Source organism: Pipra filicauda, unplaced genomic scaffold (genome assembly GCF_003945595.2).
Source record: "Pipra filicauda isolate LSUMZ 115617 unplaced genomic scaffold, ASM394559v2 scaffold415_size613988_pilon, whole genome shotgun sequence".
NCBI classification, from domain to species: Eukaryota; Metazoa; Chordata; class Aves; order Passeriformes; family Pipridae; genus Pipra; species Pipra filicauda.
The window spans coordinates 185,000-326,893 of record NW_024104549.1 but is presented as its reverse complement, the minus strand read 5'-3'; the positions used below and the strand labels follow the sequence as shown (position 1 = coordinate 326,893).

Here is a 141,894-nt window from a genome sequence, read left to right as displayed (position 1 = left end):
AGACGCTGATCCCACATAGCTTTATTCACAAGAGGAGTCCCACTGGGGGCAAGGAAATTACTCCAGCGAGGAAAATTACCCTCGCTCGGGATGCACACACAGGGCACAGCGAAGGGGCTGGGGTGGTTTGTTTCTTGAACAGCATCGAAACCAAAATAAATCCACGGAGGGAACTCAAAGCCACGAGTAAGACCTGACCCTGGGTAAGAGCTAGACGAATTACAGCAATTAAAAAGAAGAAAGAGACATGTGGACTTTCATATCCACAAACCTCAGGACGCAGTGGGCGGGGGAGAACGTTTCCCAGTCACACACAGACACGCAGCAAAGCCAACGCACATCACAAAATACTCCGTGTCCTCAGCGGCACAGACTGTCCCTCCAGGCTGCAGTGCCACCAGCGTGAGCAGGAGGCTGGGACAGGCTGTCCCTGCACGGCCGGCCGCGATGGCAGCAGGACACAGGCTGTATTGTACCCTGAGCCGGAGACTGAATTGCAGGTTATCCCTCCCCCGCCGCGCACAAGCGCTGCCCTGATGGGAAATGAGAGTTCAGCCGAGATCTTCCGCCTTTCCCCTGCAGCTGCAATCGGACAGGCAGGAAAACCACAGAGCTCTGCTCAAACGCTCGCACCGACCAGCTTTCCAGGCGAGCAAACGGCCAGAAAAAAAACGTTGTTGCTTTACCACACGTTTAATATGCAGGTTGGGAGGCAGGAAATTGCCCGGTATTTTCACCCAAAACCCGTGTCAGATCCAGGAGGTGAAGCCCATCATGTCGACAGTGAGATGGCTGCAGCATCTCCGGGCTGTTTGTTCAATAGGAGCATTCTAAGTGGGAATAAGGCTGGGAGATAACTGGATTGCACTCAGCACCCCCAAAAATTGGAGGGGAGGAAGGGGTCAAACTAGCATGTACAACCCAGGACCCTCTTTCCAGACACACCCCTCCCTCCCCCCTTGCTGCTGTCTCTCCATTGCCCCTGGGACTGTCCCAGCCCACCCACGGGCATCCATTGCACCCCTGGAGTGCTGCAAGGATTGCCAGCTGCATGCAGAGGTGTGGGCTTGCTTGCCTCTGTGTGTCACACTCCAGGGACAGGGACATTTGGCAGCTGCCTGCAGGGAAGGTGTCTGGAGCACTGCTGGCTGTGGGAACATGAGTCAGAGCTCCCCAGTCTCCCTGACGTCTTCCTCCTGCTCATTTATTCAGCACATCAAATATTTGCCCTGTGCAGTTGCACCAGACACACGTTATTCAGGAGGGTTTTTTTCCCCATTATGCTGACAGTGACAGCTTCTAAAAAGCCACCACAGTGCCATCTTGGGAAACTTGACCTCCCAGCTGAGCATGTTCCAGCATCCTTTTCCTCACCTGCTCCAGGGTCTGACTCCTCTTCAAGCATCCATCCCCTCCACAGGGGCCAGGAGAGGCTGGATGCCAAAACCCACAGGCAAAAGCCACAGGGTTGCAATGAGGAAGGGTCATTTCAGACCCATTTCCAGTACTGCCTGAGTGACAGCAAAGCTGAGAGCCTGTGGAAAGCAAGCAGTGGCCCTGCCTGTCCCTCCTGCCCCCAAGCATCCTGCCTGGAAGCGGCACACACAGTGGCAGGAGAGGCCAGCCAAGGAAAACTGCTCAATTTTGCCTCCCTTCGGCAAAGAAGCAGCTTTGCTGGCTGCCAGCCCCACAGTAATCCCCTGGGGACCTCAATCTTCTTTTTTGTGCCACATCCCTGGATTTCTTATTTATAGGGCTGCTCACACCCTGAATGCCCAGTCTCCAGGGAGAAGGAAAGGTGTTTTTTCTCTGATTAATAGCTAAAGGCTGGAGAAGGTGACCTTGGGCAGAGGCTGCACAAGAGGCCCCGCATCCCACCTGGCCCCACAGGATTTCTCTCTCATGGTTGCAGCCAAAAATGTCCTGTTCTGTGGAGAAACTGCAGAAATGGCTCATAAAACACAAGCTTGGAGATGCAGCTGAGCACATTGACTGCCGGATACAGACAGTGTGCTGCAGGGAGAACACACCTGCCTCCATCCTAGTTGTAAAAGGAAAATCACCCTTCAGTCTCCACTTGCATTCCCAGCTAGGACACACACAAGGCTTTCACCTTGTGCAAAAGCTTCCTAGGATCAGGGCTGGGATTTTTGCTGATGGGAGCTCCAGAGCCTTCTCCCCGCTAAACCAGCCGGCTCAGCCAGGCTGTGCATTCATCCTCCTTGGGGCTTGTGGGAAGACACAACACATGGGAAAGCCCCAGGGCTGGAATAAACCTGCAAACAACTTCTGTAGCACTGTCAGAAACAGCACCAGGAGAGAAGGGAACTGCCTTGTAGGTTCAGCTCTGTCAGTCCTGCATCCTCACCACCAGGAGCTTCATACTCAGCCAGCTCCAGAGGGATCTGTTAGGAGAGAAAGCATGCTGATTTTCTGGAATTTTCCAGCTTATCCAGCTTTTACGGGGCTGCACATCCCACTTTGCTTGCAGACAGGCAAATTTGGCTGAGCCCATGGCAAGGCCTGCTCACAGCTGAGCTCAAAGTCCTTAGGGAAACCAGCAGGGAAAAAAACAACTCAGCCAAGACACCACCATGTGCCTCCCGGCTGGACAAGGAGCTGCAGTGACCTTGTCCAAACACGGCCTGGAGTTGGAAGTGCAGAGGGAGGGGATGTGACTCACATCTGGGATGTGGCCACAGAGGACAGATGTGTTTTATTACTGTCCAGGCCCTCTCTGCAGCTCTGTCTCAGTGACTCAGCCTTGCCTTCAGGCTCTTCCGAAAGGAGCCACGGCACATCTCTTCCCAGCAGTGTCTTTCTGCTGCCATAAAACACATTTGGGAAGTTCAGGCTCCTGCAAGGGGAAAAAAAATAAATTAAAACAAATCAAAGTTACATTTTTCCATGGGAATCTTCCAATTTCGATTTTAATTTATTCAGAGAAGGATAAAATCTAATGCTTCAGTGGTAGGGCCCATCTCTCTACATTTAGAGACTTAAAACCTAAACATCCCAACCCCGGTGGAAGGACAGTGATGAGTCCTCTGGGTTTTCTTGGACATTTACCACAGGGTAAGAAGAAACATCTCCTGGAGATGTTCCATGTCTGGAGGGGAGAATAAGGGTATTTCAACAGATTTCCTTCCCACAATTGGTGGGAAATTCAGCTTTTGGTGGAGAGAGCCCCAAAGCGCCAAGGCAAGGCTGAATCACCATATATTAGACATCTGAAAATCTAAAGAGGGGACTGAGCACAGTGCATAGGTTCTGGGGGTCTCCTGTGGAACCCAGACACAGCCCCCAGCTCCCCCACTTTGGGAAGGGGTTCTCTTCCCATATCACCCCCACCCAAACAGCCTTTTCCACACTCACCTTCACTGTTTATCCACTGCTGTCACACACTCTGTGTGCCACCAGGTACCCAGTGACACCACGGGGCGATGGCACTGCCCAGAACCCCCCCTTCCCACCTGTGGTTTTTCCAACGGGAGAGCAGATGGGGCCACATCTGCCGGGAGGTTTTTCCAGGCAGCAGGAGCCAAACATCCATGAGCGATCCTGGGCCGAGTGGTGCCGGACCCAAGAGCCAGCGGTGCAGTTCGCTTGGCAGACACTTGATGGGGCTACGAAACCAGATACCGGCACATCTGGAAAAACGGGGGGCAAAACAGCCTCTGCCAGATGTTTTGGGGTCCTGCTTTGTGGGTACCAGGCTGGCAGTGCGACAGCTGACAGCACCCACATGGGATGCTGGTCCCAGTACCATCCCAGTGCTTCACTTGCATCCTGAATACTGCAGCTGAACGAGGGTTGTCAGCAACTGGACTAAGCTGGAGGCTTCACCTCCAAAAGCTTTTCCGTGTTCTGAGCGTGGTGAGGGGAAGGGAGAGTGGGAGTTGCTGCTGGAATCCCCAGCTGCGCTGCCTTGCAAAATGCTGATTAAGTTTTATGCTGCAGTTGCAAGATGAGGTGACCTTCCTACCTCCCACCTGCCTAAAACCACAACTCTTTGAGGGACTTTGGACAACAGCCTGGAGTGACAGGACAAGAGGGAATGCCTTCACACTGACAAAGTGTAGGATTAGATTTGGATATTAGAGAGAAATTCTTCACTGTGAGGGTGCTGAGGCACTGGCCTCAGAGAAGTTGTAGCTGTCTCATCCCTGGAAGTGTTCAAGGCCAGGTTGGATGGGGCTTGGAGCAATCTGGTCTAGTGGAAGGTGTCCCTGCCCATGGCAGGGGGGTGTAACAAGAGGATCTTTAAGGTCCTTCCAACTCAAACCATTCTAGGATTCTTTGCCAGCTGCATTGGTGCGATTTTCCCATGTTTCACCCCAAAGCCAGGAGAGGATGAGGAGATCCAGCCCCAAAGCAGAGCTCGAGCACAGCAAGAGGCACAGCTCTACACTGCAGATCCCACTGCAGACAAGGGCCAGCCACAAATTCCCTGAACACTGCTGTCAAACCTTCCGGCACGGCCCTAAATCCGCCAGGACTTACCTGGCTCCAGCTGGCTGAGCAAGCTGGAGCAGAGAAAGTGAGTCAAAGCCTCTCTCCTACTTGGGGAAAAAAAAAAAAAAAAAAGAATAAGAGAAGTCTCCATAAATCTTGAGCTACTTTACTGATGGAGAGGACTCCCCTCCTCCTGCTCCACACACTGTGGCACAAATTATGGCCCAACTTCACTGTTGTTCAGTGATGAACATCTGAAAAGGCTGTGACAGATGAGAGAAGGGATGATTTAACAGCCATAAATCCAGCCAGCTTAGAGGTGTTTTTACAACCAAACCCATCTTGAATCCCCCTCTGTTATGAATACTTATCACTCCCAGACACTACTACAATGGAAAGATTTTTAACAGCTTTAATAGAGACGCAATAAAACCCCCAGAGCCCGGCAAGCAGATGGCCTTTGATCCCTCCCAAGGGAGGGAGAGGGGCTGAGAGCTGCTCACTGTGCTCAGGCTTGAAGGACCAGAGCTGGAGCAGCCACTGGGGCACTGCAGATCCTGGGTTTAATGGATGGGTGGCATCATCCCAGAGCTGGATCAGTTTTCCTAAAGCTGCTGCACGGTGTAGTTAATACCCCACAGGGAAGAATGGGGAGATGGGCTGTGGCTGTAATGCCCAGCACCTTCCTGTTCTTACCTTTCCCAGGGTCTCCTCCAGCAGTTCCCCACATCACATCTGGTCTAACCCACCCTCAGGGATTTTAGAATGAGGGTCATTTCAGCTCAACCAACGACCCTCCTGGGTGGGCTGACACCCCTCAGCTGCCTCTCACTGCTTTTAATGCAGCGCTTTTTAATTCATTAATGATTAAATGGGCTTAATGACCACCACACAACGAGCAAGACAGGGACACTGCTCCCAGGAGACCCCCCCACCTCCAGGTTAACTCACCATGGATCTCACTCCCTCACAGTTTGGGATTAAGTGGCCAGAGATCTCCTTCCCTCTTGCTGTGCCTGCTGCCCCTATAACCTCCCAACACCCTTCTGGAAGCACCCAGCCTGCAAAACCAGGAACAGAGAGGTGCTGGGGTGCAGCCACTGCAAAGGGCACCTGGCGCTGAGCAAATACCTCAGGAATAAGCCCCTCCTTTCTTATACACACAAACTTATCAGGCACAGCAAGGTGATAAGGAATTCAGCAGATGGAAGGAGCAAAAGTGATCCCAGGGCACGTGGATGGCTCCTGGTTTTCCATAGCTGGGCAGTCCACATCCAGGTAAAACACCAGGTAAAACCTCTGAGCATGAGCTTTGGGGATGGTGGTTTCTGTGGAGGGTAATTAAAATAAAAAGGAGTGGGGCAAGTTCCTTCCTAAGAGAAACTTGGCCACAAAACCCTCCCCTTGGGCTACCAAGAGAGAAACCAGCCCTGCAGGGCAAGGAACAGGCTCAGCTTGGCTATATGGAGACCCAAGGGGACGTGGACTCTGAAGCCTGGGTGGAGGATGACACTCCCAGCCTGTTAACCTAAGGGAACATCTTTTTTTAATAGGATAATAGTGAGTAATTGATTTTTAAATACACTGAAATCAAATGTCCCGAGGCCAGAGCAGGATCTCAGCTCTGTCATCAACTCAGTGGTGACTGGCAGAGATTGAGAGCACAGGGGAAAAGAAAATAAAAATTAAATCTCCTTCATGTGCCTCTCTGGCTCCGGGGCAAATGCTAAAGTCTCTGTAAAAGGTGCATCAATTTTTCTCTATTAAAAAATAGGTCAGCAAAAGACAGATGATGATGAGGGCAGAACTGGGAAGGCACCAGGGACATCGAGGCCAAGCAGGAAGCATGGAGAAGATCCATTGGTTAAAACACACGACAACAGTGGAGCAAAAAAATTTAATATTTAAGGTAATTTATTCCAATCTCTCTCTCTCTCTCTCTCACCCCATCCTTTACACAGTCCCGGCCGAGAAGGGTTTATGGATATTTTTTATTTGATTTTAATTATTTTTAATAGAAAAATACACATGCAAATAATATACACTTCAGCACTGAACTTCTTTTTTCATGTTGGGAAAAAAAAATAATAAAGAAATAAAGGAGGATTTGGGGAAGACCTGAGTGGAGACAGATACAGGGATGTCATGGGGATAGGATGCTCCAGGATGCTGAGCTGCCTGTGGTCCAGCACATCCTGCCCATCAGGAAGGTGTTCATGGAGCTGAGGGGCTGCTGGAGGGACCAATGTCTGCCCCTCACCCCGGCAAAAACCCTTCTCCAGTAACTCTCTCCAGGTTTGGGAATGGCCAAGGGAAAATTTGTGCTGGATCCATCCTTCCTACAAGACCCAACATGGAGCCAAGTCCCATCCCCGGCAGCAAGGGAAGCCCAGCTTAGCTAAAAGCATCACTTTGATGCTCAGAAATATACCAGAAACTAAGAGCTACATGGAAAAAATACCATTTTATGCTATTTATCCTACAGGATACAGCTGGCAGCATGGGGAAAAATGGACTGACGGTCTCTTGAAACCTAGACTTGTGTTTCAAGATGATGTTTTTGGGGTGAGACTGAGTGTTGGACCTTTGGCTGAGCAGGGCTGGGGGTTTCTGACCCTATGGGATGCTCCTTGCAGAGGGGAGCAGTGATGTCCCCGTGTCCCCAGCGATGTCCTCATGTCCCCAGCCTCTCTGCAACCACCATGCCAAGATCCATGGGGAAAAATCAGATATGCTGCACAGTGGGAGCTGCCGTCCCTTGAGCAGAACGGGAGATGTCCTTAAGACAGGGCTATTTCAGGTTTGATGGATGATCAGCTGGAGCAAAGGGGCTGGGGAAGGAGGGGACAGCGAGGAGCAGCCGGGGGAAGGAGAGCGATTAATCTGCTACCACGGTCGCTGTGGGAAACCAGGAGGCTTTGGGAAATGTCACAATCCAGCGACATCCCAACACTGACAGGGCAGCAGGGAGTAGGATGATGTGCTTTGCTGCCTCCTCCCAAGCCACGAGGTTCTCCTCTGCCTCCTCTTCCCACAATCCTGCCCAAGGCCATGGCTTTTTTCCTACTGATCCAGGCTAATGATATGAAGCAAACTGTGTTTCCTCTTTGCCCAGAGGTACAAAACCACACAGGCAGTGCAGAGAAGGTTTCCCAAGGGAAGGATTTCCTTCCAGCTCCCAAGGAGCTGTATCCTGAGCACAGTAGCAGCACTTTGCCAGCCCCATCTCTGCTCCCACCAACCCCTCGCACTGCCCGTGTCCCCAGCCAGTGGTGACATCCCTGGATACACAACACAACCCGAGTGACCCAGAGCCTCCCGTTGGCTGCTGCATCCCATCATCCTCCTCAGCAGCCGGGACAAACCCACGTGTTCCCAGCACCCGGTGCCTCACTACGGACATACGGAGATGGATCAAACTGGGGGCAGAGCCGGCTGCTCCCCCTGGCACTGGCTTCCTCGGTGGCTGGATGCAGCCCCAGCGCCTGGATGTGATCCCTGCCCTCTCCTCCTGCATCCCTAGTATAGTTCCAGCATCTGCTGTGCTCATCAAGGGGATGGCGGCAGGGAAAAGCAGCCTTGGATACCTCTGGATTTACCACCATCCACGGCAGCCTTGGAAAAGCAACAAGCTGCAAACACTGGAGACCACAGCAGCCTTTCATGGGGGGCTGAAGACTGAGCACCTGGGGGGCTGCACAGTCACTCTCTTTCTGCTTTTGCCTTGTGATTTGTTTTGCTTTTTAACTGACAAAGTTCACTTTTGGGACTGTCTACTCTGAAAATAGAGGCAGGAGGGTCTGGCGAGGGCAGGGGGCTCTTCAGCTCCTACGTCTACAGGCTGCCCTGGTGCAGCTCTAAAGTTTGGTGGATGATCATGCAGGTTTTATTGCAGCTTGTGTGTGTGATTTTTGTTGTAAGTATCCCAGCTTCAGCCTCAGGTAGCCCCGGAGGTGGGTTTCTCTCCCCTCCCCACCTGTCCGGCTGCCGTCTCTCCATCACCACGTGCGAGCCAGGAGGCTACTCGGTGGCCATCTGCTCGATGTGGTCACTGAGCAGCTTGTATTGCTCTGCAGAGGAGAAAGAAAAGAGCTCTGGGAGGGTGCTGAACCACCCCACCTATGCTTCATCCCTCCAGGACCCCATGATGGGGGTGCACATCCCTTGGGATCTCCCCTACCTTCATCCAAATTGCCGATTGTCGCCTGCTTCTTCAGGAAGTCGCTGCAGAGCTTCTTGTTGAGGCCGAACGCCAGCATGTTGTGAATGAAGGTGCTGAGGGAGAACAGAGATGCTCTTGGTGAGGGAAGGGCCAAGTTGGTCTTTCTTCCCCCCACATTCCTCTCCCTCTCCACAGCCCCTGTGGGGGATGCACCACTGGGATGGTGCTCAGCTGTTGTAGAGCTCTTCCACGCCCTTTGGCACCTGGATATTCAATATACGGGGCAGGAGCAGCTCCCAGGGGGAAGCTTCAAGCACCCTCCACACCATAAGGGATGTCCCCAGTGGGGGAACATCTGTCAGGTGTCCCCCCTCCACAGCTGGTCCCCAGGAGGGCCAGTCCCCATGCCCTGCTCACCCCAGCTGCCCAAAGGTGATGTTCTCGTTGAAGCGCAGGCTGTCGTCACGCTCCTCCTGTGTCATGTGGCACCATTTCTCTCTGAAAGGCACAAGTCCATCTGGCACCACCATCACCCCAGGACCCCCTGCCTGCCTTCTCCCACCCTGGGCCATGTTGCTGGAGGACAGGAGGGCATCCAGGGTTTCTCTTGTGCTGGATGAGCTCGCAGGCTGCATCCATGCACAGATCTCCTGCCCTGAGGCAAAGCAAGAGATGCCCCAGGAAAAGGTCTTATTCAGCCTTGGCTTTGCTCTGAAAAGCCTTGATTAAGAGCTAAAACTAGCACTGACTGCTCCAGCACAGAGCTCACCTTCGGTGCCATTGCTTCAGCGAGGGGGATGAGGAGGAAGCAGGGGGATGGCCATCCCAGTAGGGCTCTGCTGAAGCCCCCCAAACTGGAAGGGGTGCCAGAGGGGGTACCAGGCACCTCTTCCCCCATCTGCAGCAGGGCTCCAACTCCCTGAACCCCAAGCAAGCTGCTCCCCAAACATACCTCCCCCTCCGACAGCGCAGGGGGTTCCCATACCCCTCCCCACGGCCCCTCTCCAGGGCTGATGTGCCAAAATCCCAGTGGTGCCCTGAGGATGGCCCGGCTCCACTCCAGCTCCCTGCAACTGCAGCATTGCCTTAAAGGATGGAGGGTTTTAAGCTCTAGATGTTTGCAACCAGCTCTAGGCAGTGGCAGGAGTCCCCATCCCAGGAATAAAGCCTGTGCCTCAGGGATGTCCCTGGGGTGGTGGCAGGGGGCTCAGTGCATGCATGCCGGGGAAACTACAGCCCCACAGTGAAGCCAGGCCCTTCCCAAGAAGTCAGGTGAGGTTACAGCCAAGGATGAGACAAGGAAAAGCAAGGAAAAACAGGGATAGGAAGAAGAAAAATAGCTCTATGGAGGAGAAGGAAGAGGAGAACACCAGGAGCAGAACACACATTTGCAGCTTGCGGGAATGCCAAGCAGGAGGGGGGGTCTGTGTTGGGTGGAAAGTACTGCTGGGACAAGGGGGTCTCACCCTAAATTCAGTGAGGTTGGCTCAGCCCAGTGCACATTTGGCTGAAACTGGAAGAGGATGAGTGTTCAGCCAGGCTGACCTCATGAAGGGAGCCCATCCTTGTTAACCCAGCCCAGCCTGGGTGTGCGAAGCTTTTAAGCTGAGCCTTCATTTACCAGCTCATATTTATAGGGCTCTGGAAACACACACAATATGTTTAAAAGGATTAAAAAAAAAAAAGGTGTAATTTCTCCCAGATAAAGCTTACGATAACAAATAAAACCCACAGCCAAATGTGGAGGCTGAAAAGAGAGAAGAAAAATTAAGGGGCTTTGAAATCTGGAAGCAAAACTTCACAGAACCCACTGGCTCGCTTACAGAAGAAGCATGTTTGTAACATTTTTTTTCCTGCCTTTTTATGTTTTTGAGGGAGGAAGGAGGGAGAAAAAACATTATCAAAGTGGCCCCCTCAAAAATCTGGCTGTGTTTCTGGCTTATTACTCGGGGAGTAACATGCCTGGGAAGGGGGAAAACCCACATGTGGCTCCACTCAAAGCCTTTGATCTTCATACTGGCCCAGCAGGGCAGGCTCAGGGGTGAGCAACCCCGTGGGCTGTGGAGTTGTATTTTGGGGTATCCAGGAAAGCTTTGCAGTGACTGGAACTGGTGAGAACTGTTCATCAACTGCTCAGCACCACCCCTCTTCCAGCAGCAGCATTCCCCCCTCGCAGCAAACCTGAGCAGTGCTCGCTCCAAGCAATATTTAGGTTATCCATTTGCCAATACATTCCTCAGCCACATGGAAGATTTACTGCCAAACTTCAAAAAACCCTCATCCTCTTGCTAATGCCACCACTTGGAGTGATTTGCTCCAAGATCCCATGCTCCAGCAAGGAGCAATGACTGTCCTCTGCCCTGATGCCAGTTCGAGGCACGGATGGATGTGGCTCCAAGGACATGCTCCCAATTGTGACATGCAGCCCCCATTTGCATTTTTAATTTTACAAAGGGATGGCAGCAAAAGAGCACATTTAAAAAAAAACAAAAAGGACCAGCTTTTCCAGCTGGCAAAGGATCCTCAGCACCTCTATGTGGCAGCAGAAGCCAGGAGCAAGTGGGAAGGACAGGAGAGGGGGATGCTTTCTCCACAAAGAGACTCAGTTCATGTCCAAAACCTGCCCAGAGGGATGTTCCCAGCAAAATCTCACAGCTTAAAACTATTCATGTTCCTTTTCAAAAACCACATTAAAGAGGAACCATTTTAAACCTCTCTGGCCCTTCGGTGAGGGTGATGCTCATGGTCAAACCTTTGGCAGCCATTCCTCCCCAGTGGAGAAAGGACCTTCCAGAGTGCCCCAAAACACTTTACTCCCCTCCCCAGGGTAGGATTTGGACCTGAAGTGAGCATCAACCTCTGGACACTAATGAAGTACAGGGACAGACACACCTCTTCTCCTCTTCCTCCCCAGTGTTCCCTCTGGAGCGGCAGCAGAAACGGGGCCGACAAAAGTGGTGCGTGAAAAGATCATGCAAGACAGAGGGATGGAGGGGAACGGAGAGAAGAAGAGATGGAAGAAGGTTGTTAGAAGGCAGAGAGAAAGGAAAGAGAGAGAAAAAGAGGAGTTTAGTTCTGATTCCTTTCCCCCCTCCCCGCCCTCCCCATACAGAGGAGAAAAATCCTCCCCAGGTCTCGCTGCAGCCCCAGGAGGACATGACCCAGCCACCCCAGAGATGCCCTGGGCACCCCACAGAGATGGGGTACCCCATCCCCAGGGACCCTCTGGACACCTGCCATGGCCAAGCATCAACCTGGAATTTCAAACCCAGCCCTCACCAACCACCTTCTCCTGCCAGGGATTTCAATCCTCAGTCCATCAAGCAGCACCCCGGTTCACCCAGTGGCTCCTGTTATCCTCTGCAGAGGACTACGGGGGGGGTCACCACCTTCCAACCCCCTCTGAGATACTCAGGGTACTCCAGGCTGCAGCTCCCAAAGCTCATTTGTTAGTCAGGCTTGTTTCTGCAGCAGAGGCAGACTCAGCCATCAGATTAATTGGGAAAGGCACCCGGAGCAGAGAGCAGCTGCCGGTGGCGTATGTCCTTGTGAGACATTTGCTGCTGCTAATTTGGGGCTTAATCAAAGCAAATGCAGTTATGGTTCCATTACTGTTCAATAGCCTCTTTCAGTGCTTGCTAGGGAAAAAAAGGAAGAGCATTAAAGAGGAAAAAAGGGATTGATCGGTGTGCTGAGCCTGGCAGAGCATCCCAGGGTGAGAGCCAGAGCTGCTATGGCTTAGCTCAGGATTTGGGGAGGACACAGGCAGACTGGCTGCTTCAAGAGGTGCTGTCAGTGCTCAGAAAAGGGGCCGCTCGAATGCTCTGAGCTCGAGGACTCTCACCCCGAGAGCTCAAAGCCTCAGGGCACTCACAGACAGCGGGAGGGTCTGGCTTCGGAGCAGGGAGACTGCAGTCGAGAGGACGGAATTGTTTGAGCCCCCACAGCAGCCCCGTGGGGGAGCAAGAGATGGGCATGAGCCTGGAGAGTGTCTCACCCACCCCTGCACCCCGAGGGGTCCCCATGCCCAGGCACAGCCACCCTGTGACAAGAGCAGCCCCTTCCCCTTGCAGGGTTTGTCCCAGTCCTCCCAGCTCTCAGGGCTGGCCCTGCTGCCATCCCCAGCTCTCGTTCTGGTGGGTTACCCAGGGTTGGTCACCACAGCCCTCCTGGGGACAGCAGGGACATCCCCTCCCATCCACTGCACCTCCCTGAGGGCTGCACCAAGCATCTCCCAGATCTGCTGGCAAACAGCACCAACAGCCCGAATCCTGGCTGGGATTTCTGGGCACACCTCTAGGGCTGTGTTCTTCCAAAACCAATGCAAAACAAGCAAGAAAACCTTCAAATCCCTACGAGGATGTGGATCTCACTGCCCACCCCACCACCCAGTGGTCCCAGCAGCTTTGCAATCAGAGGTGGAAAGCAGAGCGTTTTCCCATGGTTGTTCATGCTTAGGCCTTAGACCCTGAGGGGCCTGGAGGGGACACAGAGTCTCCTTTTCCCACCAGGAATGTCCTACCTGGTGGTGGGGGATCGCTTCCTGCGCTCGCAGTGCACGGCATCAAAGAAGGCGGCGTTCCAAAACCGCAGGTTGTGCCTGCAGGAGGGAGGGAGATGTTGGGGAAGGTCCCTGATATCTGATTTAGATTAGATAAAAGGAAGGGTTTTTTACAGTTAGGGTGGTGAGGCCCTGGCACAGGTTGCCCAGAGAAGCTGTGGCTGCCCCATCCCTGGAAGTGCCCAAAGCCAGGTTGGATGGGGCTTGGAGCAAACTGGTCTAGTGGAAGGCATCCCTGTCCATGGCAGGGAGGTGGAATGAGATAAGCTTTGAGGTTCCTTCCAAGCCAAACCAGTCTATGATTCTATAATCTCCCCAAGCCTGTCCCCAAATCCTCTCAGAGCCAAGCTCACCCACTACCCAGGGGTCAGGAGGTGACTCGAGGATGGCCCAAACAAGTCTGGCAGATTTGATCCATTTTTGGACCAGCTCTTTTGTGGCTGCAAACATGCTCTCATTAGCACAAGGGATGTGCCAAAGCCCAAGGTCACCTCTGTTAGAGGCAGCAGCTTAAAGGCACTCATGAACATCTGGAGAACATGTGGGACAAGAGGACAAACCCCCTCCCCATGGAGGCCAATGCCAGGCAGGAACCAGCTCGCCCTGGGGGCTTTACCAGATTGGCTGCTGCTTGAGGTGCATGTACAGGTAGATCTTCTCTCCTTTCTTCTCCTCCTCCTCTGGGCTCTGCACAGAAACTGGGGGGGGGACACAGTCACATGCCAAGGTCTGGACGACTCCCAGCTTCCCATCCAAGCAAAGATTTTATGCCTCCCCTCCCAGCTTGGCATCCGAGAAGCGGTGATGGTTTGAAAACCAAACACTCATCTTCAATACATCCAGAGCAACATGAAGAGGAGCTTTGGCTGCTTTTTGTGGGCAGCTATTAGCCCACTAATACTCAAGGGACTGGACCACTGGTTTGGCAGCACACACAGTGACTGGGGGAGACTGATGCACCACAAAAGTGCAGGGCAGTGGATGCCCAAACCTCTGCAGCCTGTGACACTGAGGACAAGCTCCTTGAAGGACAAGAGTTGTGATTGTTCTAAAACAAGGAACTCCAGCATTTCCAGCCCTCTCTCCTTCCCCCATGATGCCTTGACCATGCCCACTGCAGCAATCCTGGCTCCACTCACCCGTCTTCTTCAGCTTCTCCTTCGGTTTGTCCTCACCTTCGCTGTGGCACAGAAAACAGTGTCAGCTCCCAAAAATCCTGTCCCCCCTGACAGCCCATGATGCCCCTGGTGAAGGAAGCACCCTCATTTGAAAGACTCCCTACTCCTGTGCCATTTTCCCTGGGGTCAGAAAGGTGACTAGGAGATGGTGGTGTCCATCCCAGTCAGACCCAGCACAGAGATGACACAGAAGACCACGATCCTGGAAACACATAACTCCACACCCAAGGGACACAGGACTCCCAGACCATGAGGTGACAATGACTAGTGCACAAAGCATGGGACCAGGCTAGAGACCACCTTCCCATGGCCATGGTAACCCAGGAGGTTTCTGTCTCGGTCACAGCCCCAGCCCACCCTGCCCACCCAATGGAGTGGTACCCACTCGCTCTTTTTGGTGGCAGGACCCTTCAGTTTGGTCTCCAGGCCCCCAAAGAAGCCCTTGACATTCTCTGTCTTGGCTGATGTGTTTTTCAGCAGCCGCTCTGCGATGTCCTTCTTCTCTGCCAGCCACGTGTTCGCCGACTTCAGGTACGAGTCGATGCTGCCCGTGGGCTTCTCCTTGGCCTCCAAGGGCAGAGCATGGGGCTTGCCTGGGGGAAACACATCAGGAGCTCAGTGAATTTCATGGTCCTGAGTGCTGACAGCTCCTGGGGGACTTGCTCCATCTACAAAATGCACCACGAAGACCAGGAGCCAGATGGAAACACCTAAGATCCTATCCCACCCCAATTCCTGTAGGTCTTTATCTTCATCCACATTTTGGGTAGAAAATCCAGCCCCCCTGTGGAGGAGCGACCACCACACACCACGTAACAAGCCAAGGTGCTTCTGGGCTGGGGTGTTCACATCCTACACCCAGGGTCGGGGAACATCTGGGGGTTGTCACATGCGAACATCCCCGGCTAGAATGCCAATGCCAATGCCAAACCAGCATCCCCATGAGCTACCACCCCAGCAAGGGGCTCTGCCAGGTATCCATAGATTCTCAGACATGGAGGCTCTTTTCCACTCGGTATCAGTGTCACCCAGAACAAGGCGAGCTGGGGTGCCCCTCCACCACGCTTCCCATGCACAGGGTTCACATCACACAGGTCCCCAGCACCAGCAAAGCCTGCACAAGGGTGCAGATGCCTCTTACCTATGTAGTAGTAGGTGAAACACATGGTCATGAGGTTCTTGGCGGGGCTGAAATCATCCATCTGGTGACACCTGACATGGAGGGAGGATTCAGTGAAGACACCCAGTAATGGAAACTCAAACAGCCTCATGGCTCTGATCTCAGGGGCTTCTGGTGGTTGCAACAAAGCCTCAGACTCCCCCCAGGACTTACTCAAACAGCACGAGGGCGAATGACTGCATCAGGCGGTAGAAGGTCTGCTCTGAGACACATTTGGAGTTGCAGCGCTGCAGAGACAGAGCCCAGGGTTCAGCACAGCAGCAAGAACAGCCTCAGCCCACCCTGGGACCTCCACTATGGGACATGGGCAAAGAGTACACACAGCTTGGCTCCCCCTCAGAAACAGCGGTTTGCCTCTCTGGATGGTTCTTTTAGGGAATAGGTCATTTCCAGGTGCTGGTGAGATTTAATTTTAAATAAAACAAATGAGTGCTTTCCCACATTGCATTAAGTATGTATTCAACTGCCTTGAGATGCATTTATTCACCTCTGTACTCCCTGTACTGAGGTTCCTCCCTTTCCTCAAGTTTCTGCCCTCCAAAAATACTGCTTTGGGGCACAGTTAAATTCCCCTGGCCTGGTTTGATCCCTGTATGGGCCATTCACTTAAGAGTTGGACTCGATGATCCTTGTGGGTCCCTTCCAACTCAGAATATTCTGTGATTCTGTGTGTGATTCTGTGACTCTGACCCTCCTGCCCAGGCTGTTCAAAAGTCTAGTGAAGGATCTCTGCTCCCTCCCCATCACTCCCCTTACCTGGGCGCTCACATATCTCGCGAACCACTCCCTGCCCTTCCCATTCTCGCTGCTGCAGAGCTCACCAAACCTGGCCTTCTCCTCTTGGTCCAAATCCTCTCTGAAATGAGGAAAAATTTAAAAAACACCCATTAAAGCTGAGGATGTGACCGGGGTCCCCCATGCAGCCAGCACAGCTGCGCTCCCCCACATGATCCCTCAGCAGCAACATCCCGGTGCTGCAATGCCGGGAGGAAGGCAGAGGAAGAAGGGAATGGAAGCATCCATTTTGTCATCCCTCAGCTTACGCTGCTCTTTTATTCCTTCCTGGCAGGGGGGAAACCAAAGGCAGAGGGAGAAGGGAAGAGCCAAGGACGGCGCGAGCAGAAACTGAGCTCCAGAGACAGGCGCGGTGCCCCAGAGCGAAAACAAGCCCTGTTGCTGCTCATCACGCTCCGTCTGCTCGATCCTGCTTGACGCGCTGAGACACCGCGATACAGAGACCACAGGGATGGGGACAGAGCCCAGGGCTGCCTGGGGGTCCCGGGGCACGTGTGAGCCACCGGCATTTGCACGGGCATCAGCAGAGATGCACAGTGGGAGAGGAGATGGAGACCCCCGGCACGGTGAGCCCCCTGGCACAGCGAGCCCCTGGCAGGGGAAAGGGGACAAAGAAGAGGGGAGGGAAGATGGGGGTGGAAGATGAGCTGGGATGTGCTCAGGAGAGGAGTGCAAGCCAAAGCCTGCATGCCCTCTTAGCTCTGACGCTGTGGAGCAACAAGCTGCATCAGCCAAGCCCAGGAAAGGACACAAACCAATGCTCTCGGAGTGGGAAAGCAGCCAGATCTCATCCCATGGGATGTTCCCTGGCAGCAGGCTCAGCAGCACTCGCTGGCCCTGCTTGCTTACCCCCCGGTGAAGATCTTCTCCACGTAGTGCCTCATGAACTCCCGGCGCTCGGCCATCACCTCGTCTCGCGCCGACTCCGTGCTCTGGCTGGAGGAGAAGGACTCGTTGGAGGAGGAGCGGTGGTAGCCACTCCAGTGCCGGGGAGAGTCACCCATGTCATTCTCGCTGTCCGCCGACTCGGTGGCATCGCTCTCCTCCCTGGCCACGTCCCCTGTGTCCCCCAGGTGCCCGTCCCCTGCATCCCCCAGGTGCCCGTTGTCACTGGGGGCAGTGGGAGGAGCGGGCTCTGAGGGGTCGCAGGTGGGTGTTTCGGCATCAAAGTCAATGAGGTTCCCCACGGGCACATCCACAGGGGCCTCCATGGCTCTCCTGGGGGATGTGGTGGTGTTGGAGGGACTTGCTACTTGTCCTTCTGCCCCTCACTGAGGTGTGGAGGCCATCGCAGGCAGGATGCTGGCTAAGGCAGGCAGGACCTTCTGAGAGGGGACAGGTTAGCACAGGACATCTGAAAGACAGAGGGAGGATGAGAGTGAGGACAGGTCCCCAGAGAACCACCACCATGGACCTTGGGCAAGGCCACCACCTACGATGTCCCCAGGATGCCCATCAGCAGCGGAGGGACAGGACAGGGACACACCAGGCAGACAGGGCTGGCTGCTCTCCGTCAGCCACGTGAATCAGCAAACCCATGCAGTGCTCATGTGCTTTCAGCACAGTTCAAGAGGGTTTTCTATCCTTTAGCCCAGAAAAGAGACAGTTTGAGTCCGAGCTCCATATGTCATATTTGGGATGTGACATGTCGTGGCCTGACGGGCAAAACTGGGCTGGCGTGAGCCAGCAGCTGGCAACACACTGGGGATTCTCCAGGGCAGCCCTGGAGAAACACCCTCCTCTCTCCTGCCCTCCTCTCTGCTCATGGGTCTGTCTGACCCATTTGGAAAGGGGATCATCTCTGAGGTGGAGCGTCCCAGCGCTAAACACACATTGACTTAAATGGGGAATGGAAAGGGGATGCTGGACACAACAGAAACTGTAATGGGATGAGGACAAGGGTTCTGAACTGCAAATAATTACTTTTGGCATCCAACCCAGATTGCAAAGGTCCTACAGAGGAGGTACAGAGGCCACAGGCAGCTCTGCTCCAGGAGCACCTGCTGGCAATGGACCACGATGCTCCAGCACATGCCCATCCCAGACAGCACCTCAGCAGCTGCTGTGCAGCAAAAAGGGCAAAGAAAGGGCTGCCCTGAAATTGCTTCTTCATCACAGAGTCACTCGTGTCCTCTGTGAGAACGTTTCTGCCCCAGGAGGTGGCAAATGAAGACGTCTGAGAGGGGACCCTGGTACAAGCAGCCCCACTGCAGCACCCGGGCACGGGGCCAGCACAAGGTGGCACAGGAGCAGAGACAGCAGCACAGGTGACAGGTAACAGTGACAAACCTAGCACAACAGCAACATTGACACAGCCCCACTGCCTTCCAGGGAACTGAACCCAGGACACAGGCAACCAGCCCCAGAGCAAAAGTACCCAGATTTATTAGCATACCCCAAAGGACAAATGTCCAGTTCATCAGACAAAAAAAGAGTTCAAAATAAGACCAAATCTGACGTGTTTCACTGAGCAGAGCACAGTGTCTCTGGGAAAATAACCCCTGGAGTGCAGGAGGAGCACCTTCCTCCTCCTCCTTCCCATCCCCAGGGACCCTTTGGGGCAGTGGAGTGCTGAGACCCACAGGATAGCAGGGGAATAAAACACTGCAGCCTCCCTGAGCATCAGATAGCTGGGAAAATCCCTTGTCCCACAGTCCCCAGGGCTGAGAAACGGCAGGGGCAGAAAGACAAGTCATCCCAGGTGGCAGAAATCTGGACACCAGCACGCACCCACCACAAGCGATCACCTCCCCCTCCACTGGCACCCTGTTGTCCCCCCTTCCCTCACACCGAAGACACTCTGTCCTCACACACACCTGAACCTGCGTCCCGGGAGAGCCACATGGACACTGCTGCACTCAGGAGCTGCCGAGGCCTCTCTCTCTGTCGGGAGAGGAGCAGCCCAGAGGCTGCGGCACAGCAGGGACTGGCAGGGTGCCCGTAGGGAGCCAGCCAGCTGCAGCCCAGCTCGGCATTCCCGGCAACCTGACACCTCCAACCACCCCGCAAGCTGCAGGGACCTCGCTGTGATCCATCCATCCATGTACCCACCCATCCATGCATCCATCCATGCATCCATCCCTCTGCCCCCTGCCCTTCCCACTCCCAAGGCAGCTGCAAAGTCCCTTTTGGCACCGATGGAGAGAAGGCTCCGGGGAGACCTGAGAGCCCCTTCCAGCGCCTAAAGGGGCTCCAGAAAAAAAAGAGACGGACTTAGGACAACAGCCTGGAGTGACAGGACAAGGGAGAATGGCTTCCCACTGACAGGGCAGGGTTAGATGGGATATTGGGAAGAAATTCTTCCCTGTGAGGGTGGTGAGTCCCTGGCACAGGTTTCCCAGAGAAGCTGTGGCTGCCCCATCCCTGCAAGTGTCCAAGACCAGGTTGGATGGGGCTTGGAGCAACCTTGTCTAGTGGAAGGTGTCCCTGCCCATGGCAGAGGGCTGGAATGAGATGAGCTTTAAGGATCTCCCAGCACCCCTAAATCCTGCATGGTTTCCCCCTGGGGCTTTTTCCAGGTGTGCTGGATGCTGAGGTCAGGTTTGATGAGGGACCTCAGCAATTCACACCTGAGAAGTGGGGTCCAATCCCAGTTTGCTGCGATGGAAATCCCAGAGGGGAGCAGAATTTGGCTAGTCTGAGGCCCAGCTCTCCTTACTTCCCAGCCACAAGGCTTGGATCCCCATGAGCTCCTTCCCACCCTGTCCCCAGAGCTGGATGACAGACTCAGATAATCCCTGTTATCAGCTCAGGCTGTGGGTGACATCCCACATAATGACAATGCTCGAACCCTCACTCGCATCTGCATCCTACATGGAGACAGTGCTCCAGCCTGGAGCTGTCAGGATGATTAAAAACCGTAATTAAAGTGAAGAAACCTCTGGCTGTCTTCTTGTAGCTGCAGGAGTCCATCTCTCCTGTCTCTCCGCTCCCTGGGTGCTGGATGGCACCTGCACACGTAGCTCAAGGGCTCTGAGAGCCCCTGGGGACATTCAGCTCCAGGAAAGGGGGAAAGACACAATTAATATTCTTGCAGGACTTAGCTTGGCAGTCCAGAGGGGATGGCTCTGCTCCCTAGGACATTGTGCATGGACACAGCCATGAGCTCCGCAGAGATCTCCGGCAGTGCATCCATGCCCTGCCAAGGGATGTGGATGCCAAGGGCTGTGTTCATCCCGCTGCTGTGCGGGGGCGAGAGATGCTCCTGCAGCATGTGGGCAGCATCTTGCCCTGACCAGGGCAGGGCTCAGGCTGCTCTGCAGCAGAGGTTGTTTAAACACATCCCATGTTTCTGTTTCTCAGCTGTGTCATGGGACAAGTCCTTCCTGACCTGCAGGAAGGGGGTCAGAGCATTGCTGCCTCCTCCCATCCCACATCCTGCTGCCCTGGAGAGGATGCAGCCCTGATGCAGAGGAACACACAGGGAGTCACCACTGCTGGAGGGACAGGGAAAAGTGCCATTTCCCAGTGCTGGCACTTTTCCACACTGCAGCCCACCGTGGAGATCCACACTTGTCCCATCACCCTGTGCACAGCACACCCAGGTCCCGGGGGCTTGTGTTGCCCACTCGAGCTGGTATGTGGAGTCTGACACGGGAATGCCACTTGCTCCCGCTGGGGACACCACACAACCATCCCCCTCACTGCACCCACGGGTCTGTCCCAGCCAAGCACGTGCCACAGCGGGCACTGAGCCAGCCTGTCAGGGCTCTGCAAAGGCACCGTGGGCAAAGCTGTGTGCCTGCCAAGGAAAACTCCCTGTGCCGTAAGGGAACGGCCTGTTTCCTCCCAGGGAACTGGTCAGTCTTGTTCCCCTGTGTCTCTCCCACAGGGAGAACAGCCTGGCAGCAGGGTCATGGCTGAGGGACACAGACCCGTTGAGTGCCAGACCCATCAAACCACCCTAAATCCAGAGGTACCGCAGCTACCCCATCCCAAAGCACCCCACAGACGTTCAAACACACAAACCTCCTTGCTCAAACACCGGGACTTTGGAAAGCTGGAACTCCCCCACGCTGGATCTGCCTGTCCCCGCTGTGGATCCGCTCTGCTCCCGGCACTGGCAGCAGGGACACGCTCCCTGTTTGTCAGGGCTCGAGCTGTGCCCTCGCTGAGGCGCAGCCATGCTGCAGCACTGCACAGGAATTACTGCTCTGTAACTTCGTAAAAATAATTCCCCGAATGCCAGGGGGTCTCTGAGCTGTGACCGGCACTCAGCTGCACTGGCACAGGTGGAGCAGAGACCACACACACTCGGTGCATGTCAGGGTCAGCACCCAGCTCTGCCCTGAGCCTGCACTGGGGTCCCTGTCCCTGATGCAGGAGGATTTTTGGCACGTGATGTGTGTTGGCCGACTGGGTCTTTTCCCCAACGGCATCTCCTCTCCTGACCCCAGTGTCAGGGCACTGCTGCCGGGTGGGCAGCACAGGCAGGATCTTTCCCCTTCCCCAAACCAACTTAAACCCACACGGGGCACTGTATTGAACCATCTCGCTCGGCCCTAATAACGGAGCCATTTCCAGGGAATCTGAAGCCCAGCAGTTCCCAGCTTGCTCCGCTTCCCAGAGAGCCCTTTCCCCCCGCTGCCATCAGACACCAGATGGCAGCTCCCCATTCGCCTGGACTTCAGAGGGGAATTAAATGTCTCTTGAATAGACCTGTGCTACGTAAGCCGGGCTTTTGTGCGGAGCAGCGGCTTCTCCTTTCACACTTGCAGCAGCACAGCCCTTACACCCCCCACGACACACACGCACATCCCCAGGAGCCCCAAAACGCAGCTGCTTATTGCACAATTCCCATTTTCACCAGCAAAATTCCATCCCGGGGGGGCCAGGCTGTATTTTGGAAATGAGCTCCCCAAAAGGCACGGGTGGTTTTCCCTGCCCTGAACACACTCGGTCCCCCACTCCCACGGGAGAAGCTGCCTCCAGCCCCTGCGGATGGGTTAAGGATGCAGCCGCCACGGCAGCACAGCTGAAGCCTTTTGCTGGTGGAGCCTGGGGACCCTCGGAGCACATGGAGACCCTCCATCCTTCCCAGGCAGGACGGATGGATGCATCCAACCGATGTGCTGAGTTTAAAGGGAGGTGGGTGCTGACGGAAAAGCAGGTTACCACCACCCGGCGGGAGATGGGGAAAGAGGACGGATTAAACCCCAGCCGTGCCGAGGCCTGTCCTCGCGCGGGGTCACAGCGGAGCTGGTGTCCCCTGTCCCCGTCCTCCCTCCCTCCTTCCCTTCGCTTTTACCTGCACCCAGGAGCCTCGGAGCACCCCGGCTCGCCGGTGGGTCAGCAGCATCCGGCAGGGCTGTGTCCGGCGTGGGCGCCGGCGGTGGATGCGGGGCAGGGACGATGCGATCCCTCCCTCCGGAGCCCCGGCGCATCGCGGGTGCCCACGCAGCACGCACGGCTGCGCGCACAGCCCGGCTGGCGGCTCCCGGGAAAGGCAAGGGAAAACCTCATTGTGTAATTTGGCCACGGCTTTCACGGCCGGCCGAGCGCCGATGTCTCTCCCGAGAGCCGCGCCGGCCCCTTTTCCTGCGGCAGCGGGCCAGCGCAGCCCCCGAGAGAGCAGGGCCCCCCGGGAGGATCCCCGCACCGAGACCGTCACCCCCCAAAAACAGCCTGTGCAACGCCCTGTGCGCTCAGACATCCGAAATGTTAACCAAAATCAGGTGGTATCCCCCTCATAGAGGAATTCCCCAGTCCAAAACAGCCTGTGCACTCACATATCCGACATAGTAACCAGAATTAGGTGGGGTCCCCCTCAAAGAGTTCTCCAGACCAAAACATCCTGTGCAAGCCCCTGCACATGCAGATATCCAAAATATTAACCAAAATGAGGTGGGTCCCCATCAAAAGGGAATTCTACCACTCAAAGCAGCCTGTGCAAGCCCCTGTGCATAATGACACCTGAAATATTAACCAAAATTAGGTGGAATCCCCATCAAAGGGGGGTTCTCCAGCCCTTTCCATCACCTTTAGATGGTTTTTAAGCCTCCCCATCACTCAGACCCCTGAGGGTTGTGAGTTACCTGCTCTGCTCCTCCCAGGTGAGACACTATGGGGAAAAAAATGCCAAATGAGATCAGAGACGGGAAAGTTGCAGTGGGGAGGAGGAACTGGATGGTGCAGCAACGGGACAAGGGCAATGCTCAGGGGAACTGCTGCCTGATCGGAGGCAGCACCACTGAGGTCCAGCTTCTTTCCTGGCCCCCCCAGAGAAAAAGCTCCAAGGTTTTTGTGGCAAAAGATGGAGAAAGGGTGAGAACCCTGGGAGGGCTGTCCCAGGGAGGGTGTTACAAGCCTGAGTGGCAATTCTGGGGTGCTCTCAATGACAAGGAGTCTCTAATACAAAGAGAATTAAATGACCGTGTAGAGGAGGCCACCAACCCCTCCACTTCTACCCTTGCCAGTATCTGTGCCAGGGCATCTCAGCCCTCCCAAAAGGACCCAGGCAATGCCTGCATTAGCCCAGTAGGTCTCTCTGAGGGTTGGGGGAGCAGCAGCCCCCCTCAGGCAGTGGAAGGCACTCCCTGACAGCGAGGGGAGGCTGGAACACCCCCCCTTTGTGTCAGCCCAGTATCCTTAGTCCTGCTTTTCCTCCCTGCTCCAGCATCACCCCAACTCTGAGCAGAGTGCTTTTCCATGCATCAGAGCATCCCCCATGTACAGGGAAACATTGACTGCTGACTCAGCACACCCTGAAAGACTGGCAGCAGTAGCCAGTCCTGTTCTGATCCCCTTGGGGAGCAAAAACCAGGCTTGACTGTAAGAACAGCATCCTCCCCCTCTGGAGATGCCATGGAGGGATGGCCCATGGGCAGCAAACTGTATGAACCCAGGGAAATATTGCTGGGATGAGGATTGCAGCATCCCTGGCAAAGCCTGGCCAAACCCAGGTGCTGCCACATAAGGGCACCCTTGGAAGAGAGTCAAAGTCCTCCGTGGGCTTTTCAGTCCTCTGGAGCCAGGCAGGAGTGAGGGAGACGAGTGAGTCATTCCTGCCATGGATCATCCTCGTCAGGAGATCTCAGATGGTGCCAATTAGTGTGAAACTGCTCATTGCCCTCTTCAACCCCACACGGAGGGGATGCTGCCAACCCCCCCTTCATCATCACATCAGCCCACGGAGGAAACAAGGCGCTTGTGACACAACGTTTTAGCTCAGCAGAAATCCGAGAGCATCACTAATCGACTGTCTGCCAGGGGTGATTATTATAATTAAACCAGACTTCAGAAATTGCAAGTGACGTGTAAAAACACCTCCCAGATCCCCAATTTTTATATAACACAATGGGGAGGGTTTTAGTGCCTCCCCCTTGCCAGCTCTTGCTGGTTGGATTTTCACGTGGATGGCTGATCTTTATTTAGTTATTTTTATGTGTTGATTCTGCTGTTGACCCAGGATTTGAAGCACAGGAGATGGAAACCCCAGCAGTGCACCAGCACACATCCTCCTGGCACCTGGAAGCATTCAAGGCCAGGTTGGACAGGGCTTGGAGCAGCGTGGTCTAGTGGGTGTCCCTGCCTGTGGCAGGGGATTGGAATGGGGTGATCTTCAAGATCCCTTTCAACTCAAACCATTCTATGGTTCTAGTAAGTTTTGTGCCTCTTCTCCCTGTTTCACCTCCACCTCCTCCACCTCAGCTCACAGCCCTCCCCAGGAATTATTCCCCTTAACAAGGTGCTGGGAGATCATCTACCCCGTTACTCTGCCACGGCTGGAAGCAGCCAAGGACCAGGACAGCCCATTTCCACCAAGGGTCATGTTGGGTTATCAACCCTCCTGCACCCATATGAGATGTCCACGATTTTTCGAGCAGCTTGTGGAAACCTCTCCATGGTGGTTCCCCTAAAAACACTCTCGCTCCTGGGAGGGCGACCCCTCTCCAAGCTCTATCCTCAGCCTGAAATTATCCCCCACAGCCTCCCTGTTTGGCAGCCACATCTCTCCTCTCCTCCAGCACCCTCCTCCCTCCTCAGTGCACTCGGAGCCCATGGGCACCCACAGCCCCACCAGCGCCAGGGTTGCAGCTGCAGCGTTGGCACAGGGAGAGCTGCCTCTGACGTGGGTGTTCATCACTCCCTTCCCTTTCTGCAGACAAAGGCTCTGGGGGTGGCTGTGTCTGTCACACACGATAAGTGCCCTATTTTCCCTTCCCCATCACAACACGGCAAGACTCCAGCAGCAGCAGTGACACAGCCGAGCTCACATCTGCCAGGGATGGATCTCCAGCACCAGGAGGGAGGCAGAGAGGAGGGTGGGTGCTGAGCAGAGGGTGACACCCCCACCTACTCGGCAGCTACAACAGGAAGCAGCTCTTTTGTGGAAGTTACTAAGGTATTGGGCAATTTTTTGCTTCACTCCCTTGCGCAGCGGGGTCAGGCACAAGGGCCAAGGGAAGAGCAGCAGCTCCGGGAAGGAGCCAGGGTTTGGACAGCAGAGGGACCACAGAATAATAGAGTATCCTGAGTTGGAAGGGACCCACAAGGACCATCCAGTCCAAATCCTGGCCCTGCACAGGCTCAACAATCCCACCCTGTCCCTCATAGCGTTGTCCAAATACTTCTTGAGCTCTGTCAGTCTTGTGGCTGTGACCACTGCCCTGGGGATCCCGGTCAGTGCCCAACCACCCTCTGGATGAGGAACCTTCTCCTAATATCCAACCTAAACCTCCCCTAACACAGCTTCATGTCATTCTCTCAGGTCCTGTCACAGAGAAGAGGTTTGTGCTGCCCCTCCACTGCCCCTCATGATGCAAAATCCCACTGTAAGGAATGGGGGCAGAGCAAGAGCAGGGAGAAACAAAATGAAAGCTCTGATAAAAGCCCCAAAGCCAAGGTCTTGTAACACCAGTGGCCAGGCTGGCCCCACGGTGGGGGCTGAGTCCCCCAAAAGAGGGGCAACTGCTCTGGGTAGAGCTGTGCCACCAGCACAGCAGAGCCAAAGCACACAGAGAGGGACAGGGGCAAAAAGATACTTCAACATCACCAAGTCTCTTGCACAAGGATAAATCAATTTGCATTAAAAAGACTCACAACAGGAAACCACCCAAGCCCCAAGGGATACTCACCCTCCTTGACCTCATGGGCTAAAAGATTTGGTTCAGACTCCCAAGAGAAGGAAGATGTCAGGTTCCTGGTGCTGATCTGGACTCCAGAGCCCTCTCCCAGCCCAGACTCCCCAGCCCAAGAGCTCCAGGCCACTCCCTGAGCCCTCAAACCCAACACCCCAACACCAGCACAATGCAACAGAGTGTTGCCACACCATGTATGGTTGTGACACGGCTGCTAAAAACCTAAATAAGCTGCTCTTCCAGACTGGCCCTCTGCAAATCCCTCCTAATCCAATCTGGTTTATGGCATTAAGTTGGACCCTCCCGTACTGAACGCCCCTGTTTGCACAGCAGTTGGGAAAATCCTTCTGTTTCCTTATTCCTGGTTGACTCGCCAGTGCAGAAGTCACCAGAGCTTCCTTCTCTCATGTATGGAAGTGGCTAAGGACAGGGATACACCTGCACTCCCAGCTTCACATCCTGCTGGCACATCACCTGCGTGTCACACCACTGGTCTGGGCATGGAAAACCTCCCTCTGTCCTGGTGTAAAGAGCCAGACACAGCCAGGAGTTCTCCTTTGCTGAGATTTATGTGTTTTTAAAGAGTTTTCTCCACCTTATTCAGACACAGGGGAAGACCTGGAGGAGACAAGCCCCGTGCTGACCTCTAGCTTCTCTCTAAATCTCAGCTGGGATCCAGGTTACAAACCAAGCCCCAGACCATGGCAATTTGGCGTGTTGTTCACACAGAAGATGCCAGAGCACATGGATAGGTGTTGGGGATGCTCTGCCCTCCCTGAGGCCATCCCACAGCTGGATCCCGTGTCAGGGGGACACAGCTTACCCCTCTGCCGAGCAAAGCAGAGCTTGGCACAGGCTGTCAAAGCCACACACCTCCATGATGCTAATTCCTTCAGGGAGGAAAAACCCTTCCTGTGTCTCCCCGGGGTCCTCTCAGTGAGCAAACATCTGTCACAGCACGTGTGCTAGAGGAGCTCAGCAAGGCAGGCGAGTGAGGATGAAAGTGTTATAATTACCCTCAGCCTCCCTGGAATCTGCAGAGCACCAAAAAGTTATGCCACAGAAAAGGAAACCTATTTTTATTTTCATAAAAGGAAAGCTGAGCCTGTTTATAATGGGAAACACAGATGGCTGAGCTCACACAGGCTTGAGCAGCAGGACTGGGGGGCTCCTCTCCCTCTGCTTCCCCTCCAGACACACCCGGATCATGTTTGGCTCCACCAAACTCTCAGAACAGGAATATCCCGGGCCTGCGCGGGCGTTCGTGACTACCTTCGCTTCCTGCAAGTCGACATGGCCCTGGGAAAGAGCTCCAGGGGAATTCATTTCCCGGTAAAACAGTCCTTGGGAGCACGGAAAACCACACGTGGTGCACCAGCAGTGGCAGAGCTGGGAGGAAGGAGGTTGGTTTTGATCCCTCCCACCCGTGCCAGGCAGTGGGATGGGTGAGGAGCAGGCATGGGGCTGCTGGGAGGGCAAAGGTTGCAGCTCAGTGTTCTGCTGTTCCAGTGTCACAGGGCTGGGGAACTCACCAGCATCATGTGGTGGCTCCCAGAGCATCGTGAAAGGAGCCTTGGCATGGCAGGGTATCCCTTGGTTTGTGCAAACCAATGGGATTCATGGGGAAAGGCAGCCTGGAACTGCAGCTCTGCACTGGGCAAAACCCCACTGTGCCTCCCCCAGCCTCCCCAAAACAAGCTGTTGGTGGCACCTGCAGTGCTTGTGACACTTCAGCGCTTGCCCAGCACAGCACTTGTGTCCCATGTCCCCTCTCCCTTTCCCAGCTCAGTTACCAGAAGCCATGGATAAGCATCACCTCCAACCGCACCGTGTTCCCCAGGCAGAGCGTGGTCCCTCACCACTGCCCCACGCACAGGAGAGGAGGTGGTAGGAGCCCCAGGATCCCCAGAGCATTTGGACATGAGCACAGGATGAGTGTAGGGGATGCTTAGGAGATAGAGAGGCCACAGCACCAAAGGGAATGTCACCAGCTCAAGGGGACAGATGACTCGAGCCCAGGAATGCAGGTGTTAAGGGCATGACATGCTGGCAAAGGACTGTTTGCTATTTTCCTGCTTTTATTTCCAAATTCTGGCAAAGACTAGGATTCCTGAGAAGGCCACCTTACCCATCCTCTACTGAGCATTCTGTTCAGGTGTGACCTCCCTGCAGACCTCCCTGCTCTCTGTGTTCTCCTTCCCAACATCACCAGCACCTCTGCAATCCCCACCTTGCAGCCTGGAGCATCGGCATTGCCATCAACTGCCCTGGTCAGCAGCAAGGGGCAGGAACACAGAGGACAAAAGAATCATTGCATTTCCAGAAAGGGAATCAGTCTACCCCCAGGGAACTCCATCCCTAATTGTTCTGCATTAAGAGCTTCCAAATTCATGAGCAACATAACCAAGAAAAGGATAAAAGCAACTAAATTAACTCCAGGAGCCATGAGAGGCAACTTCACCTCACAGTCCTGCAGCTCTCTGTGATGCAGCACGTTCCTCCCAATGGGATCAGATGGAATAGGTCAGGCTGAGATGGAATGGGATGAAATGCCAGCCAGCCAGTGCCAGTCACCCCTAAGTGATCGTTTCAAGTTGGGGTTGGAGCAAGTTAATCTTTAAGGTCCCTTCCAACCCAAACCATTCCATGATTCTATGATTTTACTTGCACCCTCCAAAGCTGCTTCCCCAGCACAACCCCCCACGCTCTCTGGAAGTGCCTTGTGCACTGTTATTTCCTTCCCAGCTCCAGCAGCCAGCAGTGACTCCCAGCTCTCTGTTTGTGTAAAGCTCCATCACATGCCGGATAACAGCCCAACAAGGAATTTATAAATATCGTCTTTGGAGGCAGTAATTGTCACTCCAGCCATCTGTTAAACTGGGACCAGGCAGCAGTGGAGGGACAAATCCAGGGAATGGATATGTCACAGCGATGCTGTGGATGAGCCTCTGAGGGGGAGCAAGGGAGATACCACAATGTGGGGTCTCGTGGGAGCTGCACTTTGATCACTGACCCCTGGGATCACCCTTCTCACCACCCGAAAAAATGCCCAATTTCCAAACTACACCAGATATGCCAACTGTTACCATTCCACACCTCCTCCTTGCCATGGGAGATGCAGGTCAGCACTCAGTATTTCCTCCCAGCAGACTCCACCAGCTTTGGCAGGTGGGATCAGCCATGACGCAGGGTGACACTCACCCTCCAGGCACCCCAAGGGGTCTCTCCAGCCCCAGCCCACTCCCCAGGTTGCCCCTCAGCCCCAAAATGCCCTTTACTTTCAGCCCCAGCCCACTCCCCAGGTTGCCCCCCAGCCCCAAAATGCCCTTTACCTTCAGCCCCTGGACGGTGCCTCCTGGAGCTGCTCCTTCCCAAAGTGTCTGGCGGAGGCGATGCCCTGCGTGCCCAGTCCCGGGCGGACACAGCCTGGCGTGACAGAGGCAGTTCCGCCACCATTTACCGGTGTCCAATGATTAATTAAAGCTACAGCTGACAAAGTAAAGGCCAAACAAGGTGAGGCCGTGATGCACCTGCTGCTTTTCCCTCTCCCCGGGTGCCGCCCCGACGTGCCGATGGGACCTCCCGGAGGGACCGTGTGCTAAAACACAGCCACAGGCAGGACTGGAAAGACCTGTTGGTGCTCCTGCTGCCAGAGCCACGAGGACACAGGGCTGGGACAGGAGGTGTGGCAGAGGCCAGCAAAGCTGGTGTCACCACCCCTTGTGCCGTCACAAACACCCTGTGCTTGGCAAAGGGTTGGAGACACTTTAGCAGCCGGCTGGATGCATCCCACATCCCAGAAAGTGAGTACAAACCTATTTAACCCCCTGTGAGGCTGTGCCCACTAAGGGAATACAACCATTTAATCTGTCTGGAGGCCCCTGGCCTGTGGCTGGAACCCCCAAATGCTTGAGGAGTAACCCCCCATCCCAAATCCAGAGTGGATGGGATGCCCTGAGGCAGCTGCTTCCAGTCCCCATCTCCCCTGCTCCGACTGCAGCATGAAGTGCCTGCAAACCAGAGCAGCCAGGAGGAAAAAACAGAAAAAAAAGGGGGGAAAAAAGGCAGCTTTATTTCTCCCTGACATTTAATAACCTTTATTGTCCTCTGAGCGGCAGTTTCCCATTCCAAGAGCCAGCAGCACGGCTGATCTTCCTCCAGGCTGGAAACTCTTTGGAGCCTGGCAGCTGCCCCATCTCCTCACCCTGCACCGACAGCCAGGAACCCCAAAGGGTTCAAAAGGCACAAACCAGAAGGAAACGCTGTGGGATGCTGGGATTGGGCTGTCTCTTCCGGAGCTCACTGTAAACCCTTCATCCCTGCTGCATCCCGCAGCTCTGGGATTCACCCCACAGCATTCCCAGGCTGCTGGGGGTATTTTTCAGCACTGAGGTTGTACAAAAGATTCCAGGGACACAGCAGAGCATCTGACACAACGAATGAGGTATTTACCAGGCGAAGGGGAGAGTCCCTGACAACTCACAGGAGGCAAAAGCAGGAATTAATGGTGCTGCAATTCCCACTGCCTCCGTCATTAGGGAAAGAAAATGCATTCGAGCAGCCTCACTCGAATGCACAAAGTAATTTGTTTTGAATTTAATGTCATCCCACTTCCCAGAGATGGGCTGAAGCTGGGAAAAGCCTCTGGTTGTATCAGCCATGCATCAGAGAAGATGGAAAGCAGAGGGGATTTGAGTTTTATAGAGGGGAAAACTCAGCTAAACCTGCACCGTGCTGGTGCTGCAAGAGGCTGTGGCCACTAAAGTGTTACAGGCATCATCACCCAGAGCTGCTGGCTAATAAAATTCCTAAAATGAGCTTAATATTGAATATAATTTTTTTATGAAGGGTATCAGGAAGGTTTTCTCCTGACCACCAAACTCTGCACCACTAAACCCAACGTTGCCATGTCCTGGACAAGACATCGGCGTTGCCTCACCTGAAAGCACAAGTTTTGGAGCAGGGCAAGAGAGGGAGGGGGGAAACCTCAGTTTTACCTGGGATTTAATCCTCTACTGGAGCCCTGAGCTTTGCACAAGGAAGTCAGGATTTTCCCCAGCATGACTTGCTGTGTTTCCTCCTCGGGGCCTCTTGTTTGCACAGGCGGCTGGAAATGTTTCCTCCTCCCGGCGCCACGAAAAGCTCCGGGGGGGAGCAGCCCGGATGGGCACCCACATCCCCGACTTCCCAAATCCCCAAAACACCACTAATTCAGGAATCAGATTGGCCCAGATCACCCCCCCCCAAAACCTGCAGAGCTCCCCTGCACCTCCTGCTTCTGGCTTTTAATCCAAGAGCACGGCAGGGCCATGTCAGGGTTGGTAATTCAAGTCAAATCTCCAGGTGCTGCTGGAATACAGAAATAATAAAATACAGACCTGGGGGTCCCACGGCAGCAAAATCGCTGGGTTTTTTCCTCCAGGGCTGGAACAAGGAAGAGATAAACCACGCTTGTTCCAGAGCACAGGCAAACAGCTGCTTATCACCAGGTTTGCAGCCTCAAGGCTATTGAACAGTGTCAGGAAAAGTATTATTCCTCCCCGCTCGCGGGAAAGTTTCTATTTTTGGCCCCTCCGTCACAGGGAGCTGCTGCCTGGACCCGCTCTGGGCTGGGAGAGCAGCCAGCCCTGCATCCCCCGGGATCCCTGCAGAGCCCCTTCCTCCCCCCTGCCAAACTCACCAGTAAACAGCTCAATTTTGGGTAAAATAAAACCAGTTTTGGTTAAAACTTCAGTTCACCTCGATTTGATTTTTTTTGTTTGTCTTTTGGCCCTTGAAATGGCATCTCTTCTGGGAGATCTCACTGGCATCCCGGGGGATGCTTGCCTGGCTCGGAGGTGTGATCCAGCTTGGAGAAGGCTCTGGGGAGACCTTAGAGCCCCTTCCAGTGCCTAAAGGGGTTCCAAGAAGGCTGTAGAGGGACTTTAGGCAAGGACCTGGAGGGACAGGACAAAGGGGAATGGCTTCACACTTTAGGGAAGGGTTAGATGGAATATTGGGAAGAAATTCTTCCCTGGGAGGGTGGGGAGGGGAGGCCCTGGCACAGGTTTCCCAGAGAAGCTGTGGCTGCCCCATCCCTGGAAGTGTCCAAGGCCAGGTTGGACGGGGCTTGGAGCAACTTGGTCTAGTGGAAGGTGTCCCTGCCCGTGGCAGGGGGTGGAACTGGATGGTTTTTAGGGTCCCTTCCAACCCAAACTGTTCTGGGATTGTATGATACCTGAAGGGCAGCTGCAAAAGGGCAGAGCCAGACTTTGTGCTGGACTTTCCAGTGACACTTCAGGGGGTTCAAGGTGGAAAATGGTGGATTCTGTGTCCTTGGGGGGAAGGAAAAAGACTCAGCTGATCAGAGCCAGTGCTGGTGACAGCCCTGCATGATGGGTAAGACATCGCCAAGTCCTTCTGCCAACACGTCTCTGACAGTCTCCTCCCTGCACAGTTCTCTTGGCCAGAGGGAAGAGATCCATCCAATTCATCTCTCCAATGGCTCTACTTCCCAGATCTCATCAGCTCACCTCAGCCACAGAGCTTCCACCAACCACTGCAGTGCCCAAATCCAAACCGTCAACACACTGAAAAAGCACAGTTTTGATGATTACGTTCTGTAGAACTGCGAGATCTCTAATTGAGGGTAAAATTCCATCCAGGGTGCATTTCAGCACTGAAAATAGCACAATAAATTAGCTCAGCTTTTTCCTGGTTGACTCAGCTAATCCTTCAGCCGCCGACAGACAGATTTGATTGTATCGTCTCTCCTTGGGCTCACTTAACGCCAAGGCCAAGTCGTGGCAGCTGCAGCAGATCTCTGCAGAGCTGCTGCCTGCAATATATAATCTGCCTTTATTTCTGGCTGCACCACGGCTCGGCAGCAGAGCTGAACAGAGGTCGCTCCCGCTCCTGGCTTGATTTATGAATATGGATTTTGGTGGTTAAGCCATTAGGAGCGGTGATGGAGCAATTCCGCCTACATCCTGTGTGCCTCATTTGGAGCCCGCTCCGCAGAACATTCCCCGTGTCTTCCCCCTGCAACACTGTTCATGCAGGGAAGATTATATTAAGGCTTTGTCTGTAATGCTGTAATTCCACCTTGCCTCCCTGAGCCCTCTCCAGTGGGAAACAACCCAGCCGCAGGCAAGGAAGTGGCTGGGAAAGGAGATTGCAGGGGACTCGTGCCCAGCAGGAGAAGCTGATATCCCGCCCTAGAGGCTTAAAGGAAAATGTTAAATCTGCTGAGACCCCAGCAGGGACTCTGCTCTGGCTATTTGTGGTGCTGCCCCAGCGCCTCCATCCATCCCAGGGGACCTGGGGATGCCCCAGCTGGGGTAGCCGGAGTGGGGGGATCCATCTGGCTCTGCTCCGTGGGCAGCTCCCCTGGGAGCAGCACTTAAATCCCCCAGGGAAAAGCACGGGAGAGGAGAGTTACCATCACGGCTCACTGAGCGGCTGAGCATCGCTCCCCGGGGAAGCCCAAACCGGTTAGATCCCTCTCCCAAGGTCGTATTCCCTGTTCCCGGGTCAGCACGTCCCAGCCCCAATCCACAGAGCTTTGTACCAGCACGGGGTAAGAAACAGGCTGTGCCCGGGAGGCCTCGCTGTGCAATTAGAGAAAACAAAGAGGGAGAGGGGAATTGTACGTCCAACCCGGCAGGGGCCGGGGTACAGCTCCTGCTTCCTGGCTCCAAGCCGTGTTTTTCCCCAGCGCTGCCGTATCCACTTGTTTTGGAGAGGAAAAGGCTCCCCCTGAGCTGCCCCCATGTCAGACACTGTGTGGTACAGGGCCAATTTGGCACCTTCTCCCTAACGAACGAGCACCGGCCAAGATGTGGTCATGGATGAAACAAGCACGTTATCCATGCGGGAGCCTTTGGGAAGGGTCCCAAGCAAGGGCAGGTTTCCCTTTTACAGCAGGCAAGATGCTTTGAAAGGTTCCCAAGGAATATCCAAGACCCCTCTTTTCCACAGCGGCAGAAAATTAAATTTCCGCATTATTTATCCAGGCAACTCACAGAACTCCTAAATGGAGCAGATCCGTCACAGCCACCCAGCTCATCACTCAGCAGCCATTCCCTCCTCGTTTGTTTTTAATTAGCAGCAACACGCAGGGGCTGAGCCAGGCAGGTAACGGAGCTCGGCTGCTCCAGCCGGGATCACGGAACGTCAGGCAGCTGGTTGCAAATCACCCCACTAATAGGCTGGGAGCAGGGATGGAATAAACACACTGGAGCTGGTAACAAGGTCACTGCCAAAAGGACACTTGCTCCGGGAGCTCAGGTGTTAAGGAAATGAGGATTGAGGGACACGGGGTCAAACGAGAGTGTGGGAAGAGCTGAGACTATGGGCGCGGGGTGGGTGGGGAGATGTGTCCCAGGTCGTGACTAATTTGCGTTCCTGCGGGTGAGGCAAGGTATGAGAAAGCCCCAGGGAGAAGCCAGCCACTGGGGAAAACGCTTCCAAGAGAGGTGAGGCACAAAGGCTGAAAGGGAGAGAGGGAGGGGAGGGAATTTTGCGTTGTGCCTCAGGTACCGGAGCGACAGACCGAGACAAGATGATGGGAACTGGTTTGCCTGGGACCGGGCGGGAAGGGGTGGGTGGTGTGACAGCCCAGGGGGTGAGCAGGAAAGATGCTCCAGCTCGTGCTTCTCCCAGCCTGACCCCGGAGCAGCCCACATTCCCCACTGGGAGCCCCATCGGGAATGATTTTGCCACCCCAGCTCCCTCCAGCACCCTGCCCACGCTGGGGGGACACTGGACACACCAACAGCCTGAACTGACAGACCAAGCGAGAGAGTGACCTGGGCTGACAGTGAGAGCCAGCACAGGGTGACAGGAGCAGGGAAACAGGGTCCCAAGTCCCATGAGTGCCCTCATATGTCCCATCCAGGGGATGCCTTAGGGATCTCAAGTCCTGTGGGTGCCCAATCCCAAGAACCTAAAGGTGCCAGGGCACAATGTCTCCGTGTGGATGAGTGTGGTCCCATGCATGTCTGTGTGGAACCCAATCCCATGTGGATCCTGGTCCCATGTCCATGTCTGTGTGGATCCCAGTCCCATGAGTGTCCATGTCCATGAGGATACTGGTCCCACGCGTGTCCCTGTCTGTGTCCATGTGGATCCTGGCCCCACTCATGTCCCTGTCCATGTCCATGTGGATCCCGATCCCACACGTGTCCCTGTCCGTGTCCATGTGGATTCTGATCCCACACGTGTCCCTGTCCGTGTCCATGTGGATCCCGATCCCACACGTGTCCCTGTCCGTGTCTATGTGGATCCCGATCCCACGAGTGTCCGTGTCCATGTCCATATGGATCCCGATCCCACACGTGTCCCTGTCCGTGTCCATGTGGATCCCGATCCCACACGTGTCCCTGTCCGTGTCTATGTGGATCCCGATCCCACGAGTGTCCGTGTCCATGTCCATATGGATCCCGATCCCACACGTGTCCCTGTCCGTGTCCATGTGGATCCCGCTCCCACGAGTGTCCGTGTCCGGTCTCCCGGCGCCCCCTGGCGGACACGCCGCGGCCCCGCAGCGCCCGCCGCGGCCCCGGGACCGTCGGTGTGACTCCAATGGGGGTGACACCCACGGGGGGCTCTGAAAGGACCATGTGACATTAAACCCCAGTCCCACGGGCAGAGCCACACGCGTGGGGAGCCAGGAGTGGAGCCTATCACCCACAGAGGTTAATGACGGCAGGAATGTGGCAGCGGGCAAAGCGAGGGGAGACGGCTCTAAGGAACCGCAGAAGGATCTCAGGAGTCTTTAATTAGCCGTTAATTAACCTTTTGCACTGTGAAGAGGAGGAAACAAAGCCCTGCTGGGAAGAACACGCACCAACTTGCTCATTCTCCTCCAGGCGATTCGCTGGGATGATGCAGAGAGGGGAGGGCAGAACCCAGTGTGAACAGACCAACATTCCCCCATTTAGGTGCCTTCCAAAGGCTTGGAAACTGGGAAATGCCAGCCCTCGGTTCACTGAGCAAGATGGGTAAGGTTCCTCCCTCTTCCCCTGGTCCCCAGATTCCACACAGGAACTTCCACGCTCTGTCCCACTCCAACCCCTCCTGCACTAGGAGGAAAGGCAGGTGATGCTCCCCTCCCAAGCAGGGAAGGAGCTCAGAGTAAAACACATGGCTGAGGAGCAGAGAACAGTGAAAAATTCCAACCCTCCCAAGCAGAAGTGCCCAGCATTGATCCCTCACACCTCCCAGCTCCTTTGGAAGGAGAGGGAAGGTTCCAAGCCAGCATTTGGGAGGTGCATGTGGTTGGTATTCAGCAATGCTGCCACTTGAGAAACTCCATTTGTGCTCCTCCAAGGCCAAACATATGGTAGGAGTTACTGCACACTTTGTGGATGTGTTTTACTCTTCCCTTGCTAAGGCTGGAATGATTGTGTGATCATACATATAACACAGCTTAAAGGAGTGGGGTCAGATGAGCCTGTAGCACAAGAAAATTAAGGCATGGGATTAGGGGAAGGCATTGGTGGTATAAAAATACATAAAAAAGGGGAAACGGAAGAGGCCAGACATTCACAGAGGCACTGGGGAGTTCTAACAGTGCACTCCAGCCTGGATTAACCACCAGCACTAAGGCAGAGCCATTTCCAGACTAGGAGTTCATGCCAAACTTGGGTAGTTTAGTCCTCCACAGCCAAGGTTTGCTCTCAGAAATAATCATCTGCCAAGTAACTTACCCGCAGAATGGGGCTGCAAAACTCAAAGCACAACATCCACTCCAGGAAAGGCAGGACACGGGGAACTGGGGGCTCCAACTCACGTCCTGGCACAGGAGCATGAACGGCTCCATGGTGGCAGCTGAGCTCATGCCACAAGTTCTCCCATTTCAACATAATCCCTCACTTGGAAAAGTAGTTCAGAGCTGAAGTGGGTGTGAATTTGAAGTGTAAGAAATACAGACGACTCTTAAGTCTGATGCCACGAAGAAGGGGGCTGACACCATCCCCCTCCTCATCCCTTGTGCTGGTTTTGTGCCAGCTGATCCCTTTCAGATCAAGTGGAAGGAAGAATGGAAAAAAGTAGTTCAGGATTACCTCATGCTGCCTTTCAGCAAGGGAAAACTGTGGCTGGGAGGGCAGTGAGGGTTCAGGTCGTTAGTTCTGCCACCCCAGTCTCTGCTGCAGGAGGGGGTCGGGCACCACAGGCACCCCAGGGAAGATGCAGGAGGAAAGAACGGGAAACAGGGACAAAGGAAGAAGCAGGATTTCTCAGCATGAGGTGTGTGTGGGACGTGCCTGACATTTTGAGAAAATCCTAACTGCTCCCTTCCCAAAAGGAGGGAAAATTAATTCCTATCACGCACTGGAAGACAGGCAGCTGCATGTCAGAAGGGTGGAACCCACCCAACACCTTCCTTTGGGACAAAACAAAACAAAAAAAAAAAGGAAGCAACCAGAAGTAAGTTCACAAAACATTGCTTTTTATTATTTGAAATTGGAAAAGGCTTCTCGGGTAACAATGATCAGGTGTAAAAGTAACACACACGTTTCGCTCAGTTTTCCAAAACCCAGGATGGAGTAGGCCAAGTGTTGGGTTTATACATCCCATTCCTCTCAAACCCACAAAGAAAAGGACAGGCAAAACCCCCTCCCTTGAACAGGGGAGCAGACTGGGCAGGTGAGGTGTTTAAACTACAAGTTACTATGTTCCACAAGGATATTTGTGGCATGAAACCAAGGTGCTGGATGTCAAATGGTATTTTGGAATGAAAATCTCACCTTTTTGCTCCCACTGCCCTCTGTACAAAGCAGGGATCTGGTGTTTCACCTTCATTTTTAATAAGTACCACGGGGTACTTTATAGAGACTTATTTACAGTCAAGGCCTACAGGAGATGCCCAGATTAATCCATCAGTGTCATGTTAAAGTGGTGAGTGCAAAATACACACAGAAACAGGGAAGGGGGAGTATCAATCAATGAAAAAAAAGTGCAGAATGCTTTAATTAAGCTAATAAACACAGTTGATCTGAGTGCTCTTTGCCTCAAAAATTAAAAAGACTGCAATCCAAACAAAAACCAGAATCATACATTTTAATTCAGCACACAAAAACCCCAAAGGTCAGTGGCACTCACAGTTTGGTACCTTATCCTCCACTTCACATCTCAAATATTTCACTGTCCCACTGGTAAGTGATGCTGTCTGAGGGCAGCACAATCCTTTGGCAGCTGAACAAACGGAGGGTTATTGGCCACGTGAGCAACCAGCTACAAGAGAGAGTTAATCCATTATCATTCCCTAAACTAGCAAACTGAGATTAGACAATCCATTTCCACACAACACTCAACACTCCCATTAAGTTCCACTAGTTTTAAATTAATAAAAAGCAATAAAAAGTCATTTGTTTAAAAGTAAACACTGAGCCAGCTGCAGTTTGGGTTTTTCCTGGTAGCTGACACCTCCAAGCACATTTGCACAGGAATTCCCTTTCTCCCCAGTACTTGTTTCCCAACAAACTGCCCTCTGACTACTGCTGTCCCATTCCAGACTCCTATGGCAGCATTGCTGTTCACTCCAGAATGAAGCTCACACCCAAACTTACAAGTAATTCCACCCTTTTTCCTCCTCCTCAGTAAAAACCAGCCTGACAAATCCCCATGCACTGCAGAGTCTCCTACAACCACAACGCCCGAGCACAGCACATTCACAGCTCTGAAATCAGGCCCAAGGCAAACAAACTGGCTGCATGAGGAGCTTTGATGCTCCTGCTTTCCAGCTGGCCAAATCCATGTGTTTTGACAACACAGAGAGCAGGACTGAGGAGCACAAAACAGTCTGAGCACATAAACCACTCACTTGTTCCTGAGCCAGAATTCAGCCCCAGGTCTTGCTGTGGCCATTGGGGCTCTGCAGCCTCATTGCAAATGCTTTTGTTTAATGCAAAAGGCTTCTGCCAAGAGTATTCCTACCCCTGACAAGTTGTTTTCCATCTTCGCCAGCACTTTCCACCCATCTGGGATCAAGAAATCAAGCCAATTGTCCCCAAGATTTTCCACAGAGCCAACAGGACGAGGAGACGTCAGCACCAGGAATTTATCGCCATCTGCAAGGCCCCACCACACATTATCCCTGTCAACAGCTCACAGAAAGATCCCAACAAGCTGGAAAACTAGGGTTTGGGAAAGAAGCAGGGTATGCAGTGAAGACATGCTGTGCAGGGGGTGGTACAGCCTGTACTGAAGATGAACCAGCACAGCAAAAGCCTGTCCTGTCAGCACTAGCTTCCCTGTAGGAAAGGCAGGATCAGGACACTGGTCACATCCCCCTCAGCCATGGGTGATCCTCAGATCCAAATTGCCTGCTCCTAAATCTGTCCCCGCTCCCCTTGCTCGTTGCCCTTTCCCAAAGATTTCAGAGTTGTGAGTTTTAACTCCCCACCATGTTATCCTGCTTTGCTCTGAAAGCACTGATGCAGCCATGCACAGAGGAACAGGCACAGGAGCACCCCCAGCACTTCTGCCAGTCTCCAAATTCACCATCTTCACAGCTTTACTCACCCCCAGCCAAATCAGGGGGAATTTTGTTCTGAAATGCCACAAAAAACTGGAAAACCTGCCAGGCTTGGAGCAGCAGAAGGTGAGAAAAGGTATCAGAGGAGGAATATTAATACCAAACTTGCTATTTCCTTTGCTCTAGACAGAACAAAGCCGGGGGTCCCGGCGGTTTTGCCTTTAATCAGGCACATCCTGACATTTTGAGGCCAACCAGGTGAGTTATAAATAAAAAGATGCCACTACAGGGGCAAAGCTGAGCTGTGAAAAATTCCCACAAGGCATCAAGACTCCACAAAGCCCTTCTCTCCAGCCAGCCAAACAGGTCTCGCCTTCAGGAGACCCTTGATACTGGCACTGGAAAGGTTCAGAAGCGACAAGCTACAACCTGTGCCAACAGCCAACCAACAAGTCCTTGCCCAGGTGACAAAGCAGACCCAGACTCAGCACGGAGCAAAACCCTCCTGACAACTGGTATCCATGGGTTTGCACTCCCCAGCAGCCCCCTGGGAAGCTGCAGGTAACAACTTTCATGACAGCGGTGGAACGCACTTTACACACTCAGCCAAGCCATCGTAACAGGCTGCAAGGAGGAGGGAAGATACAGAGTCAGGTCAGTACTCAGGAGAGTGATTCAGGCCCCAGGCAAGTGCTTGCAGGGCATTCAATGCAGTCTGGACTTTAAAATCTCAATTTATAAAATTTTAATCTCAATTTTAAAATTTTTAATCTTAATTTAAAAACCGAATGCAAAAACTATCAAGTCAGTTGTGTAAAACTCTATGATTTTTACTTTTTGTGGGGACACTGAAGTGGGGAGGAATCTGCAATCAGAGCTATGGATCCAGCTGAAGAAAAGCTGTTTTTTGGGACAAGCAAAGGAAACAACTTCCAAAGGGGACATCTCTCATCCCTTTAGGCTGTTAAAGAGAACACAAGGCAGCCAACACGCTGACTGCACCAGCCTAACAGCAAACTCCAAGATAAACTGGCCACCCAGTTACCAGAGTCCTAGTCATGGAATCACTCAGGTTGGAAAAGACCTCTGAGATCGTCAAGTCCAACCATTAACCCAGCACTGAACATCTTTAGGTGTCCCAGAAACCTGCATCAAACCTGGAAACCTCTGTCTGCAACATGAGGCACATGTTCTGCACAGAGCTCAGCAGCTACAGCAAAAGGCTGAGAAGCCTGATTTTAGCTCCAGGTCAGTTCTCTGCCCACTCACCAAGGCACAGGAACTGCCACCTCCCTCTCTCCCAGCCCTGTGTGATCTGAACTGACTCTTCCTTCTGCCGATGCCCACAGGAACACCTCTGACAGGCTGCTCACAACCAACCTCCTTTTCACAGCTTATTCACCAGGACAGTAACAACACTTCAGCTCCTCACCTCTAACACTGAGGCAGCTTTTCCACTCCTGACAAAGCTGTAGGAAACAAAGAAAAAAGTGCCCTAAATCACCTTCAAATTCCCAGACGTTTGTAAAACTCTATCCAAAGAGACAGGAATTAATCCTGTGAGTGACATGACCTGCTGCTCAACGTCTCTGCTGGAGCCTGGGTTCTCACACAGCTTGAGGGAACACACGACAGCCAGAAATGGCAAAAAGCCCTTGTGAGAGTGAGAATAAAAGCTGCTCACAGGCAGTGGAACCAGGCAGGGACTGAGCTCCCAGCACATGTACAGACACATTTACAAACCTAAACCTGCAGAAGATGTAAAGGCAGAGGTTTTTTTTTAGACACTGATCTGGGTAGAAGAGAAGGAACCTGGAGTTTGTCATCACAGCCAGAGGGAAACTGCAACAAAGGATCATGTTAATGCTGATGGTTTATAGCACAACTCAGTCTGTAGATGAGCACTGGCCAGGATTTCCTGTACAGAACAGTCTATAGGGAATCTACTTCCTTGCCTGCAGCCCACAATTCCCAGTGGAGCTCAGATCTGCCACAGAATGCAGGTATCATGGAAAGAAATCAAGCTCAAAAGCTTTCTGTGGAAGAAACAATCACCTGGGATGAGACAAGGACAACTAAAAGGGAACAGAAGGGTGCTGTGAGTGGAGCAGCAGCACCCACCTGTCAGCACCCACTGCAAAAGGCGCCAGAAGGAGCCACAGCAACACGAGGAGAATCCCTCGTCGCTCCTTTGGACTGCAAAGGGCAACCTGATACAGGAATGACACCCAGCTGGGGTCACACCAGTGACAGTGACACGTGGCACCTTCTGCTGCCCATCACAGATCAGAGCCAGCAGGCTCCAGCTGCCCTTATCTCACAGTTGGTTTTCTTTTTGCTCCTTCCTTTACATTTTCAGACCCACTTTTACAAGACCTGAGGTGAATCTTTCAGATACAAAGCAGTTGGAACACATCAGCTTTTGCAGTTTACACCCATTTCCAGTTCCACACCCAGCTCCTGTAAGAAAAAAGAACCATCTCCTCTATGCTCAGGGAGACACACAGACCTGGAGCCCCAGGGACAGCACATCCATCAAGCTCCAGAAGCCAGGATAATGCTACACACACTCATTTGCAGTGGGGATCTTCCCCTCGCTGCCAAGCTCAGGGTACTTCTCCAAAGGAAACCACACACTCCAATTCCTAAGCCAAGGATGAAGGTATCACACCACCCTCTCCTGGCAATGCTACACCCAGAGAAACGTTTCTCTGGAGAGGAGGACATGCTTTGTCACTGCCTGTCCCTCTCATCTGGCATTATTTTTGTCCCAATACATTCTTTTTTTTGCAGTAAGAAAGATCTTTTTCCTCCTCTGCAGGATCCCTTCAGCTCTACAAAGCTATGCCACAGACTGGGTAACAAGGACTGCTGGGAAGCAGCGTGGAGTGGCAGGGAGGAAAGAGCAGTCATGGATATTTTAACTGGGGTGTGTACATTTGGGGTAAAAAGGCTTTTTATTAAAAGTGCATGCTTTTATCCAGAGGTACCGAGAGCAAGGAATCCCCCCCCCAGCTCTGGCTGGGGGAGCGCAGCAGCCTTTGCAACCCCAAGCCCTGTCCGTCACAAACCACCCGTCAAGTCGCCAGGGACTGAATGTTCTTGAGCATTTCATCAAAGGCCTCACGGGAAGGCGCTTCTGCGTTCTGGAAGGAGACCTTGATCCTGCTGTAGAGGCTGAAGGATTTCAGCTCCAGCCAGATGAACCCAAAGCGGTCGTCGTCGAAGAGCACGAACACCCCCGGCGTCCGCTCGGGGCTGGTGAAGCCGTGGCCGGCGATGAGCCCCGTCCCGTAAAAACTGCCAGGAGAGGAGAGCAAAAGAGGGGTGAGAAACAGCCAGGATCACCCAGTGTTTAGTAAAAAAACGAACAACGTGGAACAACATCAGTGACAGATGAAGTCGCTGTCAAACACGCTGGTGGGCGCCACAGAACAGCGAGTTTTACACTCAGTTTTTCCTCACATAAAACGCTGCCCACACACAGAAACAACGGGGTTGGAAAAGACCTCTGAGATCACTGAGTCCAACCTATGACCTAATTAGACATGGCACTAAGTGCCACATCCAGTCTTTTCTTAAACACCTGTTGATGCCATTTTAAGACAAGAAACTCTCCACGGCTACTTGCAGGTTGCTGCTTTGGGTTATTCTAATTAGCACCTGCACATCCTAATTATTCTGTAGTTCAGCCCAGAAGCCCATCTGAGATTTACTTCTGCAACTCAAGGATCAACAGAGGCCCCAGACAATCCTCACAGGAAATGAAAGGCATGTTGAGAGGGTGACCTGAGAGACAAACCTTGTGCAAAACTGAAGGGAAGGGACAGAAAAATCTAAAAAGCAGAAAAATCTACCATGATCTGAGGAGGAATAAAGGTCAGTCCCACCTCCGAGCAAGCAGCAGGTGGAGCAGGGTTTTATCCAAGCACAACTCAGTTGTGACAGCAGGAGCCTTCTGGGATTAACCAGCTATTGGTAGGTTTTTCCATGAGCACAGATGTGTGGCTGAATGTCACCTGCCTAAGCCTCAGCTTTTGGGCTCTTTTTCCACACTTCATTTAGTGTGATGCTTCACTGATTCCAGCTCCCATTCAACAAGGCTCTCTGCATGCCTGGACCTACTGTTTGGAGTGTCCAACACCTTCCAGGTCTGGCCCCAAGGCACCAGAGGCCAGGGAAGGGTGGGAGAGAGCACTGTGTTCCCAGAGCCAAGGAACACAAATGACACACACAGGAACGGGAAGCAGCTTGAACAGAGTTCTAAATATATGAGCTGGGCAGCTCTGGGAAACAAAACACCAAAAAAACAAGGAGGTGTGTGGAACACAGGAGAGGTGCTGGCTTCAGAAGTAAGCAGGATAAGATCTAGCAAGGAAGTGGGATGGCAGATGGCAGTGTGGTGAAAGAGGGAGCAAACAAGAGTGTGGGAGATTGGGTGGCAGAGGCAGAACCCAGAGAGGTGGTGAACTCCCCATCCCTGGAAGTGTTCAAGGCCAGGCTGGACGGGGCTTGGAGCAACCTGGTCTAGTGGAAAATGTCTCTGCCCATGGCAGGGGGTAAAGCAAGATGCGCTTTGAGGTCCCTTCCCACCTAAACCATTCTGGGATTCTGTGAAATCTGATCCCAAGGGACTGGGAATCTGCAGGCAGGTAAATGGCACACAAATACAGGACACACCTCAAAGACTCCCCCTTCCCTTTCAAAAAGTGATTGGCACAACTGGCACCAGCAGTCCCCATTACCAAATTCGGCAGGTCCGGGGATAGTCCTCATTCCTCGAGATGACTCCCATGGGCAGCACGAAGGGCTGGGAAGCTGGTGCCTTGTCCGGGGTCATTCCCTCTGCGCCAGCTGCAGTCTCTTCCCCCTCGGCACCTTCTCCTCCCAGGGGACTGGCAGCAGGCTGGGAGGCAGCCTGCTGGGAACGCTCCTCTTCCTCCTGCCGCTGCTCCTGCTCCTGCTCCTCCCGCCGCACCTGCTCCTGCACCTCCAGGACGATGCGGGACAGCTCGCTGAAGTCACGCAGGTTCTCGATGTCGGGCAGCTGCAGAGGGTGTGCCAGGTCGATCTCCACAGTCTGCTGTCCAGCTGGGATGTTGGGATCTCCCTAGAGACAGGAAGCAACAGTGCAGCTGCAGAGGCAGGGAGCTACAGAGTTCAGAGCTGTGTCCTCCCCACGTCATCACCTGACTTCGACAGAGTTCACCCGATTCTACAGTCAACGAGTTGGCAACAAAAAAGGGCCACTTGGACCTTGTTGTTCCCTGAGCTGTCAATTGTCATCTCTGCTTCCCCCTCTCCCAGAAACAGTTTTAAATCAAAAGCTACAAGCCAGGTTGTACTTGCAAGGGTGAAAGAAAGTCAAAGCTGTGGCTGCATTTTGCCAGAATCCTCCTTGCAGAGAGGAAGGAGCTCACTTGCCTGACTTCAGTGGAGAGCTGCCAACATTTGGTACCTGCTCCTCAGACACACGCAAGGGATCTCCGGTGACCTGCTACCAGCTGCTCACAGAAAGCAGCTGGAAGGGAGAGGAAGGGAAGGGGAAGCCAGGTGGAATCAGAAGAAACCTTGCAGATCAGGTTCTAGTTACTCTGCATGCGCTGAGATTCACCCAATGCCACCAACCCCCCCAGGGAACAGGGTTTGGGGTGGCAACAACTGACTATCTCTGACACAGAGATCCCTCCTATTCATCCATGGCATTGAGAATACTTTAACAAGCACTTGAGAGAAAGGGAAATGCACTCACAGTGATTTTAGTCCCCTTGGCTTTCTTCCCATGAAAGCTCAGCATGACGATCTCCAGCCCGTGGCTCCCGTAGGTGCCTTTGAAGAGCCCTGGCCTGATGAGGTCGTCAGGGCTGCTGGGGGGGAGGTAGATGCGGCGGTAGGTCAAGCAGTTGCTGTGCAAAACAAAAACATTAGAGAGAGGTTAAGGGAGAATCCCTTACCATGAGGAATGTGTTGGCATTCTGCTCCTCCAGCAGCTTTAGGATGTCGCCAAGAGAGGTGGGATCTGTCTTTTCAGCAATACCAACAAGCTTAGTGGATTTTGCTTTACACCTCTGCAAGCACTTCCTCTCTCCCTCCCTTCACTTTTCTCCCAGTCCTACTTAGCACACCAGGAAATTCCTACAGCAAGGTCACAGTAAACTTCCTCACTCCCTGGAATTTCCAGAAAACCTAAGAGTGAAGCATATTTAAACATATGTTACAGTGAGGTGGCTGTACTCTGAACTATTCTGAGGTATTAGAAGCTTGGAGTGATGGTTAAAACCCCCCAATTTCTCAGGGACTGTATAATTTCTGCACTACAAAGGATATTGCTGACTAATATGGTAATAAGCAGACACTCCTTGGGACCACAGGCATTTGCCCTGTCTTCCAATTAAACACAGTTAAATGACTCAAAAGCACCTTACTGTGCATATTTGTTGTACAGAACTTGTTCTTACTGCTGTAATTACACCTCTGGAAAGCACTGTGTATCCCTGCATGGAGCCTGCAGAGAGAGAGCATTCCTTTGGCTGTGAGAGCCCAAGGAAAACCCTTATCTTCAGGACAAATGCTCCAATGTGCTTGTGAAATTGCAGCAGCCTCAATACCAAGAGCTGGAGCTCTTACTCATATTGGCTGGTGTAGATGAACTTCATCAAGATGAGCTCTTGCATGTGTTCATGGAAGATGTCTTCCAGAGTCCGACCCCACTCTTCCCTTAGCCACGTCCGGAATTCCTGCAGCACAAGGAGGAAAGGAGCAAGATAAGGACCTTTCAGTGATGTCCCCCAACATGACTTCACCCTGTCAGCATGTTTCACTGGCAGAGCCACAGACAGGGCATATGCTCTGCCAAAGACAGAGGATCAGGCTGGATTTGGGAACAAGCACGTGTTGCTACAGAGCCGGCCTGGAAATAGGCTTAACAAATAGTGATAATGGTAACTATCAGTCACCACACAACAAACATCCCCCCTTCAAATAAATCACAGGTAGAACCAATACACCTCCTCAGAATAAAACCACAAACATCACCTGTTACTGCAAAGTAGCTCATCTACTACTTCTTTACGTCCTGACGTATCTTGCACTAACTCATTTGTGTGCCCATCATCTGACTCCTGTGCCCTGTCCTGATGTGAAACATAAAACAGGAAGCTTTTGAAAGGCACTGAAGGTTTAGGAGGTTAAATCCTGCTGATTTAATACTGATGCATCTAAATCCAAAGGGTGCTTTGAAACCATCTCCTGAAGTACCTCGGCTCCAGCTCTGACAAGTTAATACCCCGCAATGAGTTGGTGTGATAACAGCTTACACTGAGATAGCAGCCTACCAAGTGATATTCCAAACCTTCCTGCTTTATCTCCCAAAGCCAGACCCTCCAATTACCATAATGCCACGCACGCTTAACGCAGCGCTTTGGAAGTATTAAAGCATTTCTCATCTGCTACAGCACCAGAAAACACTTCGCTAACCCTTTCACCCAGCTGTTTCCCATTAGCAGACAGGCATTTTACAGCATTCCTGAAGTATCAGATCTGTCACGTGCAGCCAGCTGGCAGCAAACACCAGTACCTGGAGCAGGTATTTATCCTGACATTGATACCTGCACCTTAACACAGGCACTTGAGTCAGGAATCTGCTTTGCTGGGTAGAGCTGACAGACACAGGATAAACAACCAAATGAAGCCTTTAATCCCTCGAGCAAGACAAGCAGTGGGAAGGTGCCTCTCTGACCAGCAGGTATTCAAATGCAGCTGGTATTCACTCCTAGGCCTTTGAAAGATCTTAATTACTCAGACAGCAACACCACAGAGATCAGTGCCTGGAGTGTTGTGTGATGTACAATATGTGCTGCTGTCTCTCTTTGGACAGGTCTGCTACCAAACAGGAATGGTGTCACAGCAGGGGAAGGAGGAGGGTGCTGGGGCTCAAAGAGTACCTTGGCACAGAGAACTGCCTGAAACTAATTCAGCCAAAAGCCCCCAGCCTGGGTTTTCATGTATGTCCAAACACACAGAAGTCAGAAGGCAGGAGACCACCTCCCACCCCAACATCAGCTAAGAGCTTATGTTGAGAAAGGGGACACACAAACAGCCTCAGTGCAGACTCCTGGCAGAGCACTCTTACCTCCTGCCTTCCCCCTGACATCCGATGGTGATCCGTCTGGTTGCATTTCGTGGAGAACTCGTCCTTCTTTACAATCTGTAGTTACCATGGAGGAGAATTTAACAGGTTACAGACCTGTCCAGAGATACCTCAGATGAGGTAACTAAGACTGTTTACAGTAAATGCTTTACACAACAAATGTTACTGAATCTGATACAACAAAGAAATCATTAAGTGGCACCGAGAGCAGGAGCTGCAGAATAGAGAAATTAAAAAGAAATAAACCCTCAAAGCATTCTAATAAAAGATAATAGTTTTAAGCTGCTTCTCTATTTCAACTTCCTTTTTTAAAATAAAACAAGCAACCTCTCAGGAAGCTCTTCAAAGCATCCCACATGCTGACTGGATGCTGCATCATCTTCTCAAGGTCTCACCTTGGAGCGAGCTGTAAAACAGGTCTGTGTGTCTGCCTGGACACATTCACCAGCTGCCCAAGGCCATTTTACATATCCCTTCCCCCAGCCTGTGCACATCCTGGTGTTCCCACAGTGTCCCAGCCCAAGAGAAGACAGTACAACAGCCTCACTGTACTACTGCCAGGGAACAAATTCAGAGCAGGGAACAGCCCACACAACTTGTCAGACACATAATGAGTGTAAAACTGGCATACACACACACAACAAGGTGGTAAAATCCACATCTCTGAAATCAAATTCTACCATTTTTTTGATGAATCCATATCCAGAGCCAAAGGACAGGTGATGCTGGCAGTGCCAGAGGAGCTCACCTGGATGTGGCCGTTATGAGGTCCCTTGTGACCATACATACACTCCACTGTTGCACATTTCCTCTCCATGAGGTGAATCCTGAAGAGAGGTTTGAATCTCATGGGATCATCAACATGAGGGTCATGAGGTGGCAAGTACATCCATCCAATAATGAACAAACCATCTACCTGTAGAGGTAAAGGACACAAAGCCCACGAGATCAGCCTTGCGCGGTTTCTCAGGAGTTTGCAGCAAACTCTGGAGGCTGTTCTGGCCCAGGTCAGGAGCTGCAAAACAGCTGCTGCATTTCCAAATGGCTTTCCAGCAATTAAACCAGACCATATGCACTCACAGCACACCCTGGGTGTGGGTTTCTTTACAAGGCTTCCTGCACCACTGGAAAATGATCAGGACTTTATTGCTGCAAACGACTTTGTGAGGGATGCCTGGAGCGCAGGATCCAGAGGGAGAGACCACACAGCAAGTCAAGCTCTAATTGGTTTGAGAGCTCATGCTGGCAGATATTCCAACAGATGAACTCTGCTTCCCATGATTATCCCTTCTGGACAAGGAATTATTTGGCCCTATTCCTCACAGGCAGCACAGGAAGCAACACTCTCCTCTGCTGAGAGGCACAAGTGCCAGCCCCTTTCCTGCACTAACAGAACCCTGCCCCTCAGGCCCTGCAATTCCAGAGGCAGGATATTTTCTAAACAGAGAAATCTGAGACCAGAGAAGCGCCACAGAGGCACTTGTCTTTATAAGGTCACAGTATCATGTAAGTATTGATGCACTTGGATGCACTTTTATACCAGTTCATGGAACAGAATCTTGCAAAACCCAAAGGCCTCGTGATTTGTTCCACTTCAACCTGGCAGTTATTGAACCCTGGTGCAAAGAACAAGGGCTTCAGGCAAACTCCTGGCTCAGCTCTCCCCAGTCAAATGTTGTTCATTAACTGCTCTCCCCAGCACCACCAGAGCTGCCAGACTCCACAGGTCTTGCACCAGTATCACTCTACATGTGATGCACAAGTCTTAGACATGGCTGGTGAAATGTGGGAACTGCAGGAAGGTGTAAGAACACAACTGCAAAACCCTTTGCAAAATGTTCAGCTGCAAGCAAAGATAATGCCCTAAGTGATGGGCCACTGCTAAAACCTCTGCTGAACCTGTGCCAGCCACTGGAATATCAGCATTAAACTCTAAAACAAGTCTTTCCTTTAAATATTGATCATGTTTTCTATGTGCTCCTGGGGCTGTTTGAGGTAGAGCTGAAAAATAAAAGGACTTTCTGGAGAAAGGTGGTGATGATGAAAAGAATCCCAGAATCATTTAGGTTGGAAAATACCTCAGAGATCATTGGGTTCTGTGACCAATCCCCACCTTGTCACCCAGCCCAGAGCACTGAGTGCCACGTCCAGCAATTCCTTGAACACCTGCAAGGATGGGGACTCCAGCACCTCCCTGGGCAGCCCCTTCCAATGTTTAACAACCCTTTCTGAGAAGAAATTCCTCCTGATGTCCAATGTAAAAGAAATCAAGAGTGAACCCAGAACCTCTGGGTCCCAATCACTTGCTTGAGGGCTGATTGTTCAGACTTTCAGTGGTATGAAAAGGGCCACCAGGCCTGGAAAGCATAAAAAAAGGCTCCTCAATCCTCAAAACCACAGCCCCTGGATAAGGTACTCACTCACCACCACGTTCAGCAGTCCCCCGTAGGGCCCAATGTCCGGCTGCCACAGTCCCAGGATGTGCCGGTACCGGTGCAGCACTAGGGAACAGGGAGACACCCAAGGGAGCACATCAAGCTAAGGAATTGGGATTTTGGGAATGAAAATCAGACTGCACATAGCACTGACCAATACCGCTCACAACTGCCTTTACTAAGGAAAACTGGTTGTGTCCAACCCCAGCCAGGCAGTTCTGGAACTGAGGCCTCCCACAAGCTCACACACATTTATGTTATTCTCTGCTCCTGGGCCTGTGGAGGGGCAGAACCACCTACCTCGCCAGGAATTCCCAGAAAACTTATGCAACATGGTCCCATTAATGCAAATCACACGATATACCCAGAGCTAAAACCAAATCAAAATATCTGCCGTCTCCAGTTACCAAAAATGCACTCGATGCTTCAGACTGCAAAGCAACAGAAAATAAGGAAAGGCAGAAAGGCAGGAAGGAACAGGGAAATTTGAATGTTTTGAAAGCATTTCCCTGCCTTGTGTAGACAAACTTGTCTCCAGAGTTTAAGCATCCTTAAAACAGCCACTGAGAGCACGGGCAAAGCGCAGGGATCACAGCAGCTCAGGAGATCCTGTGGTGTGACCAGGTCAGCCACGGCCTGAGATCCTGTGGTGTGACCAGGTCAGCCACGGCCTGAGAAATTCTACATAAGCAGCTACATCTCAGCAATGCCCAAAAGCTGCTTCCAACCCCCCTCAAAGCCTACAGCAGCAGGGGAGGCTCCTCTGTTTCTCATTCCAGAGCCAAGTGTCCCTTCAATCCCACCTAAATGAAGGACAAGTAGGAATGTTTTCAGCAAGCAGGAGAAAATGGCTGTTACAGAAGGATCTTAAACCTCCTCTCGTGAAGAAACCTTAACCTGCCTCCAGTCCTTACCCGGTCAGCCATTCCTTTTGCCCATATAATTCCCTGACATGACCAGTAACCTTCACGTGAAGACACCACACAGTCTGGCATTTTGGGCAGGAACAGCAGGATGCAGATTATTTCTCTAAAGACGGCAAGAAGATACTGCATTTGCCTTACAGTGATGTTCATGGCCAACTCAGAAGGCCACAATAACCCATTCTGGCCTCCAGGACTGCCTTGAAAAATGGTGTTTGCTTTGCATCCATTTAAAGGAAGAATTGTGTGTCAGTGCAGCTGTCCCACCAGCTTTGTTTCATTAACTAGTTCAGACAGCAAGAACTAAGGAGTATTTTTATTCCACCAAAGCAGAGAACTTCCACGGAAGTTTAGGACAGCAGGGAGTGATATCCAGAGATGCTGCCAACTGGCCTGGAGGAGCCTTTTTCCTGTGCAGTAAACAATTTCAGACTGATGGCCTGGTTTCACCCAGGGAACCAAGTGCAGCACAAACAGCACCAAGGCAAGCAGGCAAACCACATTCCCGGCTCAGGAATTACACATTAATAAATGGTTTGTGCATGAGCTGCTCCACCCACCACAGTCTGCCTTCTACCCTGTCTGGCACTGAGCTGATAAAAAACAGCTTTCTTAATTTATTCTTATTTTTAGGACAGAAAACTAAGCTGCCCAAGAGGGATGAGGATGTCCCTCCCACCTCAGCTCCTGTTGGAAGCAATTTCAGGAAACACGGCTGAGTCCCAGACACAGCCTCCTTCAGCATCCGCCCCGACCACCCTGAAACCTGGAGCTGCAAAGGAGGGAGGAGGCCAAAAAAACCCCATTCACTTTCAGAAGTTACGGAGGAAAATGCTGGTATTTGGCCAAGGGCCCAAACCAGTCTCAAAGCAAAAAGCATGGTCCCATTTTCAAGCCTGGGGTGTCTCCGGACCCCAATGAGCCAGCAGCTGTATCCTTTGCAGGGAAAAGCTGATGAATTCCAGCTCTGGCTCTTCCTAGCAGGAGACAGGATGGATTGACAGTTGTTTCCCTTCCTGCTCCTTGAAAGAAAATAGCACTTGGGTCTTTCTCCAAGGTTTTCCTCTGCTGTGCACGCTGCCTGTGCTAAATCCTGAAGAAGTTTCTTGCCTATCCAAATTTCTGAGTCCACATCCCGCCAAATTGAGCAAACCCACATCCACTGGATGTTTCAGTACAGCCTTCATCCAGCCTGGATATTATCCACGTTCTACAAGCAGCCCTGCATGCTCTTCAGACGGGAAAGTGGCTTGAATCCAGCTGGGAATGGGCCTGGAAAAGCAGGGAATGGGGAGGGTCCTGAACAGGAAAAACCTGATCTACTGCAACTCTCCCAGACTCCCAGGATGCAGCAAGGTATCTATAAGTAAAATGAGCTGGAACAATGTAAGCAGTTGCTGTGCCCAGGTTGGTGATAACTGACCTGCTCATGGAAAGAGCTCAGTGTCAGCCAGGTGGCTTTAAATCCCTGGGGAAAGCGATCTGAGCTCACCTGCTGGTACGAATAGGAATTAGGGAATGCTTCCATGGTAAATCCTGGCAGGAGGGGAAAAAGGGGGAAATGGGCAATCCCATCTTAAACCAGACGGACTCAGAACCAATAGAATCATTTACTTTGGAAAAGACCTCTATGATCAGCAAGTCCAACCATCCAAGCTTTCCCCAAGTAACACAAAACATCCCTAGAGAAAAGGGGCATGAGATATCAGAAGTTTGGGGTAGCTCAAGAATTTACAACTGAGGGAACAGCACTAAATGTCATTTGAGACATCATAAACAGCACATTTGGAGCAAATATCCAATCTCCAAAGGAATCCATCTTGCAGCTTGGACGTGTCTCTCCTTCCCATCGAGCTCTGGAACACAGCTGGTGTTGACAGGCAGGACTGCCAAACGTAAAACTCTGTACCAATTCCTGCTCTAGTGCTGCTGTTTGTCTGTCCTGACTCACATTAAAGTCTCCATTCCCCTGCACAGCCCATGCTCAGCTGCTTTCTTCAGCACAGGAAACTCTGCAGCATCCACTCCACACATTAATATGTGTGAAAACCTACATTCCAAGCACCACTGAATTAGTAACTGGAGTCTGCAAAACTCTGCAGACCCAAAGGAGCATCAGAGACAGCTCAACATCCCCTCCAAATAAATACCAAACAGTACTGGCTTCCTTAATTGATGTAAACTGATCAGTACTTCCCCCTCAATTCCAGCTGAACACTGAGCCTTAAACTCCAAGGGTTTAACTATTCTTCCCCCAGCACAATATTAGGAAGGAAAGAACAGTTAATCCAGAGCAGCTTCTTGACTTAGAAAGGCAAATCACGATCTCTGAAACAGCAGGAGGATGTTTCCTAGAGACAGAGATGGTGCTTAAAAGGATTCACTGTGCAGGGAGGGAATTACTATGGGAACGCTCAGCATTTTTCCCGAGGAAGGGCTGTGGATCTGTCTGCAGCTCACCTGGATCAAGACAAAGCTCTTTACCAGTTCAAAGCTTATTTAGAATTGCTTTTGGGAGGCCTCACCAGGGTATCTGAATAATTTCCTCTAAGAAAGGAGTAATTCACACACAGCAGAGTGAGTGCTCCTGTTCTGGGAACAGAGACCCTCCTTTTGGCACCTGGTCAGGGCAATATTCTAACTCAGGACAATATTCTAACCCAGGACCCAGCCAGGACAATATTTAACTGAAAGCACCTCAAAGGGAGACCAACACACCTCACTGCCTGCCCTGCTCCCAGTCACCCCAAAGGGTCAGAACGCTCTAATGCACAACAGACAGAAGTGACTGATGGGAGCTCCCTGCTGTCCCAAGGTCCATCCCAAAGCCACTTGCTCCAAGCCACGCCACACTCCATGCAGCATGTCGTGCGTGCTCAGTGCAGGAAGCATCAGGCAGCAGGGGGTACGTACGGCAGGTGTAAACATCTCTGTACTCCATGTGCTCGTAGTCGGGAAGGATTTTCATAAAACGCCCCGACTTCACCCGTGGGTTTATACCTGAACAGACAGAGCAGGGTGAGTGCCAGCAAACTCTGCTCCACTGGAACCAGCACCAACCATTTCATGGATCTGGACCAACCATGCAGGAAAGTCCAACTCGCTCTTCACTTCCAGCTGTTTCCATCAGCCCCAGTCTCAGGCACAGCCGGTAGCAGGATTTCTCACACACAACTTCCATGTTCCAGATTCCCACACATAATTTACAAATGGCATCTAGTGAATTCCAAGTGGAATCAAGGTCCTCAAAGTCTGCATTGCTGCCTCAAGAAAATCAAGTAACTCCATGGACAGTAGCCCACGCCTTGGATTAGTTCTGCTTTCTAGCACTTACACTCAGTTCCCTATTTCCCATTTACAGAAGCACAGTCAGTGGGTGCAAAAGTCAGTGAGTCCTGCCAGTAGTCCCAAATTACTTCCTCTGCAACTAAAAAGGTTTATGGGACAGAAGAGAAAATGGGGTGACACTACCAGGAAACTGTTCCACCGAGTGTCTGGGACAGGGCAAGCTGATGGATCTGAGCAGGAACGCCGAGATAGTGGCTGGCTATCTTTCCCGAAAGCCAGAAACAACTGCCAATCATTCCAACTTGGGAATAACCATCACTAGCTGGGATTGCTGGATGGATGTGGACATCGACCTTATACAGACCATCACAGAAGTGGTGCTCACACATCAAGTGTCACTCTGCTAACGGATTCCGAAACTACTTTGGTGCAAAGGGAGACTGAAAACATGTGTGAGACAGATCTGCTGAAGGTTATTAAATCAACAAACAGATTAGACTCTGGAAATCCCTCAATCTGTAAACAGTGAGAGCATTTAGGAAAGTGTTACATAGACTTTGCCCTCTTCTCATTCCCTAGGTGACTCTCACAGCTCAGCTTCTGCCTGCAAAGGGACAGGGAGGCAGCCTCTCCATGGATCCAGGCCTCCATCCAGTCCTTAGCCCACTCTGGTTTCCCTCATCCAGTGATGGCCCCATCCCTCCTTCCTGCAAGACAGAAGATGTGCATCTACCTCAAGAAGGCACAGTGGGGCTAAGGAGTTGGGGTCCCACTCCCACAGACATTTCCAAAACACAGTGACAGCTCCTGCCAGGCTCTTCTCCTTCAGGAGCAGCCCAGAGGAATGCTCATCCCTTTCCTTACAGCACTCTCCCACTCTCCTATAATTGTGTCCTTTTACTGAGATCAAGGCTTAGAAAAAATACCCATTAATTCCTTAGCAAGACCCAAAAATGGCAAAACAGGATGAAAAACCCTCAATACACTTTATTATAAAATCAAATTACATGCTCTTTTCCCACCAAAGGACTGGGAGGCACAGAAATCCCAGCTCTTGGCACCTGCTTACTATTAAATGAGCCTCCAAATATGTCAACTTCCCAGACGAAACCCCTGCCAGTAGCAAGTCTGGCAACTTAAGCCATCAAAGCTTAATAAATATTCAGCATTTATATGCTCTCAAAACTGGTACTAAGCAAGGACATGCAGATTTATATCAGCTCTATCACTTACGTTTGGCGTAAACATCTCGACAGGACACTCCTGTGATCTCCAATTTCCTCAAGTTTTCACAGACTCCATATTCTGCAACAACATAGATAAAAGTGTCAACTCCGGCACAAAGGGATTTGTACCCAGGGTCTTGATATCCACAGCTTGAGCATAACTGGGATCTGATTAGGTGCTTTCTTGAAGCTGCCAAAGTAGACCAAAATCTTATTTCTGCTTTAAAAACAGAAACTAAACGTAATTCCACTGTGGAATCCAACACATTTTACAAGCAATGCTTGCAACAAACACACCATAAGGCACAAACAAACACAGCAAAGTCACAGCTGCTTACACCTCAACCAGAAAGAGTGTGAAATGTGGGAGACGGCCTCATTCCAGCTGGGATTGAATGCCTGTTTAGATCAAATCACAACTGTGCGTAGTAATTATCTACTCCCACTGAGGTACCCAACAGGGAAAACTGCTTATTAGGATCCTAAAGAAAAGGTCACAGACTTGAAAAAGAATGAAATGGAGACATAAAACAGGCATCAGCATGTACAAATATGGTTACACTTGAAAGCAGATCAGATTGAGAAGGGGCTGTTGTACAGTGAAATGCCTTTGATTGTTACAGAACACCCCGAAAACAAAGCGAGTCGGAGACCTCAGAGCAGCTTTGAAGCAGAAAATGAGATTCTCTCCTTTCATTTTCAGGAAGTCAACGTCGAACTTCTAAGAAACTTCAAATAAAATAAAGGCAAGTACTAACATCTCGGTGCCAGAAATCCTCAGAAACCCAGAGGGAGGAGATGAGAGGAGGGAGATCCCAAAAAATCAGCAGCAACAAAAACTACCCTACTGCAGTGACCCTGATAGATCTCAGAATGGAAAACTGCCCTCATTGACATCAAAGACATCTATAGCACAGATCAAAAGCACCTTTCCTCAGCAGCACAAACATCTGCCAGATATTTGACATGTGTGTCTGTGGAGACCCTCATCAAACCATTAAATATGAAACTTATCCTGGGTCGAGCATCCTTGAATTAACAATCGACTGTGGCTGTCAAACACCACCTAATGCTGGAAACCTGCTGCAAGTGAGAATTCAGCTTCCAAATACAAGAAAAGCAGAAGTTTTCCTGAATTAATTCAACCTCCTCCTGCCTATAAATACACTTCCATGATGATAAAGCACGCACAAGGCTTCCTGCCAGCCTGCCTGTGGGGAATACACGTCCTGCACAACATCACTCTGGGTAAGCAGCAAGGTCAAGAAAGGTGAGAGTGGGCAGAAGGCACAGCAAACATGTTGCCCTTCATCAAAAGATGCAAAGGTCAGTGGCAGAATTCCTGCTGACTTCCATGGCCAAAGCCAGAGGAGCTCTAAGTGTTATCAGACACAAGGTGGGATGAGGAAGCACAGTTAGCCTGAGAGCCCAGAGAGCTCGAAGGAAAGAACAGCCCAGCACAAACAACAGTCAGTGCTGGGCCTCCGCCAGCTGAGTCAACAGAGACTCCTGGGAAACCAGAGCTCCAAGGCAGCCTGGGAATCCATACCCTCCCTGTGTGCCCATCCCTCCTGCCAGAGCTATCCAGGTTTTCCACAGCTGCTCTGCACGTGCACACACGTGGGTACAACATCCAAGGGACGGAGGGAACAGAACGTGTCCTCAGCTGATCGGAAAGTGAGAGCTGTTTGGAAGAGGATGGGAACACTGTGGTCAGAGCCTGGAAACAGGCAACTCTTTCCATGTAAACAAACACTGCCCTGGCCCCAGGACAGGTAAAATGTGCCCTTTTTGCACTGCAGGCAGATTGAAGTCAGTCACTGAAGGTGTTTGTACTGCACTGGAAAGGGAGGAGACACACGGAGCATCCTGCCCAAACTGCATCTCTAACAGCACCATGAGCACACTGATGTGCTCAGAATATTTTCCCCAGACCTATAAAGCACTCCAAGCACAGGCTCAGTGCAGTGCCATGGCAGATCCACTACCAGCAGGTATTTCCAAACAACAGGGTGGGGTGGGAAGTAATTTGTTATCAAAGCTCTATCCCAGTTACACCCAAGTGCCTCTGATAACCTGCAGCACAATTTTATGAAAGCCAAACCAGGATTAAAGTGGTTGTAATTCAAATCTTTCCTGGAAAGATTCAGATTTCTTTCAAGTAATACCAAACTCCTTTAAAAAAATAATACAAAAATTTAGGATTTCTATATCGCTACACACTACTTGACATTACATATCCAAGGCTTATAAGGAAGTATTATCCTGAAAAAAAACAATCTAATCTTAGTGTGCTTTAAGACTCATTTTATAACTAGTTCTTATCTTGTTTTGGTCAGCAAACAACTACAGAGAGTGAAAATGCCACAGTGATGGCTGAGCTCCATAAGTGCATCACTCCAGCTCTTCTGACCCAGGAGCTGTTCAGACCATTTGATGAGGAAAAATCAGTCTTTTGACTCACAGTGCCTAAAAAAACCCTCCAAATATCATAAGCAAGAAAGCTGGCTGTCTCTTTTTAACCCAGAAGAGGGACATAAATTAACAGTAAGGACAGCTTCCAAATAGCTACAGAAAAATAAAACTGGTGAGATTTTCTTTACAGAGAATAGAAATCCTTTTCCAAGAAAGCTCTGAAGGGCTCGAGCTTCCTGGAAAATTCCACTTCAGTACAATTAAATCTATTTTTAAGGAAATGTATCTCAGTGCAGCAGCTCACTGAGTAAAGTATTTTAAGGAGTTAACAGTCACCAAAACTCACACGTTAGAAAATGGCTACTTAATTCTGCTTCAAAAGCAAGGATGGAAATTGGTTTTCAAGTTCCCAGTTGACCAGCTGGAAAGCCTATTGGAGTGGGATTGTGAGGAGTGCTTGACTGATTTACCAAACATAGGGACACGGTGCTGTTTCCATGGTCACATGCACTGGAATTTAAAGGACTTGGAAAAGCAGCCTCCATTTATTATGATCTGCACTAATACTCTGGAAGTGTCACATACCCTGCCCTGCTCCAAACACTTCCAAGCCTCACATTCCCTCCTCCTCCATACGAGAAGCTGTGTTATGCTGAAGTTTAAAAAACAAACAGGGCTCTTCCATCCCAGGCTGGGAAGAACCCCTGTGCTAATATCAGAGACCAAATTCCTGCTTTTTTTCCCACCTTTCTCAGCATGGCAATGCCAGGGAGCAGCTGCCATCTGTGTGTGGACATCCGCAATTCAGAGGAAATTGGGATGTCTGGCAGAGCTTGACAGCCTTTACCACTGCTGAACTTCCACTGTGTCCTCTCTAATCAAGTCCTCCAGTTATTCCGAGATAAATGCATGTTCACAAGGCTGGACATGAAACAGAGAGCACAGAAACTCACTGGATTATTCCAGTGACCACTGAAATGGAAGGTTCTCAGGTTAGCACCTCTGAAATATCAGGTAGATGAGTTTGGAAATCACCTTCTTGTTTCCGAAGTTGAACCTTCAGATTAAGACAGACCAAGTCCCCTCCCAGACATTTCTCCCAGTGGAAGACTTGTATTTACCACTCCTGTGTGGATGCCTCGGAGTCTTGTGAGAGCTGAACTCCATCCAACAGTTCCCTCAGGGTGTAAAAATCACATACCATTCTTGTCCACAGGCACCTCTTTCCATACAACCTGAAGGTCAGAAACTCTAACCCCTTTGCTGACATTTTCCAGCAGGTCCAAAAGCCATTGGAAGTTGTTTTCACAAACAAAAGCCTTTTCATTCAGGCTCTAGAGCTGTTTGTTCTGCATTACTGGTCTGCTCCCAGATGTTCTGCTGCACTTGCCCTGTTTTGGTTTAAGATGAAGGCAGTTACCATGTAAAATGGACTATCAGGTGTTAACCAAGGTAGGTCAGGCCACCAGCCAGGGTGAAACGGGCTTTAATTCTGCTCCCGCTGCAGAGATCAGCAATTTCCTATTTATAGAAAACATGGAAGTGACTGCAACCCTCTTCTTGCCAAGGAAGCAATTCAGAGACATTGTTTACCCCAAACAGTTGCAATGATAAAAGGACAACGGCCCAAACAGCCGTGTCAGTGTTACACAACTCCTGGTTACTCCCAGTGCTCTCCCAGTTCACAACCAGCAGCAAAAGCCACTGTGTTTTCAGGCAGACACTTGGAATAATCACAACGTGTTTTCAACACTAATCTACAGCTGAGTTGGCCCACAGCAGGGCAAGAACAACACACCAACACTCCATGGATCGAGGGCCCTGTCCAACTTGGGACACAGCCAGGCTGTTCCTTACATCCAGCGCTGCTCCTGTCCAAGATGAAGGTAAAAAATGGCCAAACAAAGCACTGCAACAACCACGTTCTCTCAGAGAAGCTACTCTCTGTTCTCTTTAATTTTAGGATTGTCCTTCCTGCCTCTTCACTGTTGTGCATTTCTGAAAACACATGTAGTTTTGCACATACAATTGACACCAAGTTCCAGTTACTTCTGGAACATCACGGTGGACTTTGATGATCCTCGTGGATCCCTTCCAACTCAGGATATTCTAGGATTTCATGATCATCAGCAGAGTGAATAAGGCACCAATACAAGGGGTATTCTTGGAGGGGCACAAGTGCTCTCACCCTGTTTTCAGAACATGCAGCCTCCCAACAAGACTCAGGCAGATACAAACACACCCTTTAAGTACTGACCTCAGCCGGGAGGGGGCTTGTTTTTGAGAAAGATTACAAAAAGTGATTACATTTTATGTTTGACTATCACACAGCACCAGTGTATGGCTGCACAGGAACACAGCACAGGGTTTTCTAAATATTGTATGTGTATTTACATACTAACACTTGATATATACCTATAAAATAATGCCCACTTTGATACTCACGTACATCTACTCAACGTGACAGTCCTAACACAACAGTAATTACTTTCACTGCTGTGCAGAGCAATTCAAAGAACTACAAACAGCCTGAGAAGTCCAGATGAGGACCTGCTTGGAAAACCAGGACTGGTTGAAAGATTCCAGCATCAGTTTTCACGCGTGTAGGAAGTTTTCTGCCCAGGAACCTGCCCCTCATCTACTCAGCAGAGCTTGGGCACCTGTGGCATGTGATCTTCCTCAGTCCCACCAGCAGCCCCCCAGCGTGCTCCCTGACACTGCTTGGAAGGGGTACGTCGGGAAACACAAGAAATAGTGTGCAAAAAGAATCAAAAATCGGTTTATGCACCTCTCACCTGGTTGTTAGCTAAGGGCCTTCAGACAAAAGTGTAGTCTCAATACCTTCATTTCCTACCCAGTTTAGTTTTAGCCACACAAAGCCCACTACTTCCCTACATTTCAGCTGAGCTGTTGAACATTGCTTTACATGCTGGTAAGAAAATCCAAGGAGCAGACGTGATAAATAAATGCATTTCCCCATCAGGCCTAATTTAGTGGTTACTTTACAAGCCAACCTAGCTTATATTTAAAAGCTATATACATTTCTGTATGACCATTTTGCCAGGACCATAACCTATTAAAATAATTAATCAGTGAAGTTTTGCAAACCATTCACCAAATACACAAACATCCGTGAGGACTCTATGTCACTAGAGGAGTACAAGGAAAGAATTAACCCCATTTTATTAGCCTGTCTCCTAAAAACAATATTAATTTATGGGGCAATGCTGAACTAAGAAATAAAAATGCTTCAGTTTACATTTTCTAGGTACAGCCTTTGTATTGTCCAAAGGTTCTTGAATACTGCTGATAAGGCATGAATTCATTCCTGCAAGGCTTCATGGATTCCAAGGGATCCCACTGCAGGTAGCCACTGACATACCCAAATCCTGTATCTCGATGCCCTCACTGGTATTAAAAACAGAAAACAAACAACGAGAAAATATACATGACTTCATGTGCTGGCAGCAGAAGCACCTGGCAGGATCACAGTGTTTGGAGAGATGAGCACAGCAAGGCAGACCTTGGAGGGTGGGACAGGCACTGGATTAACAAACAGGGGACAGAGAGCCACGTGAGTGAGGATGAGGAGTAATGAGTGAGATCTGCAGCCTCACAGAGCAGGGCTGAGGAAAAACCACCCCCAAAGCCTTCACGTTACTGCAGCACAGCATCCTTGCACCAGGCGCTCCCCGGGAAACACACACGCTAACCTGGGATTCCTCCACAATTCCCAAATGGATACTCCCTCCCAGGCCTGCCCTCCTCCGTGCACCCACCGGCGTGCTCCCACGGCTCCAGTAATCCCAAGAGCCCCTTTTTTCCCTAGTGTAGGAACCGAGCATTCCCTGTTCTCGCTGCCTGCAACACCCCATCCTCAGGATTCATCCAAGGACACCCCATATGGAGGCATCATCTCCCAGGGCTGCTCCCTTCCCATTCCTGCCCTCCAGCTGCCCCCGGGGCACAACCCCAGACCGACGCCCTTCGCCACATGCCACCCTTTTGCAGTAAATGCCACCACCAAGGGGCAGTGCCCACAGGACCCGAGTTGTGCCCTCTTCTCCGCCCTCCACACATGGAGCCCTAAGTGCCCCTGTCACGGCCCCACAGCCCGCATCCCCGACCGTTCTGCATCCCTCAAGGACCCCACTCCACACTCTATCACCTTCTCGCACTCTCCCTCTCCTCCTGCATCCTCCAGGCCCCTGACCTCGCACTCCTGACCCCATTCCCTCTCTGCAGCCCGGGCCCGTCCATCCCCCCGGGGCGGGCGGTACCTTCGCGGCAGCGCCGCCGCCAGATCGTGTCGGTGCGGAGGATGCGGCGGAAGGTGGTGCAGACGCGGGCCAGGCTGGGCAGGTCGGTACCGGGCAGGGAGCCGAAGATCTGCACCAGGAGCTCCGGGGGCAGCTCCAGCAGGGACAGCGGGGCCCGCCCGGCAGGGCCGGCCTCGACGGGAGGCGGTGCGGGCCGCCCGCCCTCGATGCGCTCCGCCACCTCCTCGTCCTCCGTGACGCCGCCTCCGCCGCCCGCCTCCTCGGGGTCAGTGTCGGTGTCGGGCTCGCTGTCGGCGGCCCCGCGGCGTTGCTCCCTGGCCGCGCCGCGCCGGCGGCAGCCGCGGGCCGGCCCCACTCCGCACAGCCGTGCGCACACCGCCATGGCCGCAGCCGCTGTGACCGCTCCGCCGGGGCGCGCCGCCGCGTCCGCCGCCGGCCCCGCCCATCGCGCCGCTCCGCCAATCAGCACCGCCCCTCGCCGCCGCCGGGACCGCCCACCGGCGCGGCGCCACCAATCAGCGCCGCCTCACGCGGCCGCGCCACGCCCCCGCCGGCAGCGTACGGTGCGCGGCCGCGGTTCCCCGGTGCGACCCAACCAGCGCGGCCGCCCCCTGGCGCGCGGGAGGACTGAGCGCACGGCGGGGCCGGTGCCCGGTAACGGGGGTGCGCTGGGGCCCGTTCCGAGCCCGGGGGTGCATCCCCACCGCCCCGGTCCCGCCTCCTGCTGCAATTCCGTTACAAAAAAAAAAATACAAACACTTCCCTTCGCTTGGGAAAACCTTTCCGCCGGAGGGATAAGAAAAGGAGGAGACCACCTCTGCCCCGTGTGAGGATCGAACTCACGACCTTCAGATTATGAGACTGACGCGCTACCTACTGCGCTAACGAGGCTCCTCGATGAACACCCTCCCGCGCACCGCCCTTCTCCCTGCTCCGCCGGGTTCCTCCCTGTGTTCCTGTTGTCGTCCTCGGCATACTGCCTAAAAAACCTTTCCTTACAAAAGGTTCTTTCTCTGCAAGAGACACCTGTTTGGGTTGTTTTGTTACGTTTTCTTTTGCCTTTTTTTTTCTTTCCAAATGCCAGACCTCACATTTTGTGCAAACGCCTCCTCTTTCCCATGCTGTTCCACAAAAAAGGTCTTGGGTTTTGGTTTTGGGTGTTTGGTTGGGGCTTTTTTTTGGAAATGGCTCCTTTATTTCTATGTTGTTCTGCAAAACAGCTGCAAAGCATCCTTTGGGGTTCCTAAGCATCCTCATCCAGCTCCACTGGCCAGGAATAGACTGAGACGGCTGCGCTGACAACATGCTCGCAAGGAAATCGAGTTGCTTCCACATAATTAACAAAATTTAGAGTCAACCTCGTTTGCCTCCCTGCTGTGAAGAGTCACTGTTCGACTGGGATTTCTGTGGTGCAATGAGATCCCCGTGCTCAGGGAGTGCTCAGCAGAAGAGGGTCCTCAGCATTGCCGGCAGAAATGCTGCCCTGAATCCTAATGGAGAGGCCTCACCCCCAGTGAGGGTCCCACGGCAGCAGTCGCCATGACAATGGAGCCATGACAAATACCTAAATTGGCAGAAGACAGGAAAACAGACATTTAATTCATGCAGAAAGTCTGCGAACCTCACCCACGAGAATTGCTGCAGGGAGGGAGGCTGTTCATCTGCAGAGTGAGGAACTGACAGAGGATGAAGAAGGAACAGACCACTGGACATCGTAGAATCACAGAACTGTTTGGGTTGGAAGGGAGCTTAAAGCCCACCTCGTTCCACCCCCTGCCGTGGGCAGGGACACCTTCCACTAGACCAGTTGTTCTAACCTGGCCTTGAACACTTCCAGGGATCCAAGGGCAGCCACAGTTTCTCCGGGCAGCCTGTGCCAGGGCCTCACCACCCTCACAGGGAATGATTTCTTCCCGATATCCCATCTAACCCTGCCATCTGGGAAGCCATTCCCCCTTGTCCTGTCCCTCCAGGCCCTTGTCCAAAGTCCCTCTCCAGCTCTCTTGGAGCCCCTTTAGGCACTGGAAGGGGCTCTCAGATCTATTCTCCAGACTGAACACCCCCAGCTCTCCCAGCCTGGAAACAGAGCAGAGGGGCTCCAGCCCTCAAAGCATCTCCATGGTCTCCTCTGGATTTGTTCAAGCAGCTCCATGTTCTTCTTACTTTGGGGAGCCCCAGAGCTGGACACAGAGCTCCAGGTTAGATTTTATGAGCGCAGAGAAAAGGGGAGAATCCCCTCCCACTGTTCACACTGCTTTTGAGTCCCACCAGACAAGATGAGACGTTTGAGTTGCATTGGACAACCCAAGGATTTTGCCAAGGGTCTAGTGGGCAGCTCTGGCTGTCAGGGGGAGAATCCCCTGATTTCCAAGGATCTGGATAGCCGTGCATATGGGGCGATCACATGATGAGTCTGGGTTTCCTGGCTCGTGGTACAAACAAAATTGCTACAACCCCGGGATGAGTAAATGCTTCTTACAGCCCGAACCTCTGCATTCCTCGCTCCGACACTGCCCACGTGCAGAATGACGATGTCATTTTTAGTAGTGTGCTAATCCTTTGGGGCCTCAGCGATGGACAAATTTAGTGCCCACATTTCTGATTAAGTTACAAAAAGCTGTTCCAAGCATCTAAAACAAGGCACATGGACCATGAGTCACCTAAACCAAACATCAACTCTTTGGAAATACATCTGTAGCTGGTTTCCATCTATATGGAATCACGTGGCTTTCCCCCCATGTTACATTACACTCCGTTGGTACTCAAAGGTTCTGACACAGCTCGAGAAGGCTTTGTCATGTCTGTTTGTTTTTAAGATCTGATGGATTCATGGAGAGGACAGGGAAAAGTACTGATGGCAAGGATTTTAGTGTGAATGAAACAAAAGATGTCCTTGGTGACATTGCCCCGAGCAGAAACTCAGCAATGTAGAGCACACACAGGCTTTTCCCTCATCCTGGTTCTATTTTTATCTGAACCTTATTCTTTCTCCTTTTCTTCTGAATGCTCTTGCTGTGCCTAATCACCTTAAAGCCATCTCTCCTGTCCCTCACCCACCTGATCCCCATAACCTTATCCCACGGTCATGGCTCCGTAGGTGCTGAGCCACTGCCCCATCTCCCATCAGTCAGACTTTCCCTTGGCCCACTGACCCCCTTTCCAGTCCACTCCAGCAGAAGGCAGGACAATACACCACAAATCCATGCCAATTCCCACGGAGCTCCATCGTACCAGGTCTATTTCCTCCAGATAAAGAAGGGGAAAAGTCTGCCTGGCAGTGCCCATCTCTATCACACACTGATGTCACCCAGAGCCCAGCAAAGCCTGAGGCAATGTGACAAATCTCTGGGTGACCACATTTTCCCTTCCTATGGAGCAGAGTGAGGGGATCCCAGCCTTTCATCATATCAGAGAGGAGAAACAATCACTGTCTCGACTCCAGGTTTCATGTCCCAGACAGAAAAGCTTTCCAGTGCTGTTCTGGTGGAGCATCACACAATAATTTTGGAGGTTGGGCACAGCCAAGGTCCTCGGGGCCCAGAGGGCGAAGAGCTGGTGCACAACAGGGTGGTTATGACTGAATAGAACTTTCAACTTCAGTGTCTACCATGCTGTCATCAAACTATAAAATTGGTGCTTTCTCCTCTATGTTACCCAATCCATTATCTGAATCACCCAGCTTTGTTTGTGACAATAGAGAAAACAGGAAAAGTGCACTATCATCATCTCCCATCCTCTGTGGCACTGTCTGAGCACCTTCCTTTGAAAACACTCCCAGAGTAATAGCCCAGAGCTTTCCAGTGCTGCTGTCTCAGGCAGGCAGCTTGTGGCCATTACCACAGGGCTCTTGAAAAAGGATGTACCGAAAGGGGAAATGTTATTGTTTCATTTCCCTCCAGCAATTAAGGAGCTGATGCAGCTCTCGCTGTAGTCAATTAGTCCTCACGCTCACTAAAGGGCTTTGGATTGGTCCCAAAGTTAGTGTCCTCATTTTCTGTAATCCTGGAAGTGTTTACGCCTTCCCAGGCTCTGAGTGGGGATGAGCCAGCTGATGGCACATCCAGCCAATAATAACCTGAACAGTTAGGAGAGAATTATTTATTTTCCATTTGGCAAGAGGGACAGAAAAGCATGGCAAGGCCCGCCGAGACAGATGAACAAACCCTCTCTGCAAGCCCTGTTTGCCACACAGAGTATATTTGCAGCATGTTTTTTTGGCACAGGCCTGCACTGCAATTTCTGCTTCGTAATAAAAAACAAAAGGCTCCTCCTGCCTCCTAAAACACTGCCTTCATCCTTGGAGGCAGGACACTTTGAAGAGAGAATATTTCAATAGAGAGGCCGAAGAATTCTGCTTTGGTTTTTGAAATGTACATATTTTCATCTCAGATATTCTTTCTTTGCTATTTCAAGCTGGAAAACAGCTCTTCTTGTTCTGAGTCTATGATTTCCCACCTTCCTACTTTCTGTCTGGACATTGATTTCAGCAGATTTTGCAGGATAAACAACAGTGGACAGGCTGGGCTCTTCAGGGGAAATCCAGAGCACTGCAGAAACACTGCTGATGACTCAGGAAGTGGTTTACAGCCTCCTGCTTTAGAGCAGAACTTGGTGCCCTCTCTTTACTTGGCTACCCACTGCCAGAGGGCAGGGTTAGATGGGATATTGGGAGGAAATTCTTGGCTGAGAGGGTGGTGAGGCCCTGGCACAGGTTGCCCAGAGTAGGTGTGGCTGCCCCTGGATCCCTGGAAGTGTTCAAGGCCAGGTTGGACAGAGCTTGGAGCAACCTGGTCTAGTGGAAGGTGTCCCTGCCCATGGCAGGGGGTGGAATGAGATGAGCTTTAAGATCCCTTCCAACCCAAAACAATCCATGATTCCCTGATTTACGAAAGAGGGTATGATCCTTCTTCAACACACTGTCCTTGCAGCGAGGAATCAGTGGTTCTAATGGTCATGACTGCTTAGAGTCACCCACTTTTTCAGCACTTCTACCAGAAGCAGTTGTTGTCCTTCCAGCTTTGGCCACGGTCCAGCCTGAACAACTTAGCCCAACACCTTCAGCAGCTCCATTCACAAAAGCATTCCCCTGCTCTAAGGGGATCACAGGACAGGCAGTCAGGAGCTGGAGATGATATTACTGGGTCGGGTGCTGAGCAATGGTTGTGCAATCCCAGGCAGCCCACGGAACCTCTGCACGTGTCCTCCCACGTCAGTACGGAGGGTGTTTGCTGCAGCCACAGGCTACGCAGGACTCAGTTAATATTTGAACACGTGGGGAATTGCTTAAATCCTGGGAATATTAAAAACCAGTGGAAGACCTTGTTACATGCTGTGTTATTCCACAATTTCCCTGCTCTGCCTCCCCCGCTCATGCCGTCGTTGCTGCTGGCCAAGAGGTTAGAAGTACATAAACATGACTTATTGTTGCTTACACCAGCTGATTTACCGTGTTCCCTCGTGAAACCAACGTCTCCCTTTTAGAACTTGATCCTGAAGCCAAGAACCGTTTGCTGGAATAGCAGGAACAACAGGAGCTGATGTCAGAGTTATGGTACACGGCAATGCCTTGGGCAATACTTTGCGCAGGGGGAGTTCAATGAGTTTGTAGCCAAAAATTCTACGAAAATGATGTTTTTGTGATGACAGGGCACACATCCGTATGGTAGTTTGGATACATCACCTAAAAAAGTACATCTAATAATCTAAAACATGTTATATTCCAAAAGGCTTGGGAAATATGTGGTCAGATAGAGGAGAGAGACTTCACTTTTCTCAAATTACACTTTTCTTTCCCAAAGTAGAGAGATATTTTGTCATTCTCACCACTTCTTCCTCGAGTTCTCCTAACTCAGGAGGTGAAATTTGAAATTTGGGAATTTGTTCATAGGGTAGCCACCATCTTAAGGTAAATATAAGATGAAAATTTCTCAGAAGAGTTAAGGCAATGACAGTGAAAACAGTTCATGACAATTGGATTCTGCCTGCAAATCTCCAATAGCAGCTGGGTAATGGCTGCACACTGTTAAAAAAAACAAACTCATATTAACCTTTAGCTGAGCTGGATCGATAAGAACAATTTGTGAGAAAATAACTTGAGGGGAGGTATTTTGATTCAGGTTGAAATGCAAGTTACTGTCAGCTCAGTGTCCTTCCTTTTACTTTATGGGGGGTTTCTCTTCATGTTTCTGGTGCATTTAATACTGCTGACAGCTGCTGAGCTCACAGCCCCAGCCACTGAGTGCTGTCTTCCAGAAAGGTGCAGCACTGCAGAGGAACAGCTTCATCTGTTCACTGAAAAACCCTCTTCAGTCCTGTTGTACCAGAGAAATGAGGGGATGGTTTATAATTCTGAATGTGAAATACACTCACTTCATTGTGAGGCAGCTGATGTGGAGAAAAAATAGGAAAAGTGGGAGTTTTTCCCCAGGGAAATGCTGTGAATATCATCTAAGGTTTGCAGTCACTGTTCATACTGGCTTTTTAACAAAAAAACACCCCAACCTTGTGAAAGATAGAACAGTTGGGAAAACCTGGGGTTTTTTTACTTAACATTTAGTATAGCCTGGTATAGACAGGAGGATCTGAGCTGGAATCCAAACCCAGCCTGCTCTAACCTGCTTTGTAAGTTTGGGAAATCACATCTCCTTTGCTTCCTGAAAAACTAGGGCTGACAGGGATTGCAAGAGATTATTTATCCCATCCTTCTCCCTGAGATAAGAACGATTCTCCCTGAACTCTTCAGAACAGATGTTTTACTAATTTCTTGTTAAATAAAAATATCCAAAGGTGATTATTCCATTTTTTTTCCTAGGGAATTTGTTCTGGTGCTCAATTATTCTTACCCTTAACCCAATGCCTAATTTCTATCGCCATTTCCAAGATGTGTAAGCTCATTATTTCTCGTCCTAGTCCCACCACATGCAGAGAAGAGCTAATTCCCTCCTGTTCTGCAGCAACCTTTTGCATATTTGAAGACAATGCAATGTCCCCCTTCGGTTAAGTCTCCTCTTCTTCAGCCTAAATGCTTTGTAAATTGTTCTAAGGCCAGGATGAAAATGCTCTCTGGCTCAGTTTTTAAAGGGCTCTGTTCCAGCGTAGTCCCTGAGTCTGAAGCAAAAGCATTTTCCGAAGCAGCATTTTCTCACTAGGGATGGGGAACCGTGCTGATCCCAAAGGCTATGTCCATGCTGTCATTCCAACTGCTCCTAACACCTTCCTCAAATCCAGACTCACCAACTGTCTGTGCTGTCGACACGCAGACATGGGTGAAGGCTGAGATGAGGAGGGAAAGGTCAAGCGGGTCTCAGTGTGGATCTAAGTTTCCTTCTCACAGTCTCTGCGGATTATTTATGAGAGGAACATGTGATAGCCCAGCCTGTCAGCAGATACTCTGATTGTGGCTCTCCCCAAGCACCATATGGATGCTTTCAGCCGGAGCTGCAGCCCTGCTAACAGGCGATTTGTGGATGCAAACCACTCGAAACACAGAGCTCGGAATTGTCAGCCCTGGCACCAGGACTCACCTGTACACCCCAAAAAGAACACTACATGGTTTTTACCAGGGCTCATCCTCCTACCTTTAGCCCGTAGAGATGATTCTGAGAGCATGGCAGAATTTCCTCAGCCTGGAAAATGTTTTTTTTTTAAAAGGCAGATATTTAAATAAAGAAGAATCCTGTTAACACAGAAATTTGGGATTGCTAATTTAAGTTGCAGATGTATCAGCCTTCTGCTGATCATCCACATGTCTCACCTGTTATCCCTGGAGAGTGATGTGATGGACAGAGCATTCATACACCTTAGGGCTCTTTTTCCTTGTTAGTCACATCTTTAATGGCCTCATAATTATACACCACCGGAACTGTATGACCCTGAATCACAAAATTAGGTAATGAACATTCATTCCTGCGTGGAGCGCAGCTTCACTCCAACTTCAATGTTCATCATTCCACCCCAAAAATGCAAAAACACTGCTAATCTCCAAGATGGTTAGAAAACTGTCCTTCTCCCTGTACTCCTAAGGATACTGCCAGCTGCAGCTTCCTGTCCCTTGGATTGTACAGGAAGATCGTGCGGCCCTATTGCTGCAAAATCATCCTTAAATTTCAAAACACGGTGCCAGGAACGTATGTGAGAGAAAGAGAAAGAAAAAGAGATGCAGCTGAAAGGCTCTAGCCAACAGCTTGTGTCAGAAAGCTGCTAAGGAGGAAACAGTTGGGCAGTCTTAATCTCAATGCGGAATCTGCGACTGAAATTGTGATTTAATCAATTCCTCACAAACCGCACAAGACTGGGTGGTGGCTTCCAAGAGAACTGGAACACCTGCTCCTAAAATGTTGTTCCCCAAATGTGAACTTTACCATATACTCATGTCAGTGTGATGGCAAACTGATGGCAAATCATTAAGAGCACGTGTTGTTGAGGGGGGACATAGTGGGCCACTCCAAGGTGGTTGTGGCTGCGTGTTCATGGAATTGTGGAATAAAGGAATACCAGGCTGGAGCGGACCTCCAGGTCCAACCTTTCTTGGCAAAAGCACAAAATGACTGTGCTAGACAAGATGGCTGAATCTGAAAAGTGTCCAACATTGGAGAATCCACCACTTTCTTGGGGAGATTATTCCTTTTTGTCACTGAGTGGGGGCACTGTCAGGGCGTCCTGAGGCAGCCGTGGCAGTGTGTCACTGAAGGGGTGCACTGTCAGGGCACTGAGGCAGCCATGGCTGTCGGTTGCTGAGGGGGGACACTGTCAGGGCGCTCTGAGGTGCCCACGGCTGTTCATCACTGACGGGGTACCAGTGCCGGGACACTGTGAGGATGCCATGGCTGTGTGTTGCTGAGGAGGAACACGGCAGGGCACTGAGGTGGCCACGGCTGTGTGTCGCTGAGAAGGGACATGGCAATGTACTAAGGAGAGATACCATCAGGGCACTGACAGCCATGGCTGTGTGTCACTGAGAAGGGACACTGACAGGGCACTCTGAGGCAGCCACGGCTTGGTGTTGCCAAGGAGGCACACTGAGGTGGCCATGGCTGTGTGTCACTGAGCAGAGGGCATGCCAGAGGGTAGCCACGTTCCTGGTGCTCTGAGTGGCCATGGCTGTGTGTCGCCAAGGAGGAACATGGCCTGACAGTCCGGTGGCCATGGCTGCGTATGTTACTGAGGTGCGACGCTGCCAGGGCACTGTGAGGCAGCCATGGCTGTGTGTTGCTGTGGGGATACGCTGACAGAGCACTCTACGGTGGCCATGGCTGCGTGTCACTGAGAGGTGACATCGCAGGGCACTGGGGCGGCCATGGCTGTGTGTCACTGAGGGCGAACATCGCAGGGCACCGGGGCGGCCATGCCCACTCACTCCGCAGCCCTGGCGGCCGTGCCCGGCCCCGCCACGCTCAAGATGCCGGCGGCGCCGAGGCGGGGCCCGCGGTGACGCGCGGGTCAGCTGACGGCCGGGCGGCCGTGGCGGCGGCGGGGGGCGGGCGCCGGCACTCGGAGGTGTCGCTGCCGCCGCGCAGAGCCACCGCCGGGCCGCGCCGAGCCGAGCCGCCGCCGCCATGCCCTCGGAGAAGAGCTTCAAGCAGCGCCGCACCTTCGGTGAGCGCCCCGGGGGAGGGACGCGGCGGGGAGCGCGGGGGGAAAGGCCCGCTCCGGCCCGGCCGGGCTGCGGGGGCGGCGCTGGCTGCGGGGGGGGGGGAGCGGCGGGGGGGGGAGGGGGCTCGATGGCGGGGGGAGATCCCCGGGCAGCCCCTACTGACAGCGGGCCCGGTGCCGCCCCGGTGTCCCGGCCTACTCGGGGCTGAGACGGAATCAAACCCCGGCCCAGCCTCCGCGGCTTGTTTACCCCGCGGGCACCCCGGCAGTTGGGGCCGGGGGGGTTCGGGCTGTCGGGGGTTGAGCGGGGTGTGCGGTGGCAGCGGTGCCGTGCCGGGGTGAGCTCTGAGCTTGGCGTGGGGAGAGCTCTTCAGCACCTCATCCACTGTCGACTGCAAAACTCCCAGGAGCCTGGAAACATCCCTGGTGTGTGTGCCAGGAGCTGGGCCTGCCCTTCCCTCCGGTGTCTGCTCAGTGTCCGGCGGCCTCTGCGCCAGTGGCAGCGGAATTAAAGCTCCGCTCGCAGTCGGTGCTGGCGCGGGATGAGGAATTCTGTACCCGGGGAGCTGCGAGGGGACTGGGGCGTGGGGCTCCTGTCTCTGCGTGGTTACTGAAAACCAGCAAGGCATCGAAAAGAGCTGTGTAATGATGGCTGGGAAAATGAGATTAGTCCCTTTCGAGAAGGAACAGCCTTGATTAGAGCGGTGCCAAGGCTCGTGTGTGTGCTCGGGATGGGCCCAGAGCAGTCGGAGGGCTCGGTATTGCTCATGTGTGTCAGTAAGGTAGGCTGGAGCGCTCCGAGGGTAACGAGAACTGGCAGCGTAACCTATTTCTGCATCAACTACGAAATCCCGTACGTGAGATGGAATTGGTGGAAGTAATTGATCCAGATTTTCCTTTCTTTCTGCCTTTGGGTTAAAGTCAAGCTGCTTAAGAGAGCTTTGTGATGTGCCCACCCTTGCCTTTGCTGTGCTGTAAATGCTGCATTGAAGCGGGGAGAATTTTGATCTAACAAAGTCTGCGTTTATGCTGCCCCCTTTTTTGGAGCCTTCCAAAACTGTTGTTGACCCCATCGCCTGTCAGCAGCCTCTGTGGCAGGTATTAAGTTCAGCTAGGATGGCAGCCAAGCAGTTGCCACTGCAACTAATGTCGTCAGAGAACAGTGTTTATCTGTGGCTGACTGAGGCCTGATTTTGAACATGCCGCATACAATAATCTCCGTGATTTGTCCGGTTTATGTCCCTCCTCCTCCCAGGAGTTCTGCTAAATAACATTGCCAGGACCAAACCTGTTTCAGCTGAGAAGTTAGTCCGACCTCTCTGCGCTTGCCAGGTTGATGGTTGGTTTCACTCACTCCCCGTATCTCTTGTGTTTCTGGTTAATCTTAAAAAGTATTTTAATGAGGTAGAAATCTCTGCCCTTGAAATGTTCCTGCTGGGCTGTGGGAGCGTGGCTCTGAATGTGGGATGTGGGGCAGGGTGGCTTTCAGGTGAAGGCTTTGCATGCTCCTTGCCTTAGTTCTGCTTGATTCACCTCCACCTTCAAACCATGATTCACATGAGTTGCATTTCCTCGTGAGAAGGCACACGGATGTATTCCATGGACACAAACATGGACTAATGGAGACTGAGTGATGATGTTGCTGAGTGACGGGACGGGCAGTGTCCTGCCATTAGCATTCCAGCAGGGAGCTGGGCTAAGTGCTTCTCTGCCCTGAGTGGCACCTCTCCCTAGGCAGGTGTGTGTTAGAGCCGTGATGCAACAGTAAATCATCTCTCTGAGAGCTGTTTGTAACATGGAGATGGCCTGGAAAGCCCTGTCCCACTGAAAACAACCAAAGGGGTTAAAATTGAGTTCACTGAATCTGAAAGTAGGCAGGGGATATGCAGCAGCCTCTGAAAGCAGCTGGCCTGTTTACTCTGCCTCGTGTACTTTAGCCTGGTTCATGATATCTGTTCTATTAATATTTCTATCTGAGGAGAGGTGAACTTTATCCTGATAACTGGCACAGAGAGGGGCAAAATGTCCAGGTACCCCAGGACCTCCAGCAGCTCCTGCAACAATGGGTGTGGCACAGTCAAAATAAAACCTGGAATTCAGTAACACGAGAGTACACGGTGACAGCTGACCCAGCCAGGCTTCGGCCAGTCCTGGGACTCGGATAATTGTTGACCATTTCCTCTTCTGGGATCTCACAGAAATAGCACAGGGTATTTAGGCGTTAACTTGGGTGGTGTAACTTGAGGCCATAAATTTATGAGGTGAAATATCTGCCTCAGTGAGCAGAAAGTGAGGGGACTGGGGAGGAAACAACCTCTTTTAACACTTTCTAGGAGTGCCAGGCAGGTGCACACAAAGCTTGTCACTTTGGGTTAAAGAGTAGAGGATCAGCTGTCACAGGAGAGGTTGTATTCCTGACAGCACTGTCCCATTTGGAAACTGCTTTGCCTGAATTTCCTCTTCTGGGTTTTCCTGACATGCAGTCCCTCTCTTCAGTGCTGAGGAAATAGGGAATAACAGCATTAACTGAATGCTTAAACAGATTTTTTTTTTTTTAAATCTCTTGCAGAGCAAAGAGTGGAAGATGTACGACTGATTCGAGATCAGCATCCAACTAAAATACCAGTAAGTTCAGTTCTTTTCTATTTTTCACTTCAGTTTTCAGTCTCATGTTCTTTTTAGCAGTTGGAAAAGGCTGTCCTGAGGAGACCAAATGAAAATGTGGCTGTTCAGGGTGGTTAAGCCTGGGTTTCAGGGACGTTCTCAGAGGAGTAGACAGCAGCCAGTGTGGTGGAACAAGGTGCTCGCTGGGGAGGGGGGGAGGGGGTTTCCGGTGTGTTACAGTTTTGTGTTGTAGAAAACCACACCCCAGCTGAGCTCTGAAATCCTCCTGAGTGCTCAGCTCTTCTCTCTCAGTGGTTTTCTTCTCCAAAAGAAGAGTCTGCACAGATTCATCAAGAAGAATACACAGAAATATCAAGCCAGATATGGATTTGATCAGCAGTCTGTGTTGAGAAGGACAGAAATGCTTTTCTTCTGGGAAATGGGGCTGTGCTTGAGGTCTCCAGGAATGCTGCTGGGCTGTCAAACTCCTCCAGCTCTCCTCACATTGGACATCAGCTCTCACCTTGTCACTCTTTAGCTGGTCAGCTCCAAATGACTGAATTTGTGTTTTCTTTATGGCATCCTCAAAGTTAAAAATGCAAAGCATATCATGAAGCAGAAGGCATGGATTCTGTCACTGATGAGTTGTTCAGCAGAGAGAACTTAACTGGACCCTCAGCCTTTGGCTCTGTGGTGAGAGCTGGTGATCCCTGTGTGTGGAAAGTCTCCTGTGAACCAACTGCTGCAAACTGTCCACGGTCCCTGAGCAAGTTCACTGACAGGAGCCGTTGTGGAAACAGAAACCAAAAGGTTTCCAGCTTTCCTTTGGCTCCAAACTCCTTCACTTCGGAGCTGTCGCTGCTGCTTTGCTGTGCACTTGGGCAGGGGAACAAGTAGTACTTTATAGCAGAGATTTTCTGACTTTTTTGGAATGTTTTATTTTCCCAAAAGGCACTTTCCTAACAAATCTGTTTCCTGACCAAAATTGCTTTTTTACTCACCTTTCACAGCCCACTTGGCCAAAGTCCCCAACTCTGACCACAGATTGAAAGCTGTTGATTTATGGCAAGACTCTCATTTTAGCTCAGCCACGGAGTTAAAATTGCACAGATTACAAGTTGCACAGATTACAAGCAAAAATTCCAAGGTACCTGAGGAACTTGCTGGAGATGTGGTGATGCAAACTCCCAGCTATCCCAGGGGCCTGCTGGCATCCCTGGAGCCTTGCTGGGCCAGTCACTGCCTCGTTATTGTCATTAGCAGTTCTGGATGAGATAAGATGGCAATGTCACCCTAGATAGTAAATCCCTCCTGTGCTGTCAACATCCTTCATTCTGCTGTTGGAAATATCTATTGGTTATGGTCTAACTTCTTAAAAATAGTGTGGTTTTGTTTTCCAGAATGAGCCAGCATTTATTTAAACTGATGTAAGGATCTTTCTCTGATATAAGTAAATTGGCTCAGTGTCTCTTCACCTGTGCAACTTTTTAATATCAACACAGCCAGACCCCATGAGCATGGAAAGGGTCCAAATGACTGGTGTCACGTAGCTGCTGTTGATTTAAAACCAACAAACCCCACGTGGCTGTGGAAACAGGAGCACACGAATCCTGAGATCATTTCTCAAAAGCGGGAACTACATTCAGTTGCTGGGCAGGGTGTTCCTTAAATTGGGAAATCTGCAGTTTCTCTGAATTAAGTGGTTACTGCATAACAATCCTGACAGAATTACTGGTTCCTAAACATGCTCTCTTGAGGAAATTCTCTCCCTGATTTGGGGATTTGAGGGCTTATACCCTTCAAAAGTAGCTTTTTCTCATGCATTAGAGTAACCATGGAAGGTGAATGGAATAGCAGAGTCATCTGGAGGTGCAGTTCTTAGACATGGCCTGAAACTGGAGAAATCCTAGGGAAAACTGCTTCAGCTGGCAGACTTCCCCTGGTCAGCCACTGCATTGTGTTAGAGCGAAGTGGGCTTGATCTTTCCTTGGATTTCCTTGTTGCTGGGTAATTCAGTGCTGGATTAAATGATTCCAGGAAGGGAACTGTTCTAAAGCTGCACTGAAGCTGGGGAAGTGTGCTGTAAAATGCCTGTGTGCTACCTCTCCATGCAATGACTCTTGCAAACAGAACAGAGGAGCACATGAAGATAATTTAATTATCATAGGAACATAAATTGTTTACATTAGAAAAGACCTTTAAGATCATGGAGTCTAATTGTTAATTGTTCCTTTTCAGATTTGAGATGCCGCATTCACAAACGAAGGGAGACGGAGCTTGGAGGGGGGAGATGAGGGCACCAGACACTGTTCCTGCCTTTCACATCTGCTCCTTTCTTTCTGTGTTTCCTCTTAGGTGATCATTGAAAGGTACAAGGGAGAAAAGCAGCTTCCAGTTTTGGATAAGACCAAGTTCCTGGTGCCGGATCATGTCAACATGAGCGAGCTAATCAAAATTATCAGGTAGTATGCTCGGATTTCAGTGGGAACTGCACTGGGATGCTCTGTGAATTCCCCACCAGGTGTATGCATTTGGGAACTCTAAATGGAAAATCCATCTACTGAGCACTAGGACAAATCCAGGAGAAGGTGCTTTTCCTTTAGCTTTGCTGGAAAAAACCCACTCTGAAAAGAGCTGAGCTGTTAGTCTGCTTCCAAGAGAAATAACTGGTTCCCAGAGCTGTAGGAGGGAGTCTGGGGCTGTGAATCCCTCTCTAACATGGGTGCTTCTGGCCCAGGGCTCCAGCACTTCCTGCTTGGCTATTTTGGGATGCTTTCTCAGTGTTCTGCCATGGAGTCCCCCTCTGGAGTGCCTGCCTCTTCCCACCCACTGGGAAGGGGAGTTTGGGCTCGAAGCCAAAGCTGCTTAGGGATGCTGTTGGCATCCTTTGGGAAAGGAGGCTTCCCTCAGGGACAGCGCTGAGGCCTGGAAAACACCCACTGAGGCCAGTCTTTCTGCCCTGGCTGTTTGCACAGAGTGGCTTGAGTTCAGCTTACAGGAAAGGCAAAGGGAAACAGTCTCGATGTGGAAGTTGTGTGGTCAGAATTGTGGTCAGAAGTTCTGGTAAAGTGCATTTCTGCTGGCTCAGCAGGACTGTTGGATCAGGAGTTCTCCAGTGGTAACTGGGAAGTGAGCAGAAAATCAGGGGTTTTATGTTGGTCATGGTGTAGCAGGAGCTGGTTTGTGGAGGCCACAGGCTAGGAAAACTGGGAGTTGTCCAGGGTGTCCAAACACAAACTGTCACAACCAAATCCCAGCTCCTACATGAGTAAGAAAGGGAAATGGGGTTTTGGAGGCAGGAACCAGTTTGCTCGAGTCTTCTACAATTTCTCAGGAACATGAAAGGCCCTGGGCAAAGAGGTTAACTGCAAGCTGAAGGATTTTCCCACCTTTTTCCTTTGGCTTTACTGTTAATAGATAACTTGGTACCAGCTAGACTTGGGCCTCAGCCAGCTCCAGTGGTGCACAGCAAAGCCTGTCCTTCCCAGCCCTTGGAAAGCTGCTGCCTTTCCTCAGCCTGCTGTCTCTGGAGTGATTAGAGCCTGGTTTTGGAAGAGTCCCTGTCCAGGGCTGTGGCTGGAAGCTAAATAAATCCTTGTTTCCAGCTGCTGCTGCCTCTCAGCAGCGAGTGGAAGCAGCAGGAAGCTCTTTTGATTTGTTCTTTCCTCCTTTCTCTGGTTGCAGCTCCACATGCCCTATTTCCTCTTGCTCACTGGGTTAATCAAGTGGTAAGAGAGCCCCTCTCTGCAAACCTGCTCTCCAGGAGGCAGTTTAGCAGAAATACTCATTTCCCCCCAGCTGGAATGATCAATCCAAGGGAAACCCAAAAATGAGCTGCTCACTGTGCCAGGCAGTCTGTGCAGCCTGTTGCTCTCTGCCCTTCCCACGATGCTTCTCCTGGGAGGGAGGAGAAGAGGGAGCAAGATGCTCCAAGGTTAAACTCAGGCTGTTACAGAGCTGGTGGCAAAGTGAGTTAATTTAAAAGTTTCCCAGGGTTTTGCAAGGAAACTCTGCCCATCCTCCCTCCCCATCTTCCCACGCATCTCTGAGTTTCATCCCAGTGAGATGCTGTTGAGCTGCAAGCCAGAGGTCCTGCAGCATGTTTGCTGGTTGTACTGGGATCACCTGGGCCAGGAGTGCCTGTTCCTTGTCCCTCCAGTTCAATGCCCTTGTGGAACATCACTTTTCCCATGAGTAAGGGCTCTGTCAGTGGATATGCCTGACTGGATTTAGTGGATGAATTTAGTAGAGCTTTGGGGTGGGCAGCAAATTCCTCCTGCAGGGGCAGGGCTGGGTGGGAACATCTAGGGAAAGGCGTGGAAGGGTAGAACCGGATGAGCTTTAAGGTCGTTCCAACCCAAAGCATTCCCTGAATCTACAATTCCATGGGATGACCTTGCCGCTGTCAGTGTCAGAGGACTGTCCTTTGTTAAGGCGAGTGGAAATGCTCACTGTCCCACTCCTTCCCCCTCATCCCCCTTTCCCAGGCGACGCCTGCAGCTGAACTCCAACCAGGCCTTCTTCCTGCTGGTGAACGGACACAGCATGGTGAGCGTCTCCACGCCCATCTCCGAAGTGTACGAGAGCGAGAAGGACGAGGACGGGTTCCTGTACATGGTGTACGCCTCCCAGGAGACCTTTGGAGCGCGACCTTCCGCCTAGGACACACCTAGGAGTGGCTGCTAGCCTAGGATTTTGGTTGACCCTTGGCCATCACCCCCACTCTTCCCCACACACCCCCCAGGGAAAGAACCGGATGTCACCTACGCTCTCAGTCCTTTAGCATAGTCTTGCTTTAGCAGGTGTCTCATCTCACCTTGCCTTGTTTGTGACTATTAAACAGTACAGACGAGCACCTCCAGCTTTGAAACCTGCTGTTAATAATACTCCACACAGGCACATTTCCATTTCCGGACCTGCCGAAAGGAGCCCAATTGTGCATGTGACAATTGCAGAGAAAGGGACACTCGATTGACTTTTAACAAGCAAACAGGCACCAGGGAGGAGCTAAAGTGTTTCCTGGGAGTTTGCTGCAAAATCTCCCTATGATTCCTTAAATTTATTTTTTTTTTCAAATGGGAAGGTTTCTCATGAGAGCAAATGCATTTTAATGTTCCAAAGGGGAGCTTTGTCTTCTGCAGCTCCTTCAGACTCGTGCTGCAGGGAGTTGAGGCAAGTGCTTGGGGTGAGCTGGGGGAGGACAACTCTTTGTGTCTCCGGTTTTTGGGCACCGCACACTTGGGGCGGTGCCAGTTTCTGGAATACTCATACCAAACACCACAGCTTTATTGTAGTTTTAGGAAGTGTCTAATTGTAAAATACACAGCTGGACAGGTAACTTTGAAATAAACTCCAGTCTGTTACAAATTTCCAATCCCTGTGTGTTCAGTGAACCACCACTGTTCATCTGAGCTGGCTTCCAGTGATCCATATGATCATTCCCCCCCAGCCTGGAGGTTTGCCATTCCCTTGCCTGGGGGTCAGGGAGAAGCAGCTCAGGCCCGGGAGTCACTGTCGAGAGCTGAACAAATGAATTTGGGCATCACTGGAGCCTCCTGCCACTCGCACCGGGTTGGGAAGCTCTGGGTGTTCCTTGAGCAGGGAGCAGGCTGTGCAGAGGAGAGTTATCCCGTAGGACAAACCTGTGTTTTCCTCTAGTCGTTGTCAAGTGAAGCGTAGCGGGATGAGATTCCCGGTGTATCCGGTGTGTGTGCACTAACTCGTGTGTCACTGGGAGCTCACGTACTCTAACGGGGGAGAGAAGCAATACTACTGCGTCTGGCACTCACCAAGTGTACACGTTGTACCTACTACACGTTGTACCTACTCCACCTCTTTGCATGCATCTCCTTCCCAGGGCCTACTGCCCATTTTTTATTGTCCTTTGTGTTTTTACTCCGACGTAAACTTTTCGATGCAGCTTGTTCTCTGTTTAGTTCTGTTCGTGTAAGAACTTGTTTAACTCATAACTGACCGTACTTGTAATTACGACGTGATCGACTGATATTCCTGTACAAATGTTGCTTTTTTAAAATTAATACAGTGCTGATATGGATGGATTACATCCCAACTTAATTATGGCTTGCGTGGTTATTCCTAGAACTTTCTGAAAAGCAGGGACAGCAAAATAATAAAAGGAATGAAAAATAATTCCCTAATCGCCAAGCTGGAGAAGCCCCCACACAGCTGAATCCCCTCTAAATGAAAACCAATGCCAAGGGATTCTGTTTAACTCTTTATTTTCCATACATTAAATTTACTCAGATAAAAACATTCTAAAAATGTACAATTTAACTTTTAACAAAGTATAATAAAACATAAAAATCCCAATACCAGAATACTGGACATTTACAATTCAAAATCAAATTAGCTGAATATTAAATATTTACAAAACTATTTAAAATATTTATAAAGTTACATGCAGAATTTTGTAATACTAGAAGTGATCGAAGTAAAAGAAATGGCTCAAATGGAGCAGGAATTTCCTTCATTCCTAATGGAAAGTTATGTCCAAGAGAAGCTGTTAATCTGCACTTGAAAACACAAGGGATTTGCTTTCTGCTTCAGTACCAACACGGTTCTTGCATACAACAGGAAAATTTAAGGGAGCAAACGGGTAATTCCAAGAGTTTATTACAAGAGCTGTGGGGCCTCAACCAGCCAAAGTGATTTCTACTCTCACAAAAGTTCCGTTACGTGGATTTTTGTCCAGATTTGCCCACAGTCCTCCCATTTAACAGGTGTTCAGACTACCCTGGGCCCTCCAGCACACACAGCTCGCACAGCTGAGGGCAGTTGGATTTTGGGGAGGAGCGTTGCTCTGCCAGTACCACAGCCCAGTTCATCCCAGGGCAACTCCACACGGAACCGGCCAGCGAGGAATCGGAATTTGGGGGGACAGCCAAAGTCTGGTGCTGGACTGATATTTTCAGAAGTCTGGCGCTTCATTTGCCAAGATTTAATGACCGTGGTATGAAAAGGTTTCACAAAAAGCTGAGTGTGACAGAGCTGGTTTGAATAAAACCAGTTCTGATAAACACAGAAATTTCAGTAACAGTTTAAATGTAATTTTAAATAAAAGAAGGGTGGAACCCTCTGACCGATACCTTAGTTCCCTCCTTCCTCTCCCGCTGCTGGGGCAGAGCCTGGCATATTCATCAATGCTTCATTTGCAGGGTGGGGAGGAGTTTGCTGAAAATTCCATCCTATTTCGAGTCCTTCCATCAGCAAATGGAAAATGCAGCTGAAACTGCACTGCACGCCGCTCTCTCCCCTGGGAAAGGCTGCTCGCTGACTTCTCACCTCCCTGCAGGGAGATGACTGGGGATTCCTTTCCCTCTCACACTGAAAAATCATTCCTATTCCACAGTGAAATCCATTTGGAGAACTAATTCTTTTTATATATGTAGGACAAAGATAGGACTAAGTAACATTCCTTGAAATCACCATCTTTCAATGTACAAAAATAGGGTTTAAGAACTGGTTCCTTCAGGCAGGGCAGCTGGAACTACTATTCCAAACCAAACTGCCTTGCTTTTTAGGGTAAAAAAGACGGATTTGTGCCTTTTAAGAACAGTTTAAGGATTATTTTATGGAACTAAGGTGCTCTGTTCAGACTTACCAACTTTGGTTGTTCTGGGTACAAAGTGAAGGGTGTTCACTGGCAGGTCTGAAGCCACAACTCGCTGGGATTTAGGGAAGGCTCTGAGGTTGCTGCTGGCTCACCAGACTTCTCCCTCTGACACTCGTGTTGCCTCCAGGTACTTCTGGATTTGAACTTACTCTAAAACCAGACCCAACCGTTCCAAAGTGTAACCCAAACACACCCATGAGCCACTTGAAGAAACATCAGCCTTAACTTTACACAAAGGAAACAATCCCAAAGGAAGGAATGAAACAGTTTGCTGGAAACATCAGCCTTAACTCTACACAAAGGAAATGAACCTAAAAAAAGCTCTGGAGAAAGGAATGAAACAGTTTGCTGGACAGAAGTTCAGTTCTACAGTCCTTTTGATATGATTTCAACTCTGTGATGAATCTCAGACGCGACTGTGCCCGGCCTTGGGCAGTAAAACAAAACACAACCGGTACAGAAATGACCTTTTTTTTTTTTTTTTTGCTGTTGTTTTTTTGCTGTTTCAAGAGGGTTTTTAACACTCACATGTGTGTTGAAATACAGTTTCTTTAAATACAATTTCAAAATACTGTTTAAAAAAAGTGAAAAAAATAATAACAACGTTAAGTTTGGCTTTCAGCACATGTTCCAGGCCACTGGAGAGACCCTCAAAGCTGCACATCGTAAACATGGAACTGCACATTTCCTCAGGCGTGATGCAGTGGGACAGACTGTTCCTACCATTGTCTCGAGCTCATTAAGGCAAAGTAAATTGCATTGTCAGTTTTCATCCCTTTAGTGTTGTAGGTCTGAAGGTTGTTCAGGGGAACACAGGGAACGTCCTCGAATGCAGGCAGAGCCAACAGGGAGCGTGAGCTGGGCTGGGAATACATAAATCAGGGGGTTCTCATTGCATAGCAATAACAATTAACTTTTTTTTTTTTTGTTTAAACCAACTGTTCTGCAAATTTAGGTTTGGGGTTCCCCCAAGCTGTGAGCTGCAGGTCCCTCTCTGGGCCAAGTGTGGGTTCTGCCCACCCCACGTTCCCGTGCCTCTCCCGACGCTCATGATCCCACCTGCCTTCCCGGCGAGGCTGAGACCGCCCTCGGAGAGAGTGGGACACAAGGATGGCCCAGAACGTTCCTTTCCTATGACCATGGCCCAAGGAGGTCTGAACTCTCACCCCCCTCACACAGCCCCGTCTCTGCACCGCTCCAAACCCTCCTGCTCCGAGAAGACTTCCCGAGTGAGAGTCACTGCGCCACTACAAATCCTATGGATTCATCCTGCTGTGGTTTAGAAGAGTGTAAGGAATACCTCCAAGTGTAAACAAGGCTTCAGACTTTAAAGGTGTCTCCCAAATTACAGGATGCAAATATCTCTGTCAGGCATTTTTAAAGAGAAGGCCTCACCCATTTAATGCCATCAAATTCCCGGCGGGAGCCATGAGGATTAGGATCTTCTTTCAACCAGACAGGACCAAAGTGTTTCAAATTAGCAGTTCGAGATGGGTTTGGCTTCCTCTCGAGTCCTAATTTAGATTTGTCACCCACAAATGATGGACTAAGTAGTTTAACACCAAAGCTACTCATCTACAACCTACTGCAACGAAGGAGGCCGACAAGAAATCCTTCCAAGTCTTGATAATAATGAAGTTTTACTACCTTTTACATGTTTGACTCCCACCTCTTCTGAATCCTGGGGTAGGAGTCAAAGGGTATTTTTATATAAAGTAAAGCAAAAGCTTATAAACTCTGCTGCCAGAGTTCTTGGTTTGTTTTTTTTTAGGATGGTTTAAAATTCATTTACAAAAGCAGAATAATAAGGTTTCTGTGAAAGAGACCTATGTACAGTAACAGGACGTAAAGGTTTTGTGTATTACAGGAAAATATCCTTGAAGCCTTTATGACTCTGGAGTCTCTGGGACTTGGACCCTTGGAAACTAAGTTTATTCCAGTGCTGGGAACCCAGCACTAGATGGTAACAGGTGAGACAATGAAGCACAAGTTTGTTTCCAGAAGGAACCGAAACTGTCGTGTGTGTTCTTTTGGAAGGGAAAGGAGAGATTTTTTAGGATTTTTATTGTGGAATTAAGTCCCATAAGCCTGCTGGTGCCAATTTGTAAAGGTTGGAACTTCTTTGCCTCTTGCACTGGTCTCAGAGTGACACTGTCTGCTAAAAGTGCAGAAAGCTTGAAGAGTTTTACATTCTTCTGTAGTGCAATCCTTAAAAATCCCAGAGATTAGTGCCTGATCACTTTTGAAAAAAAGTAGACATTTTACCTAGCCCAGGGGTGCCAAAGTCCTTCTGGCCACTCCTACCTTCCTCCTCCAGCTTCCACCTCCAAACGGAGCTGCCCTGGAAAAGTTTCACCTCAGAAAGTCCACATATGGCAACATTCTCCAGCTAAAAAATGTACATTGGATGTTGTACTTGCAACAGAAATGCAGCTGGACAGCTCCGCCATCCATCCACCCGTCCATCTGTCCCTCTGTCCGGAACGCATCGGTCCGAGGACACGTAGTCAGGAGTTCCAACGAGATCCAAGCTCGAATTTGGCAATAAAAACTGGGTTGGATGCACCCCTAAGCTAGATTTTCTACCTAGTCTAATAAAGTAAAGCACCTTTGGATTAAAAAATACATTAATCTTAACAGCAACTGGACGTCTCAGTTTTGCAGTTCAATCTCCGTCGTTCTCCATGGCTTTTGGCATCTTTGTGCCAGGTGGGAAAACATCAGTCTGTGGAGTCCAGACTTTCGGAGGGAGGAGCATATTTCAGCCTGAACGTACCTGGGGAGAGGAACAGAGGAATTAAACATCAACCTTCCACATCTGTTACCTCTCAGAACTTCCCAAACCAACCTGCTGCTTATTAGACATGGAATGTGGTACTGGAGCAGAACACGGCTTGGATGGAGTTCTAGGGCTGGCAAAAATTTGTTTCATGGAAACACAGAATCACAGGATGGTTTGGGATGAAGGGACCTTAAAGATTACCCAGTTCCACCCCCTGCCATGGGCAGAGACACCTTCCACTATCCCAGGCTGCTCCAAGCCCCGTCCAACCTGGCCTTGGACACTTCCAGGGATGGGGCAGCCACAGCTTCTCTGCCCAACCTGTGCCAGGGCCTCACCACCCTCACAGGAAATGATTTCCTCCCAATATCCCATCTAACCCTGCCTTCTGGCCGTGGGAAGCCATTCTCCTTTGTCCTGTCCCTCCAGGCCCTTGTGAGAAGTTTGGGAAAGTTTAAATGGAAATTTAATTAATGAAACTAAATCCAGCTTAAAAAGACATCAGAGTCTGCTGCATTTCTGGAGTTGTCCCAGTCAGGACTGACAAGGCAGCAGCTCTGCTTCCCCTTGGCCACTATCAAAATATTCACCACAGGAATTCCACTCATTTACCTTTTAGTGCTGCTGTAAATTGCTGCCCCAACACCTGACACTTCAGATAATTTATAGTGTTTAAATGCATGAGACCATCTAGTGTTTAAATGCATGAGACCAGGCAAAGGCTACAGATAAGACATGATGTCACATGGAATCTAAGTGCTGTTCACTCCCCTCAAAGTTCCTATTTCATTTTTTAAGCCCACACCACTTGCAAATTATCTCAACATGGTATGACAATCAAAATCAAGAAGAAAAGCGGGACTAAAAAGCACTCTTGGCAAAGCAGCATTTCTGTTTCAGTTCTTTCCCACCCAGAATTAAGGATTCAGCTCTCTCCTGGGAAAGCCTGTGTGGTAACTGGGGAACCAACATGCACTATAAAATAATTATAGCAGCAAACAGGACCTTCAGGAGTATTTGAACAGTAATTGTTCAGACAAGTTATTATTTTGGGGAAGAAGGGAAAAGGAACAGAGGATTCAGTTTGTAAAATTCCAGGGAAACTTGCAATTATAACCAAAGCTGACCTGGATGACAGGAGCAACAATTCTGCTGCAACCTGTCCACAGCAGCTCCCTCCCTCCTCCTCCCTGGATGCTTCTCCCCTTCCCAAAAATGGGTGGAACCCCCACCACAGTACCCGGGGTTGTAACAAGGCCTGACGGGTCTGTCCAAAATTCAGTCGCAACTTTAGCAAGTACAGCTCAGATCATCATCAGCTTTCAATAACAAGATTTTTTACTCAAGTCGGAAATTTCGAGATGCCATCAGAACCCCTCGTGCCCCACTCCTATGGCCAAATCCCCCTCTCTGTGTGACCCACACCCTGCCTTCACCTTGTCTGTTGAAATCCATGGGCGGCTGTTTGCAGTCCTGAGCTCTGTGCCCGCTGGCCCCGCAGTTGTAACAGGAGAGGTTCCCGTTTTTTTTGTGGCTCGAACCATTGCCGTTGCCCATCATTCCCTGTGCCTGGTACACCCCGGCCGTCCCCGCCATAAAGTTCTGCATGGGGGGCATGGCGAAGGTGGACTGTCCGGCCATGACGGAGTCGGGGGCCAGGCCGCTGTTGTAGGCCGTGTGCACCACGGGGAACGTGGTGCTGCTGTTGTACTGCTGCGTGTTGATGTAGCCGTTGCTACACAGGGGGTTGAAGGGCAGGAAGGGGAAAGTAAACATGGAAGGTCCTGAAAAGGGGTGCTGGAAGTAGTTGGCGTAGCTGACGGTCATGCCGCTGGAGCCGCAGTTGCCGCTGCAGCCGCAGGAGCTGCACACCATGCACCCAGGCGGCTGTGGCGGCGGCTGCTGGTGGTGGTGGTGGTGGTGGTTCTGGTTGGGGACCGGGATGCTTCCCGTGGATCCGCTGCTGCTGCTGCTGCTGCTGCTACTGCTGCTGCTGCTGCTGTAGAAGTTGTTGTCGGCGACGGAGGAGAGCGTGGGGCTGGAGCTGGGTGCGGGGCAGCTGGGCAGGTTGGCCATGGTGGCGAAGGACGGGGACGGGTGGCTGCTGGAGGAGGCCGCGTTGCTGTTGGCGCAGAAGCTGCCCTGCATGGGCGCCACGGGCACACTGCTCATGGCAGAAAAGGCAACTTTGGTGTTGGCTGTGTACAGAGCAGTCCGGGGGTTGATTATTGCAGGGGACACCGTGATTTGCATATTACTGGAGCAGGAAGTTTGTCCGGCCATGGCAGAGTCGGTAGGAAGAGACGAAGACACCAGGAGTTTGATGGGTGGACGAGCCACATGGAAGACGGTGCTGGATGTTACCGTGGCAGCAGTGCTCGTTTCCACTATGAGTCCCGGCTGCTGAGCTGGTTTGATCACTCTGTCCAGACTGGAAGCATGGACGACTTTGGTTCGAGGCCCAAAGTTCATGGTGGAGGTGGGTGAGCTGCTCTCAGTGGCCCCCGACAGCACCTGCAGGGGCTGGTGGGGAGAAGACGCAGACATGACATCGACCACTGTATTCCCAAAGCTCTTTTCCATCTTTATGCTGCCCCTCGATCCAGAAGGAACTTTATTCCTTTCTTCCAAAGACAAAAGCGAGTGCACAGACGACGAGAGCAGCTTCATGTCTGCGCTGCCACGGTCGGATTTGTGCACGGAGCTGAGCATTCGGATGGGTGGGATGTGTGTGGGGGCCGCTGCCATCATCTGCATGGGCAGGGCGTGGTGGCTGGACGGGCTGGAGCCGGCGTCGTTCTGCACGGGCAGGACCTGGGCCGTGGGGCGGGCGGAGCTCGAGGGGAAATGGTTCAGCAGCATCACCGGCTTCTCCTTCTCAGAGCCGTCCAGGTGGATCTCCAGCCCTGGGGACACAAGAGCTGTGAGAGCAGCCCTGGGCAGGGCACGGGCACCGCGCTGGGGGGCTCTGCTTACGTCTCTCGTTCTCCTCGGCGCTGTCCGAGCTCTCCTCCCGCGTCTGGATCCCCATGGGGCTGGAGGAGGAGCTGGAGTACTCGGAGGAGCTGCCCTCCCGGGGCAGGGGGTGGGCTGGTTGGTCCACATCCACTCGCAGCTCTGCAGGGAAAGGGAGTGGGAACACGAGGGGTAACACCCACCGGAGAGGACCTCGTGACAGCTGTCCTGGGACACCAACACATAGGGATGCTCAGGATTTACGGGGACACACATGGAGGCAGAACAGTCTGACCAGAGCATTGGCCATTCCCACGGGAGCCATGAAGAGGGAACTACTTTTTATTGCCCTCCATATTCACAGAAACTGGACTTTTTGCTTGCTTCCTATTAAGTCAAAGGCATTTTGGAAGGTACAGCTTGGTGGAAAAGCAGCACAAGAAGGAGCTTGATCTTGAGCATGGACAGCTGAGCCCCGAGAGCACAGCAGTGTCCTCTACTCCTCTTACCTGCAGCATGGTTGCCTCGGATACTCTGGATAGGCCCCACGTGGGAAGTGGGGGGAACCCTTGCCACTCCACTGCTGGTCACTGACGAAGGTGTTGAGGGGTTTAGGCACCGTTTCTCAGATTTTTCTCTACAGGGAGATGGAGAAAAGTATGAAGAAACAGAAACTGGCTAAAGCACAACAATAAATAAATCCATTTCTGAATGAAAACGAAGCACACAGAGCCCATTAAACAATCCACTGAATGTTATGCTCATTTCAAATGGAAACATTTGGAAATCACATCAATCCTGACCATAACTGCCAGCAGTGTGGTTTGGACTATCTGCCATCTGATTACAACAATAATGCTCTTATTTGTACAGGGCAAAACATCACCAAAGGGTGACTAAATTCTAAAATTCCATCACATGTTACATCAGCACATCCCAAACCCAGCCGTGCACACCAAACCCAAAGAGAAGCCAAACACAGTCCCAAGTTTTCATTTTCCAAACACACTCTGGAAAAACTAAGACTGCTGAAAAATGCTGTCACAGAGCTTTGATAAACAGGCCTGGATTTGGATTTGTAATTGCTTTTTAAGAAGCTGTGGTAGCTTCAGAATAAACACCTCCCTCTAAGTGGAGTTGTAGAAGCCAGGACAAGTTGTTGTATCAGTTTCCCCAAAGGGCTGTGACAGCTGCCTGAGGTCACTGTGGGACACTGAGGCAGCTCCCAAAGTAGCTGTGCTCCATCCACATCAGTTCCTACGAGCAAAAAGTCCTGCTGGGCACCCTGATTTTGACTGTGCATCCCCTGGGATTGCAAATCCTACAGCTCCCATCAGCCTCAGGTGGATGGGAAGCCCAAAATCTACGTGGCCTTTACAATATCTATGATACAAGTTTACAAAAACCTAACCAACAACATGTATCTTTTGTAGATTATTTAAACAACTGGTTATCCTTAGCACAACCCTGAAGAGGCAGCAGTAAAACAAGAAGTACTAAATATTATCTGGTAAGTTCTCTTTTCAAGAGTTTTTCAAAGTAACTGCATAGGAAGGAAGATAAGAAGCATCATCAACATGTGGGGATCCTGGTGGTTTTGTGGTCTGTAAAACAGTAAAACTTGCATTCAATATTTTATGTCCTTAAAAAGAAGGTTCCCCTCGCCCTCACTTACTTCTCCAACTCCAGCTGGGTCTTGAGCTTCTTCTTTGCTCCCATGGTGAGGGACTCAAACTTATTCAGATCTTCCTCAGTAAGACTCAGAAACTTGGAAAGAAAAAATATGTGCTTAGTTTTACAGCCTGAAATATTCTTATTTTCAATGAGGAGTAATTCCAAAAGGCAACTTTAAAGCCATTTTTAAACATCGTTAATTCAAAGCAACCCTCTACTCCAGTTTTCAATTACAGAATCTGTGTAAAAAAGTGTGGGGGACTGGCATGAAAGAAAGAATATCTGTAGATTAAATGTAATTAGGTATGTGCTTCTATGAACCAGTCACAATAAAGATGAAGTAACTCATGTATGTATTAAAAGAGAATTAAATTAAAATAGACCTTTGTGCTATCTATTCATTTAAGCATCTGTTTCTCTTAGAGAATTACTCCAGTTTTCCTAGTCGTGTCACTTACCACAAAGTATAGTTGTCTCATCAGTCTAATTGGAAAATTTACTCCAAAAGATTTTATAATTTATAATACTCCAATAAATTTTATAATAACATATAGAGATAGAATATGAAAACAAAATATAGACATTTGTATTGTAATATAATTAAAACTAAAAGCTAGGAAAGTGTGGATAATAATAATAATAATTGTTTTTAAAAAACATACTAGAATATGTAGTTTTGCTACTTTATTAAAGAAAAACCCCCTATATATTCCCCTTCATATAATGAAGAAAATCAAATCAGAAGACTCTGGGAAAAGATTAGAATTAAATGCAGAAAATATCCTATAACCAGCACAAAGCCCTCCCAGGCTCAAGCCAAGTCCTCACTCCACTGGAGGGCGCTCGAGGCCAAAAAACAGAGGACAAGGAATTTCCCCGATGGAGCTGAGGAAATGCTGTAAAATATTCTGTTTAGATGAAACCCAGCACACACAGGTATTATTTGTGACTTCTACAATGCAAATACATAAGAGATGATTTTTCCACGAGAATTTCTGCAGCAAACAAAACCCACTCACACACACGTTCACGCCAGAAGTCTGTGTGAATCTATTTTTTTAGAATTAAGGATAATCAAATATTTTGGGAGAAAAGTCAATCAAGAAGCAGAAATAAAAAAAATCAACAAATTTAGCTGTCTCCTGCACATCTAAGGGATGACCAGGGAGCACCAGAACAGCTCCTAAGGCAGCATCCAAGCTGGATCTCCAAGCATTCAGTGTGGGATCCTGGAACAGGCGGCAGCTGTCGGACAACCCCAGCCCGGATACAACACAGTGAAAATAGAAAGAAGGTTTTCATCAATTGCTTTAAGGGAGTGAAAACCTTCCCAGCACGTGCCAAAAACTTGAGTGATTCTCAGTGCAGATGTTTCCAGCCTAGAGAACCTCAGGATAATTTAAAAGCTGGCTGCCTTTCCCTGATTTCCTGCCCTACCTTCTCCATGGTGAGCTGTTTGAAGACAGGATAATACTTGTGCAAGCGCAGTTTCCTGAGCCAGTCTAGGATCCCGTTTTGCTCCTGTGTCTGGGGGGTCTGTGGGCTGGAAGACATCAGCATGGATGAGGAGGAGGTGTCCATCTGGGAGCGATAGGCCAGCGAGGAGCCGGCGCCTCCGGAGTGGGAGCAGTGGGGCAGAGCAACAGGAGCAGAGGCCGAGTGCTGGACGTGGTTCTGCGAGGACTGAATTCCAGCTACTCCACAGATAGGTCTGAAAAACGGGAACAAGACTGGATTTAGCACTTTGGATAATCTGTGTCACCCAGAGTTCAGCTGCTGCAGCCAAAGGAATCGGGATTCTGGTAAAACTGCCCCTTTGGATCCAAGGTTTGCACCCACCCTGTTCCATGGCACACTAAAAACAGGGCAGTTCTGGCAGAGCAAAGCTGATCTTCAGCTTCAGCAGAGTTTTCCTTCAATAATCACAGATATTTTATATTCTTTTACCTCTCTGTGATTTAACAAATGTTTAGAGAGAATGGTGTGGTTCAGCTTCGCGTTATTAAAAAGAAGTAAAGGAGCCTAAATATAATCCTGTGGAAATTTTTAGTTTTTCCATGTGGAAGTGGCAAAAGAAGTCACATTATTGGTTCCTCATAGTGGTCTGGATTAAAATTTTTTGGGTGTCTTGGTTGCAGAAAATGAAAACTGCCTCTTGAGAGAATGAGTGTGGGAAACAAGATAAATACTTCACCTTCCAGATGTTCCCAGCGTAGTTCCCACTTTATACAGGGAGGGGTTGCCAGGATCTAGAAACAAGGACCAGAGTTACAAATGGCATCAGTTCATGAAAGGCACAGCAGTACAAAAAACTCATTTTGAAACTTTATTTAAACTCACTTGAGCTCTGGAGTTGCTGGGAGGGAGATGAAGTGCTGAAGAACTTCCTGACGTGGTCGTTTTTCACCACATGGGAAGGGAACGGTGCCAAGTACCTGCGTGGGCAAAGAAAGCAAACAAACCCCCCTGTTCTGTGAGATCTGACTGGCAGCTGCCTCACAAATCCATCAGGATTGCACACTGGACAGGACATTTTGAAACTGGATTTGAAATTTAGAAGTTAAAACACCCCATGAACTTCTGAGTCAAAGTAGACTGGAAACTTATGGATACTCTTATCCTTAATACCAACCACGTTATCTTTGTGCTGCTTTCACTCTGGTTTAGTGTTTCCTCATTTAGGAACCCTGAACACTTTCAAGGCAGAAAATGTTCATATATAAACTTGAAAATTTCCTTTCAAATTCATGAAGAATATAAAATATAAACGGATCTGTTATTGAATTTTCTCCTCTTGGAGATAAACAGCAGATGCAGAGTCTGGCAATGTAGGGAAAAACTTATGTCACATTTTCCCTGGGATTGCTGGGCCTCTTTTGAGGGAAAAGAGACCTTATAGCAGCGTTTCAGTGCCCAAAGGGGCTCCAGGAGAGCTGGAGAGAGATTTTGGACAAGAGGGAATGGCTTCCCACTGAAGGACAGCATGTTTAGATTGGATAGCAGGAAAAAATCCTTCCCTGTGAGGGTGGTGAGGCCCTGGCACAGGTTGCCCAGAGAAGCTGTGGCTGCCCCTGGATCCCTGGAAGTGTCCAAGGCCAGGCTGGACGGGGCTTGGAGCAACCTGGGCTAGTGGAAGGTGTCCTTGTCCATGGCAGGGGTGTTGGAATTAGATGAGCTTTGAGGTCCCTTCCAACCCAAACCAGTCCATGATTCTATGAAAAAATGCCAATCTCCTAAAACTTTTCAACTACACAGCCACAGGTGCTTTCCAGCTTGAAAAACCACAGTCAATTCCTGAATTTTACAAACAAGCAGCACTTCAGGGCAGCTTCTTTCCCTGCTCCAAAGCTGCAGCCCGTGCTGCAGGAATGCAGGATGCTGCTCCATTAACCCAGATTTGTAGAGACTGTTGCTGCCTAAACAGCAGCCACACACATTCCCTCTCCCTCTCCCAAATTCCCCTCAGCAGGCTCTGATCCTCAGAGCACAGTAAGGACTGCTGGAAATGGGAACACTATTTGCCATGAAAAATAATCCAGGCATGCACCTGCTGGCTGCTGACTATGGAAAACCAATATCCACTGTGGACTGCCAGCGGTCTGCCTAGGCTTAGGGAAAAGAGGTGTTAAGTAGAAGTTCTAATAAAGTTAATTAATATTTTAAAATGTCACTTATTACTATAATAATATTAATATTATAATAATCTCATTTTGCGTAGGTACATGCAGTAGTAGCTGAAAATAATTTAAGTCCCTCCAATTTTCCCAGGAAAATCATGCTAGTATTTAGAAAGAGAAGTGATGTGATCTGTCACAGATTATGATATTTAAAATACTGTTTTACATTAGATAATGGCCAGGTGGTTTGTGATAATTTGAGAAGGTACAAGTCAAGGATTCAAAAAAACTGTGAAAGGCTTCCAAAAATTCAATTACTATAATATATAGATATATATCCCCCTTTTTTAAATTAAAGTAAAATAAACATGAGAACCTAAAACAACTGAAACAATAAAAAGGTCCGTGAAAGGGTAATGGGGGAAAATCCCCACAATCAATCCCTCAACACAGATGGGTGAATACTCAGGCTACTATTTTTTCCTTATTTTTGTGAGGGTTTTTTTAAGCAATTCTGGTTATTTTTGAGTCCAAACCAAACTTTTTGCAAAGCCAATGATCCTCTATTTGTTTTTAACAAGGAACGAGGAAATATCAATTCTCCGGGAAACTTAATACAGAATATTATTACCATCTGTACTTCTGAAGAAAGAATTCCTGAAAAATTGCTGTGTGCTGGAATTAACAGCAAGAAATAAGGCTTAGAATCAGGCTCTAATTTCTTGAGAGTAATTTAAAATATGAAGATAATATTTCTATTTCCTGTTTTTTTGGTGAAAGAAGCCAAGTACCAAGATAAAAAACCCTCAGCAATAAATATCCCAGCATACCTCAGGTCCGATTCCAGGTCCATGTGGTTCCGTTCCAGGTAAAATGAATCTGGACCAGCTAGGCAAGGAATAAATTTCTCCAAGTTTTCTTCTGGATACAGCTGAGACAGCTGAAGATGGAGGATATTACAAATAATAAGTGAAAAGAAGACCTGTTATTTCTGTGAGATCCAAGGTACAGCAAATATTTGATAAAATTCAATCTGTATTATCTCGGTACATTTTGAAAAATGTCATTGAACAAAATTCCATACAGGGATAAAACATCTATTTTTGAAGTACCTTCCATCTCATCTTTACCTTTGAAATAAATTCAGTCACTTCAGCAGAAGATTTGGTTACCAACGTCACCGAAGAATCAGACCACAGGACCTTGGGGAGCAAGAGGGACTTGGTTTAGTAATTGATTTAAGTTTGGTTCCAAAACATCAATAATTGGTATACAACATCCCCCAGAGCCTGAAAGAAAGTTTTTAAGGTGTGACATCAATAAGGAAACTCTTTCTTTGTGCACAAGGAACTTTTATCAGCCCTCCCTCTTGCTGTTGTTACACTTAACAACTACTGTGAATGCCTGGAAAAGCACCTCATAGTTTACTCAGCCCTTACACACTGCAGACATGCAGCATTAAGCAACAGACCACTAAGTAATGGAATTTTTTTTCCTCATTATTGTTAAAGAAAACAGCTGGTTTGTAGAATCTGCTGTGCAACAGGAACGACTCCCCACAGCACAACGCTGCCTATTCCTAATTAATCAATTCCATATGCCATGGGAAGCTGGAAATGGTAGCATATCCCTGCAAAAAAAGGCAAAACCTTAGAAATGAAACCTGGAGTTCCTGCTCCATACTCCATCTTGCCCATGCCCTAGAGAAAGGGAATATTCAGTATCTCTTCCCATACATACAACTCACGACATCCTTGGATAAAGAGGCATTTATTTTTTGGGAGATGGAGTTTAGCTGAGCTAAAACTCAGGATTTCTTGGCGTGAAAAATATCAATGTGAGACAGGCCAGTGATAAGTCACTTCAGACTCAAAATATCCATTGGAGGCATCTGGATCCTCAGCAGTTCCATAGGGGATGGAGCTGGGTGTAAGTGTTTCGGGATCACAGACCATCCTCTCACATGACATTAGTTTCAATGACAACTGAAAACATACACAAAGTTTTTCCAGCCATCAGAAAAGCTGCCAAAATGACTGGTGAGAGGATTTCAAAATATATTACATAAGGGAGGAATTTCCTCTCGGCAGAGCTGTTACACCAAAAAAAAAAAAGAGGAAAAAAAGAAAAGAAGAAAGAAAACTTGAGCACTGTCTGATTTTACAGAGTTTGTGGGCTGTTTGCTTTCTTAAAGCTTGTGATAAATTAATATTTTTTCAAATCCATGAGACATTTCAGAAATATGGAGAAATCTCTCTTTCTTTTGCAGCTTTTGTAATAATTCAACATTTCTTATGACATGTATTGCTAACTTGAGTTTTCAATATTTATAAAACAATAATGTGAACTGTAAATGCAGGGAACAATAGCAGTGCAAACACTACACTGCTCTATCCATTGACCTCATATTCCCAAGAACAAAACATCTAATAGTTGGGGTTTTAACCCAGCAAACTGTAATTTATTAGCTCAGCTGAACCCTGTGCTGTTCTTTCAGTGACCAGCTGTGGAGTGAAACACTGGTTACAGTAAATTCTGGTATTTTTAGAAAAATTTGTAATAGGAAAAGAACTTTCACGAGATCCTAACTGGAGTGGAGACAACTGCAGACTTTATAGAGATTTTGAAAACCCCTTGGAAAAATCCTTTCTAATATCGATGACATTTGGAACAATTGTGGGATTCAGGAAATCCAAGACATTCTCCATGAATCAAGTCCTGCAGAGGTTAATGCTGTCAACATCCCAACAGATGCTGAGCTGATGTTCTGTCTTGGCTGGGAGTGAATAACTTGTTCTTTTTGGTGAAAGTTGGGGATAACTGAGGTTCTCCTGCTTGGTTCCTTTCACGTTCTCCTTTTCTCACCCACCCTTTGGCTCCAGTGCCTCATTAAACAAAGCAAGGATGTTTTCTGGGCTGTGCATTCTGAATTTTGGAATATGTAACTCCAAGTGGATGGGGAAAACAGCACCCAGACACCATCCCTGCCCTTCCCACAAGGTTCCATGGGGTGAAGTCATCCCTGCACCGGAACTGGGAGCAGTGACAGACCCTCCAAAAGCTGCGTCAAACCGGGGGGAAGCCACTTCTGCTCGCGGCGTGTGGTGAACCACACTCATTCCACAGGCACTGCTCTCACTTCCACTCGGAATTAGTCTGGCTTCAGTTTTCAGACAACAGTTCCTGTTATGCCTTTTGTGCTGCATTAACGTCCCCTTTGCTGCAAAGTATTTTTATTCCCTTTGAAAAGGCTTTTATGCGATACTGAAAGTCACCTTCCAGTCAAGTTCTTTATCTCTCCTGCTACACAAGCCCTGAAGAATTTCCAAAGCCTTTCTGTACTCTCCAGCACCTCTTTTGGAACCTACAAGGCCCAAATCATGTACCAAAGGTTCTCATCCTGCCACTTTCCATGTGTGCAACCGTGCCCTAAGAGCCTACGTTCTCCTTTGTCCAGATTAAGACCTAAATTCCCTCTAACTTCTGCGTTCCAGCAGAAGAATGGATATGGATAACCATTCTGTAAGTGTGATATTTCTCCCTAAATATACACTTTGCCACAACCTGCTGCATGAGAGTGAATATTTTTTTACCAGTCCCCACCTACCAATCTTGGCATCATCCATAATGCTCATAAACAGCCATTTATAACTTTCAACTAATGGATTAAAAACTCCCAAAGGAGCAATTTCTGGGATCTAACAATAAAATCTGAGAATTTCCTTAACTCCTCCTTAAATATTATCCTCCCTTCTTTCATAGCAAAGAAACCCAAACTCACCTCAAAGGAATACTCAACATTTCTCTCATTCTTCTTGTGTGCCAGTCCCTTTAATTCCACTTTTTCAACACTCACTATGAAAAAACAAAGAGAGAAGAAGAATGAGGAGGATATTCCCAAATGCAGGTAGGAGTCATGGCTCTTGGGCAGTGCCAGGCCTTGCTTTGAGAGCATCTGATGACCTATGATGGTGCTCCACGTGCCCAGCTCTGGCCTCCTCCCTTGGATAGGGAGGTTGGTCCCACCACTCCATGCTCCTTCCACTTCCAGCCTTGGCAAAGCTTCATTTCAACCAGTTACAGCCCAAATAATACAGTCAATGCAAAGTTCTTTATGTCCTCATGGCATTATCACAACACCCACTGCTGTAATAACAGACTGCACACGCACATGGAATTATCTTAGGAACATCCAGGAGCAAACAACACCCCTCCAAGGGAAATGAAGGAAAAGCCTCCATGTCTTCAGGGCCGGGTTTTGCAAGTTCAGTGTGGTTTCATTGCTGTTGACATCCTGACTCCTCCCTGCCTGCAGTTCCATGGAAAATTTCTGCCTCAATTACCATGACTGGAGTAAGTTGTAAGTAAAAATGGGATCTGACTGTGGAAAGGACGGACAGGTCATGTGACACACAGCCTTTAAAGACAATCTTATCCGTCGGATCTCCGATAGACAGGATTCTTGGAGACTCTCACTTCCCCAGACACTCAGATCAGGAATTCCACCATGAAAAGCATTATGAAGATTATTTCACCGACTTTCTATTTCTCTTATAAATTGTTCCTGTCTTTTTACTGCATGCTTGGGGATAGACACACGGAATTTTTCCAATAAAAAGCCAATTGGAATAGGCTTAAAAAATTCAAAAGCAAAATTATACCAAAACAAAGTCACCAGAACTTTACCTGTGAGCAACCAGTGCCTGAAGAGACATATGCTGGGTATATTGTGCTTTCACTGAACAGTTCTAACAAGCCAAGCCCAGAACTTTGTCATTTTGTTTCTGGGAGTCACTGTTTACAAGCTGTTTACCCGTTTTCAAGACTATTTATACTCACTGTTACCTGTAAGACTCAAACTGATGTTTATCCCATGGAACTTCCTTGTATCTACAGGACAAAACCCTGCAGTGCAAAAGTCACAGTGACAACACTTCAACAGGGAACTGCTTGATCCACCTCCCATCTCCTGTTCCCCAGTGAGGCTCCACCCAGAGCCACCCTCTTGCCCATGTGGGGCTTGATTTCCCTCTGCTTCCACACAATCCTGGCCTGAAGGTTTTATTGTGGCCTTTTAAACGTTTTATTGTGTCCTCAGAGAATCATGGAGTCGTTTGGATAGGAAGGGACCTCAAAGCTCATCCAGTTCCATGGGCAGGGACACCTTCCACTAGCCCAGGTTGCTCCAAGCCCCATCCAACCTGGCCTTGGACACTTCCAGGGATGGGGCAGCCACAGCTTCTCTGGGTAACCTGTGCCAGGGCCTCACCACCCTCACAGGGAAGAAATTCTTCCCAGTATGCCATCTAACCCCACCCTCTGGCAGTGGGAAGCCATTCCCCCTTGTCCTGTCCCTCCAGGCCCTTGTCCAAAGTCCCTCTCCAGCTCTCCTGGAGCCCCTTTAGGCACTGGAAAGGGCTCAAACAACTCCCTGGATCCTTCTCTTCTTCAGGCTGGACACCTCCAGCTCTCCCAGCCTGGCTCCAGAGCAGAGGGGCTCCAGCTCTTGGATCATATCCATGGCCTCCTCTGGACTCATTCCAGCAGCATCATGTCCTTTTTATGCTGGGAATTCCCAGAGCTGGAGGCAGCACTGCAGGTGAGGTCTCACCTAAGTGAAGCAGGTCCTATTCATTTAAAAATGTTACTGCCTGGGTCTTGGCTGCTTAAAAATCTCTTTGAGTCTATTTATTCACAGTCAAAATTCTTAGACCCTCCAAATTCTAAACAAATCTATAGATGTTCGTGCCTGTCTTTACATTTCCAGAATTAACTTTCCTCTTCTGATCACCTCAAACGTTCCTCCTCCATGTAATTCCCAATTACAATTACAGAAATCCCTGAGCTTATGAATAATGGCAATTCATTACTTACTACTTTCTCCTGCATATTCTGCTTTTTGTAGAGACTTGTTCCTCTTAAACATTTCAGTGGGTTCCTCTCACGCTTCTGAAATGATTTTACACCACATGCTGAGCACCACAGGAGTAAATCTGCACACCACATACTGCTGAGCCATCTACACAACGTGCCATGAAGACTTTAACATGAAGATTTTAACATCCATAAGGCTCATTTAAAGAAAAATCTACCTCAGTGCTCTTATTTAAGAGAATTCACAACCCCCTTTAATGTGATCACAGCTAAAATATATTGAATACTGCTCAGAATTATAGGTAATACAGAATTATAATGAGAAAGAACGTGTAAAGTGGGTATTGAGAGAGGGAATGTTGGTGAAACAGCTGAAGGATGAGCAAATAACTTGCAGAAAGCCCAGTGTCAACTGATGCAACATCTGGTTTTGAAAAACACAGCAAGTGTTACACAACATTTGTTGTTTATAACAAATCCAGCACCACTTCTCTGCAACTGTTCTTATCATTTGGCATTTCTACAGGATTCAAATCCCATCCCTTCCAGTCATTCATTTTTCCTCTCCAGTAATTCGAGCAAAACTGGATTAGCCACGGACATAAAATAAAGCTATTCCTGTTTTACTCTGCGGGTTAATAACAAACCTTAAATCACCTTATGGATTTTGTGGTGTTACGGTTACACGACCTTTTCATGCTCAACTTCTGGCCTCAACTTGCCCAGTTAATAAAATCCCCTGCAGTGGATTTATCCATGGAAAATCATGGTAATTAGCAAAGTGAACCATTAGGTGGATAATTCTGAATCTTGTAAGATTAGGTCTGTTCGAGAGCATGAAACAGAGTTCACTGTGCTGCAGAAACAGTGACAGCTTTAGGGACAATGCACTGGATAATTCCTAATATTATACAAAGTGCTCCAGGAATTTTCTCCCAGCTGGCTAATACTGTGAAAAATACCATCTGCTTAACCAAATCTAGAGTTCTTGTTTAATTTTGCAAGTTGTATGTTTTTGTTATGTGGTCTCTCACATAATCTTTGTATTATTTAACTTCTGGTTCATTTTGTTAGAATAATAAACCTCATCATGAAGCTTAACTTTATTCAGAGCAATCTATCCTCAAAACTCTGGAAGAAGAAGGTGCCATCCACCAAGCAGATCTGAGTGGATATTAAACCTGCTGCCTAAAATATTATAAAGAAAATGAAAAAGAATTTTTATTTACTGTTTTTACTCTCAAAAGCATGGAAAAGTGCTCAAAGTATCTGCCCAGTATCCCAATAAATGAGTCCATGAGCAGAAAACCTTTGTACAGAATTAAGGACACCTGATACTGATGTCTTTTCAGGATGCTGAATTCAGCAAAACTCAAACTTCCCAACCCAGGGGATCAAAAAAAACCTTAATGTTTCTAATTCAGGAGATTCCCAGAACAATATATTTGTGCTACTTTAAATCTGAACTTTAGGTCTGGAAGTAATCAATGGGAACTCACAGCCAGGCCCTCCATGTGAGGGGTTGTTGTGCATGGAGCAGGATCCAGTCCCAGCAGCCTGACAGGGTATTGGACATGACACAAGATCTCTGAGCCTGAGACCCTTTTTATCTGCTCCTCTCTCCCAGAACTTCCCTGGAAAACAATCCAGGAGCAGTGCTTGGCTGTGTGTGTGTGACTCCCTCACTGCTGGGCTTCCTGAACTGCACTGTCAAAGGGGCAGACAAGACTTTTTGCCATGGAGATTTTCCATAAATATCTGGGAAATTCCAGCAGGTAAGTGAAACAGCTGGATGAGATCACCTAGGAAAGGGAGAGATGGATACAAAGGGGGTTGCAGAAGCTCAGTGCTGTAGGAGACGCTCCAGCGAGGCTGTGACACCCCATGCTCCAAGTGTCTTACATCATCCCTTAAGACTGTTGTTGTTATTCTTATTTGCTGCTTTCTTTTAAACACCAGAGAAGGGTTTTTGATGCAGTTTTTAACTATACATAGTACAGTATCAAGCATGGAAGCCTGTATGTGGAATACTCCAGCCCGAGGCACAGCCAGGAATCACAGCCACGAGCAGCTACGTCACCCTGTCTCCTTTTCAAATAGTGCCTCCCCCACCCCCTTCCAAAGCATGCAGGGAAAACAGATCCAGTGAGTCTGAAGACATTTGATTCAGGTCTGTTTTCCTATTCTAGCCTGGGATTTTTACCCATTTGGCTGATATTAGTGCATTTGATATTAGATCACTTGAGTGCTTCTGTGAAAGGACACACAACTCCTTCCATCTGCTCATGACCCTCTGGATTTCTTGCCTCTCATCCAAAAAAGCAGTGCCTCAGATCTACTCCTCTTCCCAAAAGGAGCTACATAAAGCAAAAGACTGATTCAAACCCTTTAGGGTTTGGTACTCCTGGCCAATCAGGTAGAACAGAACATGCACTGGATGTGGGCAAGAGCAGAAGAGACATTTTTGGAAGCCTCCTTAATATCCCACTGGATGCTGTGTTTTTTATAACCCCCTTTTTACAACTTCTGGGTCAATCCTAATGAAAGGATTAGATAGAATCAGTCTCTCAACCCACACTGAGAATTTTGTGTTCCTCCTGAAAAAAGTAAAATAATGTAAGATAATCAGGACTGTTGGTTGTAGCCCAGCCCTCTTCCCTAATATCCAATATTTCAGCACAAACACCACTCTACACCCAGCTAGTTGTTCTCCTTAATTAGCTCCCTGGATGCAGGTATAGTTTGTGTGGGATGGAGCATGGAAATACCAATCTCCAGCATTCAACTGGTAAAATCTGAGCGTCCTGAGACTGGGTTGAACATCTTGGTTCACAATACTTGACCAAAACTAGCAGAAATGCAGCAATTTATTTTTAATCTGGAAAAAAACATAAGTAAAATCTTTTACTTTGTACTCCATAGGAAGCCATAATCATAAATGATGCTTTAATTTATTAATTTTCATTCCTGAAGTTGTGCCTTCATGCAAGCAGGCACCAAACACAGCTACAGTAACAGTTTTTGCAGGAAAGGTCAAACAAAAGGGAACTAATAAAATCCTTTCCACATCCTTGTTTACACAGAAGTGGTAAGAAATGCAGCACCAACACTTTCAATGCCATCTCCTCTTGCTTTGCTAAAGAAATGCTTCAAAAGCAGCATTACCCAATTACTGTTGTCCATTGGACAGCAAAGGTGATGCCAAAAATTTAGAACAAAAACCCTCTCAGTGAACCCGCCAGTATTTATATTCCCATACATACAGGCAGAAGGGAAGGAAAACAAAAACCAGTTCATGTGCTACATGCAAAACATATTCATGGCAACAAAACACAAGAAATTAAAGGGGTTTTGTGGGGTTTTTTGTTGGTTGGTTTTTTTAACTGCTTATAAGTATCAGCTTAAGAGGGGGTTTTGGCTGTTTTGCAGAAAACTTCCTGCTTTCACTTTTCTAATCTTTTTAAAGCTTTTTATCCAGGCTATGATGGGGAATGAAAAAAAACAGATAGCCTCTTCTTCCCAGTACACACATTGAGCCTCTTCTGCACAAACACATAAGGACTAAGTTTTCTCATCAACTAAATTTCATTTCCCTGTCTCCTACTTTTCAAAACTGAAATTTAACTGGAATACTAAAGGCTTGAAGAAAACTTGAATCAAATATTAGGTTTTCAGTCTGTAAGATAAGCAGATCAGTGAGAACTGAGACCTAAATTACTCAGGTATTGAGCAGCATCTTTCAAGGTGCCAGGAGCTTGGTGTTAGTGCTGCCACAGGATCACTGAGGTTGGAAAAGACCTCCAAGATCATGGAGTCTAACTGTGCCTGATCCCCACCTTGTCACCCAGCCCAGAGCACTGAGTGCCACGTCCAGTTGTTCCTTGGACACCTCCAAGGATGATGTCCCAGGACCTCAAATCAAGTCAGCCTCACGTTTATTTACGAAAACTCCTTTCAACAAACCACAGAATGACAGTATTTTGTAATAGATTCGTCATTAAAGCCAAGGCACTGTTGATCTGTCCTTGAGATGACTTCAGAGAAAGATTTCACTGACTGTCCCAAAGCCTCCCTTCGAACTTCCAAACTCGGACCCAGCAGGTTCTGAATCACCAAATTCCGACAGGATGACACTGAAACCATTCAACTTGAACTCTGCTCTATTCCACAACCAACAAAAACACACCTTGGCTTGTTTCATGACACATTAACTCCTGCACAAACGACTCCCTTTTCAGTGATATCTAATCTGCATCAAAATATCGATGGGCCAGAGTCCAAATGGTGGAAAACAGGAGGTGCTCTGGTGTGGGATGTTTATAGGTACAGAAACTGCTGGGAGGGGGAAGAGAACATCAAATACATTCTTAAATTTAAGTGCATCAATTAAAAGGTTATTAGAGGCAAACTGAACTTTATTTACAAGCTGTGAGCTTGTCTACAGAGATACTAAAGGGGAAAATGCTCCCACTCAAGAGCATCAAGAACTACTTTGAATATTCCCTTAAAAGTGAGGGAAAACAGGTAAAGAAATAAATGTTTCTTTTTGAAAATCATCTTATTTTACTACTTCTAGAAAAGGTAAAGTATAGGAAAGGATGAAGCAATTCTCTCTGCAGTTCAGTGCATTGAGTTGTCATGTAAGAATGACCTTTAGTTATTGTATGAGTAGTGAGAAGTGACATCTCAGAACTCTCCAGACACAGTAGGGTAATTTATTAAGATATTAACCTGTTTTCACACAGTACAGTGGTTAGGGATTGAGAAAACATTGTGTGAACAGGCATAATTAGGACATTTAAGTGATCTCAAATCCTTTATGCAAATATAAACCTGCTGCTCATTAAGAAATACTTAAATTGAATCTTTAAATTAAAAAAAAATATTTAAATGTAAAAATATTTAAGTTATACTGCATTTACCTCCCCCTCCCAACAAAGGTGGGAAAGGTGGTTGCTATGAAAGCACAGTAAGATCTTTGCTTATTCTTCCCACATCAGGTATCTTCAAATACTCCCCAAATCCTGATCCATCCAGGAAATCAAAGGACTGCTACACTTATGAAACTTAGCAATGACCACAGCAGGACAAAAATCCTGGAAACACTCTTGCAAAGAAGCCACACATTCACTGGAGAGTCATTTTCCAATTACTGAACTCCTTAAGCCACGTGTCCTGCAGGAACTCATCCTGCCTGGCTGACACAGACACAGGAGACAGGACTAATCCCCATCACAGCTCTCAGTTAGAGAAACAAAGGAGAGGAAATTTAGCAGAGGACACAAAGAGGCCTCAGTTCTCCCCCACTCCTGCGCCTGAAGCTGATGGAACAGGGTTTGTCACAGGAACCACTGGCTGGAAGTCACCAAGCACTTGCTGCTCCCTCCATTCCCACTTTTTGACCTTTAGCTCTCCTAAGAGTTTGCCAAGTTGATCATTTTCTCTTTTTTTTTTTTTTTTTTTTTTTTTGTGGAGAAAAAGGAAGACAACTCAAGTTTAAGGTATGTTGGACTCATTCAGACTCAGTTCAGCCTCATAACAGAATCCACCATCCAGTTTTCTGCTGGTATCTCTTAAAACTAGAAGTGGACGAGCAGACAAGAGCTTTTCCATGGTGTCTGCTGGAAAAGGAAGCTACAGATATAGGAAAAAACTTGTAACTAAACTGAACAGTTTTACTGGTTAGCAAGGAAGTCTGGCTGGCTGTTGCCACTACAGGAGGACTCTGGAAATTAAAGCTTCATGGACATAATGAAAAATTCCTGTTAGCAGAGAAAAGCCCTTAGAACTGTCATTTTTCCCATGTAAGAAATAAGGGTTCTTCCAATGCAGAGAATATTTAAGATCAAAACCAACACATACTTACAACATGAGTTGAAGTGACAAGTCAATCCTGCTTTAATTTAAAAGCAAGGCTGGAGCCTATGAACTGCAATATTCCACAGGAAATAATTACACAGCCTTTTTAAAAATCAAGGACACGAGCTTACTTTTGGCAGCACATAGGAAGCAATAACATGCTGGGATTGTACCGCTCACCCCAATCAAATGAGTAGTTTTCATGTCCCTGCTATTTCCTCAGTTTGGCTCATTTAACTTGCCAACAAAGTGACCTTCTTCTGTTTCTCCAAAACAGACAGATATTAAAAAAAAAAAAAAAGCCTGTATATCTCAGCTTTTGGGATGTTAATTGAATTCATGCATTTTTTGAGTAATCTTGAATGACACTGTCAGCACTTCAGCCAACCACAAAGCCAGTCAACCTAAAGAAGGGTTTTGCAACTTCACTGGATTCAAAAGCTTAACTAAATCCAAAGGCTGCCTGTGCTGGAGGCTGGAGAGAATTCCCATCTGGACAGGAAAATGTAAAACCCTGAAGAATCATCAGCTGCTTTCAAAAATTGAGATACAGCTTCAAACACTGTTTTGAAGGGTTTTCCTCCCAAATCCTTGAGGCCAAGAGCACTTCGCATCCCTGCTCCCGCCTGCCATCGCCTCTGAGCACAACTGCCTCACAAGTTGCCTTTTTTCATTTCTAAGGCCAGAAAAAGCTTTTACAGAATAAATTATCCACAAAGGGCTGCTGGATTGGACACATTTGTGGAGCAGCTCCACTGCCTTCCTAAATCTGAGCACCAACACATGTCACTGAACAGGTGCTGGGCCTCAAAACATCCAACTTCCCAAGGATCTGCTGTTGAAATATATGATGATGGGTGGAAATCTTCCTCAGTGTAAAGAGTTATGATACAGAGCCAAGAAAGGCTGTGAGAGTTCGACATCAGAGGCAACTCAGCAACATATTCCTTAATTCAAGCAGCTCTAATCAAAGATGTATCTCTATCAGGCAGAACACAGCCAAAAGAGAATCCTGAAGGATGTATTTTAACACCATGGAAACACTTCGGCACTTTCAAGCACAATTTTAGGTAAACATGTAAAACACTGAAGGTTTAAAGGTATCCTACAACAAATTCAGAGGCATCAGTGGCACTGAGATTAAACATGTGCTCAGATTGTGTAGCCTGGGGGCCACGTTTTTAAAGGACTCTGGAATTTAATTTGTACAATACATTTACTGCCTAATTCCCCAAGCTGGCTAATTCCACATGGAGCTGCAGCTAATGAACTATTTGCAACAAGTGAGAAGAGCACGTGCAAGTTTTGAACGCAGCTGTGGACTTTATTTGCTCAGAGATCCAGTCCAGTGACTCATCTTCCTTCTCCCAGTAGCTGGAGCAGACGGCTCGTTTGGAGAAATATTCCTGCAGAAGTGACCAAAACCCCAAACTCTCAGGGTGAAGGGCAGCTTCAGTAATCACAAACACACATCTTTGTACAGGCAACTAAAAGCAGGCTGCCTGTGTGCAATTTGTCTGGTAAAAATATCTCTGCAATCAAGAGAGATGTTCAACTTTGTATATAAATACTTTTACTTGCTGGGTAAGTAAGATGCACTTGTATATTTAGTCTAGTTTTATCTGATCAAGTGCTTATTTTATTTACTATTCTTAGAGCACTTTTAAAGAAAATATTGGCTTTGTTTCACATTCTTAAGAGAAGGTTTGCTCATCCTAGAGAAGGCTCCTGCTTTCTTAGAAAGGATTTCCTGTGGCACATAATTCCCTGAGTCCCTGCAAACCCAAGGTGAGCCAGATGACTAGTTCTAAGCTGGATGTTGTATTCACCTGCAAAACTACACATGCAAAGTCAGTTTTCCATGGAAAACTTTCCCTAGTGACAGTTTTTGTGCTGAAGTGCACCAAAGCCCAGACACCCCAGGCTTCACTAAACCCCAAACATGACCAGAGGAACAAACCCAGTTCCAGCTGGAGCCTTCGAAGCTTTAGGTCTGCACAGAACAGCTGCTTTCCCTGAGTTTAGAAAGAGGATTCAAACCACTGAAAGGGAACAGACTGGGGAAAACATGACACACTCAGGTGCTCCCCTCAGCTGGGAATCTGAGCTGGCATTTGCTTTGAAGTTTGCAGCAATGTCCTAAATCCTGATGGACAAATCGAGTCTCACAGCACCCCAGCAGACCCAGCAGTGAAACAATGCCCCAAACCACTTCTGGGTGCAGTTTGAACTCACTACAAACCACCTTGTTTGGAGGTGAGTTAAGGCTGCTACTACCCATTAGTTTTCCTTCATCATACAAGATCTGAGTCATTTAATGAATGACTAAAGCTAATTTAAGACCACTTAGATAATCATAACCCGCTGTTACTCTATTAAAAAGCCCCAGTCCCCACTGCATAAAAGCAATTGTAATCAATCCCAACTGCATCCACTGAGGATTTGCCCAGCACAGTTTAAAAGTCAGGACCTGAGAGTTACATATATAAATATACATGAACATATGGGTGTTTTGTATCCAACAGCACAGGCAAACATGGGTTGTGGGTGCAGCATGTAACCATATATCGGCATGGAGGGAGCCTGGAGGGACGTGACGAGGCAGCAGCTGCTCAGCCAATGTGCCCTGGCTTGAAGGACAACCTGGAGCTCAAACACCAGAGCCCTGGGATCGGATGGCCGGTGGCTCCAACCCTGGCCATAGGATTCCTGCACCTACCCAAAGGAGTTAAGAGATTCCAAGTCCCAAGCAAAAACCCAGCAGAAATGTGCATTTCAAGCTCTGAGCAGCTGGTCTGGTTTGGAAGGGCTGCTCCAGGCCAGCAGAGTTCAATGCTCGTGTCAATAAGCACGTGCTGTTTGCTGCATTTTTGAGACCAGTATCAGCATCGTGAAACTCGGACTAAGGCTGCAATAACACGCAGGAGCAGCGAGGGCAAAGGCATTTTATAGCAGCTTCAATTTTGATTTTCTAAGGAACTGTAGCCTTGCTAACAACAAAAAAATATTCTGTTAGCGTGCTATGTGAAAACACCAGACTAAGAGACTCATCTGGAATAGAAAAATCCTTGAGTACAGACAGTCTTGCCAAGAGCTACAAATGCATTCAAGTGCTCAGCTCAGTGAGAGACAAATATCCCCTGCACAGCCACTTCTGTGAGTTCCTCTTTTGTGGCAAAAAAGTCCTTGCACATTTTCGGGCCCTTTTGTGGCAATAAAGTCCTTGTACATTTTCGAGTCTCTGCTCTCAGGCTTTAATATTCTTGTTCCCTTTTCTACTTCTGTATAAATAATTGTTCCTCCATTCTGGATCCCAGACAAGATTTGACCAGTAATTCAAAGAGACAGAAAAAAAGTTCTAATTCAGCATTTAAGCTGATTTTGAGACACTGCACAACTATTAGACAAGTGTCTCTGTAACACATCTATGAAGCAAATGCAAGAGGGAAAAGAACAAAGTAGATTTTATTAATATTTGCCAGGGCAGTGAGAAAGCCCAGAAACTGAGGTAAAAAGAAGAGAAACAAAACCAAACCCCATCCACTAAAAACCTCTAAGTCCTGAAGCTCTGAATCCCCACAGTCTCTTCAGCAGGGATTACAGAATGAAACCAAACACACTTCCAGCAAAAACTAGTCTAAAGCTCTTGTTCCCCACTTTTTTTTTTAGCAATATTTGGATATCTGGCAAATTCTTGAACTATTTAATAACAGGGATAGCAAGGAACACAAACTTTGAGCTCCCCTAGCCACTAATATCTATTTCATACCTGCTGTTTTTGCAGACAAATTCACTTATTGCACTTTTCCTCGGGCCTGTTTACAAGTAAACAAAGTCTGATTGTAAATCAGATGCAGGTGGGTCAACTGCATCTCTGCTGGAATAATTCACCCACAGAACTGGAAAACACAAGAAGGAGAAACTTCGAAGGCCCTGTTGTGTTTTATGCCATTTCCCTTCAGCTGTGTGTATTAATGATGTAATTTTAGCAGGGCTGCCCCTCTGAGTTACTGTTAAAAATAGCACCCACACCCTGCACTGATGAAATGCATCCACTCCAGGCAGGGAAGTTGTGCAGCACAGCAAGTCCTCTCCTTTTTTTTTTTCCAGGAGATAAAAGAACAAGTCAGAAAGCAAATGAAACATTAACCTTTTAGCTCAGCATTTCCGTGCAACTGAGAAATAAAATTGACTTTAATCAAAACCATTGCTTTGCATAATTACAGCCTGTCACTTCCCAGCATAAAAGAACAAGAGAAAATGAACTTAGAAATGAAAATTCAAAGCACCTCAGCGATGCCAAAGTGGACTATTTGTCTCCTCTACTTGTGTGGCACAAAGTAACAACAGATCTACCATATGGATAAGAGCCACAATTCCATCAAATGCTGAAGGGAAGTACAAGAGATGCTGCTCACACAGGTGGAGGGCAGTGTCACTGCTCAAACCTCTCCCAATTCTCATTATCTGCAATCCTCAAATGAGATTTCACTCTCAACTTACTCCTTAGAATGAACCCATGAACAACTCCATATGCTTTCCTTCCACCTACAGCTGTCCAGTCTCTTCATCCAGCTCTCAGGATTGGGCTCTGCTCTGGAATTTTTCAACAGATGCAGTTTATAAAAGCTACATTAAGACAGCATTAAACAGAAGAATCCAACTTTCTTTAAACAACCCCAAAAGAACTGAATTGATGGACAGAATCCCACTGCTTTGACTGTTTTCAGCTTTATTTTTTGGTAGAACAGAATCATGGAATGGTTTGGGTTGGAAGGGGCCTTAAAGCTCATCTCGTTCCACCCCCTGCCATGGGCAGGGACACCTTCCACTATCCCAGGTTGCTCCAAGCCCCATCCAACCTGGCCTTGGACACTCCCAAGGATGGGGTAGCTACAACATAAAACTTAAAAAATAACATCTAACTATTTAAATAAAAAAAAGGGGAGGGACTTTCTTCTGTCAACAAACAGCATCCAAAGAACCTTTCTGACCAGAAATTAGGAAAAATCCCTAATATTTTGGCAGGGAGGTTGGAACGAGATGATCATTGAAGTCCCTTCCAACCCAAACCATTCCGTGATTCCATGATTTTGACATAAACCTGAGTTTTTCACAGAGCTGTACAACCATAGCCAGCCCTGATGTGAACCAAGAGCTACCCCAGTTTGATGGATACATAAATAAGACCCTTGTTAATCACATGCAAAACCAGAACTAGAACACAAGAATCTGGAGCTCTTGCCCAGTGAAAGACGCAAGGCATCGACTCCTTCCAAGCTGGAATCTGCAGTCTAAAATCCAATAATGCAATCTCCTGATCTGGAAATCAAGGTGGCATCAGGTGGCAGCCAAAGCACAGGAGAATATGGTTTAAAAAGCGCCAATTCCCTCCCCACTAATTCCACACTGGAATAGTGTCCTGGAGGCAGAGTCACCAGTTCCCATTTGCAAAAGGTCTCTCTCACCAATGTAAGGATTATGACATTCGTGTTTCTTCTCCTCAATCCATCTGTTCCCTTGTGCCAGAGACTGAATGTGAGAAATCACAAGCACTTCCACGGAAATGAAGTGTTGTCATTTACTCAATAAGGTCACTTCCACAGTAGATGGAAGGGAAGCAGAGTAAAGAAATATTTCTTGTTGTAGTAGAAGGAAAAGCAAAGGAAACTTCTGGCAAGTAAACAACTTTCTTTCTGTGTCATGTTCTCATCCTTCCTCTCCACCCACCCCCTCATTTTCATGACCAATGTGTCGTGTCAGTACTGAGGGTAACAAACCTCCTCCTGTGACTTACTGCCCTACTAGGAACCAGAATTATTGATTATTCCCAATATCACCCCTTTCTCTGATGTCACCTCCAGTCCTACAATGTCTGGGATCTTTTCCCTGCTGCAGTCTGATTCTTTCCAAAATTACAGCCTTCCATGTCTGCACAGAAAAGCCCCACTGTGCAAATTCTAATGCTGACATCGAAAGTCAAGTAAAAAACCCAAGATTTACTATAAATATTCATGAATTTTCAGGTCTGGGCCCAAAAATCTGTGAGGAATGACACCATTTTTAAGTTGTATATGCAGCTGCCTGTAAGAACTCCAGGCACCTATTGATAAAATTATTGTACTTTAAGCCTATTACCCTCAGCTTTTGGAGGCAAGAATTCATCTCAGTGTAAAGGTATATGGAAATGAAAAATGTGCTTTGGAAAATGAGGGATTTAGTAATAAAATGAGGGAAAGAACATTTACCAGCTAACAACTAACCCGCTATAAAAGCTTCTCAAGCACAACATACACCAGAAAATTGCCATTTAGTCACTGGCACACTGGTGACAGTCTGGAAAATGGGCAAGGACATGCTGGTTTTCTAGGAATACATGTGAATCACTCCTATTTTCTTCTTTAAAGTGGCAATTTTTGTCCAATTTACTTTAAGGGATATGTGGGCCTAGCTAGGAGAAGCAAGCCATTTATTTCAAATTCTTTTTAAAATTCTTGCACCCCTGTTTAACATGGCAGCAAAACGGGCTCTTTCAGAACAGACATTCCCAGATGTTCCAGGGTGTTAAGTTTTAAAGATGCAAGGAACAGCTGAGCATTTCTGAGCCTTTCCCACATCCCTTGTTTAATGTGCAGGCAGCAGACACAGGAATGTCCAGCCCTACTGAGCCATTTGCCACCAGGTTGTAGCAGGAACTTGCCAGGAGACAAGAATCAGCAGTTAATATTCACCTTTTTTTTTTTTTTTTTTTTGGAGTCCTGTATGACATGTTTTCTAGCCCTCAGCAAGTTTAAATTTCAAATTTTCTCTTGTAGCCCCTGCCTTTAATGAAAGATTTTCAGTAAAAATGCAGGTTTAAGGATTAGTTCCACCATGAGGTACATATGGTAAAGTTCTCACAACTCATTTCATCCTGTCTCAGAAGATGGGCTGCTTTAAGTCATTACCTACAGATCTGAGAAAAACTGTTTTTCACCATTTAATGCAATTTTAATTAAAAGCTTAAGTTGTTATATTGTTTCCATTACCAGCAGGAGGTCATGCTGTTGCTTCCAGAGCTGTTGAGGTAATGGCCATTACTTTCATCTCCATTAAAACTCGTGTGCCACAACAGGCATTGCCAGGACTTCACAGACATGGACTGGCAAACAGGAGAGTCCTTCTAGGAATGCACATGCTATGTTGTTTCCTATGCTTTTGAAGAGCCATGGAAAAAGGCAAATGGTATGAGTTTATAATCTCACATTAGACATTGATGACTACATTCTCATTATCCAAGATCAGGAATGTGCCTGTGGATTGCATTGCAGTGAGGTAAAACTCCTTGGCATGGCTGAATTTACCAGCATCCTATTCATAGAATTTATATTTTTCAGAGTAGCTTGATTCTAATTAATTATAAACAGGACTATCATCCAAGTCCCACTGAAGCCAAATCAAACAGGTTTCAGAGGACTCAAAGTCAAGTGTTCACTGTCAAACCTTACATTAGCAGAAACCTGGTCATTTCCTAATGTGTAATACAGAAAATATATTGCCCAGTACACAAATCTTTATATAACATAAGAATAATTAAAAGCAAGATGAATGATGGGGCTCTGAGCATCCTGCTCTAGTGGAAGGTGTCCCTGCCCATGGCAGGGGGATGGAAGGAGATGAGTTTTGAGATCACCTCCAACCCAAACCAATCCATGATTCTATGAACTAAGGAGCAAAATGAAGCCTGATTTCCCATGGATCTATGCTGCATGTAAACTGTTCTTACCTCTCCTCTTCTATTCAGACACCACTGTAAATAAAAACTCTAAATAGCTCTGTCAAATTTGCATGAATTTAATCAACAAGCTCAGCAGTTAATAAGATAGGGACTGACAGCTGCCCAGAGTGATTCCATCATCTTATTGAGGAAAAACAAGCAGGAAGTCCAAAGAGGACTAAAGTTAAAGAATCATTCAGCAGCTTCAAGACAAGGCCCTCGGGTAAATGCTTGATATCCATCATTTTAGGTGAATACTTGATCAAGGACACAATTAAAACTGCTTATAGGAAATTAAAGAGTCTTCTGTTGTATAAGCTTGAAAAAGAGCCACTCAAACATGCACAGTATGACTTTCCACTGCAGCCAACTCACTGCAGCTCTTGGCCAGGGGGTGACCTTTGGGTCTTCCCAAGGAGCACAAAGGTCTGCCCTCTGCAAGGAATGGAGGCCATGGATTACAAACCCCAGCAAGGAGCATCTTTCACCTTTGCACAAAAGGTTTATGACAGTTATTGCATGAGTAGACAGTCAGAACTTCTCATCCAGTTGGAGGAGTGAGTCTCCCTGCTGCTCCCTTCTCCTCTCCCTTGGTATCTTGTCACAGCAATCCCAGGTCTCTCCTGACAAGGCTTATTATGTGGAAAAGGAGGTAATGAGGATGACTGACTTCAACCTCTAGAGAGTACAAAAGTTGACTTATTAACAGTTAACAACATAAATTTGCCAGAGTCCAAGTGCAGCCCCAGGAGTTTGGAACTCCACTCCCACTCTACAGGAGCCCAAAGATGAGCTATTCACCCTGGCTTTGGGGACATACAGTGGGCTTCCGTGCAACTGCTCTGTCAGCAAAAACTTGAGGTAAAATGCAATGTTTCTGAATTTTTTATATTCTGAACTCAAGTATTGTCTTTATTGCAAAATTAAACCTCCAACCCTAATTGAACTCCCAACTCCAGAAGATCACGACATGATTTATGCAACAAACAAGCTTCAAGAAATTCCCTAATATCCAATAATCTTCTAGTGGGGGGGGAAATATGCAACATCAAAACATGTTTTTTTGAAGCACACTAATCCTTGGATTTGACTTCTAGAATTAACTCTAAATACTTGATACTCCTAAAACAGCTCGTGTATGGGAGACAGCAGGTCAGGAACGCAATGCCTTGTGTGTGATCTCAGCCTACGTTGCTCAAGTTTAGAAGCAGAGTTCCCCGTTGGAGATAAAATCAACAAGGACATACACAAACAGCTGAAAAATTATATACAGTTGGTAGAGGGAGATTTTTCCTGAAGGATTATCATAGCCTAAATATTTCTTTAAGCCCTACCCTAACGGTAGTTGACCCAATATCGTTGGAGATGATGTAGTTACTTAAAAATAGAATAATCCAGCTATACAACTGGTGCAGAATAAGGCACTATAAAGTCTGGATGCTGAACCAAAAGGATTTCAGAGCTTTTTTTCCTCCCCCTATATTTTCTCCCCGCCTTCAGCAGCCTGAACAACTGGTGTCAAACATTTCAGGAGAAAAAGACTGTTGCTTGCCACTAACTAGGAAAGCTCCTGCAGTTTACTTTCTTATGGAAAAAGAATGAGTCAAGGAAGTGGGAGACAAAAAAAGGTGCAAGACCATACAAACACATTTTGCCAAGGAAAACAGAGTAGCAAAAATAGTGGTGAGAAGTTCTGGAAGGTTTACATCATACATTTCTGCTAACTATTGTAATGAAATAATTAAGATACCAAAGTTTGCTGCCCATAACAACCAGTTCAACTCACCCCCAGTTCATCCTACCTGAGGTCAATGGGAATACTGCAAACAAGGATCTATTTTACATCCTAATATTGATTCAAAATTAAATCAATATATTATTGAGATGCATTTAAAGTTTGGTTTATTCATGTCCACAGACTGCAGCTCTTTCTGTGCAGTCACGAGCTATTCCATGTATTTATTCCAGCCTGGGACACGTCGAGGCTTTGCAGGACCCTGTGCGTGGACTCAGAATGTTCCTTCAATTAAGCAATTAGTTTTACTGGGCTCAGCAGGAGAACTAATGGAGAGGAGATCGTAGAACAAAGCCTCCTGCACCCATTTTCCACTTAAAAGCTTTACTCCTCACTCTCCAGCAGCAGTTTGTGTCTATCCTTAGATTCATGTGTTGCAAGAATTGTGATTCAGCTTCACTCTCTAAGGATCATATTTCAACAGTTGCCTCATTTGAAATCAGGCTGGCACTGAGACAATTTGAGGTTTTTGTGTGGCAACAGCGGAAAGGCAAGATAAATATACAGGAAACACAAGAATAGCAGAACTTCTGTCACTTTGCAAAAAAAGAGTCTTGTTCAGTCGAGGAAATCACGGTCCAGGCTGCTCTGGGGAGGAACACGGGGTAAATGCCACCTGCAAACCTCAGAGTAACCACGGGCAACTTCTAACCTCCAACACAGAACCTCCACTGCAGAAAACTGAGCCCAGGGGCTGTAACAAATCAGAATTTTCCTCAGCATTATGAGAAATTACAGGATGAAGCTGCGCAGTCTCTGCACTGGGATGTTTGCAACTTACACTGCCTTTATTATAAAGATTCTTTTGTTCTGCACTTCAACATCTGGTCTAATGTACTTCATTCCGCTGTGCTTTTGGAAAATATGCTGTGGTCACTGAGCATGTTTAATACATTGCTAAAATATGTCACATGCAGAGATCAGGACTTGCCTCCAGTGCTATCCCACCTAATGGCCAAATCCTTGGAACCTTGCAGGAAGAATAATTAGTAACATCTCTGGAGCACGGAAAATTCCTATTGCTTTTTTTAACAAATACAAAATAAGCTGATTTTTTCATTCAGCTGTGATAACCATAACTACTCTCTTTTGGGAATTACCACAAAAGGTCAGAACAACTCTACATCCATAGGCTTGTTCAAAATTAGCTCTGGGAAGCCCCATAGGTCAGATACCTCCTTCTGGACTTTGGAATAATAATAATGGAATTTCCCGAATTTCCCTTAGCTACCAGCAGAGGATTGCCTGCAAAACCAAAGTTGTAAAGTAGTAAATCAGGGGTCTTTAACCACCTTGCTACTGGGAAAGGTTCAGGATACATAAAACGTCCAAACTACATTTGAATTTGTTTTGTTCAATCAGTGTTAAAACTGTAATTAAAACGTTCTATAAACAGTGGGAAAAGAGATAGAAAGCAACACATCCTTCCTGGAATTTTCATTATATGTAACACAAGAATCTCTCTGTATTTATCTCTGTTCTCCTCGACCAGTGAGATCTGTCAGTACCTTAAAACCTGTGAACAACCCTGTCTGCAGCTTTCAGCACAACAATAGTCAGTTCCTGAGAACAGGGAAAGTCTCCACTTCCCGAAGTTACCTCCAGTTAAAATAACTTCCACATCTGTGAAAACAGGTCTGAACAATCCTAAATCTCTGATCAAACCAGGAGTGAAAAGCACAATTTACTCTGCATGTAACAGCCAATGGATTTCACAAGAGCTCCCCATCCTTCGGTGGAAACCCATCTGTATTTTTTTCTCAACTTGCACAGGCCAAATTTTCAAACTTCACTTTACAAAAGAAAAGCCCAGCTAGAGCACAGACACCCAAAATGCTTATGTCAATTTGTACAGGAGCTTCCTAATGCCACAACTTGCACTTTGCAGAGATGTCCATCTGATTTATCCTGTTCTAGCAGCGATACGTGCACAGGGAGAAGGGGCTTTAGCCAAGACTGAAGAATCACTATAGAAAAATTGATGAATTTTGTTAAGTATGTGCAAATCACGATTGCTCCCAGTTTGTCACCACTCCAAATTGCATTGCAATTGGATCCAGCATTGCAGCGTGGATCCAGCACCTGGTTTAGTGGAAGGTGTCCCTGCCCATGGCAGGGGGTACAATGAGATGAGCTTTAAGGTCCCTTCCAACCCAAACCATTCCATGATTCTACTTGTCAGTGTCTGACAGTGCTCCCACAGTTATCTGGGTTTCTGAGGTAAAAGAAAAGATTTGTGCATTTCTCAGGCTGACACCCATGTTATAAATTCATTTCCTGAGGCAGCACTATTCTGTGCAGACGGGCTGGTGAAATTATTCCCAAGTATTTGACAAGTCTCTGCATGAAGGACGTACAAACGTTCCCAGCTACCACTTACTGCAAACACAAGACTGCCACCACTGCCTGTTAGAGTATCCAGCAGAATACTCTACTCTCTGTTTCTTTCCCATGTAGAAATTTAGATATTTTATGCGAGAAGTGGTGGATTAAGGAAAACACAGTCACTGAGAGCTTTTAGGTCCAAGCCTACTACAAATCCATTCACTGTTCAACTATAGGAAGTTAAATTACTGACATTTCTCCAAATCAGGATTAAAACCATTCACTGGATTAATAGAAATTGTCTCTAATCCAACTAAGCACAACAAATACTGCACTTTTCATGAGATTTCTCATTTTTCTTCTGTTTCAGCTACAGCCTTTTTAACTGAGACACTTCCAGCTCCAGGACTTTGCCAGGAGAGGAATGATGACCTTGGGCAGCTCACTACTTCTGAGGAGAAATCCTGGCCTGTCCAGCTGTCTGAAAACAGACTCACTAAAAAAATATCACTACAAGAATCAAGCATCCTGTCCATCTCATACTTTCATGACAATTTTATGTGCTCTAGGTTATAAAGTTAGCAAGTCCTGCTAAATTAAGAGCTGTGTTTGCTACGAGAACAAGGAATCTGTAAGTGAACAACGGTGGCTCCAGGCTGGCAAATAATCCTCAGTTGTACTCCAGACTGAAAAGACACAACTCCCAGACACATCATCAAATATCAGGGAGAATTCAGCACAGTCTTTGCTGCTGGTGAACCAGAAAGCAGAGTATCAGTGAGTATTTGTTCCACACCCACTTCTCCCAGCTACCACTGAGGCAGCCTGTAAATTAAACTGAAAACGAAGTAGGTATTCTATAAGAGAAAAACAGATCAGAGGAGAACCTAATTAATTTTCACAGCGTACCATGACTAATCTTAGCATATATGGTACTGGAATAGCAATCACTGAGTACAAATGAAAACAGTGTTGAACCCTGGCCTATTTTTAATCAGATGAAAGCCACAAACCCCGCCATGCTTCTGCTTAGTGCTGCGTTTTCTTCTACCCTGATGGTTTTTACAGCTGGAGAAATGGCTACTTAGAGCATTACTCTGCTGTAAAAAATTACTACTCCTTACACTGCTGGGATTACAGTCACAGAAAAGGAGGTCTGGTCTCTCACATTTTCTTGGGACATTTAACCCTTTCTAATCTGTGTAAGATCCTGTGAGTGAAAACGTACTTTGAAATTCTTTGTCACCGTTTATATTAAACTATATCTGCCAGGTTATGCAGGAAGCCCACGACAGAGAAGAAAACAGAGCTCAGAAGGCAAATTCCAAATTAAAAAAATTTAGATGGTGCATGACAATATCTTTAATGACATCTGAAGGCAACACACAAGGGTAATATTTCCCCTGCATTAGTTGTGCCCTACTGAGTGATTTTTTAAATACCACAGAGCTCACAAAAGCTGTTCTGCACAAAGAGCAGCTCCCAGTTCAAAGACTTCCCTCACTTAACAGTCCTTTCTTATGCATTAAACAAAATACTGTTAGTCACATTTTAACCTGGCCATTTTCATATTTGCAATCAGAGCCTGGAGTGTGGAAGTGGAATCATTAACTCCATTTGATAAGCCCAGTTTTTAGCCAGGTCAGATGCAATACAGCATTACAAAAATCAGATTTATTTTGTAGCTGAGAAAGGTGCAAGTTCTTCCTGCTATCTTCCACTCCTCTTCCCTCTATTTCTCACTTACATCCTTAGGAACCAAGAGAAAGGTGTAATTCTAATTGTTTAAATGCCTTCTCCCCAGTAAAGCAACATTCACCATGTGCTTAATCCAAGAAATAACCTGCTAATATAAGGATGAGAGATGTAATGTCCAAGATACTCACTCTTGGAGGATACTTGATGAGAGTTAAGCTGGTCTTTCAACTCATAAGGAATTTTCTTGCTTATTTCCCAATGGAAAAATAAGGATACTCGTCTCTCACTGATCATTTCTCACTGACCCACTCCCACTTATTACAAACCCTTCTGTGACTTCCTTTGGTCGACCCAACCCAGAAGTAAAGCAGCAGAACCCCAGTCTCCAATCCCAATTAAAATAAAGCTGATCACCACCAAGAGATCCGAGCTGGTTCCCCCACTGGAAGCACACACACGGATAAGGACACACCTTTGGAGTGTTTCCCCGAAGGCCTCTTGGGCAATGACTCCTCCATGGAATGTGTTGATGTGTGGAGTACATTTTCCAAGCTGTTACTGACACTGTTGATGGGGGTCTCGGACCTTGGAGTGACCTGGAAAGAAAAAAAAATACAAAACTCCATTAAAATAAACTGAGGGAATACACAAACATCACACCTTCCTCTGGAGTGAGAGAACCACTTGGAAGGTAGTTGGGAGAAGCTTCCTTCTTTTAAAACCAAGGGTGTTACTACTGATATTCCCCAAGTAACAGTTCAGGGAAGTTGTTTTAGTCAGCAGCTATTCACAAGTCAAGATTATCTTGGCTAATCTATAAAGCTACTTACAGTATAATTCTTTTTTAAACAATAGTCACACAGCAGTCAATTGGAGAGATATTGCAAGACCTTTCACCTCTCGACATTACAGTTTTTAACTTTTCAACAAGAAAACTAAGGGAAAAGGGCTCTTGGAAAATCTCAGTTTTATGTTATGTCACTGTGCTGGTTTGGGCTGGGATAGAGTTAATTTTCTTCACAGTAGCTGGTGTGGGGCTGGTTTGGATTTGTGCTGGAAACTGGTGACAATTCAGGGATGTTCCAGTTACTGCTGAGCAGGGTTTACACTGAGTCGAGGCCTTTTTGACTCCTCAGCCCACCCTATCAGTGAGGAGGGTGGGGGGCACAAGGATTTGGGATGGGACACAGCCAGACAGCTGCCCACAGCTGATCCATGGGCTATTCCAGACCATGTGGGATCATGCTCAGTGTATAAAGCTGAGGGAAGAAGGAGGAAGTTGAGGTCGTTCAGTGATGCCGTTTGTCTTCCCAAGTCACCGCGATGGAGCCCTGCTGTCCTGGGGATGGATCCCTGCCTGCCCATGGGAAGTGGGGCATCAATTCCTTGGTCTGCTTTGCTTGCATGTGTGGCTTTTGCTTTACCCATAAACTGTCTTTATTTTAACCCACAAGTTAAACTGTCTTTATTTTAACCCACGAGTTTTCTCACTTTTCCTTTTCCTTGTCTCTCCCCATCCCAACCAGGGGGAGCGAGGGCTTGGCTGCTGGCTGGGGTCACACCACAACAATCACCTCCACACAGCTGCAGGCTCGAGGCATTTCCAAATATTCCCACACAGATTACAATGAAAAATTCCAGTTTAGAAAAACACGCTTTTATTGTCTTTGCCATTAAAAAGCCTGTTATCATGATCACATTTCAATGAAAAACTGTACACCACAAATGCCCAAGCAGAAAGTTGCAGCATCGAAAGAGATTTCATGGCCTAAAATGTACCTTCTAAACTGTATTTAGAGTGAGAAAACTTATTTTCACCACGCTTAAATCTACAGAAACAAACAAAAGTCATTAGAAAGGGCAGAATTGGACACTGCTCATTTCAGCTGCCTGCCACAGAGCATTCCCAGTTATAGAGCAACACAAAAACATCAATTACTTGTAACATAACATTCACCTGTCTCTAAGTAAGGTCGTTCCTCTTGTTTTCTAGGTAATGAGAAGCAGAAGTGGATGAACACTTACATTTGCAGTATTGAACACAAGGGTTTAAGTACCTTGAAGAGGAAAGGGTGCCTTAAAGAGGGAGTTCAGACTAACAGAAGCACTCCTAGTAATTCATCAGAGTAACTACATTACTTGAAATTCAATTGTCATACTCTGAATCAACCTGAAATCCCAGAATGGAGAGCTGTAATTAGAATTTGACGTGGATTTCAGCCTTGCACAATCACAGGAGAAAATGTGCACCTCAAAATAACAGAATCAGTTATCCTTCAGTCATGGCAACTAAATACCAGCAACCTCAGGTCCCTGTGAGGGAAGAGGCTCCCTCAGACCCTGTGCACTTGACACAGTGCCATGAGTTAGGACAATTTATGCTGAAAACAATACTTTGCACACCCTACCATTACATGTTGCCATCAGTCAGCACACACAATGTAAGTCAGAAATAGCACATCCCCACTCCATACAATTACCTATTGTAAGCTCCATTTTAAGACTGACATTTATAGATTTATATGCAGTTTTAGGCAGTAGCACCAGGGAAAGACTCTGTATACCTGACATCTATAAAAAGCTTCTATGTGTAAAGAAATCACACCAGAAAGGCAGGGGGACGTCAGAAAATAGAGGGTTACAGGTACCTGCTTTTCTTTTCAGCACTTATGACCAAAAAATAAAGCTTATTTTATAGATAAATACATAAATATAATTATATACTGTTTCTTCAGCACAGCTTACCACCACTAACAAAACTTAACATCAAGCTTTCACTTGATGTTAAGACCAGCCATTACACTTCAAGCTCAGGGGGAGGGTGGGGAAGAGTTTAAATTTCCTTGCCAAAGTCAGTCTTTACCAAAGCTTATCTCACACAGTCTCCCTCCTGGAGCTCATTAAACTCTCACTCCAGCCCAGTGCTGCTGAGAGGAAGTTCCAGAGGGCTGAGCACCATCCTCCTGGCAGAGGGAGAGCGCAGAGGAGAGAGCTGGGAAATGAGATTCATGCAGGACTATGTTATCCTGAACAACCAGGCTTCAAATATTCAGAACAATCAGAAATATAAACACTTACAGCATTTGAAACTGAGTAAGAACAGCCACAGAGCTCCAGAAAATCTCTGAACAAGCAGTTTGTTACAATTTATTGCCTCTTATCTCGTATTCCCTCCTCTCCACTCTCCTTACAAGCATCGCGTGCAGTTTATAATTTGCATTTTGTTTACACATAACCTCCATTTTTTTCCCCCATAAAGATTTAATTTTTACATACTTGGTAAAGATTAATTTAGCCCATATGTCTTGTCTGACTGAGCTCATACTATCTGATTCCGTCGCACATCAAAGCAGTTCCAAATTGGCCTAGAAAAATCACAAAGCTCTGATTAGTTCCAAATGGAGCACTTTGTTAGGGAGCTGAATGGTGTTATAACCACTGAATCCGACTGCTTCAAGCTTCCATTCCAAATTTTAAATAATTTTTTCCACTGACTTAAACATACCAATACTGCAAAGGTTTGGATTTGTTTAGGGAAAGTAAAATAATGAGAAACGGTTTGCAAGTCAAAGTTTTAGTTCCAAAATAGTAACAGCATTTTTTTTATTCCTCTTTCTTTTTTCTTTTTTTTTTTTTTTTTTTTTTTAAATTTGAGGCCAAGCCAAACAGAGGAACAATAACCCGTCAGCTTGGAACCGCAGGAGATATTGTCCTGGGAGGGTTGGGAGAAACACTGGGAAAAGCTTCACAGGAGATGCCCAGGAAGGACCTGTTCAAACTCAGTGTCAGGTAAATTCTGGGAGGAATATTCCCTATATACGTACAAACACTCCTATATTCCCTACTCTGGGTTTAGCACAAACAACTACAAGGAGTCACTGGATTCTGAATAAAGAACTAGGCATTCCAGGGAGATGAAGATTTGAAGTATTAAGCAAATTGCTCTAGACCTTTTAGGATCGGGAGCATCTCAGGGAAAGCCAAGATGCCATTAAGGAATAAACATGTGTTGCTCAAGAACTGTTAAAGGCTTGTTTGGTGAAGCAGTAACAGTCCACAGTAAAGGGGGGTAAGTTGGCATCAAGGAACCAGGAATGTTCAGGCCATACATCACAACAAACCACAGGAGTGACATTTTATAAATGCTGAAAAAAAATCATGAATCATTCCAGGTTTAAGAGGAAACAGCATCAGACATTTAAAGAGTAGACACTGGATTTTACAACTGAAATTGAGAACATCAGCAGAAACAGTCCAAGGAAACCAACCAAATACAGCAGCAAGTCCAGAGTTAAATAGTCTACACTGCCTAATCTTACCCTCAGCACAGCATTTTCCAGAGGGCCAGGGAGAAGGATGCATCTATCCACAGTTTCATCACATTATTCATAAATTACTTTAATATCAGAGTGGTCTGCAGGCTTTTCAATCACTCTGAAAGCTGCAACACTCAACTGGGTGCAGAAGAGATTCTTAAAACTATTTTTACTGCATTCCAGTGTTACAGCTTTGCTTGGAGCAGCCTGGGATAGTGGCAGGTGTCCCTGCCCATGGCAGGGGCTGGAACAAGATGAGCTTTAAGGTCTTTTCCAACCTGGATGATTCTGTGATTCTTTTATCTGCTCCCACCACAGCAAAGCATCTGGCTCACAGATGGACTTCTGGTTTTCCAGATCCAAACCCTGCCCATCTCTTGCATTTCAAGTTAAAGCAGTGGCCATAACTGAGAATAACAAAGAAAATGGATCACTACCCAACGACTGAGGCTCAGCCTGAAGCATCCTGTGCCTCATTCTCCACAGTAATGATGGATCTGAACTGGTATCAGCTACTATCACTGGATACTTCCCAACATGAATTATACAGAAAGATCAAAAATACTGCCCTCACACCCTCCACCCCCAGGAGTCACCAGGAAAAGAAACAATTGCCTCAACTCAGCGGTTGAAGACAAATGTGTCAAGGGAACAGAAGTCATTGCTAGAATTTTGCCATTATCATATTTTTGCCATTTTCACCAGCCATCCAACAACATCCTGATTTCCAACACAGCAGTGATTTCCTTCCCAGCATCAGAGAGGTCCTACAGGCTCAGACCTCCTTGGGACAGCAAAAGCAGCTCTAGAAAACTCTCCAAAACCCTTGATCCACCAAAGGGCACACAGGGAAAAAAAGCCAATTACTTCCACAGGTGGTGCTTCTCTGTCAGGCCTGAAGTGGCTCTGCAGCTATGCAAGACAGTGGAAGACACCATGGAAAAGGGTAAATCTGGGAAGCTGTATTCAGTAACTCTTAGCTTTGCTCCCAAGGGACAATGCCTAACATTTAATACTGCAAAAGCTTTCATAAGAATAACAGGACTGATAGGAATCAAACTTAATGTGGTAAGAGTTTGACCAAAACATCAATTATCTGTTCCTTTAAAAATAACTAAACAGAGCACAGAAAATACATGGTTTAATAGCAAAGTATTTGCTGACTTAGTTTGAAGTGGAGCCAATACTAAAAAAATCAACATAGCCACTACCCAAAGCACCATGTATACATGGAACAATGATACAGGATCCCAGAGAACAGAATATGGATTTCTATGCCTGACCAGGTATGAAATTTAGGCAGGAAAAGTGAACAAAACATAAGAGCAATGAGTCAGTTCAGTGAGATCCTGGGGCTGCAGCTCCAAGTGACACAAACATATTCTCCCATTCAGGGAAACTTTTCCACGTGACATTCAGTTTTCAACACTGGCCAATGATGTTCTAGGAGAGTCTCACAGATAAATGCTGCTGTCCATACTGGCTTTGGAATTCTCCATTAAAAAAAAAGGTTTTCATAGCCATAAATTGACCTTCAGGCTTGAGGCTGGAGCAGGTAACACATGCAAGTGCACTCAGAGCACTGAATCGGGGGGGGGGGAAACACAACTTCTCTCCTGCCAGATTCATATTAGTGAGCATTAACAGCAGCTTATTTTGAGGTTAACACCAAGGTCTTTAAGACTGTGCAATCCTGATGGCAAAAATGCTCCAGCAGAAGCCTGATGGGAAGGACACAGCCCATCCACGCTCAGACTGATAAGCTGCTGTTTCCCAGCACAGGGACAAAACTCAGGTTTTATATAATTTGGAAAAATTGCATTGCTAACACTCAGCTGTCAGTCTGTTGATGCATGACAAGGCTAAATCCGAGCCAGAGACAGAGCAATCAGTGCAAGGACCCAGAACTCAAAACCCACTGAGACAACACCAGGAGGAGCAAGAATGAGCAAACAGCTTCCTCTTGGTAGTAACAAGACATTAGTCTGCCCAGCTGCTTGAGAAATCATAGCCTCAGGCACCAGTTCTGCATTTATGACATATACAAACACCTGACTGTTCTCCCACTACAAGAAGAAAATTACAACCTACTCCTGTGGAAGATTCAGGCTCTTCCACAAGGACATTTAGGAAGTGCTCACAAACACACCCAACTTTCCACACATCCAGTAAAGTCCTCAACACTTAAATTTACACACATTTAGTTGCTTTCTTGGACTGGGGTATGGATACAACTGAAAGTGTTTGATTTGTGCTAGAAATTCAAGTGGTTCCAACAACCAGGGTCTACCAAACAGATGTAAACACCAGGTGCATCCATGTTCAAACAGCTACCAAATACATCTATTCTCAGGAAGTTGGTAAGAAGGGATCCATCTTGGAACACAAAGGGTGAAGAGGGTTCCCATTTCCAAAGGAAAATGGGTAATAGATCAAATGGTTTTGTCCTGTGAGACTCTGGAATGAAATGAGCCATGTGGTACTTAAACGCTGCGGGACAATCACACACCTGCTCCAAGGCTCCTTAGAAATTCTGGAGAACAGATGGACCAAAATTAGTCTGGCTTGTATTTTATAAACTAATTTCCACTAAAAATCCTTTGCTCAAAGAATTGTGAACATTGTTAATACAAGGAACATAAATCTACCATAGAGTTACTGGACTCATCAAATCTGAGTTTTACAAACCAATCATTAAAAACACCTCAAAATCAAAACAGAGAGCTGCTAATAACCCGACCTTGGAACAAACACTGCTGCTCTCTATCCCAGCACTGCTGTACAAGTGTGTCCCTGTTCCTTCACCTGATGCCACCAAAAGTTAAAAGCACGGGCACCACAAGGGAAGATTCCCTTACACTTCCCAAGAGAATTCCAAGTGTAGCATAGTCCTATCTGCTATACAAGTCTTTACCCCTTAATGACATCTGCCTTTAAAATGTTAACATTATGTTGACTTCAGAGCTACCATATTAATTTTGCCAGCACTGGGCTGGAAGGTTGCCCCCATGGGGCTGGAATATATATTTGGGAGGTAAATGGAGAGTCAAAGAAGCAATTTGAAAACCTGCTGAAGTCTAAGCCAAGCAATGATCCCAGGAGCCTTCTCCTGGTTAAAGGGTTCATTGCCACCCTGGGCTCTTCTGCAACAATTCATAAAGAAATTATCTGATGAGTCACAAATCCACCGAATTGTATTTTTCCCTCCTTCCCCTCCCCAACATCCACTTAAGTAATGGCTTGAGTGTAATAAAACTACTTTGAATCATAAAATCAAAGAGTCATTAAGGTTGGAAGGGACCTCTAAGGTCATCAAGTCCAACCAGCACCAGTTTGGTTGGACTTGATGACCTTAGAGGTCCTTTAGTGATGGTTCATCACTAAACCATGTCCCCAAGTGCCACATCCACACATTTTTTTCTTCCAGGAATGGTGATTCTGCCATTTCCCTGAGCAGCCCCTTCCAATGCCTGAGCACCCTTTCAATGAAGAAATCTTTTCTAATATCCAAGCTGAACCTCCCCTGGCACAGCTGGAGGCCGTTTCCTCTGTCCTGTCCCTTGTTCCCTGGGAGCAGAGCCCGACCCCCACCTGGCTCCCCCCTCCTGTCAGGGAGTTGTGGAGAGAGAGAAGGTCCCCCCTGAGCCTCCTTTTCTCCAGGCTGAGCCCCCCCAGCTCCCTCAGCTGCTCCTGGTGCTCCAGACCCTTCCCCAGTTCTGTTCCCTTCTCTGGATATGCTCTAGAACTTCGATGTCCTTTCTTCTTCCACTTATGGTGAAAAAAAAAAAGACACTGGTAAAGGATTCATAATACACATGAAAAGTGTTCACTTCCACTGTTTATCACCATGACTTGGCAGGTCTTTAATTAAAATTAAGATCTTACTCTTAAGTAACTGATCTGCTTATTTCTGGATCACTTCATCTATTCACAAAAACCCTGAAACCTTATACTGGCCTGAACACCTGTTAAAAGGTGTATCCCTCCCAATGCTGATTGTTGGATAATCATACCAATGGGAGTGATGGAAAAATTCTGCTTTGAGCAAGGAATTTGGATGTTTGCTCATTACAAAACCCATGCAAAGAAATACAGATCTGGACCATATCAACATCTCTTTGCTCGATTTAATACCCATTTCAAATCTCAATGGACAACAACTTCAACTTGCTCCAATCCTTTTGCCAAAGAGTCAAGTCAAATTCTAGTTTAAGTGTGACAATGGTTCTCATTTCAAAAGACAAATTAGATCCAGTACTTCTGTAATAAGATTCTGTGGATTCAGAGAAATCTTATCTATATTCTTGGGACTCTATTTGCTTTTTTGAAGGATAAAAAGCACTCCAGAGCAAGCAGTAAAATGGACACGAGAGTGTTTGAATATATAAGATACAGAAGACTCCCAGCTCTGCCCTGCCAGAAAGGGGCAGTGCTGTATCCACCATCCAGCCTGAAGTTGACGGGATCTCAGTTTTAGCCACACAAACATTTTAAAAAAACACCAAACCAAATGGTTAAACACTCCCAAACAAGGCTGCTGTTCAGCACCTTTGAAGTCAGACACTGGAATGCCTGTGAGGTGTGGTGAACTCCTGCTGGCTCTGCTTCTCCAGCACAAGGGTCATGCATGGATTCAATTAAAACAGTTCAGAGCCTGGGACAGTTCAAAACATCCAGCACCTTAAAACAGGTACTTTTATTCCACAAGAGATGAGGCCTTCAGTGTTGCTCCAGTGACAACTAGCAGTTACGAGGCAATTAGTAGAAAAAAGAGTAAATTTAAAAAGCAAAGTAGAATGTGCTCTTAAAACAAAAACTTCATTCAGCCAAAAAGGGAAAACAGTTCATGGAAAAAACATCATCATTATTAGCTCAACACAGATTTTTTTGGCTGCTCTGTCCCTGATGTTTGGAGGTACGGTGTATTTCCCAAGCAAAGACATTTAGGTTTCTAAACTCAAAGTTCATCACGTAACATATGATTAAGCAAAGTGAATTTCATGGTAATTAATACTGCTACTACTACGAGACCATTGTCTTCCAAATATTCCTTCATATGTTAAAGCTCATTTCTGAAAATATTGCGGGTTTGAGACTGAACTACTTTATCAAAGCCACAAAAAAACATTTTAAACAAGAACTTCAGTAAGAAAAGAGCCAGAACTCCAAGCCTCACATTTCTCAACTTGAATATCAAGAGACCTGTGCAATTCATGTTGTCTCAAGCGCTCAGAATTCTAAAAGGACATGCAAAGGCCACGCAGAGATTGGCACATGTCACCAGCTGGAAGCTACAAGACCTGCCCCTACAGCTCCTGAGGTTGGTTTCATGTGGTTTTGAAAGCGAGATCTCTCCAAGATAGCATCTCCTCATATCAGTGAGTAAACACCTCTAATCCCAGCCAGCAACAGCTATGATAATCTGCTAAAGCCAGGAAATACCCTCAATGGGTTAAGAGGCTAAAAATTAAGTTTGTCGTGATTTATTCTATCCCTACAAAGCTCACATAAAAGCCATAAAGGCAGCTGACACAGATCATTTAATATGAGGCTGCTTTCTCTGTGAGGGCTTAAGGACTGAGTTTCAACCCAACAAGTGATAGTTTTTTATAACTCATCACTCCACAGGTGATAAAAAATAAAAATAGAAATCTGAATATTTCTGAATGGGGTTATGTCCATTCAATCCCCTGAGGCAAACAGTGCAGACAGATGAAGGTATTTCAGGACCCCTCGGAAGATCAGCTCTCCACAGCTCCCAATATACAGTCTTTAGTTATTTGGAATTTTAGATGAGCCTATGGAATGAACACGAGTGAAAAATAGTCCCTTATGCTATAAACTGGAAATAGCCATTGGTGCAGTATTTGGAAGCTGACTAGGCAAGAACCCTTTTCCCCACTCACAAGATACCAACCCGAAACAGCCACATAACTACAGAGTCACTGACTCCTGTTCCCTCTCAGCAGCAAACGAGCTGCAGCCAGAGAGACTATTTCTGACCCTGCTCTGCAGCTGAAGACACAACCAGATCACAGAATCATTGTCACAGAATCATGCAAGGGCCTGGGTTGGAAAGGAGCTTAAAGCTCACCTTGTTCCAACCCCTGCCATGGGCAGAGACACCTTCCACTAGACCAGGTGGCTCCAAGCCCCATCCAACCTGGCCTTGAACATTTCCAGGGATGGGGACTCTACTGCTTCCCTGGGCAGTCCCTTCCAATGCTTAACAACCCTTTCCATGAAGAAATTCCTCCTGATGTCCGACCTGAACCTCCCTGGTGCAGCTTGAGGCCGTTTCCTCTTGTCCTGTCACTTATTCACTGGGAGCAGAGCCTGACCCCCACCTGGCTCCCCTCTCCTGTCAGGGAGTTGCAGAGAGCGAGAAGATCCCCCCTGAGGCTCCTTTTCTCCTGGCTAAACGCCCCCAGGAATCACTAAGGTTGGAAAAGACCTTTAAGACCATCAGGTCCGACCATCAACCAAGAGTGAATAAAACCAGTAAGTTTTCTCAACTCTTGCCAAAAGAGATGTTTCATCATCACAAGTCATCCACAACACAAGTCAGAATGGGAGGTTCAAGGTGCTGGGAGGGAGCTGAGTCATTTCTTCCTTCTCTGTGGGTTACAAATGCAGAAGTGGCAATTCACCTGCACAGCAGGAGATATTTGGCTACAGGTTTTCATGTGTCCTGATGCTTTCAGCTCCCCTCCTTTAGGAGAGCAGCAGTCTGCACTCTAAGCACTATATACCTATATACAGAGCCTGCAGGGTCAGGCTCCAAGTGCTAGCCAGAAAACCATCCCATCTCCTTTGTGGCAGAGGTAGAAACACATCTGAATGGGCATCTCAGGGTGCACAACCAGCACAAACACTCAGTTACATCATTTCCAGTTAAAAACAAGCCCATTACTGTTCACACCAGGAAAAAACCTTTTTAAGACATGATTCTTAAGACACTTATGCCTGGGCTTCATTCGAAGACAACCAGCATTGTTTCAATTTCTAAAAACTGTACAACCACCTTAGATTTCGTGCCTGCAAGGAAAAAGTTTGAGGAATCCACAACTCTAGTGCTCCAAGTGTTGGCACCATTCAAAACCAGAAGAAAATACAGGACAGGACAAGGGGCAAGAATAAGCTTTCTCCAGAGGGGCAGGGAATGGCTGGAGCTGTGTCAGGGCAGGGTTAGGTCGGATATCAGGGAAAGGTTCTTCCCCCAGGGGGTGGTTGGGCACTGAACAGGCTCCCCAGGGCAGTGGTCACAGTCCCAAGGCTGACAGAGCTCAAGGAGACTTTGGACAACACTCTGAGGGACATGGTGGGGTTGTTGGGATGTCCTGCACAGGGCCAGTAGTTGGACTCAATAATCCATGTGTGTCCCTCCCAACTCAGGATATTCATGATTCCATCTCCACAGAGACTAAACCAATGTAGAGAGGGCAGCATTTTCCCTACTTAGGGCAAGGAACTTAATGTTCATTTTATACTATCAGGTAGAAACCATGAATCTTATAATTACTGACCTACTTAAAGCCAGCCAGAGCCACCTTTTCCTGCAAAGTTCAGATTCACATAAGCCAAGAAGCATCTTAAAAAGCACAAATTAAAGCAAAAAAAAAATACATGGGCAGCTGTTTGGAGCTTCCACATAGTCAAAAACTGCAGACAGTAACAGAAAACAGGAATAAGCAGCTGTTTGCATCATGGAACAACTTCAGATGTGTTCACCTACCCCAAAGCAACTTGAAGAATCATGAAATATTTACAGTGATTTTGTATCAACAGTTCAGCCTCCTCACTATTGAACACAATTTATTTCTGAGAGATTTCACTGTAAAATGGCAAAGAGATAGGAGATGGAAAAAAGGATGGCAAGCTCCAATCCTTCAGAAAAAAATTACAGCTAATATCAAGTTGGATCGTATTTTAACAGGACTGGCTAAGCAGCAGCAGCACATTCCCATTTGTTTCTGCAAAGAGAACAAAGAGCACTGGTCGAGTTTTTTGTTGCATCTCCCCGAATAAACAAATTAAACATAAATCATAAACTGTAACAGTAAAACAGGTAAACACTGTTACTCCCCATCCCCACACTCACGAGGAAAAGCTGAAGGATAACCCCGTTCACAAAGAGCTCCCTATTTGCACTCAGTCACATATGCACGCCATCCCAGCTTCCCAGAGTTCCTCAGGACTTCAAATGGTGACCATTTCTCCATCTCCTTAAGGATGAGCTCAGGGAGGTTTGTGCTGAGGACTGAGGAGCAGCATCCACCTCATTTAAAACACAGCCTCACGCCCCAGCTCAGCGTGGCTCAAGCTGTAGTAAAGCAACAGGAGCCATGAGAAAGTGCTGGCACCAGGGAGGAAATTCTCCTCCAATTCCAAGGAGGAAGAGGAGTGCAGGACTCTTGGCAGGCAGCAGCTCAGGGCACTCACTTTCTCTCCACAACCACGTTGTTTTATGTAGGTGATGTTACAACACAAGTATTGTCACAACATAACTTGGTAACATCACAAGATCTAAGGCCTCCGTGTTGGAATTTATTTGTGCATATTTAAACGGGGCTGAATGGAGAAAGACATTGGGTTTTCCACTTGCTTCATCCAACTCCTGCTTTAAGCCAACTGCTTACTCTAAAAGTAGCAAAATTACCAGTTAACAATGAAAAAAATTAACAGGCTGAAGGAAATCTGCTTCAGTTCAAACAAAATGCACATTCAGAGGCTGTGAAGGCAAAGTCACCTTTGTGTTCCCTCTCACCTACTTTGCCCTTAGCCAACCAGGAGTCCTCAACACCAATTTTTATAAAAATGTATTTTTTAAGGAGACAGTCCTTCAATGAGCTCAGAAGAAAAGAAAAATCCAATGACCATCCTGGATGCCTTATTGCTGGCACGAAAAATGGCAGGATGGATTCTCCGTCCATCTTAGATTGACAGAAATAGTGCCTGAGTTTTTCAGCTCCACGGATGCTGCAGCTCCAAAAGCAGACTCTAAAAAACCATTCCTGCCTGCCTGATTTTGTCTTTTTTTGGGAAAACTCGTATATGATTTGCAGTGTTTCCTTTCAAACCCAGGGTCGGTACAGCTTTTGAATAAGGGAAGCTGCAAGTAGTTAAGTATCTGAAAAGAAGCTCTTTCTGGTTTTAATTACACCCTTCTACATCCTGTGTGAAATATCCTTTCCAGATATACTTTATTCACACAGAGGTTTGAACTGACTGAAGAGGCTTTGCCATACCTTGTTCTTTCCCCTCAATACAAAAGGCTAAGAACAAGCACAAAACACAGGAAGGGAAGAGTGAGAAAAATACAAAGTTTAACACTTCTCAGGCAAATTTTACAAAGCAGAGGTGCTCATGCAGACAAGAAATTGGAAGGACATTTGTATTCAGGGGAAGACTCTACAGAGACTTCTGTCTCAGTCTGAAATTCAACATTCAATGTAATGGAATCTCTACTGAGCCCTCAGCAGGAGCTCTGTTTAGGATTACCCCAATACAGGGGTTTTCAGAGCCTTTAGGGATTCACCATCTTTCCCAAGAGAAGGGTAACACTGAGTTCCAGCATCCTCAGGAGCCTGTTCACTGCTCACATGCCCCCAACTAAGCTGGTGCTTAGTTTGAACTTTCCAGCGGGTTAAAATCAGGCAGAAAGACAGTTTGACTCCTTAATTTGTAGCAGGCTGAGGGCAATTAAGCAGTCACACATCTAATTACTAACAGCACATCTTAACATGTTTCTGTGTAGCTTGACTGCTGCAATCGAATGAAAGAACAGCAAGTTAATGACGGTGAACCCCGACACCAGGATCGATACCCGAAGGGTGACAAGAAATGACAACACTTCTTTTAGTTTAGCATCAGAAAATCCAAATGCTTGTCATCACATCCCCTAAACAAAACCCACACGCACCAAGACGCCTTTGCCACTGGACAGCTACTCCCAAAGCTGAACCTCCTCTCCAACTTCTTCCAGGGAAACTTTTAAACAGATGCTTGCTCCTGAACGTAGAGACACGTTTGTTTCCCTTCCTAAATCACTGCTTTTCCATGCAGTTGGCAGGACAGTCCCCTCAGCAGATGCACTGAGGAGAAAACAGGGAAGATTTACATTGGTGCTGTTAATCAGCTCGTGATGCCCTTGTCACTTAATGTCACAAGCCCCTAAAAACTCCGTGTATCCTCTTTCTGCCCTCAGCCGACCATCTCCATCATCAACCAAGCAACCCTGCCAGCTTCTTCAGCTGCCATTCAGCACTAAAATGCTAACGCGAGGTTTAAAACCTTGTGCCCTGCAGCAGTGCCACTCCCGCGTGGAAAAGCAGGATACCCACCTTATGGCAGCCAGGATAGGTTGCCATGGTGTTGAGGGTAGAGGTGCTGGGATTCTTGCTGGTGCTGGCCATGATGTTCTGGATCTGGGTGAGCTCCTGCCTCAGCACCTGCTTCTGGTGGAAGCTGAACGCCGGGTGGTTGGATGCCATGGTGAAGAGCAACAGGAACTCATCCCCCGTGCGGCCCTCGTTGAGCTGCAGCCCGTAGTTGTTGATGACCGAGTCGATGTGTGTGAGGGTGCGGAACAGGACCCCGGCGGCCTCGCGGTGGGCAGAGCCGAGCAGCGCCAGCGACACGAGCAGCTTGCTGCGCACCACCTCGTCCGTCAGGTTGGTGAGGCTGCCCAGGTCCGCGGGGTTGTTGGCCTTGATCTCGGAGTCGCGCAGGGAGTGGTAATCCTTGCGGGCCAGGTCCTCCAGGCAGGCGCCCAGGAAGCGCAGCTCCAGCGGGATGCACAGGTCCAGGAGGCCGCAGAGGAACTCCACGCGCTGCGGGGAGGGCAGCTCGGAGAACCAGCGGTACACGCCGTCCCGCTGCAGCCGCGGGCACCGCTTCTCCACCATCGTGCCCCGCGCCCCGGCGGGGGCTCGCACACCCGGCCTGGGGCAGCCCCGGGCGGGCAGGGCCGGGCCGGGCCCCGCTGAGGGCGGCGCAGGCCCGAGCGCTGAGGCGCGGCCTGGCCGCGGGGTCCCCGCCCGCCGGCGGCCCCGAGGAGGCCGCTGCGCTCCCGTTCCTTCCTCACGGGGCGGCTCCTCCGTCCCTCCGCCGGGCGCCCGGTGCCTCCATCGCACAGGGACCCCGCTGGGGCCGCCCCGCCGCCGCGGGAAATAATCCCTTCACGGGGCGGAGGGGGACGGAGCGGCGCGCACACACCGCCGGCCGCTGCGCGCAGGGCGGAGGGATCCCACGGTGAGGAGGCTCGGCCGCTAGCGGAGCGCGAGGAACAGGGAGCGACGGGCGCCTTCGCTCCCGGCCTGACCCCGCGGCGGGACACGCCCACCGCCACGCTGATTGGCCCGGCCGGAAGCTTGGGGCTGCGGATTGGCTGGCGGCGCCCTCCGCCCCGCCCCCTCCCTTGCGCACGGGAGTGGGGTCTGGGGGCTTGTCAATTCCCCCTTAGCCCCGCCCCTGACGCTGATTGGTCAACAGGGCCCTTAAATAAGAGAGGGGCGGGAGCAGCAACCTTTTGTGTGTGGCCGCCCGCGGGGAGCGGGAGCGGCGGGGCTGGGGAGGCATCCGCCCTCAGTGGGCTCTGGGGGGCGATGACCCCTCTCAGGGCAGGGCTGTGCCTTGCTGACCCCGCAGAGGGGCTGTGGTGAAGAATTTGGGCCTGGGGCTCCTGTCCACCCTCTCAGGGTTGTCCCTGTACCTTGTAGTGGTGCCTCAGGGCACATCCTGACTGATCCCAAGTCGGTTTTGGCCACTTTCCTCCTCTCCTTCACGGCAGGTGCATTTCCAGTCTGTCACTGACTCACAGTGCTGCCCGTGCTCTTTGCTGGCTCCAGTGTGGGGCAGTGTGGTTTCCCCCGACTTTTCAGTCAAAATCACTCATTCCAGCCACGAGGGAGACTTACGGAGTAAAAGAGGGAATGGCTACGATGCCCTCCTTCCTCAGCCGTTGTTTTAGGATGGCAAAGATCCTCAGGGATGGAGCTGCTGCTGGGAGTGTGATGCCAGCTTTTGGCACCAGCATTTGCCTGAGCCTCCACGAACCCAACCTGTGCTCTGCCAATTTGGCCGTTGATTTCGGACTGTCTTTAAATACAGTATGGAAACAAAAGAGACACTAAAGACCTCTTAAAATGGTAATTTTTTCACCCCCCGCATTCCCACTCTCCATTCTAAACTGGAATTCTGGCTGACTGTGACATAGCAATGCACATTTTGTAGCAGCTTTATCAGCTTCAGATTTGCCTGTGGATTGCATGGATGACATCCGGCAGCCAAGAGGCGGGAACACAATTCCTATTTTCCATAGTGTTTTTCTGTTTGGCTGTTGTAGCCCAGTAGCCAGACTGCACATCAGCTGGATAAATGACACGGCGAATATCTTTAAGTGGGACAAGCCAGGAATAACGTTTTTAAATGCAGCCCCAGGCAGGCAACAAATGAGTCCGGACTTGATTTTTATATGAGTCTAATCTTCTTGGAAGACGGACCGTGTGTTTTATTTTCACAAGTGCAATTTTGCTGCACCGCAGATAAACAAAAGACCCAACATTGATGTTTTCAGAGGCAAAATTGCATTTCGTCTTGAGTTGATCTTTATGGGATGCACAGATGTCCAAACGTGGGCAATGAGTTGTGTGACCACTTGTGTTGGTATCGCAGAAGAGAGAAAGGCTCGTTCCTTTGGGTGATGGTTTATTGGAAATCTCATTATACACCTTGCTAAGACGAACTGCTGCACCACAAAAAATTCCAAATGCTGGTAGTTTATCCATTTTTATTTCCCTGTGGAATATCACAGACCATCGACTGCATTTACTAAAGTCACACTGAAATGCAAGAGTAAGCAGCCGAAGGACGCTTACTGGGGCTGCATAATGTCATATATTGTAAAGAGACACAACCCTGCTTCTGTTGCAGACTCCTGCTGTGAGAGGGTCCTTGAAAATCCCACAGTGTCTCTGTGTCCTTTCCTTGTAGTGATCTGTCATCGAGTGCAAACCATATGTGCTTCCTTTTCCTGCCATGCCCAGTATTGTCCACTGGAGGAAGGGATATGTGGAAAACAGAGGAAGTGCTCTCAGTCCCTTAGGAAAGGTTTGCATTGAATTCTAGCACGAGCCAGGCAGTTGGCGTGAGGATGACGAGTTCTTTGGTGGCCTTTCTGCTTATATTGATGTCTTTATCCATCCTGAAAGCACATCCTTTATTCACTAATCCATCCTGAAAGCACCATGCTGTGCTCAAAGTCAGGTTTCTGTAGCAAGGTGAATGTTTAAACTTTTCTGCCTGGGAACTAGGTCTAAGCCTGAGCCTAAATAAAAGTTTGAATGACAATTTTGCTGCTAAAGAGCAATTCTGTGGTTTACAGCCAGAAATTCTTTGTCTTCAATGCCAGACAGCAAGACAAACTAATCTGAAGTGTAATATATGAACTGGGAGCCTTTTCTCTGATTAGAAGTGGCTTTGGGTGAAGTCTGAGGAAACCAAAAGGAGCGTGACATATAATTCTGTCACCAAGAATTCCTGGTGAGCCAGTGGGCAGAGCAAGGAACCACCCTCAGCAAGATAAATCAACTGTGTAAGAGCTCATGTTACCAAGACAGCGGGTGGGGAGTGAAGGTCGTCCTGGGCTGTCTGTTCAGCCGCCTTCCCTGTACAAGCACAGCTCTCGGGACCCCAAACTGGCTCCTTGTTTCATCCCCAGATCATCCTATTTCCTGCATGTTCTCCCTGAAAATTCTCTTTGTGCACATTTGAGACAAATGGGGAAGTTTCCTTGCTGGAATAATCAGTAAACAATAAATAAGAGTGAAAAGATCTTCCTTTTTTTGTATTTTCACAGCGTGTAGAGGCTGTTACTGGGTTTCTCAGTCAGGTGGAGAGGGTCCAGTTCTTCAACACTGAAAGCATCTGCTTCAGTTCTCACCTGCTGTTTTAAGGGTCTGAGTTCTCCTACTTGGATTTCCTCAGTCCTGTTAAACCAAGAAGCCTGGCTGAAGTGCTTCTTTTCCTTCAAACACCATCTGAGACCCAGCGTAGTCAAATCCACCCAGATAATTTCTTCTTCATGTGAGTGTGACTTGAATGTCAAATAAAAATTAACTGAAATAATTCAGTGTGAGGTGGGTGACTGAGACCAATGTGAAAGGCGATAGTTCGCTTCTGTATCCACCCACTGAGTCAATGGAGATGAGAATCTCTACCATGGAAAAGAGATGGGATCTTTGGTTGGGAGGCTGCTGGTTAAAAGGCCAATGGTGTTACCCAAATTCATCTCATGCTTAATGCTCCCAACCCACAGGACTCCTCCACTGGGACCTTTTCAGAGCTTTTTCCCATCACATTTAGGAGCTTTTAGGAGGCTGCTCAACACTTTCAAAAACTTCTACCCATTTAATGACATGTATGACATTTTAAACCTCCTAAATGTGGCTTAAATCTTAGCGCTTCTGCCAGAAATTCAGCCTGGAAATTCCAAGTCTTCTACCAAAACGACCTCCAAAGCCATAGATGAACCCACTGCTGTCTTGGGTATGAGTCAGCTGTGGTGGGCATCCTTCCCTGGTGTGGGTTCCAACCAAGCCAGCTCTCCCTCTTTTGGGGATTGAATGCTTTCTCAGGACAATCTGCTGGGAGAAAGCCCACTTTTGTACATGGATGTACATAAAACCTGACAAACCAGTTGTTTGGAGTGGGAGTTCTGTGGACTGTCGCTCTGGAGCTGCTGGCTCCTTTTGTGCTACCTCCTTGCATTCCCTCTGCTCTACCCCACCTCTCCCAAATTTCCTACTGCTGATCATCCCCCACCTCTCCCCACTACCCCTTCCTAGCTGCCCTCTTCCTTCTCCTCATTGCCATTCTGACCTGCCCTCCATCCACCTCTCCCGTTCCTCTTCAGCCTCACTGGAATCCTTTGATCCCGCAGCTCCACCCTAACCTCCCCCGCCTCCTTTCCTGCCGGGATGCAGTGAGTGACAGGAGCAATAGCATTTCGTGCCTCTGCGCCGCTCCACGGAAGGGAAAGATAAATATTGCTATTGCATGTTCGCTCAACTACTTCTGTAATCACGGGTTATTTCCTGCAGGGTTTCGCGCAGATGCTGGAATTGGAGCTCTTGGGTTTGAAAAAACAAACAAACCCCGGCTTTGAAGCACATAGAAAAATATCACGTGGACTTTGGGAAGAGGGATTAAAAAAAAAAAAAAAAAAGGCCCCAAAAGCGACCAGATGTCGGGCCTGCAGCGTCCCTTGCAGTTTGTCTTTCAAGTGCTAAACCGAGTGGGTTTGGTTTGGGCAGGGTGGAGGAAAGGTGTCCTTGCTGTGACAGCAGGAAGAGCAGGATGGATTAAAGGCTGGCAGGGATATGTGTGTGAGAGTGTCACTGCCCTCTGCCGATAGACTCCGGCAGGTACAGAATGTCTTTAAACAGGAATTTTCCAGGGTTTTTTTCCAGCTGAAGGCATAAGGGTAGGCTCACCTCTCCCTGAGCAAAGATCTCCCCTCAGTCACCACCCTGTCACCTCTCAAAATTCAAAGTGCGAGTCACCCTTGCCCCGTGTCCCCTGGGTCCCTTCCCCATTGGCACGTCCCTCCTTGGCCCCAGAAGCCAGGCAGACCTTCTGGCTTTGCACAGTTCCCTGTGGGACTTTTTTCAGCATGAAAATCCACAGTCCCTGCCTGCCAAAACCACTTTCCCAGCTCCTTTCCCTTACTCCCTGCATCCATCTCAGAAACTGCTGCAGAAGAAACACTCTTGGTTTTCCCCATCTGTCCTGCCTGTACTTTGGCCTGTCCCTGCCTCTCCTGCTCTTCATGGCTGCAAAGACAAGGATGTTTCAGCCTCTGCTGAAGTTGCAGCCTCCCTGTCCACACCATCCCAGTCACAGGGCAGCTATTTCCTTTGGATTCCTGGCTCTGAATATTTCCTTACTTAAATCTTACCTCAGGAAAGTCACGTTATGGTGACTCTAAAAACAAGGGATGTGCAACAACCCAGTGTGGAGTCGTACTCTCCAATCCATGGGCTGACTCCAACCCTCATCCATTACACAATGTTAATTTACTCTTTGCTAAAGCCAAAACACTTTAGAGCTGGAAAGGAAAATCTGGAAGTATTTTCTTGATTACTCCAGTGACATTTCTTGGGGTGTTTTCACATAATTTCCCTCCTCTTGCTGCCTTTGGTCAGTATTCCAATAACCAGCTAGATCCATTTAAAATGCTTGAGGAGAAAGTACCAGGAAGAAAAGGAAAGTGCCCCTGTATTTACTGAATATGAATGTAAAGTGCAGTGTTTCTTTGCAACATTTGAAATTCCTGCTGCACTTGGTTATAGAAATATCAACTTGGGCAAGAGTCTGGAATGGGTTTGGGTTGGAAGAGACCTTAAAGACCATCTTGTTCCACCCCCTGCCATGTGCAGAGACACCTTCCACTAGACCAGGTTGCTCCAAACCCCGTCCAACCTGGCCTTGGACACTTTCAGGGATGGAGCAGCCACAGCTTCTCTGGGCAACCTGTGCCAGGTCCTCACCACCCTCACAGGGAACAATTTCTTCTCAAGATCCCATCTAAGCCTACCCTCTTTCAGTTAAAAGCCGTTCCCCCTTGTCCTGTCCCTCCAGGCCCTCGCCCAAAGTCCCTCTCCATCTCTCTTGGAGCCTCTTTAGGCACGGGAAGGGGCTTTAAGGTCTCCCTGGAGCCTTTTCTTCTCCTCCAGGTTGAGCAGCCCCAGCTCTCCCAGCCCGTCATGAGAGAGCTGATGTCACCTGTCCCACCTGCAGGTCCCACACTCAAACCCTTCTGTGCAAATTCCCAATATTTACATGTTTTGATGCTGGAATTGCACGCTGGGGATGATTTCCTCAAGAAATCTACAAATAACTTCTGAATGACAACCCAAATGAGAAAATTGGGATTGGTTCGCGGGCAAGTCATGAATAGAAAAAGAGATGAAATTAGCTGAATGAACTGTTCATTATGCATTATTCAGCCAGCTGTACTAATTAGTGCCCTAAGGACTGTTCCTGTTCCCGCTGCAGCCAACTCCAAAACTCCTTTTGATTTAAGTGGGAGCAGGACAGAGCCCTCAGAGAACAGGCCTGGTGCCTGCTCCCTCTGCAATGCCTTATGTTTTCTTTTTCTTTTACTATTTCTTACTGATTCCAACTTTGTGTGTCTTTTATTAAAAAGCTTCTAAAATGTCCTGTGTGATGATCAGTTAATTGCAGGAAAAGAGTCATCCCATCAGTCCCAGAGCGTGTGTTTTATGCCTGATGTGTTCTCTGAAGGGGAAGGTTTTTCATGTCTTCCTTTGCTTTGCTTTTATCCAGACTAAATGGTACCAAGGAGGAGAGAAGCTTAAAAGCCCTTTGGAAAACACAATCAATCCAGAAATGTCACCAGGGCAGAACGTGCTGGAATTATGTGTTTGCACTCTGAGCCCAGAAATTGCAGCTGGGCATTTAATATTATTTTTTTTCTGTATATAGATAATGTTTGTGATATTTCTTCCCCACCAAAAAATTCCTACAGCTCTGAGTGTGGCAATATTAGAAAAAGACACCAGTTCAAAGTGGTGCCTTTGTTAGAGCTGCCTCATACAAGACTCGCATCAATAGCAGATCTCCACCAGACCACTTGTTAGGGACTAAAAGAACATGTTTTATGTCTTTCTTTTCTCACCATGACCAAGCCAATGCCTTCAAGAGAACCAAAACCTGACTGTGGTGTGGCTCATGAGAGACTCCAATGTCCTTCTGCTTCCTGCTTTATTCGGGTTGCAAAGCCAGTTTGGAGAGGCACAACTGCTGACCATCACCACATAATTTTTCCAGCTGCTACTGAGGCCAGAGAGAACCCAGACGGACATTTAGATCCCAGGATGAAGTTGAAGGTTTCATATTTAAATGAGTTATTCCAGTCTTCCTGCAAAGTCCTCTGTCTCTCCAACCCAAGGCAGAGGTGTCTTCCCTGGGGACTGTATGGGGAATTGCTGGCCAGAGAGCAGCTTCCCATTTCCACATAGTTTTGCTGCATTTTTTTCCAGACAAGTTTTGCTGGATTTTGCCCATCCATGTTGTACAAGACATTATTTTTCTCCCAGTTCTTTGTATCTGTGGTGAGCAGCAGCAATCCAGCTCCATGGTGCTGCTGGTGGGTTTCTGCCCCAGCCTGACCTGATGTGGAGCTGCCGGTGGGATTCCTTCCCAGCCATTCAGTGAAATTCCCTCCTGGGGAGAGAGCAGAGGATGTACCACCAGCCTGGAGGAATCTCCACAGCCCCACTCTGGGCTTCTCTCCACAGACTGCCAAAAATGGATATAAAGGAGCCTCGGCGTGGAATTTATTTTCTTCCTAAGCCCATCCTTAAAATAACAAACACCAGCAAACTGGTGACATGCAGTACATCTGTTTGAATAACATGGGCCTTCTGTTTGTAATAGAGGAAACTCCAAATAACTCTTTAATTTGTGTTTCCTTTCTTCTCCTTCCTCATCTCCTCCTCCTCACTACTGTATACAAATCTGTTCTGCAAGCTCAAAACCACCAGCTCTCCCTCCCCTCACGAGCTTGTTTTTACGCCATGTGATAGTTATTTAATTTCCTCTTTGCTTCTAACACAGCTAATATTTATCTTTCCTTATGGGATTGTGCCTTTGTTTATACGCTGATGTCAAGGGGTAAGGACGGCGCTTCTTTGGATCCAAGACCGAATTCCTGCCCTCTGACTGCGTCTCGTGGAATAGCATCTTCCCTGCAGGCGGTCCTGCCGCAGCCAACGGTCCCGGATCAGAGGAGCAATTAGGAT

At 48.2% G+C, this 141,894-nt stretch overlaps 4 protein-coding genes and 1 non-coding gene across 9 annotated transcripts; 1 reads left to right on the top strand and 4 right to left on the bottom strand.

Moving 5' to 3' along the window:
- Positions 1–6,351: 6,351 nt before the first annotated feature.
- KIAA0513 (KIAA0513 ortholog) lies at positions 6,352–31,861 on the bottom strand. 4 transcript variants are annotated; one of them, XM_027737901.2, is made up of 13 exons: positions 31,789–31,861; positions 17,181–17,685; positions 16,293–16,392; positions 15,690–15,763; positions 15,498–15,568; positions 14,742–14,949; positions 14,318–14,358; positions 13,795–13,876; positions 13,140–13,217; positions 11,510–11,539; positions 9,035–9,115; positions 8,636–8,730; positions 6,352–8,525 (listed from the first exon to the last, which is right to left on the bottom strand). In XM_027737901.2, the coding sequence occupies exons 2-13, from the start codon at positions 17,540–17,542 to the stop codon at positions 8,476–8,478; spliced, it is 1,272 nt and encodes a 423-aa protein (XP_027593702.2). In that variant the 5' UTR covers positions 17,543–17,685; positions 31,789–31,861; the 3' UTR covers positions 6,352–8,475. The 4 variants fall into 4 exon arrangements, with proteins under 4 accessions (XP_027593702.2, XP_027593703.2, XP_027593701.2 ...); XM_027737902.2 differs by lacking the exon at positions 31,789–31,861 and adding an exon at positions 29,743–29,983; XM_027737900.2 differs by lacking the exon at positions 31,789–31,861 and adding an exon at positions 22,579–22,729.
- Positions 31,862–37,823: 5,962 nt separating this feature from the next.
- On the bottom strand, positions 37,824–62,978 carry FBXO31 (F-box protein 31). 2 transcript variants are annotated; one of them, XM_027737898.2, is made up of 10 exons: positions 62,589–62,978; positions 55,901–55,972; positions 54,293–54,379; positions 50,446–50,522; positions 48,770–48,937; positions 48,004–48,078; positions 46,500–46,609; positions 45,625–45,778; positions 44,618–44,982; positions 37,824–43,172 (listed from the first exon to the last, which is right to left on the bottom strand). In XM_027737898.2, the coding sequence occupies exons 1-10, from the start codon at positions 62,968–62,970 to the stop codon at positions 42,950–42,952; spliced, it is 1,713 nt and encodes a 570-aa protein (XP_027593699.1). In that variant the 5' UTR covers positions 62,971–62,978; the 3' UTR covers positions 37,824–42,949. The 2 variants fall into 2 exon arrangements, with proteins under 2 accessions (XP_027593699.1, XP_027593700.1); XM_027737899.2 differs by lacking the exon at positions 54,293–54,379.
- A 428-nt stretch (positions 62,979–63,406) lies between these two features.
- On the bottom strand, positions 63,407–63,479 carry TRNAM-CAU. Its single transcript has one exon. It is a non-coding gene; the product is annotated as a tRNA-Met (tRNA).
- Positions 63,480–72,033: 8,554 nt separating this feature from the next.
- MAP1LC3B (microtubule associated protein 1 light chain 3 beta) lies at positions 72,034–80,858 on the top strand. Its single transcript, XM_027737881.1, has 4 exons — positions 72,034–72,182; positions 74,749–74,804; positions 77,139–77,245; positions 79,271–80,858. Exons 1-4 carry the CDS (start codon positions 72,143–72,145, stop codon positions 79,443–79,445), a joined length of 378 nt encoding a protein of 125 aa, XP_027593682.1. The 5' UTR covers positions 72,034–72,142; the 3' UTR covers positions 79,446–80,858.
- Positions 80,859–81,005: 147 nt separating this feature from the next.
- On the bottom strand, positions 81,006–134,362 carry ZCCHC14 (zinc finger CCHC-type containing 14). Its single transcript, XM_027737879.2, has 13 exons — positions 133,411–134,362; positions 119,224–119,347; positions 97,226–97,299; positions 94,575–94,646; positions 94,275–94,384; positions 92,168–92,262; positions 92,022–92,076; positions 91,265–91,538; positions 89,829–89,920; positions 88,663–88,790; positions 88,175–88,315; positions 86,635–88,104; positions 81,006–85,192 (listed from the first exon to the last, which is right to left on the bottom strand). Exons 1-13 carry the CDS (start codon positions 133,972–133,974, stop codon positions 85,137–85,139), a joined length of 3,255 nt encoding a protein of 1,084 aa, XP_027593680.1. The 5' UTR covers positions 133,975–134,362; the 3' UTR covers positions 81,006–85,136.
- Between the last annotated feature and the right edge of the window lie 7,532 nt (positions 134,363–141,894).

Bases quoted from the DNA above. Each gene is read 5' to 3' on its own strand.
- KIAA0513 (XM_027737901.2), bottom strand. From the start codon at position 17,542: ATGGAGGCCCCTGTGGATGTGCCCGTGGGGAACCTCATTGACTTTGAT. The intron at 15,569-15,689 runs GTAAGTCCTGGG...CCTCCATGTCAG, and splicing joins TTCGCCCTCGTGCTGTTTGA to GTGTCACCAGATGGATGATT. The intron at 11,540-13,139 runs GTAGGACATTCC...CTGCCGCTCCAG, and splicing joins AAGCGATCCCCCACCACCAG to AGGGAACACTGGGGAGGAAG.
- FBXO31 (XM_027737898.2), bottom strand. From the start codon at position 62,970: ATGGCGGTGTGCGCACGGCTGTGCGGAGTGGGGCCGGCCCGCGGCTGC. The intron at 55,973-62,588 runs GTACCGCCCGCC...ATGTTGTTGCAG, and splicing joins GCGGCGGCGCTGCCGCGAAG to AATATGGAGTCTGTGAAAAC. The intron at 45,779-46,499 runs GTAAGAGCTCCA...TGTTTTGCACAG, and splicing joins ATCTACACCAGCCAATATGA to CAACTGCTTGACCTACCGCC.
- MAP1LC3B (XM_027737881.1), top strand. From the start codon at position 72,143: ATGCCCTCGGAGAAGAGCTTCAAGCAGCGCCGCACCTTCG. The intron at 74,805-77,138 runs GTAAGTTCAGTT...GTTTCCTCTTAG, and splicing joins AGCATCCAACTAAAATACCA to GTGATCATTGAAAGGTACAA. The intron at 77,246-79,270 runs GTAGTATGCTCG...CCCCTTTCCCAG, and splicing joins GAGCTAATCAAAATTATCAG to GCGACGCCTGCAGCTGAACT.
- ZCCHC14 (XM_027737879.2), bottom strand. From the start codon at position 133,974: ATGGTGGAGAAGCGGTGCCCGCGGCTGCAGCGGGACGGCGTGTACCGC. The intron at 94,385-94,574 runs GTAAAGATGAGA...CTCCATCTTCAG, and splicing joins TGACTGAATTTATTTCAAAG to CTGTCTCAGCTGTATCCAGA. The intron at 88,791-89,828 runs GTAAGTGAGGGC...ATCTCCCTGTAG, and splicing joins ACCCAGCTGGAGTTGGAGAA to AGAAAAATCTGAGAAACGGT.